A 142,983-nucleotide genomic window follows, 5' to 3' on the forward strand; every position below is an offset into this window, starting at 1 on the left:
CCACTTGAGTTTGGGGGCTTTCCTAGTGGCTCAGATGATAAAGAATCTGCCTGCAATGTGGGAGACCTGAGTTCATTTCTTGGATCAGGAAGATCCCCTGAGAAGGGAATGGCTACCCACTCCAGTTTTCTTGCCTGGAGAATCCCTTGGACAGAGGAGCCTAGCAAGCTACAATCCATGGGGTCACAGAGTCAAACACGACTGAGAGACTAACACTTTTGAGTTCACAACTCACAAAACATCAAAAGCAGTTACATCCCTCAGCAACAAAATATGCAATATATTTGGAACAGTTTACCACTGAGAAGAGTGTGGCACGTGTCTGGCTAAAGGTGTAATTCACTCCAACTGGGATGACTTTTGAATTTAGAGTATGCACAACAAGTTAAATTTAAGATGTTTCCAAAGCTCTAAGAGTAGAATTCAGCTGTACTATAGAAATCCCCCATGATGGTCTAATTCTATATTTGAGGTTCTTCGAGTGTTGCCAATATAAATTCTGGACTTCTTAAGGCGCCCAAAGATTTGCTCTCAACTTCGAAAGATTCAAACCATAAAAGTCCACCCTGAGACCATTTCTTTATGTCACTGAACTAAAGTATTTCTTCCTTTGTGTGTTGTGAAGGAAAAGGAAGACCAGATTTATACATACGGCTCTTTGGGCCAGCAGTTGCGTGCAAAGTTCTTTCAGTTTTGGCTCCTGCCTCTCAACTCTTTTGAGCACTTTAAAGCAACATCATTCTGGGACTTCCCTGGTGGTCCCGGGGTTAGGAATCCACCTTGCAATGCAGGGGTCGAGGTTTGGATTCCTGGTCAGGGACCTAAGATCCCACATGCCGGGGAGAAACTAAGCTCACACATGGCAACTAGAGAGCCTGTGTGCCACAGTGAGAGGCCCCTGGAGCCACAGCTGGGACCTGATGGAGTGGGCAAATAAACAGTACAGTAGATATCAAATATTAATGCTAATATGATGTTATACAATATATTGTCAATTATATAATAGTATAATGTTAAATATTATATAATAAATAATATTGTATAATATATAATTATATAAATATGAATGTACATATTTAAATTTAATATATAAATTTATATAGAAATGTAATTTAAATTATATAATATATAATACATATTATATATATTAAATATATTAAATATAATTCAATATATTAAAATATATCATATATTATATTACATTATTATATATTATGTGATATAACATTATGTAATTATAATTAATTATATCATATATTTTATTTATTATATTATAATTATATAATATATTAAGTACTATTTATATTGATATAAATATATTAAATATTTATATTTATATCATATTATTTATATTAATATATAAATATATTTATATTTATATTACTATATAAATATATTTATTTTATATTATTTATATTAATATATAAATATTAATATTAATATATTAAATATATATAGGGGCTTCCCTGGTGGCTCAATGGTAAAGAATCCATCTGCCAATGCAGGAGACGTTAGTTCGATCCCTGATCTGAGAAGATCCCACGTGCCATGGATCAGCTCAGCCCGTGGGCCACAACTACTGAGCCTGTGCTCAAGTCCAGGAGCCTCAACTCCTGAGCCCCAGTGCCCTACAGCCGGTGCTCCACAACGGGAGAAGCCCCACAGTGAGAAGCCTTCACGCCACGTCTAGACAGTAGGCCCTGCTTGCTGCAGCTGGAGGGAAGTGCACACAGCAACAAAGACCCAGCACACCCGACAAGTAAATAAAGTGACTTCAAAATAAAGCAGTGTGGTTCTATTACTAGGCTTCGGAACAAGAATGGGCCTATGACTTATTTCTGGGTGTCTAGGGGAGGAAAAGTGGTGCCCACAAAATCGTGGTGGCAATTAGCCTTTGGGGACTTGGTTTGCACAGGGAGCCTGCCTCTGTCCTGGGCACCGGGGCTTAGGGAAGGCCCCTGCTGCCTTCTCTACGTCATTGCAGGTCCCCACCTCCCTCCCTTCTGCCTCCCCACAAAAAAACACTGCTCCGTCCTGCTTGGCAGCTGCAGCAGATCCTGCTCCATGAAGCCCACCCCCCCCACCCCCCGACCCTGGAGTTCCACAGGCCCCAGCTGACCTGCATTTCCAACCCGCCTCACCCGGGGTGAGGGCCTTAGGGTCCCTCCCCAGGGCTCGGCGGTCTGGCAGCCAGGCCTCGTGCACACCCAACTCTGAGGCCTTCCTTCTGATTCCTGAGTCTGCAACCTCAGCCAACCCCCTCCCCACCTTCCCTCACAGAGCAACTGAAGAAAAAGAAAAGCATCTGACTACTATTGCTGTGCCTTAAAACTTAGCGATAACTATGGCAGCCGCTCAGTTGCTAAGTCATCTCTGACTCTTTGCAACACTATGGACTGCAGCACGCCAGACTTCCCTGTCCCTCACCATCTCCCAGAGCTTCCTCAGACTCATGTCCATTGAGTCAGTGATGCCATCCAACCATCTCATCCTCTGTCACCCCTCCTCCTCTTGCCCTCAATCTTTCCCAGCATCAGAGACTTCTCCTGTGAGTCAGCTCTTCGCATCAGGTGGCCAAAGTATGGGAGCTTCAGCATCAGTCCTTCCAATGAATATTCAGGGTTGATTTCTTTTAGGATTGACTGGTTGGATCTCCTTGCAGTCCAAGGGACTGTCAAGAGTCTTCCCCAGCACCATAATTCAAACCCTTTATCATCATCACATTTACCCAGACAGCATTTACATGTTCAACTGTGGCCTCGTTCTTTATTAAATTTGAAATTAGCTTTTGCCTGGAAGCTAAAAACTTTCTGTAAAACAAAAAGCATGAAGATGAAAGGTGGAGTGACGCTACATAAAGTGTCGTGCATGCAGGCATCTTGTATTCACATACTTCCCACATGACTGTGACAAGCGACGTTCACACAGAGACAGACGCCCAGGGAGACGGCCTTGGAGCTGTGCCCGGGAGGCCCACCCCACTCCCTTCCTGTCCCTGGGGCTTCTGCAAGATGCCTCCTGTAGCTAAATGAACCCTCTCTTCTAGCGGGACTGGCTTGGCAGTCTCTCCGTACCTTGTGATCAGAGAAATGCGATCAGGACCAGAACCAAACTCTAGTGTCTTCCCATCGCACAGCACTTTGTTAATGTCAGTACACAGTTCTTAACTATACTGTCTGTTCCACGCTCTCTGTACAACATACATAAATAACCATACATAAAACTGTGACGTGTGTCAATTACATTTTATTTATATATGCTGCTGCTGCTAAGTCGCTTCAGTCGTGTCCGACTCTGTGCGACCTCATAGACGGCAGCCCACCAGGCTCCCCCGTCCCTGGGATTCTCCAGGCAAGAACACTGGAGTGGGTTGCCATTTCCTTCTCCAATGCATGAAAGTGAAAAGTGAAAGTGAAGTTGCTCAGTTGTGTATAGCCATTTATAAAACTATGTATATAGTTACATATGTCAAGTATCCATGTCAGTTACATTTATCAACTGATTTAACTAGATCAATTATACGTCAGTGAACACAGATCAGAGTGGCTACACCATGTGTCCACCGTGTGGCCAGAACTCTTCGGGTCTGAGGACACTGTTCACCTCCGTACATGGTAGGTTTTCTTCCAGCTTTTTATTGAAATCTCAAACTATGTCCATCAGAAGACAAACCCTAAACGTTTTCTCTAGGGGAAACAAGAACGTGCAAAGCTTCTGGACTTGGATCAAAATGACGAAAATTGTTACCCAGACATTCTGCATTTCCTGGGAGGTGAAAATAAACCTAAACCTGGGACAGAACTGAGAACTCTGTGACCAGAAGCTGGTGTTCTGAGGGCTGATGTCACACAGCCCAATGGGTCTCAAAGCCCCAGAACATACCCGTCCCTCCCTTGAGCTCTGGCACGAGACGGCGTGTCTGGAAGTCAGGTATTCCTCGTGGTGACAGTGAGGTCCCTCCAAGAATCATAGAAGTGGGGGTGGGGGGATTCATTACTGAAGCGTCATGTTCCCCACGATTCATTTTGCTTTTATTTGGCTTCACGCAGCTCAGGACGCCTGGGCTCAGGGAGGTGTTGCTACCGTTCAAATTGTTTGCTTTTCTCCGGGAGTCACTTCTCTTCTCTCCAGGGATTACCAAGCCTTTGAAGGGACCCACTTCTCAAGGCTCAGAGTGTTTGATTAAATTGCTCATCAGGTAAACTGGATTTTGAGGAACTCGGTTGGATTTCAGAGGAAAGATAGCCAAGCAAGGCGTGTGGTCGACAATAAAGACAGAACAAGGGATGGGAGCTCCTGGTTCCTGGAGAGGCTGGCTCCTCTGTGCAGGACACTCCACCTCTGAGCCTGCAGAAGGGTGTGGAAGGGAGTTTCTAGAATCTCCTTAAATACTGAGGTGGCATGACCCATTTGTCAGTGGGAAAAATTGACACTTTTTCCCCCTAAAATACATATCATTTACTAGATGGGTTCGTGTATTCTCAGCAGTGTACACATAACATTTTTTGGGGGAAAAAAAAAAAGACATTCCCTTAGTTATTCCCACAGGAGATTTGTAAACTTGATTCTGAAAATTCAGTGTATTTCAGGGCTTCCTAGGTAAAGAACCCGCCTGCCAATGCAGGAGACTTAAGAGACTCAGTTTAATCCCTTGGCTGAAAAGATCCCCCAGAGAAGGGAATGGCAAACCACTCCAGTATTCATGCCTGGAGAATCCCATGGACAGAGGAGCCTACAGTCCGTAGGGTCACAGAGGGCTGGACACGACTGAAGTGACTTCGGATGCACACTGGGCTTGGGAGCCAAGCCATGGGCCCAAGTACAGGCCTGTTCGTCATGTGCAGTTGCGTTACTGCCCGTGAAAGAGAAAGAGATTCTTCCCACGTGGGTCCTTCCTTCTCTCTGGAGTAAACCTTCCACCCACCCTGGACCAGCTTAGGGAGATCTACCCACGTTTTACACGCAGAAGGCTCTGTGGCTTGGGTTAACTCTCCCTCCACTGAAGGAAGCCCATGGAGGTTGATTGCTAAGTGGCTGGGGGTGGGGGAGGCGGGGTCGGGGAACATTCACGTGCTTCCCGGGGTGGGGGGACATTTCACGTGCTTCTCGGCACTTTTCTGCCCAGGTGTGCGCTTGGCCACAAGATGATACTTGAGAGGCTTGACTTCAAGATTATGATCACTGTTGCGGGCGGCCTCCTGATGGCTGCAAGCCTGCTGATGTGCTTTATCATCTGTCTTAGCTACAAAGTGACAAAGTCAATGAAGGGAGAGAAGACGGTAAGAGTGGCTAACACCACCCCCTCCTACTCCCCCCACCCCTCACATGGGATCCTGGGGCTCCGTGCTTGAGCGGGGTCATCCCTGGCCCTGTGGCTGCACCCTGGGTGAGGTCAGGAACAGCGGGAGGGTAGAATCTGTTTTTCTACCCCTTCCGGTCTGGGGCTGTGAGCTCACAAGTGGAATGCCCTCAGCCGCTGGGGCTGCGCTGCTTTGCTGTCACTTAGCCTCACCAAGTTAACCCTCAGCGGGTTGATTCCACACTGGCTGGCCACCCCCCACATCGTCTGTCTGGGCCCTGCAGACTGGGGGCTGTTGGGGTGGCTGTGATGAGTTCTCCGCCTCTGCTCATTTGGAGGATGGGCTGAGTTGATCTCCCCCTGCCTGAGTCGGCGAGGCCTGGGGGTGTCCGTGGCCCTGGGGATGGTGAGATGGGCCTACAGGACTCTGAGGGTGTTGAGCTCTGCAGAGATCCCGGCTGATCTGATAGGGGGCTTCAGGTCATTAGCCTGCAGCTCTTTGCAAAACAGTTTTTACTTTATCTGGAGTCGAGGAGCAGTTTTGCAGCAGGTAAAGGGAACGTCTCGTTTGGGGAAGTTGCCCCTGTGAGGAGGAGGGGACCCTGGAGCCCAGGCTGGGTATCTGAGTGGCGGTCCCTGTGCATCATGCCTGCATCTCCTACCTGGAACCCATGCAGACACTGTCAAGCCAGACCCGTCAGATTGGTGCCACGTCCCTTCTCACGGCTAAAACGCTGGAGGAGGACAGGGTTGGGTAAGGATTCGGGAGAGGGGCAGAGAGGTACGATGGAGGGCTGGGGTCACACGTCGCCACTGCCTAGCTGAGGACCTCTGATGAGTGTAAGAAATGGATTTTTTTTTTAAGTAATCAAATGTTTCTTGTAAAACCTCTGAAGGAAAATGTAACGAGCAATGACGCTGACGCAAAAGCTAAGAAACCCGCTTTGGAGGCAGGTCAACCTGAGGTTCCGCCAACTCCAGCGTCAAAGCCCCGGTGACAGTCTCGGAGAGAGATGCCCTGGGGACCCTCAGTCCAGACAGGTGGAGCCCCGGTATCTCCCGGCCACAGTGCTGCCTCGGGAAGCACAGTCAGCCGGGCTGCCTCCCAACTCTGTCCCTTCAGTGTCCGCGGTCCCTCGAGGGTAGGAGCTGCCTCTCACCCCGGGGGTCCCTGCGCACAGCTCAGACTCCTTAGGTGTCAGGGGTAATAACCCCGTTGCCTTTGCACCAGATAAACCTCTCAGACACAGCAGGAAATCATGAATAGCATTAATTTTGCTTACTGGTAAGAGTATGTTCCACATTAGGATGTTTAGTAAAATAATTTCCTGCTAGTTTATTTTCTGAAAACCCATATATATCACAATGTCTTTATTTTACCACCCATTCATATTTAACATAATTGCATCAGCATTTAACATAATAGCTGGCATGGGGCTATTATTTTAACTCATTAAGTGAGTTATATGTAACGAATGAGTTAAAGGCCCTAAAATGTGGAATGGTGCCTGAGAATACATCCTGTAATTAGGAGCTGGGCTAAGAGGTTCCAAGGAAACATCTTCAATTCACTGCTGACCACCAGGGCCCGAGGCCCAGCCCTAGTTCAGCACATGGATTCCTGCCCAATGCTGTACTCTCTCCTCAAAGGTCTTCCTTCACCAGCACTCCGGGAGCTGGCTGGGGTGGGCACACGAGAGCCCATGTCAGGGCGGGGGTGGGGGGGAACGACACAATTCAGGAAACCCTCCCCATGTTGAACGCCTCCTCCCTGCTCTCTCCTCTCCCACCCCATGTTCTGTCTCTTCTGATCCTTAAGAAGGACACGGGGAGCTTAAGAGGCGGGAACTCTATCAGGGTCGTGTGGGACGCAGGCCTCATGCCGTTTCCCGGCTGCCACTTTGGGCCTGGGAGGCGTCCTGCACATCCCCAATCTCAACGCTGACCCTTCCCAGATGAGACCTGTGCCTGGCGAGCTCCTGTCCTAAGGCTGCCATTTCCTCTCTCCCAGCCGCCAGACCACAGACGATGACCCAGCTTAACTCTGGGGCGTGGGTGCGGTCACCCTTAAGAGGAGCGGTCACCCCCCGGGCAAGGGGGAGTGGGACTACGTGTGGCCTCTCTGGGTTTCACTGTCCTGAGTTGAAAGTTATTGGGTTTTTACTTTTGCCGCCCCCATTAACTGCGGAACCCGGGTCCCTTCCCTGTCACTTTACAAATTCACGTTTGCCTACTCAGCCCTCACCTTCTAAACTGAACAGGAGACCCACCCCAGCCCAGCTGCCAACGCGTGGGTTCCCTGCTCACAGCCCCGGCCGGGAACCCACACCCTCGCTGCCTGGCTCCCGTGTGTCTGATGGACGAGGTCGGCTGCAACCCTTCCTAACCCTGAACCCATCTCCATCTTTAACCCAACCTGTCCTGCCTCACCTTAAACCCTGGTCACCTCCTCTCCAAAAGGTCACATCGGGCTGCCATGTGACAGAGGACATTTAGCGAGTCCTTGTCCCCTGCCCCCACTATGTTCACCCTCCCCGACCCTCCCCGCTCAGCGGCAGCCCCTCTTCAGCAGCCCCCCCACCCACCCATGGGCACTTTCTCGCCTTTCTCTCCCCGGCTGCCTTCAGATGCCCGTCTCCTCTCCTCCTCCGTCGCTCAGCGCCCGTCTCAGACTCCCCCAGCTTCTAGAGTCTGCCAGGTGCGATGGTTTTAGGACATGCTTGCAGGTGGGACTCACCTGGAGGGCTTCTAAACCGCCTGTGACTTAGGCCTTCCCCTAGGAAACAATTAAGTAGAAGCGGGCGGGGGGCGGGGAGCAGCTCCCTTTTCAGAAGCACCCTGAGTGGTTCTGACGTGCAGCCACGGTTCCCGATTCACGGTCTGATCTATTTCACTTTGATGTTACAGAGAAAAACGTGTGTATAAGGCAGTGTTCTCTATTTTACCCAGTCCTCAGGGACAAGTGTTTGGTCTGTGCAGCCAACGCCAGGATCAGTCTTAGAATGTGCCCGTCACCCTGCAAGTCCCCCCGGCCCGCACCCCGAGTTCCCTGGGTCTGCATCAAGTGCACAAGGGCACGCCCCCGACCCCAGTCGGTTAAGCCAGACCTCCTGGGGCACTCTGGTCCCCACGAGGCCCCCATTACATTCTGAGGGGTCTGCTGCTCATTTCAACTGGGACCTCGAGCTCAGACCAGCAAAACTGCAGGGTTCTCCATTCACTGCCTACCGGGTTCACCGCCTTCGGCTGAAAAACCCCTGGATTTCTGCCTGCCACTTGAACTGAGGGTGGCAAAGCTGCTGATCCCCGCAGGGGTGCACAGGGGCAAGGTGCATCTCCAGGCCACTGCCTGAGACCACTCCTGCTGGTCTGACCCAGGAGCAGGTTTTCAAGTATAAATTGCTTCTTGGGACTTCCCGGTGGTCCAGTGGGTAAGAACCCGTCTTCCAATGCGAGGGATGTGGGCTTGACCCCGGTTGGCACACTAGAACCCCGCATGCTGCAGAGCAGCGAAGACCCAGTGCAGCCAAAATAAAAATGAGAAAATAAATAGTTTTTAATAAACTTAAACAAGGAATAAATGCTTCTCAATTTGTTGCCTGACTCAGGTCAGTTTCCAGAACCCTGAAGTGGTTGTTGGTAGCAGTTTTGTCTAATTCTATCCTGGATTCTATGAAAAGGCAGCTACCACCCCCCCAGTAACCCCTCCCCTCCAAGCTCACTGTCCTGCACAAATTCACTTAGAAGTGAGGTATGTACAGGGTTCCGCCCAGGTCACAACAGACTCCCTTCTGCCTCCTCCACTGTTTACATCTCTGGTCTCAGAGAGATTCTGAGGGCGGTGGCAGTGGCTTCAATCCTTGAGAATATACAAAGAGAAGAAAAAATTAAGGGAAGGCAAACTCTGTTCATCGCACTTAGTAAGGTACTAAAGCAGACTCCTGTGGTTCAGCAATATTAAAAGGGAGTTTTAGGTATAATTTTCAATTCTGCTTATAAACCTAAGGGCTTATGCTTGCAACCCTGCCTTAGCTAAAAGTACAGAATCATTAAGAGACTTCTATAGCAACTGGACCTTGCTCTGCTCCCCAAGCATGTGATCAGAGGACTGGCTGACCCAGTCCAGGTACTGCTGAGCCCACAGGACCGTCTTCTGTGGCGGTGAGGCTGGGGCCCAGGACGCGGGACTCTTTCCTGCAGTGCTGGTACCTGGACAAACGTCTCCTGGAGCAACAAGATACAAAGAAACCGGAACGCACTGGAAACAACTGCAGGCAGGCACATTGGGGCAAATTGCCGACGAGATACAAAGGTGTCAGGAGCAAGAACAGGGTACTGCACGTGCCCCCTGCCCTGGATGCCCCCACAGGGGCAGGCAGCACACCTAAGCCCCCCTCCAGCCTGACCCCTGCACGCACCTCTACCCTCATCCCTCATAAGCAACCAGCTCATCCCCACCTTGGGGAGTGAGCAAGTGAAGCTGTTGTTTTTGCTCCCTCCTGTAGCCACCGGAGCCCAGTAAAGCCTTGCCTGAATGTCTTGACTAGCCCTTGGTGGTGGTGGCTGAGTTGCTAAGTCGTGTCTGACCCTTGCGACCCCACGGATTGGAGCCTGTCCCCCACGGATTGTAGCCCGCCAGGCTCCTCTGTCCATGGGATTCTCCAGGCAAGGATACTGGAGTGGGTTGCCATTCCTACTCCAGGGGATCTTCCCAACCCAGCGATGTAACTGTCTCCTGCAATTCCTGCATGGGTAGGATTCTTTACCACTAGCGCCACCTGGGAAGCCCAGAGGCTCTTTTTTACAAGATGAATAAAACTCCTTCACACACAGCGAGCTTTATTCTTCACGCCAGCTTTGTCAGTTCTCAGCACGAGGGCGTATCTGCTTCTTCCCCAAACACAGCAAGTGACAAGAACACATGGTCGGCCTGAGTGGCCAGTGAGCTTTATTTGGCTTCCTTCCTGCCGCGGAGGAGCCGTGTGCGCCGGGCGAGGGTCCGCGCTGGCCACCCTGGGGGGACGCCAGGTGCCTGCGGGCCTGATGCCGGCCCCACGGCCTGTCCAGTCCCTGGTGCTGGGCGGGGAGCAGGGGTTGTTCTCCTTGGGCAGGGGCAGGAGGATGAGGGTGGCGGACTCCCGGGAGCCCCTGCCAATGCCTGGCTCTACTTGGAGGCAGCAACCCAGCCCGGGGAGGGCGCCAGGGCCTTGCACTCAGCACGCATGGGGCTGGAGCGCCGTCCTGATGCCGGCGGCCAGGGCGTGTGGTGTGGGGCTCTCCGCGGTGCAGCTCACAGGCAGGCCCCGCGCGGCCAGGGCGTGGGCTGTGGTGGGGCCGATGGCCACGAACTGCAGGAAGAAGACAGAGGGGTCTCAGCAGAGCCACAGGCCTTTGGAGGGGAGGTGGGGGATGCAGGGGGCGGCGGGTGCAGGGCCCGTCGGACATCCTGTTAGGATGATGTCTGGAATCGGTCAGGACCTCCGTGGTGGGAGCACAAAACAAAGCCTGGAACGCAGCTCTCTGTGAGGCAGGGGCGGCAGCCGGGCCCCCCATGGAGGCAGAGCAGTCCAGACCGGGGCCCGGAGCCAGGGGGACAGGTTCAAACGGCAGCTCCACAGCACAGTGGCCTCAGGGTGACCCACCCTCTGTGGGCCTCCGTCCCCACCTCCATGAAGCAGAAAGGTTAACAGCTTTGCTCGTCCGGCTGCTCCAAGGATCAGATGAGCAACACGTGTAACCACTTGGCCTGTGCCTGGCACAGACCCATGCCTGGTGCCCGTCGATGGTCACAGGACCGTCATTTTCCTAGGTTAGAAGCTTCAGTGGCCTGGGCCACGTTTTGCTGTGACTCTGGCCCCTGCCAGCTGTCATTGCAAGTCACTTAGCCTTTCCGATCCTCAGTTTTCTCATTTGTGAAAGGGGCTCAATCACCCTGCCTCTCAGTGCTAGCTCGGGGCGGGGCGAGGCGGGTGAAATGGGAAGATTGACAGCTTCAGGCAGAGAGGTGCTCATCCCATCCCCCTCTGCGCTCACACCATGGACAGGGACCCGCCGGGGAGTGGTCTGTGACGATGAGCCCCCTGAAGATGGCAGCCCCTGCCCGGCATGCCCATCTGCCCCTCCCCAGGCAGGCTGGCAAGAGAGAGGACGAGATATCTCCTTCGCATAGTCTTAGGAAGTGGTGGCCAGACGCTCCTCCCCAGGGGCGTGTGGGGGCAAGGAAGGAGGCTGCTCACAGAGAAGCTGGGGCTCCTGGAGCCCCCACACTCCCACCCCTTCCACAAAGCAGCTACCCCTTAAGAGACCTCCCTAAGGCAAAAAAATGAAGCTGGACCCCTACCTCACACCATGCACAAACATTAACTCAAAACGGATCAGAGACCTCAATGTCAGAGCTAAAACTACAACAGAAAACAAATAGCAGTGAATCTTCATGACTGTGGATGAGGCAATGGTTTCCTAGACACGATGAACACCACAAGCAACAAAATAGAACACTGGTTAAAAAAACTTCTGTGCCTCAAAGGACACCATCAACACAGTAAACAGACAAGTCACGGAATGGGAAGAAGTTTGTGCAAATCATGTATCTAATAAGGGACTTGCATCCAAAAAAAAAAAAAAGAACTCTTACAACTCAACACCAAAAAGACAAATAACCTAGTTAAAAAGTGGCAAGGATGTGAACAGATGTTTCTCTTTAGAAGATATCAAAATAGTAAGACTCAGGGAACTCAAGTTGGTGCTCTGTGATAACCTAGAGGGGTGGGGAGGGGCGGGAGGTGGGAGGGAGATTAAAGAGGGAAGGGACAGATGTACACCTAAGGTGAATTCATGTTGATGTACGACAGAAATCAAACCAATGTTGTAAAGCAAAGATAAATATAAAAAAATTTTTTTAAAAGAAGGTATCAAAACGGTCATTGTGCCTATGAAAAGATGCTCAGCGTCGTTAGTCATTAGGGAAATCCTAACCCAAACCACAAAGAAACTACTTCATACCCACTAGAATGGCTATAATCATAAAGACAAAAAAAAAAAAACATGTGTTGGCAAGAATATGGAGAAATTAGAATCCTCATATATTGCTGGTGGGACTGCAAAATGGTACAGCCACTTTGGAACACAGTTTGGCAACCATTCAGAATGTTAAACATAATGTCACCGTATGAGCTAGCAACTCTACTCAGGCATACACTCAAAGAGAAATGAAAATGTGTTCACACACACAAAAACCTGTATTTAAATGTTCAGCTATTACTCATGATGGCTCAAAAGAGGACACAATCCAAATGTCCATCAGCTGATGAATGGATAAATAAAGGGTGGTGTATTCACAGAATGGACTGTTGTCTGGTAACGCAGAGGAATGAAGAACCGATACATGATGACACAGGTGAGCCCTGAAACGATCGGGCTAAGTGAAACGAGCCAGTCACCGCAGACCGTATATGGTGCGACTCCGTTTGTATGAGAAGTCCAGAACACAGGGAGGTCCGCAGAGACAGGGAGAAGGCCAGTGGTGGCTGGGGGACTGGGGCGCGACTCTCACGGGCACGCGGCTTCTTTCACGGTATTAAAATGTTCCGGAATGAGAGGATGATGGCGGCACAACTCCGTGAATTTACTAAAACCCACTGAATTGTACACTTTAAAAGGCAGATATTTAAGTCATAGAAAGTGAATTTCATGGTGTGTGAATTATCTCTCAATAAAGCTGTTTTTTTCTTTAAAAAAAAAACATTATAAAAGAAGGAAAGAAACTCCCTGAAGTTGGGAACCAACAAGCAGCAAGCATAATTTCAGCAGAAGCAATCTGGTCACAGGATGACGTTTCCACGTGAAATGGATGGGTCACAGGAGGGGGCGCATCTAGAGAGCTCTGCTGTCAGACTTATCACCAGGGGCCTGTCTGGACCCACAGAGCCCACGGGGCTGGACCCACAGAGCCCGCGGGGGCTGGACCCCACGGAGCCCATGGGGCTGGACCCAGGCTGCGGACGGGGCCCCTGGAGCAGGGCAGCCCACTCCCCACTGGGCCCCCAACAGCCCAGTGCTAAGGCCAGTGTTCCGTCTCTGGGCCCCTGCCTGGGGCTGGGGTGGGAGTGGGGAACCAGTCTATAAGGCAGGGATAGTCCCGACCCCCCCGGTGTGCTGGGGCACCAGCAGCCCTTCCCCAGTCCCCCTCGGGCCCTTTAAGAGCATCCCCATTACAGGGCTGTGATTACTTGCCAACTCCTAAAGAGTACAAATGGAAATCCTTTGAGTTAAAAACCCCAAAGAGGAGAAAGGATGTTAGAATAGATAATTTCAAGGCAGATGGGAAACAAGGGGAAGCATGCTAATAGCCAAGCCAGGCCCTGAGCTACGGGCTTGACTTGAACTCTTTCAACGAACCTATCAGGGAAGACCAGGCACATGTCTCCGAAGACCACAGAGGGATAACTGTCCTCACGCTGCACAGGCTCACAGAGGTTAAGTAACTTGTCCAAGAGCACCAGCCAGGAAGCGGCGCTGCGGGCTGTGTGCAGGGCCCTGGGAGTCCCGATGCCCGCACTGCACAGTATGAGGACTTCCTGGACCAGGGCTGGAACTCCCCGCGGTGGAAGTGCAGAGGCCTGACCCCTGGACCGCAGGCAAGTCCAGCCCTGCCTTTTCTCCAGAGCTGCCATCAGGGACTCTGCGAGCTCGGGAGTGCTTTGACTTTGCATGGAAATTCTAGGATAATTAGTAAAAGCTAAAACAAACGAAAGGATCTGAAAGAAAAAGATCAAAAGCCCACTGAATATCGTACCTTAATTTGGCCAATGCTGTCACCAGATAACTCTTGAATATGCTTGAGACTGTGTGTCAGGCCAGAGGGACTGAAAAATGTGATGCTGTCGGGAACACCCTGGAGAGGGGAGAAGAGTCAGTCCCTTGCCAGGGGCCGAGGAGAAAGATGCTCCTCGGCTGGTCACCATCACCCCTGGAGCCCAGGGTGCACCCTGGGGCAGCCTGGGGGCATTTGCAGCAGGAGGGCCCCCACTGGTTTGGGTCCCAGGCTCCCTAGAGATGGAGCTCAGGTCAAGAACTGTTTGGGGGGGCTGGGGGAGGCTGGGCGCTGTTCCCTGGGCACTCTGCCGCCCTCGCGTCTGCGTCTGCCTGGCCAGAGGACACCGGCAGCTGGGACCCAGCACCCAGGCGAGTGGACAGCGCCTCCAGCTCCTGTGGCCAAAGCACACCGATCAAGTCAGACAGCAGGAGCCTGCTCCCTGGCCCTCTCCGTGGCTTCTGGAGATGGAGCAGACAGACGGGCCCACTGGGCCTCTCTGCTCTGGTTGGTGCTAACAGGCCCTCCAAGCCGGCAAGGCATTCGGAAGCCTGTCCTGGGAGAGGAAGGGGAGGCGTCTTATTGGGTGCAGATGTGGAAAGCTCCCATCAACCCCACAAGAGCCGAGCATTCTTCTGCCTGAAGCCTCCAAAGGTTCCCGCTGCCTCCCCAGTTTGACCCAGACCACGCCCCGCCCCGTGGGCCCACCTGGTGTGCACCTCACCCCTCTCCACCCTCTGCCCTGCAGCTCCACCACCGCCCCAAGTGTCAAGGCCACTGTGACCCCGGGCTTTCTCACTCTTGAATGCTACACAGAGGGCTTTGTGTAAATTATCTCCCTTGAAAAACTTTACCAGATTGGGTCTGTTCCTACTTCCTAGATATAGAGATGGAACCAAAAGGAGGGACACTCCCCGCACCCCCACCGCGAGTCGCAAGCTGCAATGGACAGTGGAACCAGTGTCGGGAGGCTGGCGCCCCTCAACCCTGCCTGTGTCACCCGGGGGCCCCCCAGCCCGAGCTCCCGAGAAGCGGCACGTACCTGCTGGGTGTAGTAGCTGGTGAGGTTCCCCTGGATCTCTGGGTGCGGAATAGTCTGGTAGACGGTTATGCTCTCCAAGGGGATCCCTGGGCACAACGGACACCAGGAGACAGACTTTACTGCGCCGGGAACGGACCATGGGGCACCGTTAGTAGAGGCCCCCCAGGGCCGCACGACCTTCCCGGAACAAGCGGCCGGGCACCAAGGGGCGGGGGCTGGGCTGGCCCTCCACACCCCACCCGATGCTGCAGAGTGGTCACACGGTGCAGGAGGCGCAGATGACAGGGAAGGACGGGGTCCCGAAGCCTCAGCCCCCCAGGGGACCATGATTCCTTTCGTCCCTGCGTCTGTGTGAACTGTCCACCGGCCTGGCCCTGGCCACTTCGGCCGTGGCTGCTGTCCGTGTGGACTCCCACCCTGCGGCCGGGGCTGGAGGCAGACCGCACGGGGGTCTGTAAGCCTGGGGGTCAGCGGCCACAAGCTTCCGGGGCCCCAGACAGCTCGGCCCCTGGCACCCTGACACAGAGCCCAGGGTTGGAGCGGGAGCAGGTCTAGGTCAGCTGAGCTGCAGGCCACCCCGTGCTTGATGAGATCGGCTCTCCCTGAAGACCGGCCTCCCCACGTGCCCACCCAGGGGTCCCGGCCACCCCACCACCACCGAGGTCCTAGTGAGGGCTCCGGGTTCCCCGCCAGCCCCCAGCTGAGCTGAGTGGGTTGTGGGGAGCGGATCTGAAGCAGGAAGGCACCTGCACCCCGAACCTAACATGAGGGGCGCCCACCTCCCGGCCCACTGGCCCAGCCCAGCCTTGCCCTCCCTCGAGGGCTCTGGGGTGACGCTTTGTCACCGCGCGGGCAGGCTCTCGGGACCCCGGAGAGGCCGGGGCAGGCGTGGCCCCGAGCGCCAGTGCATTCAGTCACCTTTGTCCTTGAGCATTTGTGGCAGGATCTCTCTCTTGAGGGTTCCGCAGGGAAACAGAAGAGGCAGTGCTGATGACTCCCCTGCGAAGAAATAGGCAGGCGTTGTAGAAAGGCCGAAGGTAACGTGTCAGGGGTGTGGGAGGCTCAGCCCCGGGCCCCACCCTGGGTCAGGTTGGTTCCAGGACAGAGTGGAGGAAGCTCTCGGGGTCATGGCGGGGTTGGGGGCAGCATGTGGAACACTAACACCCACGCGTGCCTCGGGCTGCAATCCGCCCAGCTTCAGGAGCCCCTCCCACCCTGGTGGCCCCGGGCAGTGGTGAGCATGCAGAGCTGGGTCATAGGTCAGGCCCAGTACTGGCCCCAGAGTAACAGTCTCTGCCTCCAGGGGGGACCGGCTGGGAGGGAAGTAGCTGGAACCTGGGCTCCACGGGCAGGCAGCAAATGGGAGCCGAGCGTGGACGGTGGACGTGCAGCCGCCCCAACAGAGACCAGCTGCAGGGCCACTTCTGTTATGGTGGGGATGGCGGCCACCAGGCCAGGTGCCCCAGGGGCTGAGGGATGCCGGCGGTGGGGAGGCCCAGCCTGCTCAGAATGGCCCTGCCTCCTGACCCCGCGTACATCTCTGCTCTGGGAGAATCAGATGGAGGCCTCTATTTGCAGAATTGTGGAGACACCATGGAGACAGCAGCTCCCAACAAAACTGATGGGCCGTCAGGTGTCAGAATCCTCCCCAAGAGTGGAGGCTTGACGGCAAACAGCCTCCAGGGGAAGGACGCCTATGGCCCATCTCATCACCATGGAAACTGACGGCATCTCCCACCAGGGCACTGCTCGACCACACCACTCTTCTTCTTTGTCGTAAGATCATTTATGGAAAACGAATGAATGAATGAATTTTAAAAATTCCTTTTTTGGATGAGCTCAGCTAAACAGGGCAGTGTGAAAGCTGGTTGAGTGTTCTGCAGAGGTGAGCAGTGAGGTCTCCCTGTGATGACAGGGAGCACAAAGGGCCTGGCAACAGTCTAACCCCACACAGGATGGTGAACCTCGGGGCTCGGACACTCTGCACTCCTTTAACAGGAAGGGGGCCCGGCCTGCTGGGCAGAAGACGGCAGCTGCGCGGAAAGTCCTGAAAGCGCGCTACCTGGCTGGGGCGGGGGCTTCAGTCTCTGCAGGCGACGCGCATGATGAGAGGGAGTGTGTAAATGTCATTTTCCTGGAGGAGACGCGTGTGTCTGTGAAACTCTAACGACCTCCAGGTCTGTGCCCTCTCAGGCCTGCTAGCGGCAGGCACTTAATGGTGGATAATCAGGATGATGAGGCTAGTGAGGGGAGCGGGCGCGTGAAGGAGAGCCCAGGAAGTGGGCAGGTTGGCAGGAACAAGTTGTCGGTCAGCTCAGCTGCAAGTCCAGAGGGACAGTTCAAATAACCTGAGTAACCAATCAACTATAATCCAGGGAGATTAAAAATCAATAAATAAGCCTGCCTCTGACGCCCTCCCCTCCTTCTCTTTCTCTCAGAAGACGCTGTTAAGAGTCATTTCCTACCTCTGACCACTTCACTTGTCCTTTTTTTTCCGCCAGCAGGGTCACCCTGGGAGGGAAGACCTGTCCATCAGAATAAGAAACTACCAGATTCACTGAGGTGATGGCTTTAAGCGCTTTAACAGTGCCCGTCACGGAGTAAAGAAGTGTTTCAGTCAAACAAATAAGCAGTAACTACGAACTGGCCTTTCTGCATTCTTGCCTTTTAAGATCAAGCTTCAGAGGTGACTTGCGAGAAAATCCTTAACATCTAGGAGAAACCAGGGGCAAGTCCTTATTGGTCAGGATGGATTCTCATTTAGATGTGATTCTAGTTGGGAACTGAAGGTTCATGAGGACCCACAGGCGCACACTGGTCGAGCCGTGCAGAGTCCGTCCTCCCGCTTGTCCCCTCGGAGCTCTGGGACCCTGGATGGTCACGAGCCCCCCGGAGCTTCCACAAGCCTGCCAAACAGCGCGGTGGGCAACCCTGGGGCACCCAGGCCATCCCTGCGGTGCCCCAACCCGAGAGGGGTGGCTGAGCTGTGGCCTGTGCTCCGTGTGACAGGGGAAACACGTTTTTTGTTTTTTCATTTTGATTAATTTAAATTTAAACAGGCACATGTGGCTCCCACAGTGGACCATAGTGGATGGTGGTGGAGAGGCGCCAGGGCCATGCTGACCACCCAGTAATGCCCAGCCCTCGATACCAACAGTGACAGTGACCCAGGAAAGAGGAAGATCATTCATAAAAGAAAAGTGGGAAAAGGAGAGTGAATGGGAACCTGCAAAGTCCACTGTCCGCTGCCTGAGCACCAGGAGGCCTGGCCCACGGGGAAGGGGAGGCCCAGGACTCTTGCAGGAGTGGCTCCCAGCCGTCAACAGAAACACACAAGCCCGAGTCCCTTCACCAACGGCACTGGCTCCTGACAGGAGGGCCCCCTAAGACTTCAGAAAGACCGAGACAGGCCAGCGCCACCTTGAGAACAAATGTTCCAACACACCACGCCCCACACAAAATGGCCCCAGAAGAAGTACAAGTTCCCGGTTAGGGTACTGCCCTCCCTGCCCACCCCGATGCCAACACCAGGGACAGAGAAGACAAAACCCTCTCCTGGACAAACTCACAGCAACACCTTGGGCGTCAACAACCAACTGGCCCTGTCTCCGAGCTCAGGGAAGCTCTAGAGAGGGCCTGTACACCGCGGCCCCGGGTCAGAGCCCAGCACGTGGTCTATGGCCGCTCTCCTGTTACGATGGGCACGGGACGGGCCCGCAGAGCTGCCTGCACCCGGTCCTCCACAGAGGGGCCATTGATCTCGAGGGGCGTGGCCCCGATCTCCTCAGCAACAGAAGGCGAGCTGGTTCTGTGCCATCCTTCACGGAGGTGTCTGATGACACGCATATGTCAGGGAGGGGCCAACGTGATAAGAACACACGAGCGTGCGAGCATCTGTGTGCGGCTGGAGCAGGCACAGCCGGGGGGTGGGGGCTGAGTGGGGGCTCCCCTACAAACACACTGAGCCTCTGCTCTCTCTTCCAGAGTTCTGCTCCAGAAAGCTCGGCTCATGTCAGAAGCAGAGAATTGCCTAACTAGTGCAAAGCCTAATCCCTGCTGAAATATAAACCTCCCTAGAACCTGTGCCGTTTTAAGTCTCAGCCCATGTGCTGCCCGATGATGAGCTTATGACGGAGTAGGGGGTGCTCTTTCACGGAGGAGTGGGCTTTGTGGGGGAGGAAATTCAGAGAAGGAAGCGGCTCCTACAAGGAAGGGCAGGCGGGAGAGCTGGCAGGCAGACAGACAGACAGACGGTGCCCAGTAGCTCCTGCTGCCTTCACCCGCCCCTTACAATCCCCAGAAAGTCCTGTTCCTGGTTTTGTCTCCAGTCCTTTCATTCTGTGTCAAGTTCGAGCTGTCTCCAGTCCTTGGGTGGAGCGGGTGGAGGGCAGTGGGCTGAACCTCAGACACGCACAGACGGGAGCAGATACAAGGCACCTGATACAAGGCAGCAGCAGCTACAAGAGCCCAGAGGGGTGTGCGCACTCAAATCAGCTGCGTCGTTACCAGGACAGCACCCAGGAGGCGGCTGCCCCGAGGCGCTGGCTGGGAGGCCCCCACAGCAGCACCGGGCTCGACTGGGGCCCTACTCTACTCACTGGAGCAAATGTATTCTGCAAGCTTCCCTGCATTTCCACAGGTTTCTCCTTCTGTACGCAGGCCAATTCTGTTCACTGGAAAACAACAACAACATCTATATGTATTTACATGGTTGTTAAAGTCCTTCTGTTCCAGGGTAGTGTTTTAAAGACGCAGAGACGAAGGCACGTGCTTTACAAAGACACGGAGTGTCTCCCCTTGGAAGCTGACGTGGGAGGTGGGAAGAGGCATTGTGCACCCGAGAGGGAGCTGGGTCCCAGCCTGCGGCCCCCCTTCCCCGCCGCCCCCAGACCTGTGGCTCTGTCTGGGTGATACGGGGTCAAATTAGCAACTTACTCTCAAAAGGTTCAGGAAAAATTCAATTCTTTGCCTTGTGTTTATACCTTTCCTGTAAGTTCCCTTCAAAATAAAGATGTATATATAAAAGAAAAAACTACATAACCATCACACAGATCTATCATAATTTAAATTGAACTCTTCCCCTGTTAGTGGACACTTGGAGTTTTTCATTTTTTTTTACATTATAAGTAACACTACGATATAGTTGCGTATCTCAACCCTCCCCCCGCAAAGACTCTTGAGAGTCCCTTTGAGAGCAAAGAGATCCAACCGGTCCATTCTAAAGGAAATCAGTCCTTAATATTCATTGGAAGGACTGATTTCCTAGGCTAAAACTCTAATACTTTGGCCACCTGATGCGAAAAACTGACTCATTTGAAAAGACCCTGATGCTGGGAAAGATTGAAGGCAGGAGGAGAAGGGGACGAGAGAGGATGAGATGCTTGGATGGCATCACCGACTCAGTGGACATGAGTTTGAGCAAGCTCCGGGAGCTGGTGATGGACAGGGAAGCCTGGCGTGCTGCAGTCCATGGGGTCGCAAAGAGTAGGGCACGACTGAGCGACTGAACTGATAAAAACATTTCTGCTATTTGGGATTATTACCTTTGGATAGATTGCCAGAGAAGGGATTAGTGGCCAAAGGGTACAAATAATTTGGTAAAGTCTTTGAATACATGCTGACCAAGTATTTCTCAAAACATGGGAACTGATTTTCAATGCCATGTAGCCATATCTGAATATATTCATTTCACCGCAGTCTTATCGGCATCGTTATGTAGTGGACTAATTACTTGTTATAAACTGAGTAAGGAAAAGAATCTTTTAAACTGAACCACGGGGCTCCATGAACTAAGTCAGGTCAGCGGGGAGGACACCTCCTGCTCCCCTCTCTCCTCTGCTCTCCACCACACTCACCCCTCTGCACGCTGCCTGCCCCAGGGGCGCGGGTTTTCCACACCCAGCAGTTCTCCGACTCTCAGACGGGTATCCGACAACCTAACTCACGTCTGACACTCTCTCCAAGGAGGCAGTGTCAGATCCCAAGGACCCGGGGCTCAGTTCCCCGGATCACGCCGCCCCCACTTCAGACCTAGGTCATCGCTTGTGCTTCTGACAGACCGGCTCTGAGTCGGAGGGTCTCCCGGCCCACTCCTCGAGTTGGGTCACTTGCTAGAACAGCTCACAGAACTCAGGGAAAAGGTGTAATTTACTGTTGCTGGCTTCTTACGAAGGGTATTTCAAAGGGTGTCAATGAACAGCCAGATGGAGGAGCTGCATTGGACAGGGATGGTTCGGGGGGTCTGGGCCTCCCAGCTCCTCCGTGAAACTGCTCTTTGGATTTTTATGGCGGCTTTGTTGCATGGGCACAATCGACTAAATCACTGGTCACTGGTCATTAATTCAACCTCCGGGCACGCCACCATCCTTCTCCCTGGGGGTAGGTGGCAGGGAGGGCAGGATCTGAAAGTTCCCACTGGAATCATGGGACTGGTTCCCATGGCAACTAGCCCCCAGTCTAGGGGTTTCCCGAAAGTCCCCTCAGTGAAGTCAACTCAGATGGAGTTGAAAGAGATGTTATGAATAACAAAAGACACCTTTTTTTTTTCTTATCACTTAGGAAATTCCAAGGGTTTTAGGAGGCCTGGGCCAGGAATAGGGATAAAGACCAAATTTACATTTTTTTTATTATAATCACAATATCACAGTCATTCTTTGGTGTTTTTTTTGGGCCTTGACTGCTTACCTAGAGAAGCAGTAGCATGTCCCACCACATATACCGACTTAGCATTCCATTTTTCTTTCAGAGACCTCTTCCAGACTGTAAAACATGAAATTCGATGTGAGTTGCAGATACCACGGTGGCTGCCTGCAGCTGTTTGTTCCTCCTAAAACACTTGTGAGCAAGGCAAACTATTAATGGCCAGATATAAAGAACAGCATCTCAAACTAAAATCCATTTTTATATTCTATTCATAGTCTGCAGGCAAGTTTTTAAAAATCACTTTGGCCCAATGTGTCAGTATGCCTTGCTTGAAATAGTAAGTCATTTCCACAGCTGGAACTAGAAGCATTTTTAATGAATACTAGTAAACAAACATAATGAAGAATTAATTTGCTTGGTGATATTAAAATATAAAACTCTACCCTTTTTCCTTTGGCCACGCCATGAGACTTGTGGGATCTTGGCTCCCAGACCAGGGATTGAACCCACGGCCACAGCAGTGAAAGCACTGAGTCCTAACCCCTGGACCACCAGGGAATTCCCCCCCAAATCTAGACTTTTAGATAAAAAAGTTACTGTTTGTGAAAAAGAGGCAATTTAAATCTCTAATAAAGCAACTGCTGTTTACTTGCTGTCCGACACTTTGCGACCCCGTGGACTGCAGCATGCCAGGCTCCTCTGTCCTTCACTATCTCTTGGAATTTGCTCAAATTCATGTCCACTGAGTTGATGATGCTATCTAACCACCTCATCCTCTGCCATCTGATACAAGTGATTTTATTTGGGACATAAACCAAAGCAGTCAACAAACTGTCATCTCAGATAGGAAGGCTCATTTATCCATTAGGTCAAAGTAGAGATAATACATTTCAGGTTCAGAAACAAACACAGTTTTATAGAGGACATTATCATTTTATGACAAAAGTAAACATTTTAAAATATGGGTTAAAGAAATACTGAGAAAAAAAAAAGTATCACAAGGCCACTTGGCATTCAACACTCTTTTAGGAGATCCAAGGAAACACTAGTTTTTCCTTCCTAAGATCACCTGTCTGGGCATTTAGGAGGCAGCACGGTCCTGTTTCCTGGGGACTCGGCACCTCGAAGTGCTCGCTCCCATCAGAAGGCTCCCGGGTGACGCTGTTCTGGGTGGGACACCAAGAAACAGCCTAGAGGAAGGAATCTCAACTCATCTTCCCTCCAAAGGTGACACAGACACAAAGGAACTCAGTACCTAAATACTTTTTGAACTAAAAGTCACTGCGCTGTTTCAAACGTGAGGTCCAGCTCTTTCCACACTGAGCATCACCGACGGGAGAAACCAGAGTGACATCCAGAGGGATTCACAGCAGACCCCGCCCTCACCTTCAGCTTTAGTGTCTTTCTGCAAACACCGCTCCACGGCTTCCACCGCTCTGGGGCTGGTGAAAATGAGTCCCCCGTAACCTTCGGGATGAGACAGCTGCACACCAAACAACGGCAGAGGAATTTTATACGATGGCCAAGTTCAACGTTGCCCAAGATTCCACATCTTCACAAAAGTAGTAGGCAAACTACATGCATCCATCCATCCATCCACTCAAGACATGAGAGCTCACTATGTGCCTGGAACTACTCTAGGTCTTTAAGGTCACACAGGTAAATTCACAGCATTTCCCTCAAATAGCTCACAGTCTTGGGGAGGGACGGGTCAGTGTGATGTGGGGTGGCAGGCATAAGGGAGCAGAGGGGATGTGACTCAGCCTGGGCATGGCTGGGGTGTAGGGAGGACCGCAGACTGGACCTGCATCCGTAATACACTGGAATATTCAAGAAGTGATATCAATGCTGAAGCCCCAGTTTCTGAGGATAAAAATGGGGACAAAATCTACTGACCACGTATTCTGAGCCAGGCAGTGGGCTGTCTTACACATTCCTGCACCGAATGTGTGACAATACCCTGTGATGGGTGGAAAGTCTCGAAACTGATCGGATTAAGACACAGAGGTTTGACACAGAGGCTTGGCGAGGATGAGGAAGCAGCCGAGGTGAGGGGTGCAGCTGTGATCTGAGCACGTGTCTCCACGGTGCCCAAGCCTGAGCACTCACTCACCACACCACCAGAGCTTCAGATGGAGCTCAGACACCCCCTCAGGAAACAAACTACCTGGGGGAGACAGGCTCCTGTTTCTAGCATTTTTCAGACCATCGGGGTCCTAGCAACAAGCTCAGATAATGAGCTCTGCTTCCGTTAAAGCTGCTTATGGGGGTCCCTTACATAGTCCTCACAGCACATAGTCAGGGCAGATGCCAACTATTGAACGAATAATTCAACATTCAGCTCAAACGGAAGGGAGAAAGCAGAGAGGTGCTCCGTGACGGGCAGACTCCAATATGCAGAGCATGGGGGTGGTGGTGGGGGGGTACGGAGGGGGGAGCCTGGGGCTCATAGCGGCCTGGGAGCCCAGTGGGCAGGGGTGGGCACACCCACCCCGTGAAGCCCCCGACTTTCGTGTCCAGAGTGGAGCCCCTGGGAAGGTTATCTGGTGGCAGGTGCACAGTGGTGGAGGCTGCTGGGCACCGAATCTTTAGTTGGAACTGTTCTGATGGGGCTTCCCTGGGGCCGTCCCCGGCTGTAATCTATCACCCCAACCCGGGGGGCAGTAGTCCCAACCCTCCCTCTAATCTGCTGCGGAACCGGCCAAGGTGCGCGCCTGGGGAGAAACAACAGCTGTTGGGCTCTTTGCTGAGGTCGGGGGGCGTGGCCTGCAGGAGAGGAGGAAGGGGAAGGGTCTGCGCCTCTGAGAGCCGGCAGGCGGGGCCTCGCCGCGGCCCGCCTCTGGGTCAGGCGGCTTTCTGGAGGGGCTGCTAGAGGCTCGGGCTGAGGATCCAACAGCAGCTGAGACCTGGGGCAGGTGAGTTCACGTCGCCAGACTGAGACGAGTGCTCATAAACCGAGTGCTCATCAACGGGTCCTCCCCACTCGGGTTGGGAAGGATGCCATGGGAACCAAAGGCGTCTCATTGGAAAACGATGGTGCTCAGAGGCTGGCGAACCTTACCTTCTCCGACAGACCGGGGAGACACAGAAACTCAAACGATAAAACAGGGATCAAGGTGGCTTCGAGCCCATATAATCCCAGCTCCTGCAAATAAAAGGATACAGCTGTGAGCTGGCAGGGTTTCTTTGGAAAATAAGGAAAAGGTGCCTGTTTCACAATTTACACTGTCTCACTCCTCAGCTGTTAGCAGATCGCCCCGCCCTTGACCGGCTTCAACACAAGCCAGGGCCAGGCGTTCTGGGACTGGGTGTGCCAAGCACTTACCCTGACGTAGGGGTCCTGGCCACAGTCGTCCTCCTTGGGGTCTTTCAGCAAAAGAACCTTCATTATGGCCTGGCAGTCCTTACAGGGTGCTACGGGGCAGGGAAAGGGGATGTTAACTTGATCTCCAAGGCTCTTCCTGAGCAGGGTCAGCGGGCCGGGCGGGCATGGGGCGCAGGTAATCAGCAGCAGCTTGGCTGGCCTCTCCCTCCCCCACAATGACTTGGCGTTTATGGGCTTGTTCCTTCTGAAGACCGTGTCACCGATAAGGCCTGCGGACAGCAGGCTGGCACTTGATATCACTTGAAAAGGAGGATTAAAGCCACTAGGGAAAGGTAGTGTCCTAGCGGAACACTGGAGACTCACAGAAGAGAAGTGATGCAAATTTTGGGTTGAATCAATAATAAATAAGAGAAATGAGTACCTTTTAAGGAAAGGAATAATTACTTCCATTTCTCGATAAATCTACTCAGTTGCTTATAAGCTCTTTAGGAAATGATTATATTGATTCTTCTCATATGTTTTACAATGTGGTCAAGTACCATGAGATAATCTTCCAAAAATTTTTGAGAAACCTGGAAAAAAGCCTGTTGATATATATCAAAAGGCGTACATACTTCATACCCTTTCTTCCTATAGTTTCACTTTTAGAATAAATTCTAAGGTGTTATTCATAAATGTGTGCAAAGATTAACATAAAGGTGTTTGTCCTGGTATTTTTTAATTGACATATAACATAGGGCAAATTTAAGGTGTACAAGTGTGATTTAATACATTTATATGTTGTGACACAATTACCTCTGTAACATTAGCTAACATCTCTATCACTTCATAAAATTATCATTTCTCTTCTGTGGTAAGAGCAATTAAGATCTAGTCTCTTGGCAGCTTTGAAGTTGATAACACAATATTGTTGATTATAACCACCACGCTATTCATTAGATCCTCAAAACTTAGCTGCAAGTTTGTATCCTGGTATGCTTTATAATTGCAAATAGTTAGAAACGATGTAAATGTCCAACAGGGAGAGAATGGCTAAATAAATCATGGTACAAGTCTACAAAAAATCACTAAAATATCCATAAACAACTTAATTACATGGGTTATTTAATCACAAAATAATGTGAAGTTTAAAAAGGCAGGATACAGAATTGCATAACATGTGTGATCTTACAGATTTTATATACACATATACATGAAAGAATATTCTTTGCTGCTAGGTTAGGGTGATTATTTTCTCCTCTATCTCTTTCTGTATCATCCAATTTTATTTTTACAATAAACATTAAATTCCTCTTGTATCAAAGGAGGAAAAAGCACATTATAACCATCCAAAGCTCTCGAAACAAAAGCTGCCAAAGACCTGCAGAACAAACTCTGCTGGAAACGCAGATTACATCCCACAAGTAGCATTTGACTAGCAATTACTTAATTAATATACAGTGGTTGATAACTGTCAAAGAGAATATATTGTTTGGAGCAGAAATGTGTTAACACTGGGAGCCATTACTAATAAATAATCACTGAACGTATTTCTGGAAACTTATAACATCTATGGGACATCTTAGAAACTCTGGCTCCAAATGAATTGCTTTGTATCTAAGCAACCAATCCTGGGTGAACTAATAATAATTATGAAGCCAAGTTCAATTACTGCTGCTCTCCAGCAGTTAGCTGGAGAGCCGGGGGGGTGGGGGGGTGCTTGGGGAAAGAGGCAGCAGCACCGTGTCTGTCATTTCCTGAAGTTACTCACCATGCGTCTAACACAGAAACCAGAAATCCCCCTTTCCAGGATGCTCACTCTTAGGTGCCAACTTGGCCGGGCTCGTTTTATCCATTTATTCAGCAGTGCCAACCTAGGTGTTGCTGGGCAGGTGATCCACTCGCTGTTCGTTGGCTTTAGTAAAAGAGATGATCCTAGGGCATCAGGGAGGGCCTGCTTCAGTCAATACGAAGGCCTAAAGAGCAGAACTGAGGTTTCCTCGAGGAAGAAGGAAGTCCACTGCAGCTGCAGCTGCAGGTAGTGCCCGAGCCCAGCCTGCCCTTCCCGTCGGCTTGCACCGTGGATTCCAGCCTTTCCTCGCCAGCCCCCACAGCTGCACAAAGCGATTCCTTGCACCAAGTCTCCTGATTATATCCCCTACTGTTCTCTCTGCTGAACCCTGGCTGACACACCTCCCAATCTGGGTGTTCAGCGATGTATGTCACTAAGTGGCAGAAGTGAGTGACAGAAGATGAGATGGTTGGATGGCATCACCGACTCGATGGATACGAGTTTGAGCCAACTCTGGGAGAGTGAAGCACAGGGAAACCTGGGGTGCTACAGAGTTGCACATGACTTAGTGACTGAACAACAGAAAGCGGCCTGGGGCTTCCCCAGGGGAGAAGGGCAGGCGTGACTCAAGAGCAAGGACCAGGGAGACTCTGGTTCACTGAGAAATGGGGATCTACCGGATCCCCAAATATCCATTCCTCCCTCCCTGCGCACAGACAAGAGTCCTTCATAACGTCGGGCACGTGGATGCCTGGGACAAATACGTGTAGATGGATGTGGTCAGGTGAGGAGGTGCTGGTCCAGAGGATGGAAGTGGAAGTGATGCACACACTTCCGGTCCCGCCTGGACAGGAAGTGCTGTTCCTGCCTCCCTGCCGGGTGGAGGATGGATGTGGTCGGTCAGTAAGAGCTGCAGGGTCTTGCCCTGGGGGTGATGCAAGGAGCAGGACCTCTTTGCATGGCAGAGCCACCACTCAGCCAGAATGTTTACATCAGAGGAAAGAAACATTCTATCCTGTTCCAGCAAATGTTATCGGTTCTCTGTTAGAGCAGTGGGACCCACATCCTCACCCATGCAGAGCCCAGAATGCTTCCTGGAGGACCCGATGTTACTTGAGGATCATGTTCAGACTGGAGGCTGCACAGGTTCAAGCCTGAGGGGTGGGGAGAGGCCTGGGGCGGCTGGAGCGTGCAGGGGAGAGTGGGGAGTTGGCCTCGTCTGGCCCTGTTAGGGAGTCTGGACTTAGTAGCAATGGAGATGTCTTGTTGATGGATGTACTGTTCTGCTTGCTCTTTCTCTTCCTTTTTCTCTCTGGGGCAACATAAGGAGGGAAGTGCAGGGTGACTGAACAGGCACAGGACTAAGGGCCAAGGGAGTCGGGTTCTGGTCCCAGGTTGACTGGCCACGACGTGATCTTGTTTTCTCTTCTGTTAAATGGGAATACCCTCTGCCCTCCCAAGGCATGGAGCAACTCACAGGAGATAATGAATGACAGCTACCCAGTTGTTGTTATGTAGTCATTAAATCAGGCTCGACTCTTCTGTGACCCTATGGACTGTAGCCCGCCAGGCTCCTCTGTCCATGGCATTCCCCAAGCAAGAATACTGGAGTGGGCTGTCATTTCCTTCTTCAGGGGATCTTCCTGACCCAGGGATCGAACCTGAGTCTCCTACATTAGCATGTGGATTCTGTATCACTGGGCCTCCTGAGAATCCTTCAGTTCAGTTCAGTCGCTCAGTCGTGTCCAACTCTTTGTGACCCCATGAACTGCAGCACGCCAGGCCTCCCTGTCCATCACCAACTCCCAGAGTTCACTCAGACTCACGTCCATCGAGTCAGTGATGCCATCCAGCCATCTCATCCTCTGTCGTCCCCTTTTCCTCCTGCCCCCAATCCCTCCCAGCATCAAAGTATTTTCCAATGTGTCAGCTTTTCACATGAGGTGGCCAAAGTACTGGAGTTTCAGCTTTAGCATCATTCCTTCCAGAGAAATCCCAGAGCTGATCTCCTTTGGGATGGACTGGTTGGATCTCCTTGCAGTCCAAGGGACTCTCAAGAGTCTTCTCCAACACCACAGTTCAAAAGCGTCAATTCTTTGACGTTCAGCTTTCTTCACAGTCCAACTCTCACATCCACACATGACTACTGGAAAAACCATAGCCTTGACTAGGCGGACCTTAGTCGGCAAAGTAATGTCTCTGCTTTTGAATACACTATCTAGGTTGGTCAAAACTTTTCTTCCAAGGAGTAAGCGTCTTTTAATTTCATGGCTGCAGTCACCATCTGCAGTGATTTTGGAGCCCAAAAAAATAAAGTCTGACACTGTTTCCACTGTTTCCCCATCTATTTCCCATGAATTGATGGGACCGGATGCCATGATCTTTGTTTTCTGAGTGTTGAGCTTTAAGCCAACTTTTTCACTCTCCTCTTTCACTTTCATCAAGAGGCTTTTTAGTTCCTCTTCACTTTCTGCCATAAGGGTGGTGTCATCTGCATATCTGAGGTTATTGATATTTCTCCCAGCAATCTTGATTCCAGCTTGTGTTTCTTCCAGTCCAGCGTTTCTCATGATGTACTCTGCATAGAAGTTAAATAAACAGGGTGACAATATACAGCCTTGATGGACTCCTTTTCCTATTTGGAACCAGTCTGTTGTTCCATGTCCGGTTCTAACTGTTGCTTCCTGACCTGCATACAGATTTCTCAAGAGGCAGGTCAGGTGGTCTGGTATTCCCATCTCTTTCAGAATTTTCCACAGTTTATTGTGATCCACACAGTCAAAGGCTTTGGCATAGTCAATAAAGCAGAAATAGATGTTTTTCTGGAATTCTCTTGCTTTTTCCATGATCCAGTGGATGTTGGCAATTTGATCTCTGGTTCCTCTGCCTTTTCTAAAACCAGCTTGAACATCAGGAAGTTCACGGTTCACGTATTGCTGAAGCCTGGCTTGGAGAATTTTGAGCATTACTTTACTAGCATGTGAGATGAGTGCAATTGTGCAGTAGTTTGAGCATTCTTTGGCATCGCCTTTCTTTGGGATTGGAAGCCTTAGTTGGATAATAAAAACATGTGAGAGCAAACCAAATCTACTCACTGCAAATAAGGAAACTATTTCTTCTGGGTTCTACTCTGTGGTTCTCTCGGGTAATAAAACCGATGCCTTCTGGATAATGACTGCTTAGAAATTCCATGAGATGGGCTGCAGGACTTGAAAAATAAAAATCAAATACTGCCCTTGGCCCTTCTCTGCCATTGCTCTAAGCATCTCTAAGGTAGAACTAAGAGGAGCCACCACTGAAGCTTCCTGGCCACGCCAGAACCAGTATCTCCAAGTTCACTGAGAAACAGATCAATGGACACGTGCACTCAGTCATGCCAACACACTGGTACTTTTCTTAGTAACTGAAGTTTTAAAGCTGAGACTGTGCAGAGAATTGATTCTCCTTCACATCTACCCTCTCACAACTGACAGGTACCAGTCACTGAACTACTGGGCAAATCCAGCCCAGGGCTGAATCCAAGGGCTCAGAGAAAGGTCCACAGACCCCTTCTCAACAAGGGAGGGGGTGGGACGTCCCTGCTGGGCCAGTGGTTAAGAATCAACGAGAAGCCCGTGCACCGCAGCTAGAGGAAGCCTGTGCGCAGCAATGATGATCCAGAGCAGCCATCAATCAATAAAGTTTAAAACAAAAAACGTTTTTTTCAGTTGACACCTGGCTTCCCTGGTGGCTCAGAGGATAAAGCGTCTGCCTGCAATGTAGGAGACCTGGGTTCGATCCCTGGGTTGAGTAGATCCCCTGGAGAAGGAAACGGCAACCCACTCCAGTATCCTTGCCTGGAGAATCCCATGGACAGAGGAGCCTGGCGGGCTACAGTCCACGGGCTTGCAGAGTTGGACATGACTGAGCAACTTCACACACCTGCATCGCAGCAACAGGAGGAAGCCTGGAACAGGAAGGGGAGAATGGGGTTTATTCTCAGGCTTTTATGCAAGGAGGTTTGTATGTGTGTCACTTTGGACTTTGGCAAGAGGCCTGGTGGTGTGGAAGAATCTTGTGCCAGAGGGGCTGAAACCTGGGTTCTGGTCTACGCTGTCCTCCTCTTGGTCTCTGTTCTTGAATCTGTGAAATAGGTTTGAACCAATGGTTTCCCTGGGCCACTTTCTTCCCCATAGTAGATGCTCAGCAAATATTTGTTCGCATTGTGGGAAAACAACGCTTTAGATTTACTCAGAAATTTCTGGAGTGTGGGGAATGACCACTTTTCCTTAAACAGACAGGGAACTGACTTGATTAAGGCCTCTTTGCTGGTAAGAGAGCCACGTCTCAAATCCATACTTTTAACCCATGTCCTGCTGCTTTGAGTATCAGCAATAAAAGCAGCTGCCCTTTCATGTGGCACTTACATGTGTAATTTACGGGGATAAGCATTTTACATGCAAGATCTTAATCCTCATTTAAACCAGCAAGGAAGGGCATATTATTCCTTTTTTACAGAAAAGGAAACTAAAGCTCTGCAGGTTTGAGTAATGTGCTCAGGCTGCACAACACAGTAGTTGGCAGAGGTCATAATACAATGTAACCCAGTCTGGAGCCCAGGCCCGGCCTCGCAAGCATATGCTACCAGCTCTCTGCTCCTTTAAGATAAACTCCAGACTCCGTTATACAGAGTGGAGCATTGATAAGTCAGAAAGAGGAAAACAAATATCAAATATTAACGCATGTATGTGGAATCTAGAAAAATGGTGCAGACGAACCTATTTTCAAGGCGGGAAGAGAGGCATAGATGTAGAAAGCAGGCATGTGGACACAGCGGGGAAGGGAGGGTGGGATGAACTGGGAGATTGCGATTCACATCCATATATTACCATGTGCAAAACACGTAGCTAGTGGGAGGCTGCTGTACAGCCCAGGGAGCTCAGCTCGGAGCTCTGTGATGACCCAGAGGGGTGGAGCAGTGGGGGCAGGGGCAGTTGCGAGGGAGGCTCCGAAGGGAGGGGATATCTGTATGCATATAGCTGACTCATGCTGTTGTACAGCAGACACTAACACAATATTGTAAAGCAAGTATATTCCAGTAAAAAAAAAAAAAAGATAAATTCTGAGTTAAGCTAAAGGGGAGCCAGTGGGATGGCAATCTAGTCTCTGACTGAGTGAAGTTCCCTGGGGCCAGTACTGGACTTTCTTGAAGGACAAAAACCATGGGTAGTCCATTTATTTATATTCACTGCTCTAACTCACACTCTGACCATGAGCTCAACACTGGGGACTAATCCCAAGGCACAAAGAAAGGCTTTTCCCCTCTTATTAAAGAACTAGATACTTATTGAGGATAATTTGCAAACTACAAAACAGTATGTTCCTCAAAACATTAAGAATAGAATTCCTATGATCAAACTGTGGTGGAGAAGACTCTTGAAGAGTTCTCGGACTACAAGATCACACCAGTAAATCCTAAATGAAATCAACCCTGCATATTCACTGGTAGGACTGATGCTGAAGCTGAAGCTCTATTACTTTGGCCACCTGATGCAAAGAGCCAACTCATTGGAAAAGACCCTGTTGCCGGGAAAGATCGAGGGCAAGAGGAGAAGGGGGCAACAGACTCAGGGACAGCTCATTCCTTTTTTGCAATCACACTTCCCACCTACTCTGCTCATTTTACAGAGAGAAAAAGGAAAGCTATAGACCTCGCTCTCAGAAAGCTGATGTCTTCTCTAGTGACTTTTTTCCCCCGAATAACATTAACAGGCTGCAAACTGGCAGTCTGTGGGATAAATCTGACTGGTAGATGACTTTTATTTGGCACAATTTTACAAATCATGTTTTTTGGTAAAAGTCCAGCACTCCAGGTTTTCTTGCAAACTGAGAACTGAGAACACTTTTCCACTTGGCCACAACTTGCAGAGCCGCTGGGCGCACGCTGTCTAGTTTACCAGTCCTCTCCACTGTGTTTTCTCAAAATGGGCTCAGGTCTGTCCTTTAGGTATCCCCACAGGCCCTGAAAGTGTTAATTGCTCAGTCATGTCCGGCTTTTTTAGACTCCCCTGTCCGTGGGATTTTGCAGCCAAGAATACTGGAGTGGATTGCTATTTCCTAGTCCAGGGGATCTTGGTGACCCCAGGAATCAAATCCAGGTAGAAGGGAGATCCTTTACTGTCTGAAAGTGAAGTCACTCAGTCGTGTCCGACTCTTTGTGAACCCATGGACTGTAGCCCACCAGGCTCCTTCCATCTATGGAATTTTCTAGGCAAGAGTACTGGAGTGGGTTGCCATTTCCTTCTCCAGGGGTATCTTCCAGACCTGGGGATCGAACCCGGGTATCCCGCATTGTGGGTAGACACTTTACTGTCTGAGCCCCCAGGAAAGCCCTAAGTGAAAGTGTCAGTCTCTCAGTCGTGTCTGACTCTTTGAGACCCCATGGGCCAGGACCCTCTGTCCATAGAATTCTCCAGGCAAGAACACTGGAATGGATACTCCTTTCCTTCTTCAGGGGGACCTTCCCTACCCAGGGATCCAAACCGAATCTCCTGCATTCAAGTCTGGCTTGCTGCAGCCCATGGGGGTCCCCGAGTTGGAGACAACTTAGCGACTGAACCAACAACTTGCTCTAAAGCAGATGAAGCTGATGCGTGAATTTTAAAGAAACCTTCAGATCGAGAAATGCGCTTAAGAATAGTGGGCTAAGGGTAGGTATCAGGATCGCATTCACTGATTACGAACAAGGCTGTGCCACCGACTGTGCTGGGCGACGCCTGCCGGGTTGGGGCATCTGCTCTGGTCCCGGAACCTTCTTTCCCTTCGGTGACCGCGCAGCACGGCCCAGCGCCCACCCAGGCCAGCAGCGACCTAAGGGGTTCCGCTGCCAAATCGACACGCACGGGCAGTGCCGCAGGCGGGTCCCCGTGAGTCCGCGGAACTCTTGTGTCTTGGCCGGTACCGTGCACAAGCGACACCTACCTAGCCGGGCTGACGAGGCGCTGGGCAGGCGCCCACTCCAGGACGGACTCTCAGGATTTCCGCCTGCAGGCCGCCGGGCTGCGGCGCGCAGCGCAGAGCAGAGCCGGGAGGGCGGTCCCCTCACCACTTGGCCGGCGTTGCCAGGACGACAGTCCAAGCCCCGCCCCCCGTTACTGGTCACCTGCGCCCGTGGTGGGAGATCCAGGAGCCCGCGCCGAAGCTCGCGCATGCGCACTGACACCCAGGCCCGGCGACCTAATGAGATGGGTCAAACCACTGCGCAAAGCGGGGGGGGGGTGAGGAGAACCTTGGAAAGACGAGTCGCTCAATGGAAGCAGTTAGAAAAGGCCAAGATAGGACCCCCCAAATTGCACTTGACTTTCGGACTTCACGGCTGTGGGGTTGACGCCGACTCCGCGCCGAGGGTCTTCGTGCCCTCCTACCCGCCCCACCTCGGCTTGAATGGGTGGATCCGGAAGGGCGGGCGCGCGGGGATTGCGCAGGCGCAGAAGCGCCGGCAACATGGCGTCCCGGCCGAAGCGGCGTGCTGTGAGCCGCGTGCCCCCGGCTCTGGGCGATGAGGAAGAGGAGGATGAAGTGGAGGAGGCGGACGAAGACGACAGTGACGAAGAAGAAGATGAAGAGGACGAGGTCGTCAATGAGGTGAGACGCCCGTGCGACCCCGGTTTACCTTCTGTCTAGGAAAAAAGCAAACTTTTTGATAACCAAAGCCGTGTGAATGGGTGAGCTGCCTGAAGTGGCGGCTTCCCCCTACCTGAGGGTCTTGAAACAGAACCTGGAGGTGAGGAAAGGCCCTCACACAGGCACCACGTCGGTCTTTGACACACCGCAGCCACAAAGGTGTTTTCAAAAGGCCTACGCAGGCCGGGGCGGCGGAGGGCCCTGAGCCCTCCTATCGCCGCACCACCCTCCTCGGTGACTGTGTTTGGTTCTCAGGCTGAAGCCACAAATCCTTCTGGGCCGTCAAGGCCTCGAGTCCATCCACTGCTCTCCCCGTGGCCTCCGCGCCGGGGGTCCCGGTACCCGCCTCCCTCACGGCGGCCCAGCCGCGTTTCCTGGAGGCCCGCCTCCTCCTCAGCTCTTCGCGCCGCCTGTATTATTCCTGCTGTGATTTCCCTCCGTTGTTCAAGTCTCAGCTAAGTCGACGTATCTTCTTTTCAAACCAGGTCCTGGTGACACGTTCTCATAGAACTGGGTCCTACTATAGAGCCTGGTTCTGGTGAAAGTGAAGTCGCTCAGTCGTGTCCGATTCTTTGCGACCCTATGGACTGTAGCCTACCAGGCTCCCCTGTCCATGGGATTTTCCAGGCAATAATACTGAAGTGGATTGCCTTTTCCTTCTCTAGGGTATCTTCCCAACCCAGGGATTGAACCTGGGTCTCCCTCATTGTAGACCAGACGCTTTACCGTCTGAGCCACCAAGCCTGGCTCTAGGGATACTTAATGTTTGTTGTTCGTTAAAAAGCAGAGAGGTTACTTTGCCAACAAAGCTCAGTCGGTAAAGAATCTGCCTGCAGTACAGGCGACCTGGGTTCAATCCCTGGGTCGGGAAGATCCCCTGGAGAAGGAAATGGCAACCCACTCTAGTATTCTTGCTTGGGGAATTCCATGGACAGAGGAGCCTGGTGGGCTGCAGTCCATGGGATGGCAAAGAGTCGGGCATGACTGAACGACTAACACTTTCTTTCAGAGACATTACTTTGCCAACAACGATTTGTCTAGTCAAAGCTATGGTTTTTTCAATAGTCACGTACGGATGTGAGAGTTGGACCATAAAGAAACCTGAGCATGGAACAATTCATACTTTTGAACTGTGTTGCTGGAGAAGACTCTTGAGAGTCCCTTGGACTGCAAGGAGATACAACCAGTCCATCCTAAAGGAGATCAGTCCTGGGTGTTCATTGGAAGGACTGGTGCTGAAGCTGAAGCTCCAATAAGTTGGCCACCTGATGCGAAGAACAGACTCATTTGAAAAGACCCTGATGCTGGGAAAGATTGAAGGCGGGAGAAGGGGACGACAGAGGATGAGATGGTTGGATGGCATCACTGACTCAATGGACATGAGTTTGAGTGAGCTTTGGGAGTTGGTGATGAACATGGAGGCCCAGCATGCTACAGTCCATGGGGTCACAAAGAGTCAGACACGACTGAGGGACTGAACCGAACTGAATGTTGAATGAGTAATTAAGACTGAATGGTCCTTAAGATGCTAGAATGCCTAATAGGTAGCCAAATGTAACACGTCCAAAGCCAAAGTGGTAACTTATGCTCCTAGACTTTGCCATGTCTGTAAATGTTTTCCAAAAACTGGGGTCCCTTCTTGGTGGGTGTCAAGCCTGCAGACACAGCCACGCCCAAGATCGGAAGAAGGAGCAATTTATTCTTGGCAGCAAATAAGGAGAACACCGAGGATCTTTCCCAAAGCCGTGTCTCTCCAAACAGCAAAACTGGGGTGGTTTTAAGTTGTCATTGTTCAGTCACTAAGTCATGTCCAACTCTCTGCGACCCCATGGACTGCAGCATGATTCAGTGATGCTACCCAAGCATCCCGTCAGGTTGGTTTATTTTTCTCCCTCAGTTTTTGTCTCATCGCCAACAAAAATTTGTAAAGATGGACTAAAGGGTTTAAAACAAAAGACAAGTTACAGCTCAGTTACAGCTCAAGCAGATAGATCTTTTATTAAATAGACATTCCCAAGACACGGGAGCAGGCCTACTCCAGTGGAGTTACTGTAATGATCCCTTTTGGTTTCTCTCTTTTTTTTTTTTACTTCCCATCTCCTCCTCTTGGTTGTGCAGTGGGCAGAATAGGGCTTGTACCCGATACCAGTCAAGAAATGGGATGCAAATGGGCGTACACTCAAGACCAATTAACAGTTGCATGACAACAGGCTCTATTGTGCATCTCTTCCCATAATCCAGTCTGTTGTAATCAGATGTATATATGTATAGAATATTTTATGAACCCTTAATGGGCTCTTAGCTGCCTAAGGTTATTCGAGGAAGCCCCTGTGGTTGGTTTGTATCCACAGTGTGTCTAGGGTACATCAGAAGTTGGAAAAGTCTCTGTGGTTATTTTGTATCATATCTGTGAGCTCCTCTAGGCACTTCTGCCATGAGGTTTAGAGATCAACATGGATCCTTTTTGGCTGGGCCACCCTTTGCTGCTCATGCCTAACTTCTACCTAACAATTTCATCCTCATCCTTCCTACCTAACAATTTCAGTCTCCCCTTTCCCCTCTTGCCCTCTGTCTTTCTCCTGCATCAGGGTCTTTCCAGTGAGTTGGCTCTTCACGTCAGGTGGCCAAAATATTGGAGCTTTAACTTCATCATCAGTTATTCAGTAAATATTCAGAGTTGATTTCCTTCAGGATTGAATGGTTTGATCTGCCTGCAGCCCAGGAGAAGGCAATGGCACCCCACTCCAGTACTCTTGCTTGGAAAATCCCATGGATTGAGGAGCCTGGTAGGCTGCAGTCCATGGGGTCGCTGAGTCGGACACGACTGAGCCGACTTCACTTTCACTTTTTACTTTCGTGCATTGGAGAAAGAAATGGCAACCCACTCCAGTGTTCTTGCCTGGAGAATCTCAGGGACAGGGGAGCCTGGTGGGCTGCTGTCTGTGGGGTTGCACAGAGTCGGACACCACTGAAGTGACTTAGCAGCAGCAGCAGCCTGCAGCCCAGGGGACTCTGAAGAGTCTTCTCCAGTACCACAATTCAAAAGCATCAATTCTTCCGTGCTCGGCCTTCTTTATGGTTCAACTCTCACATCCGTACATAACTGGTGGAAAAACTATAGATAGCTTTGACTATACAGACCTTTGACAGCATAGTGATGTCTCTGCTTTTTAATATGCTATCTAGGTTTGTCATAGGTTTCCTTCTAAGGAGCAAGCATCTTTCAATTTCATGGCTGCAGTTACTGTCCGCAGTGATTTGGGAGCCCAAGAAAATAAAAATTTGTCCCTGTTTCCACTTTTTCCCTCTCTATTTGCCATGAAGTGATTGGACTGGATGTCATGATCTTAGGTTTTTTAATGTTGAGTTTAAGCCGGTTTTTTCACTCTTCTCTTTCACCCTCATCAAGAGGCTCATCAGTTTCTTTTCATTTTCTGCCATTTCTGCATATCTGAGGTTGTTGATATTCTGACAGTCTTGATTCCAGCTTGTGAGTCATTCAACCTGGCATTTCGCATGCTGTACTCTTCATAGAAATTTAATAAATAAGGTGACAGAATACAGCCTTGACAAACCCTTTCCCAAATTTTAAACCAGCCTGTTGTTCCATGTCTGGTTCTAACTGTTGCTTCTTGACCAGCATACAGGTTTCTCAGAAGACAGGTAAGGTGGTCTGGTATTTCTAGCTCTTTAAAAATTTTCTACAGTTTGTTGTGATCCGTACAGTCAAAGGCTTTAGCATAGTCAGTGAAGCAGAAGTAGATGTTTTTTTGAGAATTCCCTTGCTTTCTCTATGCCATCGAATGTTGGCAATTTGACCTCTAGTTCCTCTTTTTCTAAACCCAGCGTGTACATCTGGAAGTTCTCAGTTCACGTACTGCTGAAGCCTAGCTTGAAGGATTTTGAGCATAGTCTTTTTAGCATGTGAAATGAGTGCAATTGTATGCTAATTCGAACATTCGTTGACATTTTGATTGGAATGAACACTGACCTTTTCCAGTCCTGTGGCCACTACAGTTTTCCAAATTTGCTGGCATATTGAGTGCAGTACTTTCACACCATCGTCTTTCAGGGTTTGAAATAGCTTAACTGGAATTCCATCACCTTCACTAGCTTTGTTTGTAGTGACCTTTCCTAAGGCCCACTTGACTTCTCATTCTAGGATGTCTGTCTCTAGGTGAGTGAGCACACCATTGTGGTTATCTGGGTCATGAAGACCTTTTTTGTGTAGTTCTGTGTATTCTTGCCACCTCTTCTTAGAAGTTTCTTCTGCTTCTGTTAGGTCCATACCTTTTCTGTCCTTTCTCATGCCTGTCCTTGCATGAAATGTTCCCTTGATATCTCCAGTTTTCTTGATGAGATCTCTAGTCTTTCCCATTCTATTGTTTTCCTCTGTTTCTTGGTGTTGTTCAGTTAAGAAGGCTTTCTTATTTGTCCTTGCTAGTCTCTGGAACTCTGCATTCAGTTGGGATAGCTCCTTTTCTCCAATTCCTTTCACTTCTTTTCTCAGCTATTTATAAAGCCTCCTTGGACAACTGCTTTGCCTGCTTGCGTTTCTTTTTCTTTGGGTTGGTTTTGGTCACTGCTTCCTGTACAGTGTTATGAACCTCCATCCATAGTTCTTCAGGCATTCTGTCTACCAGCTCTAATCCCTTGAATCTATTTGTCACCTCCACTGTATAATCGTAAGGGATTTGATTTCAGTCATAGCTGAATGGCCTAGTGCTTTTCCCTACTTTCTTCAGTTTAAGCCTGAATTTTGCACTAAAGAGCCCATCATCTGAGCCACAGTCAGTTCCAAGTTTTGTTTTTGCTGACTATATAGAGCTTCTCCATCTTTGGCTGCAAATAATATAATCAATCTCATCTAGGTATTGACCATCTGGTGATGTCCATGTGTGGAGTCGTCTCTTGTGTTATTGGAAGAGGGTGTTTGCTGTGACCAACCTGTTCTCTTGACAAAACTCTGTTAGCCTTTACTCTACTTCATTTTGTACTCCGAGGCCAAACCTGCTAGTTATTATCTCTTGACTTCCTACTTTTGCATTTCAATCCCCTATGATGAAAAGAACATTTTTTAAGTTAAGGGTACATGTATATTCATGAATGGGCTTAAGCAGAGGAGAATTAAGCATAAAATTGAGGCAAAGGTTGGTCAAGTCCCAGCTTTAGTTAATTGAAGTCGGAAGGGTCACCATCTTTATTCCATCCTCCACCTTGTGGGGACTTTAGTTCCTGCAGATCTCAGGTATTATGTTTATCTTTTGAGGAGGAACTGGGACTTCTGTCACTGCACTGTTGTTTAATTACCTTTTCTCTGTTCCTCTGTATCCTTCAGATAATTAATTACTGAGACCTGTTTGAGGGCAAGCACTGTGGTCAGGCTTAGAATACAAAATGGATGAGGCCAGAATGGCTTATTTTATGTCAAGAAAGCCATTTGTGGTTCTTTATCACCTAGCACGCCCTAACTTACCTGCTTTTATAAATGGTCCCCAAATTCAGAAGTTGCTCAAGTTCAAAACCTGAAAGTTAGATTTAATTCCTCCCTTATCCTCAAAATCTTGTTGGCTTTATCATCAGTAGCCAGACATTTCTCATCAGTGATTCTGTGCTGGTCACAGGCCACTCTTTCACTATCTCTTGCCTGGACTTCTGTAGTACGTTTTAACTGGCTACATTCTTGTAACCTCCAGTCTCTCCTCCATCCACAGCAGAGAGATCTTTTAAAAATATAGGTCTGGGGACTTTGCTCACTGTCTCAGTTGAGACTCCACCCTTCCACTGCATGGGACATGAGTTTGATCCCTGGTTGCAGAACTAAGATCTCCATGCTGCATGGCATGGCTAGAAAAAAAAAATGTAGCTCTGTTCTCCCTTCCTTGCTTTGACTGCTCTGGTGGGTTCCCGTTTCATTTGTAAGAAAATCCAAAGTTCTAATGGTTATTGGACTGAGAGGCAGCTGGTATGGCAGGATCAGAATAAGGAAGAGAGTAATGGGAAATGAACATGAGTGGGGGAAGTGTGGGTGCAAAGTGAGGACTGGTTATGGGGGCTGGTATATAATAATAACTCTTTACTGACTGGAGGATTTTTGCAGAAATTAACACCTGTGGCTGGCAGTTTATATAAGTGAATATTGAAACGTCTTCAGTCAATAATGTTTAGGTAACAAAAGATGAATTAACACGTCTCTGGCCAATAATGTGAAAAGCTCCATGGAACAGAGCTTTCCCCTACAAAACAGCTCTTTACTTTGGCCCCTTCCTTGAACGTGGTCTCATCATTTTTTATTTAGCACTTTTAACTGGCTGTTTAGCTAACTTTGTGTTGTAGAAATCAGTACTTGTGTTAACATGGATAATCAGACTACCAGTGATTGAAAATTTGCGTAGTAACCATCACTGACGGTAGTGTAAGAAACTAGGCACTTGGATGTAGTGTTGGTGTCAACACTGGATGTAAACTGGTGTAAACTGATGCAGCCTTTTGGGGGGGGTGCAGTTTGACAAAATCAAAGCTTAAAATATGTAAATCCTCTGATTCAGTGATACTGCTTGTAATTTAACCTCTATTTAGGATCCTCAAAGGCTGATCTTATTTAGCACTTAAAAGCCTTTAAAGTTTTGTTTTCGGAGTGAAGTAGTCCTTTCGTTTATTTATGGAATGTTTCAGTGGCGTTGCTTCCTAGAGTCTGTTTCATGTCACGGCGAGAGATCCGTTTGCCCAGCTCCACAGACCTTTTGGTTGCTTGCACTCAGCACGTTTCCTCCTGCCTCAGGGCCTTAGTACGCGCTCTTCCCTGTGCCTGGAACTCTTTACTAGTCCTTAGTTCCCACCTCCAGTGTCACTTCTCTAAGGGAAGCCTTTCCTGAATTTCTGACTCCTATTACTTAAGCTCCTATAGCCCCATTCACCTATCTGTAGCCTCCAAAGGTGTGATCTATTTATTTCCATGACTGTTTCCTTAATGAAGTCACTCAGTCATGTCCGACTCTTTGCAGCCCCGTGGACTGTAGCCTACCAGGTTCCTCCGTCCATGGGATTTTCCAGGCAAGGGTACTGGAGTGGGCTGCCATTTCCTCCTCCAGGGGATCTTCCCAGCCCAGGGATCAAACCCGGGTCTCCCGCACTGCAGGCAGACGCCTTACCATCTGAGCCACCAAGGAAGCCCATTTCCTTAATGTCTGTGTTGCCGCCTAAACTGTAAGCTCCACGAGGGTGTGATGTCTGCTTTTCATCTTGAGTGCCTGTCACAGTGCTTGGTGCAGAGTGGAACTCAGTAAACATTTGCCCAGTGAATGAAGCCTGGCCTTGTATCCATGGGCTGAATCAAGCTCCAGGCAATGCCAGGGACTTTTGGAGTGTTTTTTCTTTGTTCACACTTAGTGCAGTCAGGTAAGAGTTTCTCTTTTGCTTTACTCAGAACAGACTTTCTTTGCATTAAAACCAGGTCGCTCTGAGCACTCCGTTGTTCTCAGGCTTTGGTTTCAGATGAGATGGTGTAAAGGTGCTTTGTTGCCTGTGCAGATGGCAGTCTTGGTGATGTTTGCTTTTTATTTTGAAGCCTAGACAGTTTTAGTTCTTTTGGTAACATTTTCTTCTTTTCCTCCTTTCGCTGGCATGTTCTGTAGATGGAGAGAGAGCCAAAAAGAATGGGGGAGGGGGCAAGGTAGGTGGAGGGAAAAAAACAATGGGCAAATGGAAAATAATGCCTGAATTGTCTTAGTGAGTTATGTATGATGACTGACTTTGTGTGTCATTTACAGGAAGTGAATATTGGATTTGAAGCTTACTCTATCTCAGATAACGATTATGATGGAATTAAGAAGTTACTACAGCAGGTATGGTCTTTTATTCCTTGCACATGAGTCTGCTCTTCTAAGAAATTCCAGGCCCTTCAGTATAAGTTCTGTCGGATTTCAGTTTTACTCTTTTAGAATTCCCATTCCTGCCTGCCTTCCTTGCCTGGAGGGAAGAATGCTTTTTTCCTTTCCCAGGGCTTCCTCCCCTGTTTGAGCCTCTGACGAACACACTTAAGTATTCTGTGTTCTGAAATGCCCTCCCTGTCATCTTTTCATTACTTGTGCTGTTACTCAGTTTTTCTTTAATTCATTTCTCAACTTTATGGGGTTGGAGGAATTCTCAGGTAATCCCCGTTTCACTGCTCTGCCATCTGGTGTCACAAGCAGCAGAGGGCTCGGTTCTCTACCTGTCAGAGCCTCCAGGGTCTGTGGCCTGATGTCCCCCCCCCCCGCCCCCTCCCTATCCTTGACCCTCCCCAGCACGTCCTGAATTACCACCGACTGCCTCTTCTCACATGTCTGTGCCTTGACTTCTTTGATTCTCTTCGGCTTTTTCTTTCCTTTTGGGTTGCTTTTATGGGTCATCTTCCTGGTCAACTCATTTGAAATGTCACTATTTTTATTTGCATATGGAAATGAGAAGTTTTATTAGAAACTATTCTTTGGTTTTAATTTAAAATAATTTTTTTCTCTCTTAGCTTTTTCTAAAAGCCCCTGTGAACACTGCAGAACTCACAGATCTCTTGATTCAACAGAACCATATCGGGAGTGTGATTAAGGTGAGCAGGACATTGGTGTTTATTCTGATTAAATTAGTTCCGTATCCTAAGTTCCTTCTGGTTTACAGCACACAGGCCAGAAACTCAGATTGGAAAGTATCACTGGCTAGCAGGCCATCTCGGCAGTCCAGAGTTATTAAATGCAGTGATCCAGGCAGTGGCAGTGGGTGCTAGGGAGAGAAGTAGGCTGATTCAGAAGAGACTGGGGAGGTGAAATGCGACCGGGCTTAGTGAATGACCGGGTCTGAGAGAGGGGAAAGGAGTCGAAGAGGATTCCGCAGGGTCTGTCTGGAGAACCACAGTCCAAGTGTGGAGGAGGATCAGGTCAGGAAGGGAACATGACTGTGGGTTTGTACGTCTTACATTTTATTGCGTGTGATACATGCAAGTGAGCAGTGGGGCAGCTGCTGGAGTCTGGGGTGTTTTCAGCAGATAAACGGTCACTGACGTCATGAGAGGGGTTGAGATTGCTCAGGGAGGGCAGGAATGGACTCTGGCCGCACCAGTGGTAGCTGAATGAGTGAACTGAGTGGCAGAGCCTGCAAGGAGGCTTGGGAGTGGCAGGAGCGGGAAGGGGGAAGCTTTGAGTGGCGTCATGCAAAGCAGGGGGTGGCATTTGGAGGAGGAGGGGCAGGCCGGGCCGAGTCCCGCCTCTGTGCACCCTCCGCTGGCTCTGTCAGCTCTGCGGCCTGATGGGCTGCCCCGCAGCTTGGTGTCTGAGGACAGAGCAGTCCTGCTTGGCTCATGGAGCCGCACTTGGAACAGAGCTCCGTGCGGGCGGCTCCTGTTGCTTCAGCCACAGTAGCTGGAGGGGCTCCAGCGGGGCTGGAGGATTTTCTTGCCACGTGGCTCACTGCCTTGACTCCACTGGGAGCCCAGTGGGGACTGTGGGCCTCCCTACCCAGGAGAGCCAGGCGGAAGTACAGAGCACCATGGTACCGAGTCATTTGCAGCATCTGCCTGAGGAGCAGATGTGAAGGTCTGTGCAGGTTCAAGGGGAGGGTGCACAGACCCCCCCCTTGCTGGGAGGAGTGTCTAGGTCAGTGTCAGACGAGAATGTGGGATTGGAGAAGGGATGGGGACCACCTGTGGACGGCAGTCTGCCCGGTGACCTCACATACGCCCACGTGGCGCTCTGTCCGTGCGGGTGGTGCTGGTGTTCCTCCAGAGCGGTGGGTGCACAGGGTGAGGTGTGTACAACCGGGTCTGGTACCGGCGCGGGCTCTGCACGTGTAGCCGTCTGCATGAAGTCTTTTTTATATCTCCCGCACCCACCTCAGTCTAAGGTTCCACTCTAACATAATCACTGTTGGCCATCTCATTTTGTTTTCAAAGCCAAAATTCTTGAAAAAGATTCTACGTTCAATTTCCACCTCCTCACCTCCTGAACACCAAATACCTCAATCTGGCTTTTACCCCCGACTCTCCTGACGTCCTGAAACTGATGGGGTCACTAGTATCTTTGCACAGCAGACACTTTTCAGACCTGCGGCCAGCATGCAGAACCTCTGGCATGCAGAGTCAGGAGAACGAAACGAGTGACGCCCCGGAGGCTTCCTCTCATGGGCTCAGTGGGGAGAAGCAGGCCACCTGCTCTTTCAGCAGGTAGATGTGAGCTCTCGCTGATGAGTGTCCTGAGACCTGAGGGACACCAATGAGAAGCGGTCACTTTATTTTTGAAAAGTTTATTCTCTGGTTGGGGGATTCATCCTTTAATTGAATAATTACACAAATAAATCTAAAGTACAATCAGGGCTCCCTCGGCTCCAGCAGAGACACCTGAGGTGTCCCAGGGACCAGACTTCTCCTTCTGAGGACAGGGACTGCCAGAACGTTCTGGACCCTGTGGAGGTGGGGGAATTTGGACTGTTTGAGAGAAGGCATTTTCGAGGGTTGTGGAGGGAAGGGGTGGGCTGTGCAGACCGCACGTGCTTGCTCACCTGGAGACTCGGGGCCCAAGAGGCTCGGGAGAGGTAAGGGGTGGGCTGGGAGGAGGCCGGACTCGGGTCAGGCAGGGCGGCTCCTGTGGGGGAGGCAGGTGGTGGTGGACGAGGCTGGGCTGTGGTGACCAGCAGACCCCGTGCTGCTGCCTGGATGCCCGATGGCCTGTGGAGGAAGAGGGCTGAGCATGTTCCAGAGTGCTTGTTGCTTCTCAAGGAAGCATTTGGCAGGCTTCGCCTTGAGGGAGCCTTTTTCACACTCCCTGCCGTGGGCCTGTGGGTACCAACAGGCTTCGTCACAGTGGCTGGGGGTCCACCGTCTGCTGTTGCTCTCAGGGGGCCCGGGCGGTCGACACAGCACGTTTCCCTCTGCTGCTTTCCCCTCTCCTCCGAGAGCAGGCGTGCCCTTGAGCCTCTCACTGGGACTGGTGGCCTCTCCTGAGCCGCCTTCTCATTTTCTCCTTTGCACCCTCTTGTTTTGTTGAGCCTAAGGCTTCCCTCACTTTGGCACCTCATTTGTTTGGGTGACCTTTGCCTTAGCGGCCTTGCCTGAGCCACCCTACCCTTCCATGTTCAGTAGATGTGTTTTGTTGTAGAGCCTGGTTGCCCCCTTGCCTGAGGTCCCCTCAGTGGCATGGTCCACTCAGATCCAGGAGCCATGCCCCCTCACCATCCCCAGGTGCCAGGCCCCCCTGCAGCTCAGTCTGTTTTGACTTGGGCCCCGCAGGCAGTTCTACTCTGCTCTCTGTTCCTGCTGAGGCCCTGGCCACAGGAGGTGCCCTGGCACCGCCGACTGCTCCTGTGCCTGGCTGAGCAGCGGTGCTGGGACCCCTTCCCGCAGAGAAGTTCAGGGACACTCGGGGCAAGCCTGGGTCCCTGCCGTCCTTCGGGGGAAGAGCAGCAGCCTTATTTAATTCATTCAGCACATCTTCCCCGAGGACTTAGTCTGTGCCAAACTCTGTGCTGGGGACTGGGGAAGCCGCGAGAGGAGTTTACAGCTTGGACGAGCGGACAGGCAGCAGGTGAAGCAAAGTGTGGCCGACACGTTGAGTAGAACCGAAGCAGGAGGTCAAAACACGAAAGGGTAGGGTGGCTCAGGAGTCACGTACCCCACTCTCGGTGCCGCTTTTGCAGTTTCTCGTTTCCCGTCTCACCCTCTTTTCCTCTCCTGCCCGTGCACTGAGGCATTGTTCATCTTCACCTGTGGTCATCACTGGCTGGTGCTCTGAAGCATGGGTTTTGGGTGAGACAGTGTTGTGGACGCACAAACAAGCCTGGGCGGCCTCCAGCATCACTTAGGAAAGAGACTAAAATGGTTTCCTTAATGAGGGCTTATCTGTTCTGGACTTAAAATACACTGAGCAGAACGTCTTAAAGAGTCAAGAAAGATACTGAGAGCAGGAGGAGATCACCCAGCCTGTGAGAAGAGGACAGAGTCAGGGAGGTGACGTGATGGGAACAGGGCTGCACAGGTTTAGTCCATGAGGCTTTGCTAAGGCATGACAGTAAAACAGAGTTTTCATTTGAAATGTGAAAAGATAAATGCCATCTAGATTCCAGGACTTCGCACTGTACTTCTTCTCAACCAAAGGTAAAATGAGTATTTTCTTTTTTTTGAAACAGCAAACGGATGTTTCAGAAGACAGCGATGACGATGTGGATGAAGACGAGATTTTTGGTTTCATAAGTCTTTTAAATTTAACTGAAAGAAAGGTTGGTTTCATTGGGTGGCCATTAGAGTGGTTATTCGTTAGGGCAGAACCTAAAAAGTTAATTCTATTTAATCCTTGATGAAAGAGTGTTTTATATCAGATAAAGATACTAAATATAAGGACATGTGCTCTTGTAAAATCTTACTGTAATCCTTTTTTCAATATAAAGGTATTTTTGTTTCTCTGAATAATCTGTACCCAGTTAAAGTCATTTACTGCCTGTGGTATAGAGAATTGTCCTCTGAGTTTTAAAGAGTGAGTTTTCTGATGTTGGTGTGGACACAGCTGTTTTTGCTGTCTGCACAGCTGTTTTTGCTGTCTCTACAGCTGTTTTCTTTGATTCTGAGTCTTCATTGCTTCCTGAAATTGAGGACACTCACATGTATTTGTATTTTCATTCATATATTGACTCATTGATGGGTTCTAGTTAAAAAAAAAAGAACAACCCAGGGGGTTTACCCTCCTTAGAATAAGATGCAGGCTACACTTTAATTTTTAAGTGAACTTTTCAGATACTTTCGTCTTATGGGACGGACTAGAGTTTCTATCCCAGTATGTCTGAGTTAGTATAACCTTCTCTGATCACTGAGTATGGGCTAGTAAGTAACCAGGTGTAGTTACTTTTGAAAAATAATCAACACAATCAGACTTGTAAAGTGAAAGTCGCTCAGTCATGTCCAACTCTTTGCGACCCTATGGACTATACAGTCCGTGGAATTCTCCAGGCCAGAATGCTGGAGTGGGAAGCCTTTCCCTTCTCCAGGGGAGCTTCCCAACCCAGGGATCAAACCCAGGTCTCCCGCATTGTGGGCAGATTCTTTACCAGCTGAGCCACAAGGGAAGCCCAAGAATACTGGAGTGGGTAGCCTATCCCTTCTCCAGTGGATCTTCCTGACCCAGGAATTGAATCAGGGTCTCCTGCATTGCAGGCAGATTATTTACCTACTGAACTATCAGGGAAACCCGAAGACTTGTAAGGTTTTTTTTTAAAGGCTTTGGCAGGAAACCACACTTATCTATAAGATACTAAAAAGTGATAGCTCTCACATTTCTGTTTTCTCCTGTGGGTGATGGCTGTGATAGAGAGCCTTCTCTTTGCTTTCTAGGGAACCCCTTGTGCTGAGCAAATTAAGGAGCTGATTCTGCGCCTCTGTGAGAAGAATTGTGAGAAGAGCACGGGTGAGGAGCTGGACAGGCTTTTCAACGACACCGCCAGGCCTGTGGGCTTTCTGCTGAGTGAGAGATTCATTAACGTTCCTCCACAGATCGCACTGCCCATGCACCAGCAGCTTCAGTAAGAGACTGGAAAACGCCTTTCAGCAGGAGGCTTTCCCCCAAGTAGATTCAGAAATGTGACTCCAATAGAATCTGTTGGTTTAAGCATGTGTTGGGGGAGTGCCTGAGAGATGTACGTGTTACTAGTAATAGGCTTTTTAATAGTTTTAATTCCTTAGGACTGTTGTGACAATAGTCTTAATAATTGTAAAGATTTAAATGGTATAAAAATTAAGAGTTTCATATACACTTTAACGCCCATTTGACGAGTTTTTCATCCGCTTCAGAGATAGGATTTCTGTTTCACGAATGAAATGTAACTAATTACAATAACAAAACCGTAAAATTCCTAAATTCCATTGGGATATTCTGTGGCGAATGCAACCATGGCCTGATACTGCCTCTCAACTCAGGGTTTGTTATTGTTTTGCTTTAATGCAGGAGCTTTAAGTTTACAAGAATATTTTAAATGTATGGAGAGATAGGAATTGATACTGCCTGTGCTTTGACATAGAGGAGGATGAAATTACAGGTGGACACCCAGGCTTTACAGAGTTATTATTTCTCAGAGGTCAGGGTACATCTTTGTGATTTCCCTGGAAATAGTTGGTGCAAATGTGACTATGGTTTGAAACCTTTTGGTTTTCCATTTTTCCTTTATACAGTTGCTTTTTAGCTTTGCTCTTTCTCCCTTGCCCCCTCCCCTTAGCTGCTCCTCATACTGTACTTGTGGTGCCTGCCTGTTTGACTTGTCTTTTTTCTGATCAGCTGGAGCTCACGTTTGTTTGATTTCATAGGAGGATCAGCTTTCTTCTGATCCTGTGAAAGAAAGCCGATGTGGGTTGTTTTGAGTTTCTTTACATTTTTGTTTAGCCAGACATACGGGGTTGCTGCTGCTGCTAAGTCGCTTCAGTTGTGTCCAACTCTGTGCGACCCCATAGACGGCAGCCCACCAGGCTCCCCCGTCCCTGGGATTCTCCAGGCAAGAACACTGGAGTGGGTTGCCATTTCCTTCTCCAATGCATGAAGGTGAAAAGAGAAAGTGAAGTCGCTCAGTCATGTCTGACTCTTAGCGACCCCATGGACTGCAGCCTACCAGGCTCCTCCGTCCATGGGATTTTCCAGGCAAGAGTACTGGAGTGGGGTGCCATTGCCTTCTCCACATACGGGGTTATGTATGATTTAAAGGAAGGAAGGAAGAGTTAAGGTTTCATTGCTGTCTCATTGATGTGGTAGTTCAGGGCATCTGTCTGGCCATTTCTGGCAGGCCGGAAATAAGTCCCAGGTGCCAGTGAATGGAGACTGTAGAGGTCACCTGCTGTTGAGGTCACCACGATGGCATCGGTCATGGCTGTGTGCCCTTGTGTGTTTCAGTTAAATGTTTTAGAAAATCCAGATTCTTAGGTATTTTTAACAGAGCAGTGATGTTGTGTGAACTTGAGACTCATCTGTTAAGTTGCTGTGTATCTACAACTCAAGAGTGCTAATCTGCGAGTCACCATACGATTTATTATAAAAGACGCTGCCATAATCAACTGAAGTGCATCCGGCTGCTTTAGAAGCATCCAGATCTAACGTCTGTCAGTTAAGCCTATGTCACCACAGAACTCCGTGAAGAGGTCTCAGTGGTTTTCTCTGTGCGCTGGTTTGTCCACGGATCTTGTCCGGCCCAGCAGGCAAACCTTGTGTCTGTGTGTGTGCCTCGCAGGAAAGAACTAGCAGAGGCACGCAGAGCTAACAAGCCGTGTGGGAAGTGTCACTTCTACCTTCTGATCAGCAAGACGTTTGTGGAAGCAGGAAAAAGCAATTCCAAGAAGAAACGGAGCAACCAAAAGAAAGAAGAGTTAATGTTTGCAAATGCGGAGGAAGAATTTTTCTACGAGGTAAGACTGTCCTGTTCCATCTCTTTGTTTAAATGTAAATAAGGATTTTCTTAATAATAATCAGGATTTCTTGCTCTCTCACTTTATGCTGAAGTTTATATGTGGCCATTCTGTTTTTAAACCTCCGTATCTGCAGCGCCTTGGAGCTAATAACAGAGTGGGGAGGAGGTGATTATCAAGCCGATCACGCTGATGGTTGGCCATTTACAGTGTGCTTAGTATGAGGTCTTCATTCTCCCACCGCTCTGGAAGGTGGGCGTTAGCCTGGTGCACAGGTGGGGCCGTGGAGCCACTGCCTGGTGGGTGTGGAAGGTGGGGTGGGCCCTGCGCCCCTGCTGCTGGCTCCCATGCCGCCCTGTGCCCTCGGACCTAGAGGTCATGCCCCTGGCAGGACTCTCCCTGTAAGCTTGTGCCCATGATGGACAGATGCCACAGCATATACTTCCTCATGCTGCCTGCCTCTCAAAAATGTTAAGTCTCTGAGGAGGACATATTTTCCTGGATCGGATGCTATCACTTATTTTAAAAGGCGTCCACTGAAGACAAAAGCACTATAGATTCAGCTCTGTCCTTGTTTTTCAGGAAGTACATAAGTGAAAATTGTTTAAAATGTGTGCCTCAGCACTTGAGGTAGGCCATGTCAGGGACGAATGTGCGGGTGTTCTAAGATGGGTTGGTCACGCAGACTTACTGTCCTCACGTGAAGCTTTATGCCAGGGAAGCAGCTGGGACAGTGCTAAGACTAGCCTCACGGTTCTTCTCATTAACTGTCAAATGTTATGTCTTAATTTCACTTGTGTATCCCAAGATTATTTTGAGAATCAAATGGGCTTGTGAATATGAGTGACTTCAGAATTATAAAGGTGAAAGAAGGTGAAATTGAGTCGCTCAGTCGTGTCCAACTCTATGCGACCCCATGGTGTAGCCCTCCAGGCTCCTTTGTCCATGGGGTTTTCCAGGCAAGAATTCTGAGGTGGGTTGCCATTCCCTTCTCCAGGGGATCTTCCCAACCCAGGAATCGAACCCAAGTCTCCTACACTGCAGGCAGATTGCTTACCCTCTGAGCCACGAGGGAAGCCAGGGCATTCTCACTCAGCTGCTGGCTCACCTCCTAGAAGTAGGACATGTCCACCCACTCTCTTCATGCAGGTTAGAAATCTCCTTGGGGAGTGCTTTGTAACTTCTACCTGACTGTCCCATTTGAGCGTCCTTTTAACTGTCAGCCTTATTACATTTACCGCACTATTGTATTTCTTGTTATTGATTAAATGAGTTTTGCCTTCAGCTTGTGTGAATTTTAAATTTATGGTCCTTTGGTTTAGAAGGCAATCCTGAAGTTCAGCTACTCAGTGCAGGAGGAGAGCGACACGTGTCTGGGAGGCCGATGGTCCTTTGATGACGTACCAATGAAGCCCCTGCGAACTGTGATGTTAATTCCAGGCGACAAAATGAATGAAATCATGGAAAAACTGAAGGAGCATCTCTCTGTCTAACCCATCTCCCATGGACCGTGGCGGGCTGGCTTCTGCACAGTTACCGGAAGACTTGGTGGAGGCTTCCTGAAAAACTCACGACTTTATTCAGATGAAGGTCCTACAAAAAGTTGGGTTCTGTCAGCCGTGTCTGCGACACATTTACAAAATATCTTTGCTTTTTTAAAATTTTGGTCAAATTACGAACGGTTAAGAACTTTTCCAATAAGAAAAACCACGGGGTAGTAATTTAAGGAACTCAATAAAAACTTCTATTTTTAGTTTTTAAATAACACACAGAGCGTTCTTCCTTTCAGGGCTCCGTGTGGGCCGTGGCGCCTCGTCGGTGCTGCCCCGGTGGGCCGGCCGCCACGCCGCCTCTGGGGCAGGTATTGCACATGGGGCTTCGTGGACGCTCCGCAGCATCACTGCACACTGCACCTCTGTTCAGTAGTTTCCGGGCACTTGTCACACATCTGCTCCTTTTTCGTTGCTGAAATAGGCGATAGGTGATCCATGACTTGCTGTAGAATATCCTTACTTTCACTGGGAGGCAGATTACTGAAATAGTATTGTGGTGCCAGTTGCATAAATCTGTTAAAAACAAAAAATTATTAGTGGTGAGAGATTACCAAGCAAACATGACTGGACCCTTCCCAGGCCTGGAGGGTGTGCCTCCAGAATCTCGATTAGTCTGAACTTCTCAGCGGCTCAGTCTGCCTTTGTAGGATGAGTACTTTGTGGTTCTCGTAGGACCAATCCAGCTGCATTTCTAGGAGAAGCTGGGTTCTCTCTGTCACTAACCACTGGGGAGACTGGTTTTTCCCCCAAGGCCTTCACAGTTCTGCAGCAGGTCAGATCAGGTGCTCGGGAGAACTCGGTGTGTGACGGAGGGAGTGTGTTTGCATCTCTTACTAACAGCACACTTTCCAGCTGCTGAAGCTGGACACACCTGTAGTTGCGCCTGGCTCCTGGCTGGAAAGATCAGCTGCCCGAGCGGGAGTGGCGTCTTCCCAGTGGGCCCGCACCGGCGGCGGCTGTGAGACAGTCCATCCTCACCGCTCTCCCTGCAGGCCGTTCACTGTGCAGCCAGCGACCTTCCCAACGGAAGACGTTACTCTGGCTTAAAACCCTCTGACTGCCTTATACCGCACTTAGGATCAACTCCAAACCCTCTCTGTGGTCCGTAAGCCCTCTGCCTCTCGTACCCACCTGCTCCCAGCCTCGCCTCCGTCCTGCCCTTTGGCACTTGCTCCAGTCTCAACGCTCACTGTCGTGAGAGGTGGCCAGGCTCACTGCAAGGTCTGCACCTGCGGGCTCTGCCTCCTCAGCGTGCCACGCTTGGCCCTGTGTTTCTAGACTGCATTCTCTCTCTCTGCTGTAACCTGAGGCACGGGCCTCTCTTAGTCATCTACAGAGACCTGCCTTTACTAGCTATGCTCCACACAAACTTAGATTAGCAGTCGTATAAGCTACTTATACTGAAAATGTAAGGAAACCCGTCTGCCACGTGCGCATCAAGTAGGAATCTAAGAGCCCTTTCACTCCACTGCACTCACAGCTCGGGCGTGATCTCGGAGGCGGTCCTGATGTAGTTGTTGCTGGCGATGCTGAATTTGTGGAAGAGGACCCACTCGGGCATCCTCCCAGCGACGGAGTAGCAGGAGCGCGGGTGCAGCTGTGCGACCTGCTTGTGCGTGAGCATCAGGTAGTTGCCCGCCCCGTCCACGTCCCGAGCGATCTGAGAGGCGGCGGCACGGAGGAGGAAAGGCGGCGTGTGAATGCAGAGATGCATGCGGCAAAAATACCGTGTTAAACATTCCAAACTACTCCATAGAGAATAAACTACTGATTTGCTACACGTCTTCCATTTTCAGGTACAGAAAGTAAGATGCATACATGTTTTGCCCAGAACTTAAGAGCCAGCGATAAGGATGTGGACTAATTTCATCAGTTTCAGGGCAGCATGCCAAAACAGCACGGGTGCAAAGGTGAAGGTTCTGGTCAAGAAATAAAGCTGTTCCCTGCCATGTCGTGGACTGCACACACACGTCCAGTGCTTTACACCTGACCTTTCGGCGCGTTTAATTCCTCACCATAACCCTGTGACATCTGTTTCCATACAGATGAGGAAATCCATGCTCAAATGCCACAGTGCTGCTCACTGTGATGTGAAGGATGCGTGCATTTCTCTAACAGGTTTTATTAACAGTTCAGAGCAGCTGCCTTAGGCAGCCTTCGCTCCAGGAAAGAAACCGACGGGATGCTGTCTACCTGTCGGGCGCCACATCACCAGTTAAGTGGGAACAGCCAGGTGCCATGAGGAACTGCAACTGACGTTCAGCCAGGGTGCTGTAAGAGCTCCCTCTGATGAGAAAGATCTCCTGTCCTTTCAGACAAAGGGAACCATCTAGCTTAGCTCTTCACTCCCTTGAGGGGACGTATTTAAATACTGAACATTCAGTAACATATAAGGGTTTTCACACCAATAAAATAATCACCCTAAGTGAGACTTCTGACAGGATGTCCTGAATATGTGAGATTTTTGTAAAGACCGCACCACAGGTGGCCTTATCCATTCTTACCTGCATAAAATAACCAGACAGAAGAGCTTTCTTTATGTTCAGAGTGTTCTCCTTTGAGCCGAAGGCAGGTTCTGTGTAGGGAAGCTCGATCCGCTTGATGATTTCTAAGAGTTCAGCTCGGATGACCTCTGCTGTCCTGAGTGCTGAGCAGTTGAGGAAGTAATCGTGACACCACTTTTCCACACAGTCTAGGAAGGAACCAACAAAAGGCTGCTGAGACGTGACCTGTCACAGCCGAGAGCCCAGGCTGGACACGCTCTTATCTCTGCGTCCTCTGCCTCCTAAAAAGGTTGTCCCGTGAGCCGGTGGCGGGAGGCGGCGAGGACAGAGGCCTCTAGTGGCTCTGCCAGGCGCAGAGAGGGTGCAGGACCTGGAGCGGCTGCAGGGACTCCAAGATCCTGCCAGCTGTGAGAAGTGCAGGGTCCTAGCACTGACCCTTAATCTGGATTGCGAGGGGCAGGAGAGACTGTCTTAAAGATCAACATTTTGTCCAGCGTGTGCACAGCCAGGATGTACGTGGCCACAACATTTAATCAGGCCAGGAGGGAAAAGCTTACACTACACATCTCTGCTCCATGAAAATATCTCACGTCTTAATTGTAAGGAAAGGATTATTACTAGGCTGACTTGGGAATTAATGTTACAGTTAAGCTCACCTACCCGAGTTGCAAGTTTTATTGACACATTGAAAGTCAGTCCCCTGCAACAGTGTGAAGTCCTCTCTCTCTCCATCTGGGATGACGGGAGTTGGACCCGGTTGTGCCTTGACCTGGGAGCGCACGTGGCCTAGCACGGGGACTGCAGACCTTCGGCGCTGTCCTGTCCAAGTCATCCGGCCTGTCCGGAGCCGTGAAAGCACGCACTTGGTCACGTGATGACCAAGTCATCCGGCCTGCTCGCCAAAGATGCTGCCAAATTCCCTGTGTACCTCGCTGACAACTTTTTCTTCTTAGCGTTAAAAAACTCCCTGCTCCGTACCATTTTGCCGTTCTGACTGCTGTCACATTTTTCGCTTTCCTTCAAGTACTTTTTCACACCCTCTGTTGGAGCAGAGGAGGCAAGAGAAGCATCATGGAGGACAAAGGTGGGCCTGATACCCCTCCTTGTAGCCAGTTCTCTGGCCGCCTCTGCGTCACTGCTCCGCCCTCTTGGCCTCTGAGATCCCCTTCCTGTCTTTAAGGCTGGAACAGAGTCTCCCGTGGAGGAGTTTGCCTTTCCATTACCCCTGTAAATGGGAACATAACCCACCGTGGTTCAGACACAACCTGTCCTCTGCTGCAGGTTTTCCACGGGCTACTCCACTCCCTGAACACCCCTCCTCTCATCCCCTCCTCGGCCAAGCTCAGTCTCCCTCAGCTCACCCGCCTCTTCGTTACCACTACCTGGAGCTGGGGGTGGTGTGTGTGTGTGTGTGTTTTGTTTTGAGTGATCACATTCTCTCTCCATCTAGCAGTGAACCTGCCATGTCAGAAGCAGCATGAGACGCAGCTCTGACTGCTGGCCACCTGGAGATGGCAGTTCTTTCCTTCTCCCCGGGCTCAAGAGGGCAGGGCCGTGCCGGGCAAGTCCAGGTCTCCCGTCCCTGTGGCCCCAGCAGGCTCGCTCTGGAGGCTGTGGGCTGGGTGCCGGGGTGTGTGGACGCAGGGCCCCGTCTGCGGGAGCAGGAGGGTGTCTTTACGGTTAAACCTGTGGGTGCACAAGGGGGGCCTGGAGCGCCGTGCTGCTCAGGTGACCCAGGGGCTCAGGGGAGAGAGGATGTTTGCTGAATCATAATGCGGCTTTGTTCTGGGAAGGAGAGGATGACTAGGAGGTGATTTCTGAGAACACCGAGCCTTCACTTACGCTCACTGGCGGCGTTCAGAGTCGTGTCCTGGTAGGCCTTGTAGATGTTGATGAGGGTGAAGTGATCTCCATCGGGATGTAAGAACGTCTTCCAGGAAGACAGGGCGGCCTCCTCAGCTCCGCGGGACAGGTGCGAAAAGCAATTAGGAGCTTTAAGACATGAAAAGTCAGAAGGTTGGCGATAATGAGCATTCCCTTCAGCACAGCAGGCGGAGGGGGCTCACTGCCGCGTGCAGCCCTGCCTGTCTTCTGGGAATAATGTGTTTTCCTTGTTTACTTAGAAATCAGAGATGCTCAGGGTGAGCTGTCATCATGCGCGTGTTCCTGTTAGCTTTACTCAGGGCTGCTTGGCACAGCGGACACCCTGCCTGTATTACAACTGGAGCCGGGGGACCTGGGGACTCAGAGGCCCAGGGACAGGACCGGAACCCAGGTTCTGATGCAGCAGAGCCTCTGATTTGCTCTGCCAGTAAAGGAATCTATTCAGACCTATAAGCCAAGGTGAATGAGGTGGGAGGAGACAGGAAACACACGCGAGATCGGCAGGGGTAAGAACACTTCCAGTGACGAGTGCTTCTTGGTCGGTACCCGTTACTGCAGCAAAAGCAAGCTTGGTGTACTGTCACCTGTCTGATCTAAGAAACCCTCTGGGTTTTTACGTAGGTATTTTTCATATTAAGATAATTCTCATACTTTTCTACCTTTTCAATCTATTTGAGTTGAAAATATTTCATTCCCATGTCAGTGGATCTCATTCAAATCTATACCTGCTGCAGGGCAAAAGAAATGTCCTGAGGGAATACCTGTTACCATGGCAGCGATGGTGAGCATTTCATCGACACAGTCAAATTCACAGGATGCTAAGATGGACTTGGAGAGTTGTGGATCAAGAGGGAACTCTGACATGATGATTCCGAACTCAGATAGATTTCCATCGTTGTCCAGTGCTGCCAGGTAATCTAAGTCTTCCAAAGCCTGCATCAGACTCTCTGGTGCTGGGGAAGACAAAATTGACAGTTAGAAAGTCTCATACCACCAAGATGGGGCAACAGGTACTGGATTTCCCCTCCCACACAGAACAAACAATAAGCAAAACATGTGAATCAACAGTCTGCGAGGCAGAGACCACCAGGCAGTGAACGGCAGTGACTCCTGAGAGGGGCCATCACTCAGGGAGCTTCACTGCCCTGAGTTTCCCGGCTGTGGTGGGAGGAGGGGAGCTGGGGGAGCTGCCAGGTTCCCAGCATCACTGAGGTGGTGCTGAGCGTCCCTGGAGACTCGGGGCGGGGGGGGGGGGGGTGGGGGGGTGCGGTCAGAGCTTGCAGGTCAGCTTCCTGAGAGGAGAGCACTCTGCAGTAGGACTCAGATGGACGAGGGCCCCTCGCTCAGTCAGCAGGGCCCATAGGAGAAACCACTCCAGGCCAGGAGGGACAGGATCTGTGCCTGGTGCACCCATGCGCTCTCCGACAGGCCCGTTCCCACCAGCCAGGCTGCAAAGCTTCACGGTTCATGGGGCTCTGGGGAGGAAATAATACCTACGCTCCCCGCCGCCCCCCACCCCATAAGCGCGGTTCTAGTGCCACCTACATAATCCTGAAATCAACCCCTGAAAGGATCATCCTGCAGCCCAGGGCAAGCTCGAGAATACTTATAGGAATACGAAATGTCCAATATCCAATGCAGTGAGACGGACTGTGTCTGGCATCCAATAAAAACCACGTGGTAGGAAAATGTAATCCCACAATAAAGAGAAGAACGCACCAATCGAAGCTGACCCAGAACTCACACAGATGACAGCAACAGCAGACAAGGAAGCTGAAAGAGCTATTTGCCATTTGTGCAGTTAGAGACCCTGAGGCAAGGGTGAGGCCTCGAGAAGTCCCAGTCCCAGGGAAGTAAACAGATGGGCTCCTTAGAAAGAGTATTTAGTCCAAGGTGCCATCAGCAAGCCCTGAAATCAAAAGTAACACCTGACCTGCCCGAGAAGGTTCAAGAGGCAGCAGCAGCAGAAATAAGCATCTTGGATTAAACAGGGCAGGAGGGGCTGGGAGTGCAAACTTAATTACTGAGAGCTGTTTAGAAACCAGTTTCCGTAAGTCAGCAAAGCTGCTTCATCGTAAGTTACAGGATCTCTGGGAACTGGCCCTGTGAGGATCTGGCTGGACAGCCAGCCTCTGTCCCCGGAGGGCACTGCTCCTCATTTTTATACCCTGGAGTTGAGTCGGCTGCACACAGGGTGACTGGTGGAAATAACATCATGACTCTGCTCCCGGTCCTAACAGCAGCGGAAGAGAGGAAGTTCTTGGGGGTTTCATTATGCTAAAAAGAGCAAGTTAATGAATGCAAATGATACAGGTGCAGGAGCACTCATAAAAATAACTGCATAAGGTTTGCGAATATTACATTCTACGTTTTAAGCCAGCTCCCCGGTATGGCCCATAAAATCGTAGGTAAAAGCAAAAGGGTTTAGATGAGGATTCTTTATGGCAGTGCTGTTTAAGTGTAATCCACGGTAAATAATGCTAACAAATGGAATGTAGATGTTTAGTGCCAGGCCTCTTCTTTACAACACTGCAAAATCACGCTGCTCTACTCCAAAGGCAATTTCAATATGAACAAAACATCGCCACTGTACTCCCTGCGGGATAGCTCACTGCAAGGTCACACGCCTGCCCCACTGCCATCACTCAGAGTCACCTGGAGGGCTACTGACACACTCTTTCCTGCACCCTCTTCCCACGGAAGCCCAAATGCCAGGCTCCAACATGGAATCTGCGTTTTCATGCCACAGCACCTGCAGAAAGGCTGCTCACAGAAAGGCTGTTTGTCTAGAATAAGGGTTGAGCCCACAGCCAGATGTAGGGCTCAGCACTGATCCGAAGCAAGAGCGCAGGTCCGATGGGTCCAGGGCTCTGCTGTGTCATTTCCAGAACCAACAGCCTCACGTGGCATCTTTCCTATGGCCTTGAAAAGTCTGCCAAGATTTTCAATGTCAAATAGCAGAGTGTTCCCTTCCCTGTCATGGGGACCTCCACTCAGGTGCTCAGCAGGGGAGAGAAGAACGCAGAGATGGAGACAGGAAGCTGCGTGCCTGTGCCGTTCAGCCTCTGCCCTCGAGGGTCCCAGAGGCATGGCTTGGGGTCACAGGACACCGCACGTCCTTATCCCAACCCGCTTGGGCTGATGCTAGTCTGAGTGGCCGAATGTCACGCAGCTGGTAACGAGGGCCAGGGCGCTGGGGTGCCTGCAATCCCGGCCGCCTCTGGCCCAGTGTGCCAAGGACAGCCCCGTTTCCCTCCCTCCCCAAGCTCAAGGAAGGCTGGCATTCCCGTTCAGCCTCCACCAGCCGGGCCCACAAAGAGCTGAACGGGTTCCGAGGGCTGAAGGTGCTTCCCTTCTGTGTCTTCTAAGCTCTCCCTCAGATTTTCTTTTCATTCTGAAAAGAGACCTCTCGCTCCCGAGAGCCTCACGACACTGGCTCTCGTGGGTTTCAGCGCCTTTGTGCCTCTTCTCCACCCTCCTCCCCACCGTCCAGCAACAGCAGTAGGCTCTGTGTGGCCTCAGGCAGGTGACGTGGGGCCTCTGTGAATTCAAAAACCGAGGTGGGGCCTCCTGCCAGCGCTGGGATCGAATCCTGGCTATCTGGGGGCAACCGGCAGCACGCTCCCTGCCGGGGATGGAGGGATTCACGCCAGGCTCCCTCCCGTGGCCCATTTCCCCTCCGATCGCCTCTTCACACAGACCGTTATGTTTTAGCCCCTTTGTAAACTCCAGAGCAGAATCTCGCGTTTCCCGTGATGACCCACCACTTCTCGGGCGCACTCACCAAGCAGGCTCCTCGAAGAGAAAACTGCGGAGCGTCCTGACTCCCTGATTCACAGGCTGAGAAGTCCCAGCCTCAGCCCCACAGGCCAAGGGTCTGGACGCATCTTCGGGGCCCTGACCCGATCCTGCCCTTTCCTCCTTCCCCCGTCTCTGAGACGGCCCTGTCTCGTCCCAAACACCACGTCCGGCAAGTCTGCGTTTGGGTCCACTCTTCACAGATGGTTCCAATGCCAGTCGTCTGGCCGCCAGCAAAACGAGCTGTGAGGCCAGATACCAAGGTGACATCCAGCATGGGCCTGGGCTCAGCGAGCTTGTCCCCGCCCGTGCTGACGGCGCTCCCCTGCCCTCCCAGAGGGAAGAGGCCTAGGACCACCTCAAGTGGTCGGCTGGCCCTGGACTCCCTGACCCTGATCAACAGGGACTGCGTCCTCCACTCACCATGGAGGTCAGTCCTCAGCACCAGCTTAGAAAACGAGGGATTTTTTTAAGAGAGCTGTGCCAAGGGACCCTGGGGGAGGGCATGGCAACCCACTCCAGTGTTCTTGCCTGGAGAATCCCCACGGACCGAGGAGCCTGGCGGGCTGTAGCCCATGGGGTCGCAGAGTCGGACGTGACTGAGCGACTAACCACACACGCACACACAGGCCAAGGGAACTGGACCAAGAGCCTAGTGACGCCAAATCCGCCTCACGTGGCTGCGAGTCCTGGGAGGCGGCTATGCTGCATCTGCGCGTTTCATTTACGAGCGGAGTTAAAGGCAGCAGCTGCAACCGTCATCTTTTTTTTCCCCCTTTCAAAACGATGAGTCAGAGTTAATCCACGGTTGTATTTCCCCAAAGCACAGCAGAAACAGTTATGTGCATACTGCCAGGAGACAAGAATAAATCGTTTCCCTCGCCCTTTGGTTCCCCGCTCTCGGCTCTAAGCCCCAGGCACAGAGTGAGCGGCAGGGGGTGACCACTGAGAAACACAGCAGCTCCTCCGCACTCTGGCTGTGCTGTGGCATTTGCTTTTTAAAATCTTGGACGTTACAAGGCCTGCTCTTCTCTCGTCATGCTGGTCCACCAAGTAACTACTAGCATGAAAACAAGATGCCCAGGCAACCAACATGAAAGAAAAAGTGAAGCCACTCAGTCGTGTCCGGCTCTTTGCGACCCCATGGACTGTAGCCCACCAGTCTCCTCAGTCCATGGAATTTTCCAGGCAAGAGTACTGGAGTGGGTTGCCATTTCCTCCTCCGGGGAATCTTCCCAACCCAGGGATTGAACCTGGGTCTCCCCTGCACTGCAGGCAGACGCTTTACCGTCCTGAGCCACCAGGGAAGCCCAGCATAAGCAGTTTTCAAAAATAAAACCTGTTTCTTCAGGGGGTGGTGTCTGGAGTGATGGATGGCTGGCTGGCTGGCGACAGATGCCCTGGGGTCTCCCGGGAGAGGCTGGAGAGATGGACATGAGCAACCCACCCCTGCCTTCCAGACTCCCTTTCCCTCAGGGACCAGAGCGAGACCCAAGGGCAGGGGGCTTCACCATTTTCGAGGTGAGGGCTCATGGCTAAAGGAATCCTGGTTTCCCAGCCTTTCTGGACCTGATCACTCACCCCCCAGGGCCCCAGCCCGTCCCCTCCAACCACTGCTATAGAAGAAAAACACATTCTGAGTTTACTCGCTTACATTTGCTTACATATGTTTTTAACCTTCCTGTGACTGCTTCTTTCCTCCGAGCTACCATCTCAAGGTATGTTTATCACTAATATATCTATCACTTCAGCTAGTAAGGAAGGGCCCAGGCCTAATGAACCTCTTCTCAGATGGGGAAGCTCTGTGCCAAACCAAGCTGGCTGATACCCTCAGGGTCAAGCCTCAGGCTTGGGACTACATGGCTGTTATCCCAGTAATGTGCTCATTTTCGCAAGAACCTGAATGCCACGGCCTCCTTTACATGTGTTCAATGTAGGGCTCTCTCTCCTGCATGCCTGAGCTTCTGCTGGAGAACAGCGACCCTTTCCCTGCAAGAACAGACGGCTCCCAGGGAGAAGATGGCTACAGAGAAGGAAGGAGGTCTGTCTTGGACGAGACAAGGCCCTCACCCGGTCCCTCTCCTCCTGGAGATCCACTGCTCCTCTAGGGAGAAGTCTGTTGAAAACCTTAGATTCCAAGGGTGCCCAAAGTAACTGGTCTTCCAAGTCTTTACTGGCAGAGTTTCAACATTAAACCCCCTATGGTTCTAGGGTAGGTCTCAGCGCCACCCTTGCTTCCACTGGCCTGGCCACCTGTCTCCCTGTGTCCCTGTGTCCAGTGGCAGACAGCATTCCAGTGTCAGGACGGCTATTTCCCAGAGGGTGCCTTTTTTTTTTTTTTTTAAACAAAATTTTCAGATGGCTTCGGAGAATGTTTACCTCTAGTGGAGACAAAGCTTTAGGACAAATCAAAGTCCAGGCTGCTTGCTCTGCCAGGGGGCCACCCGCTCTTAGGACGGGGGTGGGCAGGAGCTAAGCGGGCAGGGCTGCAGCCGGGCGCCCTGCCGGCCTGCGCCCGTGCCTACCGGGTCTGTTCATGAAGTCACAGTGGCCCAGGCCCGCGATGTCCACTCTCTTCATGAAGAGCACCGTGCTCGTGAGGTTGGCTTCCTGCATCTCTGCTGGCTTCAGCGGCCGCATGTCCCTGGAGGCAAATTCTTCGGAGTACAGACAGAAGAGTTTTCCTGGAAGAGACCGGGCAAAGGTGGGGCTAAGGCGTCTGGGGCGCTAGCAGACGGGAACCACCGTGCATGGCTCCGGGGCCCGCGGGGCTACCTGAGGGAGAGGCGCCGAGGAGCTGCTTGCGGGTCTCAGCCTGGCTCTGGCTGATGGGCTGCGTGACGAGCGAGTCTGCTCTGATCCTGGGGTTGTACACCTTTGAACGGAAGGACAGCGGCTTGAGCATCGGCTCACTCAAGACCCCACGGGCCGGTCACCCTGAAGTGACTGCTGTTTGTAGCACCTGACTTCATGAACTGCTCTGCTACTGACGCGTTCCTTTTGTACGACATTTGCTATTGCTTCACTTGCCTTGAGATGGAAACTGCAAGGGCTTTGATAAATGGATTGAAGGGCTGTCTGCTTTCAGTGTGGCTTCTGTGAATATGAGGGCTCTGTATCATCTGCTGAAACACGGATGCTGCTTCTCAAAGCGCCACGCTGCCCAATGGGGACAGATACTCACGTTCTCCATGGACAAAAGGATGATCCTCTGACAATGCTGCGTTTCCTCAAGCTTCTGTTCAAATGGACTGTGACGCCCCCCAAGGGTCTCACCTCTATAATGCACGCTGGGCCTTCCCGGTCCAATAGGCTAATATAAAGCTACAGATGGCACTGACAGTGATTCTTCTCAGGGGTAAGTTTAAAGGTAAGTGATAAGCCTGGGTTCTCTGAATGGTGGATTAATGCTGTAAGGTCAAGCCAAATGGGTTCCGAGGAAACCTTCCAATGGCTGGAATGGCTCTGTCATAGTAATCATGGATACTTAGGAGACCCGTAGTCTCCTGGGGGGATAAAAGTGACACAGCACCTCCTAACAGTAAACGGAGCAACACTCAGGGTAGGTTCTTTTCAGTTCTTTTCAGTTTACAGGCTAGGACTTCCGAAACCCCACTGTCTGAGAGCTTGAGCCATCCTATTTCCGTTTTTCCTAACTTTTAAGGACAGTGATTAAAAGCATACATTTTTAAATTTAGGATGGAATTTTACCATGTCAACGATAAAGCCAAAATTTTCAAAAATAAAAGTCAGTGTACTTGAACCTAATCTCTAGTAAATTACCTGGGAGAAGATGCTAATTACTTTGATAAAGAGGCCACCAAAAACACCTAAGACATGTATGGAAGCAAAGATTAGTTCGGGAGTCAAGTAATTTGCTTTAGTAGTTGTGTTTCCTTAAAACTTTTTCCGTTAGCACCTCAATCAGTTTAACTTTCCAGACTTCCAGCCTGCTAATGAAAGGCAGTTGCCTATGCTCAAGACTCTGGTTACTGCACGCAACAGCGCTTCTCTGCATACATGGCCAAACAGAGAAGTCCCCAGATCGCAAAATGACAGGAACCCAAGACAATGGTCAGCAGTCTGATAACTGCCCTGCTCAGTTTAGGCAATTTACCTGCTCAATAATAATTACCTTTCTTCTCTCCACACCCACATCAATAACAAACTTGACTGTGTTGCTACAGATCAAAGATTCTCCGGAGCTAGCCGTCAACACCACTCGTCTCTGATAAACTGGGCATCTTTTTTCTGTTTCATCGTTTGGCTTCAACAGTGCACATTTCTCTTTTGGATACAAAGGAACAACTACCAGCTCTCCAAGATCTGGATTTAAGTTAGATCCTTCTTGGCAGACAATTTCATAGGCTTTTTCAATATCCTAAAGTAAAACAAGAACATCATCCATGAGAATAAAGTACATTATAAACAACTTTGTCCATATTACATAGAACTATAGGCAAAACCAAGGACCTACTGAGTAGCACAGGGAACTCTGCTCAATGTCATGTGGCAGCCTGGATGGGAGGGGAGTTCAGGGGAGAATGGATACATGGATTTGTATGGCTAAGTCCCTAGCCACCTTTTCTGTCCACCTGAAACTGTCACAATTTTGTTAATCGGCTATACTCCAATACAAAATAAAAGTTAAAAAAATAAAAAAAATTTTTTAAAAATTTGGCAAAAGCTGCATAATGTATTCATGGAAAAAAATACTTGTCTATAGGTATCGTCAAATAAGAAAGGAAGATAAACTGTGTAAGAACATTTCTTTGGGGAAGTTAAATATAATTTATAAATGATCTCACTGGTTTTAGTCCAAAATGGCTTTCCTTTTGTGAAATGTACTGTCTTTGCCTTCATGCATTTCTCTAGCTTAAGGCAGTTTCTCACCTCTGTTAACAATGACAGGGAAACAAAAGTTATTTTCAGATCGGTGAGAATGCACCACTGTGCTCTGATGGTGGCAGGACTAAGAATTGTAAAGCAATCTCTAGGTTTCCAATAAGCAAATATACATACACGTCCCATAATCAGGACCTTAATCTGGGTCATTCTGAAAATCATTACCCATTAGCATTTAAAGCATTTTAAAAATAGCAGAAATGCAATGAAGCAGGCAGGAAATAATCACTGTTATTTATACGTTTGCAAGATTCAGGAATTTAGAAATACTCTTTAAAAACATTTCATTATCAAATACATTGAAAAAGAGTAAATTATGTGCCCTAAAACTATAAATAAGTATATTACTGCAAAATGCTCAAAAAGCAAGACACTTTACACAGTACTTTTCTATTGAACTCTTCTCAAACCACAACCGGATTTCTACAACCTCACATAGGAAAGATGTCACAATGTAATTCTTACACCTTTTAAATTTGTTTCCAAAATTTGTTTTTTTTTTTTTTTATGGGTCTAACTACCAGATGGAGGAAGTCAGTCAGTTCAGTCGTCTGACTCTTTGCGACCCCATGAACTGCAGCATGCCAGGCCTCCCTGTCCATAACCAACTCGCGGAGTTTACTCAAACTCATGTCCATTGAGTTAGTGATGCCATCCAACCATCTCATCCTCTCTTATCCCCTTCTCCTCCTGCCTTCAATCTTTCCCAGCATCAGGGTCTTTTCAAATGAGTCAGTTCTTTGCATCAGGTGACCAAAGTATTGGGAGTTTTAGCTTCAACAGGAAGCCCCATTTCATTTTATTAGATTAGATTTCACCAAAAGTCTAACAATGCCTTCTGTGACTTTTATAAAGATTTGAGGCCCCTGCCCAGCGCTCCAGCTCATCTTTCCTTCCCTCCACACCACCTGTCAGATGGGACTTAACTACCTCAAGGGCTTCACAGGTGGACATATCTGCCTGGAAAGTAGCAAGACCTGGGGTGACCTATTACCCCAGAAACCCCAGGGAAGCAGGGCAGAGGCTGTGGCCCACACCGCAGTCACCTGGGCACCTCCTCCTGCTCACACTTCCCTTTCCTATGGAGCTGGTCTACTTGGGGCACGTTTTTTTTTTAACCAAGCAAAGAGCAGGACTACTGACTGTAAAGAATGAAAAGCTTGCCAACTGGAATAATCAGAATAAAGCTATTTATTCCAATTTTTTTTTAATCATTCTAATCATGTCACATTTTCAGCGAAGCAAGCTTAGAGATTTGCAGAGAGGAGAGTGAGTCCTCGATCTGCAGCTCCCTGCACGCGGCTGCTGCTCAGGCCTCACAGGGGCCTGGGTACGTTCCTCTTGGTGGGGAGGTGGCAACCTTGGCACACACAGCTACCTGAGCTGGAAGAGGAGGCTCCATTCCAGCAGCCCACTCACAAGTGTCCAACCAAAATAAACCTTCAAACTGCACTGCAATAGCTCTCTCACTCTCTGAGAATCGAGGCCTGTCATTTTTCATTTGCTTCCAGCTGCTAAAACTTCAGTTATAACAGGATTCTAATGTTGAATTTTGTTCCAAATGGGGAGGAAAAAGAATTTTAAAAAATCTTCAGAAAGAAATCAAAAGCAGAGCAAAATAGAAACATTACTGTATCTACTTTAGATTCCTCAGGCTCAGATGACAGAAAGCTTGGAGGTCATATCTTCAGAATTTTTAAAAAGTGCCTAAGACACACATCCAGTGCATCAAACTGTTTACTCACTTCCTTCTTGCTCAAGGTGTGCAGAGCATTTACATCTGCAGGGCTTTCCCATGACACCTGCAAGCACTGTGGAAGACGCAGCCCCCTGAGCTGAAGGAAGACATCCGGCCCCAGAGGAAAGGGCCTTGACCAGATGGGATATTTTCCAGGAAAACCTTCCACCTAAGAGCACCTTCCTGTGACAGCTTCAAGTTGCACGACTATCTGGCTAGACGGTCTCATTTGTCTTTATTTTTGTTTTCCAGTTAATCTACTTCATTTTTTCTTCAAATTAAAAGATGGTAGAGTGGTTAGGACCAACACCCTGGAAACATGCAGGCCTCCGTGTCTCAACTGAGCCCAAGACACAGGGAGTGCCTGGCTCTCGGGTGTTAACTCACAGCATGTGAGGGAAGACGGGAGGCATCTGACATTTCTGAACCAAAACATCTGAGGGTGTCTCTGCACTTTAGAATGGATTTCTTAAGAGGAAAAAAAACCAACAAGTAGTACACTTCTGTTAGACTGCTTGGCTTTGATTTCATATGACACTTGGTTTGCTGTGGCAGATTCTAAAGTTGTATACTGAAATCAAGAAAGACTTAAACAGCAAAGGGAAAGATGGTCAATAGCTATTAACATGGATTTCAGGGCAAGACAAAATTTTCCAAAAGACAAATTCTGAGACTATAAGCAGAGTATGTTATGCCAGTTAATCCTGACATAAGGAGTTAAAAAGAAAAAAGAAAAGTCCATCAGGATACTGAGCTGTGTTCAGCTTGTTAGGGAATAGATGGAGAAAAGAAAACCAGGTAACAGCTGTGGGATTTGGGGCTGGGCTGCGAGGAAGATCACTGGCTCCCAGAGAAGGCACGCTCTAGCTGCAGGACAGCTGTCCTGCCGCCCACCGGCCGCCTGCTGGACGAGGAGACCCCCCAGAGACCCCCGTGCTCCACTCGGCCACAGCAGCAACCGCTGCCAGGACGAATGACTCCTCACGCTCAGAGGCTCAGAATTGCAAACTCTGCCCCGAGCCTTCCCTGCACTGCCACGTGCGTGACTTTAAGACTGCAGGAAGCATAGTTTCTTAAGGAGACGTCTTTCTGGTCTGACTTCCAGGAAGATTCTATACCCTTCTAAGCCCTGTGGATTTTACAGCTTCTACTACTATCCTACGTAAAAATGCATCTTCTGAAGTCTGACAATTAAAAAGTCATTATGACATTACTTATAGCTTCTATTAAAGAATCAAATACTACCCCCAACTCTGTTATGAGCTTTATTCAAAAATCCATGTGAGAATTTTTGGTTACTCTGAAGATGACTACTCACCCTCTCAGTCTTAATTATATTGCCCCCATCCCCAGCATTGAGACATATGCCTTCTCTTCACCTGGCAACTCAAACTTTCAAATGTCTTAGACTCTTTAATTCCGCCCTTCCTCCCTTCCTGAGGCTTTACCCAGTTACACTGCAAACGTCTGTTCTCAGAAATCCTTTCTGTCTCCTTAATCATTGTATTTCTTCCCTCAGGACTTTCTCGAATATCTCAAATCATGCAGGATTAGGGAACGATAATAGAATACGTCACTGTAGCAGGCAGATTTACTACTCAAGAAACTGTATAATCTATACATGAGAAACATAAGTATGCTGTAGTTTATCATATACTGGAGATTCTGAATTATTTTCTTTATAGAAACAGATAAAATTTACATTGTGAGAAAACTGTCTAAAGGTCTCAAAGCTCAGTCATCCTTCGTGCTGTGACTATGAAGCAGAATCCACACTCCTGAAGGCATTTCAGAAAGCGTGTGCACACTTAAGGCTCTGATGGAGAGACGAGGTGCTTGTCTTTGTTCAGCTGGTGGCTCAGCCAGTAGCAAGCAGCTTCCTTTTGGTTTTTGTTTAATCACTGGAATCGTCGTAGTCTAAAAGGCATGGCTTTTACTGGGAGTGAAATGACGGGCAGGGAGGAAAAGGCCTGGCAGTCAGTCCCTAAGAAGAAAGCCTAACTCTTAAAAGAGTCCGGAGGTTTTTAGATCTGGCTCTCACGGCAGTGGGAGAGAGAGAAGCAGGGCCAGGGTTAACTGCGTTCAGACAAATGCAACCCCAAGTGGACCCTGACTGTCTGAAAGCAGTGACAGACGCGCAGGTGTCCATTTCCAGTTGTGCTTTTGGAAAGGCAGCTTCATGTGAAGTGTTTGCTCATTTATCTTTTTAAGAAAAGTACAGGGAGACAGCCCTCTGGGTGTGCCGCAAACTCTAGTGTTCTGCCTAATTCTCCACTGACTGTTTGGGACACTTTCTTGCTTCCTGAGTCTCTGCCAAGCGCTCAGGATATGTTCTGCATCTGTCCAGCACCTGTTCCTGCCATAAGGCGGGCAGCCGCACCAGCGTGTCCCCTCTGCTGAGAGGGTTCACGGTGAGCCTCTGGGGCAGCCCAGAATCCCGCCCGCCCGGGGGGGCAGGAAGTCAGCTCTGGAGATCACCCCACAAGCTCCTCAGACTCCCCCTTCCCCCTCCTCACTCTGTGCTTCCTGCTTTTAGAAGCATTTCCCTGTTCACCTTTCAAGCATAGGCTTTATTTACTCTTTATCAAACCTTCTTCCGAAGTATAGAGTAATGAGGTATGGTGGAACCAAATATTTAAACAGCTAATTAGCAATGTGAAATCTGTAGGTTATTCAAATCTTCGCAGCAAGGTTCAAAGGCTCCCAATAAGTAACCTTATTGCTCTGGTAGGTTAGAGTATTACTTACTTACTTGTTCACAGGCCAGAAAGACAACGATGTCACCCTTCTCACCCGAGTGGTGAATTTCAAAGATAAGGCGTAAAATAGACTCAAAAGACTCCTTCTGAGCCCCACTAAGGTACACAACCTCCACGGGGTGCTTGTTTTTCACTTGGATGAGAGGCACGTTTCCATAGTAAGAACTGAGCTTGTTGATCAGGTGAGGTGAGGAGTTAATTATGAGCTTCAGTTCCGGTCTTGCTAGTAACACATCTTTAAGAAGTCCAAGTAACACGTCAGTTGCGATGCTTCTTTCATGAATATCATCTAAGATGATGACCCCATAGCTACCCAAAAAAGGATTGGACATCATTTCTCTTTGCAACATATCATCAGTACAATACCTACAAAAAGGAAATATTAACGTTAGAATGCGCTCATGAAAAAGATCATACAAGAAACTCCTGACATAAGCCACAAAGATGCCTGTCTAGTATCCTTCTGTCTAAATCGAGAGCTTAAAATCTTTATTGGGGCCAAGATTCCTTTAAGCTGATAAAATCTACAGACCTTCAAAACTGAAACATACATATAAACAAAAATTTTAAGCGTAGTTTGCATATGTTCACTGACCCCCTAAAGACCATCACTGAACCTTAGGTTAGAGACCTCTGCCTTAAATGTTTATTACAGATACTAGCAAAAGCTACATTGAACATTTGCCCTGAGCTTTTTAAACAAAAAAGTAACCTAGCAAAATACTCCTGTCGGGTAAGAGTTTTCCCCTCTTCCATCAACGGAAGGACATCGAGTGGGAGCACACACTGTTCAGCGGAGCACACACTGTTCAGCGGAGCACACACACGTACACGGATGACCGTCTTGGCTCAGGTTCTTGGCCCGGTGGGTCCAGGAGAAGGACTCTGTTGGTGGCACTTTTTGGGAGATGACATCACCAAGGTGTGAGCATCACCATGTTTGAAATGTCACCCAAGTAATACTCACACAAAAGCACCTAAAAAGTAATCACCTATTTGAGGGCAGCATGCAAACTGGGGAGTTTTCCTAGAGGAGGAAGGGGTCAGTAGTGATTTTAATGGAATTTTCCAGTTCTTGGGAGGTTTTTAAAAAATAATCACAAATACCTATTAATCATCCAGAACCATACAAACATCACCTTTCTGACAGTGTTCACATATCTACCTGTATTATTCCTTGAGGAAGCCAATCCATAAGCTTTATACCAATTTAAGGTATTTATTTTATTTGTCCCTGTCTATGGCAGGTCTGAAACGGCTATTCTGAGAAAGGCCTGCTTGCAAGGGTGCCCCTTGGCTGGCATTTGGGAACTTAGACTTGGGGAGTGTTCTCACATTCCCAGAACTGAGGCTTACTGTCTGTAATATGGTCCAACCTGCTTTCCTTCTGGCAGTCTGGAATTTTAGAATACAGCAGGAGGCAGACTGCCTATGTGACCAGCACCCAGCACAGGCCCCTGGCACAGAGTCCCTGATGAGTTCCCCTGACAGGACAGCATTTCACACTTGTTGTCACAGCTCACAGCTGGAGGGATGAAGCATGTGCTAAGGAGTCCATGGGTAGGGGCTCCTGGACGCCCAGCCTGGTTCCTGTGGGCTGCGCCCCTGGCACCACTCCCCTCTGCTGACTCTATCCTTCAGTTCAGTTCAGTTCAGTCGCTCAGTCGTGTCCGACTCTTTGTGACCCCATGGACTGCAACATGCCAGGCCTCCCTGTCCATCACCAACTCCTGGAGTTTACTCAAACTCATGTCCATTGAGTCAGTGATGCCATCCAGCCATCTCATCCTCTGTCGCCCCCTTCTCCTCCCAGCTTCAATCTTTCCTAGCATCAGGGTCTTTTACAAGGAGTCAGTTCTCTGTATCAGGTGGCCAAAGTATTGGAGTTTCAGCTTCAACATCAGTTCTTCCAATGAATATTCAAGACTGATTTCCTTTAGGATGGACTGGTTGGATCTCCCTGCAGTCCAAGGGACTCTCAAGGGTCTTCTCCAACACAAAAGCATCAATTCTTTGGCACTCAGCTTTCTTTATAGTCCAACTCTCACATCGTTACATGACTACTGGAAAAACCATAGCTTTGACTAGACGGACCTTTGTTGGCAAAGTAATGTCTCTGCTTTTTAATATGCTGTCGAGGTTGTATCCTTACACTGCAGTAAATCTGAGCTGTGGATCAACTACATACGGGATCCCATGAGTCTTCCTAGCAAACCATCAGACGTAGGGGTGGCCTTGGAGACTCTGACACAGTCCTCAATTAATCCACTTCAGGGAAGAAAGAAAAAGGAGAAAACATTAAGTTTCTAGTGTGCGCCAGGCATTATGCTGGTACGATAGTTCTCATGTAACCTTTAGAGTAAACCTTCAAGATAGACACTACTATCCCATTGTTTGTAAAAGAGGAACCTGAGGTTCAGACAGGTTAAGTATCCTGCACACGGCCATAAAGTAAGGGAGAGGGTCAACTTAAGCCTGAATATTACATCTCACGCCATCGTCAAATCATAAAGATCGCGACCGTGGCCACCATGGATTCGTATAAAGCCCACGTTCCCCCTTTCTGCACCTCTGTGGAATCAGACGTGTGCTTTCTGCCCTTCTCCTATACTTGTTCTCATTCTGTGTCTGTCTTACCAAACAAGCAGTGATAAGTTGCTGATTATTCCTTTTCTCAAACTTAAGAAATAAAACATATTGAATACTACAGTACTATACTTCATGCAAAATAAAAACAGAGTTGCACCCAAAGTCTAGCTGTCAGGTTTGTGCTGAGATTAATTAGTTTGATACAGTGATACAAGTGCTGCTGGTTCTTGTTTAACACGAGCTCTTTTAGTCTACGCTACTTCCTTAACATCAGAAATGAAATCCCTATCCCCTTCTCAGCAAGACTCATCTAAGCACTGATCTGACAGGAAGAAATGCTCCTTCTCTGCCAGACAGAGGTATGTATGTGATAGAAAAACGCCCAGGCTTAATCAAAAAGGGAGATGTTGTGACTCACCTAAACTACGAGACTCAGCAAGCTAGACCTGGCCTTTCGGATGACTGCAAGGAGATCCGACCAGTCCATCCTAAAGGAGATCAGTCCTGGGTGTTCACTGGAAGGACTGATGTTGAAGCTGAAACTCCAGTATTTTGGCCACACGATGCAAAGAGCTGACTCATTTGAAAAGACCCTGATGTTGGGAAAGATTGAAGGCAGGAGGAGAAGGGGACGACAGAGGATGAGATGGTTGGATGGCATCACCAACTAAATGGACATGAGTTTGGGTAAACTCCGGGAGTTGGTGATGGACAGGGAGGCCTGGCGTGCTGCAGTTCATGGGGTCGTAAAGAGTCGGACACAACTGAATGACTGAACTGAACTGAACTGAAGGGAATACTAAGGATCAATCCTAAAACTTCCCACACAAACCTCCAGCTTTCTATTTAAGACAGAGACCTATTTCTTACCTTATATTAATAAGATCATGTGTACAGTGCTTAAGAAAATGCTGTTCCTGATGACCATGTAAAAAGATAGATACATCTTGGAAATGTCATTTATACCTTAAATTATTAAGACTAAATTTCCGAAAGCTAAGAGCATAATATAGGAAAGTTTAATTAATTTTTTAAATTATATTTATTGAATTTGATCTTACAAATGTGAATAATTTAAAAAAAATCTGTGTTCTAGAGGGTTCTTATTTGAAATTTATGTATCATTTCCATAAGATATTGTGATATCTATTAATAGTTCAAAGACTATTTTAGGCATATGATATTCAGGTATCCACTGGTTTGAAAAATGCCAGGAAAAAAGCTTAAAGAAAAACTACACTGTTCTATATAGAATCCAGAAAAATGGCAGTGGCATAAAGATTATATTTACTAACTGCCTATTATGTGCCCAACAGATTAGATGCCAAGGAAGTACAAAGAAAATGGAAAAGACAATGTCTAATACAGAATACTCCCATCCATGATCAACAGTCACCCTTCAGCTCAGTTCAGTTCAGTCACCCTTAGAGCCTCTTATTTAAATAGCTTCTCAGTCTGAACTTATCAATAACTATGGTGAGCATGCGTCTTCCAGGCAATGAAGGTGGCTGGAGTTTACCTCTTTAGTCACCCAGATCGCTAACACGGGCACCGTGCTCCCACGCACCAGGCATGCACAGCAGCTCCCTGGGTTCTCACAACAACCCCTGAGCACGTGTGGCAACTACTGCGGCTCAGGGATGAGGAAGCGGAAGCAGAGAGGTGGGGCAAGGCAAGGCAACAGGTGCGCGTCTCTGAAATCAGCAGAGACGCTCATTTCACAGCCATGTCACCTGCTCTTCGGAGCACAGTGCAACAGGAAGAAAAGAAAGGATGACTTTCTTTTATCAACACAGGGCTTTTCACTAGCTCTGGCCCCTTTGCTTGCAGCTCAAACTCTGTGAGCAACAAATCAGAGTATCTGCTGACTCTGCACTGGCTGGGGCATGTCAGGGTGCAGCGTCCCAGCAACAAGCGTGCCCGGGAAGTGAAGAGAAAAGAGACGGCTGGGCAGCCCGGCAGATGCGGAAGCCACCAGGACCTGCCGCGGTCGCTAGTTCCCCTCTGCCTTCTAAGGTGTGCTGCGGGTCAGCTCCTCCACAACTTCTGAAGGCTATTCTCTGCATTAAGAAAGGAAAGCTACACGCAGAAAGAACTAAAAAAACTGTCAACAGAAACTGTAGTCCTGCCTTTGGCTGTAAGGATTGAATGCCTCAGTCCTACAGGATTTTCCCCGTAAAGCATGAAAGCCAAGTCCCTACCCATAACAGATGTTTAAAAGGTGAGGTGTGGCTCTGACCTGCCCTGACAACATTACTGGGTTACTCCATAAGTGTTTCATCTCTGCTGCTGCTGCTGCTAAGTCACTTCAGTCGTGTCTGGCTCTGTGCGACCCTATAGACGGCAGCCCACCAGGCTCTGCCGTCCCTGGGATTCTCCAGGCAAGAACAATGGAGTGGGTTGCCATTTCCTCCTCCAATGCATGAAAGTGAAAAGTGAAAGTGAAGTCGCTTAGTTGTGTCCAACTCATAGTGACCCCATGGACTGCAGCCTACCAGGCTCCTTCATCCATGGGATTTTCCAGGCAAGAGTACTGGAGTGGGCTGCCATTGCATTCTCCAGTTTATCTCTACGCCTTTCTAATATATATATAAATATGTACTCTTGATCTATATTAGTAAGATAAAAACACCAAAAGATTTCATGTTAAAAGGGACCACATCCAAGAGTCCTTTTCATAAGGTTTCCAAAGTTGCTGCTGCTGCTGCTGCTGCTAAGTCGCTTTAGTTGTGTCCGACTCTGTGCGATCCCTGAGACGGCGGCCCACCAGGCTCCTTCGTCCCTGGGATTTGCCAGGCAAGAGTACTGGAGTGGGTTGCCATTGCCTTCTCCTCCAAAGCTGAGATGGCATTAAAGATAAAAACGTATCTATTAAATGTAAACTAGTCAGAACTGTCCTTTAATTAAAAGTATGACCACTTGAAAGGCCACTTTAAAATATAAACGATGAAAAATGAATCTGCTGAGTGTGGGATCCTTCATCCTTTCAAGGGTGCATGTCCTGCCCAACTCCTCAACTTGTCTGTGAGTTCCCCAAAGCAGGGAGGTTTGTACGTTTACCATTTGTATAATAAACAGTTTATAAACACACACTAACACAATGACTTGGGGACATCATGGCGCTAGTAAGAGAAGGTTACATATCTTCGAGAAGTGCAAGTCCCAGGGCTCTGGATGGAAAGGTCCCCTATGGTTTAACACTGGCCTGAGGATTGATGTCTTCTACTTTTGAAGGTAAACGTTTGCGGGAAAGCAGCTTACTGCAAACCGAGTGAGTTCTACAGGCATTCTGGGAGTGAGAAGCACTCTACCAGGGTCCACAGCAGCCGGCGGGGACCAGCGCTAGACTTCTCTCCCATCATCAAGGGTGCTGCATACCCTCCAAGGGACCAGTACGTCAGGCGCTGGGGGTACAAGTGAGCAGAGACCAGCCCTGCCCACGGTCCTCTGCCGGGCTGTGCAATGCCAGGGGATGCCGCAGCATCCCTCCGAGGCCAGCAGGGGGCGTTCCCAGGGGTGTGCCCTGGCGCGCTGCTGTGCCCACAACAGAGTGAGAGACGGGCAGACACACTGCTCCCAAGACCCGTGTCTCAGCCCCCGGGCGGGCGGGCAGCGCCTGGGGCAGCTGAGGCCCTTGGGACGCCTCATCTTTCCACGAGGGCTGCAATGGAAACTGCCTGAGAAACTGGCCCAGAGCAGGGTTTTTTTTTTCCACTTTTCTTTTTCCCTCTAAACTCTTGGAACCTGCTGTGTAAAGGAAATCTCACAGTGAAGCTAAAGACAGATAAAAGGATTTTTTCTCCCCCTCACAACTTGTGGGAGCTACTGACAAGGGTCCCTGGAATCCGGAAGCATCTGAAAAGTAGAGTTTCAAAAACACTGACCCACACTGCCACCATGAAGGGCTGATATGACATTTTACAGAGTCCAGCAGAGAGCTTTCTAATTTACATTAAGGGAGGACTGAGGAAGTCTTCGCAGAGCGGGTGACCTCTGCACAGGGCCGTTCATGACGAGCAGGAAATCAGCCCGGCCTGGAAGAGGCACGGACACTCCAGGCAGATGGAAGATGGTATCGAGGCCCGTGGACTCGGAGGACCACGTGTCACCGTGACTGGCACTGGGCAGCTCCTACAGGCCCACCAGGGCTGGAGCTCCGGAAGTTCTCTGCGGCCAGCCAAGACAAGTCAGGACTTTTTGCTGAGGACTGTGGGGAGATACGGAAGAAGTTTACAGACAGGGGATCTCTGATGGTGTCAGGCTGGTGACAGAGAGATGAGTTACTGTTATACAAGTTACAGGTGCTTAAAGCAGAGAATGCAAAGAACACGCTCTTCCGGGACTGCAGAAGACGAGACAGGAGCCGCACCAGGCACAGCACGAGGAAGCCCCCCACACCAACCTCAGGATGGTTTCACTGGTACAGCAGTTCTCAAAAGGAATCACGTAGCCGACTTCATGACCAATGTTAACATCCATCTCATCTGCCACGCGGAGGGCGAGCTGGACCGCCGTGGGCTTGTGGACCTGTGTGCACACCACGCCCCCGTGCTGGTAGTGGATGGAAAGGCAGTACTCAGCACACCACTGCGGAACCTTCAACGGGACAAATGAGATAGGGTCAGCCCCACGAGCACAACGACAAAACACAAGGGTTCGTCTCATACGGGATTTTTTCCTTCCACCAGTGGGCTGTGTGACATCGCGTGAAGCTGAACAACTTGTATTTGCGCATCGAGTTATTACTAGAAAATAAAGTTAGGAATAAACAGCAGTTAGCACGGACTGTGAAAGTTAGACCCTCAGATGAAAAAAGGAAAATTAAAAAAGATAAAAGGCAAAGTAAAAAAAATTTTTGTTAACCTCAGCTGTTATGAAAAGACTAATATATTTAAGATTATTACTTTCTTTCTGGTTAAAAGAAAGCACCATCAAAGATACGGCTTTTGGTACCAACTCTAATGCTTTAAGCAATGTAAATATTAAATATCATTTAGAAGAAAAATAGTCATTCAAAATTATAACATTTACATTTAAATCTAAATGATCATAACAAAATAACCAGATAAGCCTACTTTAACTTTCCCTGGCAATAAAACCTAAAATACACTGGCATTTATCAACTAAATATGATGAAAAATGAGCTCAGTGAGATAACCAACCAATCTTTTCAGATTTAGAAAGAGTCAGTTATAAGATGGCCAAGTTATTTCTTTTCAAATCCTTGTACTGAAATGTATAATAGTTCAATTAATTCTATCAAGTTTATCTCTGCAAGAATTATTATAGTAGAAAGCACTAATTCATTTGTATGTGCAATCTGTTTAAAAATTTTCTTCTACGTATTACAAATTTAGAACAGTATACGTATATATGAACCTATATCTCACACACATGTATGTGTGTGCAGCCATCTTGGGCATTGTCAGTAAGTTATACTTTGTTTCATGTATTTTTAAAATCATTCTGAGTGCTTTTTAACAGATTCAAGGTATTTAAGAGTTTTGACATTTTAAATTATCTTCAGATTTGCTATTTACTGGGGCTTCCCTGGTGGCTCAGAGGGTAAAGCGTCTGCCTACAATGCGGGAGACCTGGGTTCAATACCTGCGTTTGATCCCTGGGTCGGGAAGATCCCCTGGAGAAGGAAAAGGCAACCCACTCCAGTACTCTTGCCTGGAAAATCCCATGGACGGAAAAGCCTGGTAGGCTACAGTCCATAGGGTCGCAAAGAGTCGGACACGACTGAGCAACTTCACTTGCTATTTACTAGACCCACTGTGAGGTTCCTAAATTTTATTACTCACTATTAACTTGAAAAATAAACATGACTTACCAGAAATCAAGTAACTGCAAAATGAATCAAGTACCTGCAGATTCCTGATGACTGAAAGTGTAAATGCAGTTCCTCTATTTTAAGACAGGTGTCAGCCTTGTCAACAGGCTGAAAACTAATCAGCAATCATTTACTCAATACCAGCACTGGAGTGGGTAGCCTTTCCCTTCTCCAGGGGATCTTCCCAACCCAGGAATCACACCCAGGTCTGCCACATTGCAGGTGGATACTTTACCAACTGGGCCACCAGGAAAGCCCAAGAATACTGGAATGGGTAGCCTATCCTTTCTCCAGCAGATCTTCCCGACCCAGGAATCGAACTGGGGTCTTCTGCATTGCAGGTGGATTTTTAACCAACTGAGCTACGAGGGAAGCACTTGTTCCACGAAAGATGAGACATTTAACACACTACCCTCAGCAGAGCTGGCATCAAGGCACACCACAGGAATGGACAAGGCACTCAAGTGAACTCAAGCCAGGAGTTCTAGACTTGACCTGCCACTAGCTTCTGATTTGTAAATATCGATTTTACAAGCTTCCACTCCCTTTCCTGTAAAATGAGGTAAATGGTTGACAGTCACCCCTCAACGTCTGAGCTCCTGTGCCATTTTCTCCACTGGCGGTGGAGATTTCCATTTACTCCTGTACACAAATTCTGCAAGATTAGACTATGACAGGATGCTTGCAATGCCGTAAACATCATACAGGCCTGGCCGTGCAATAAATATAAACCATCCAACGGTCCTGACTGTCCTTTATGCCTCCCCCACAGTAGAGCAAAGCATTTCATCTATGAGGCAAAGAATATCATTCAGAAATGGGACAGCTCTTCTAAGCATCAGTTAAAATAGCCAGCAGAAAGGCTGGACACACACGTGTTGGGCTTACTTTAGGGACTACTCTGCTGACACAGCCAAGCGGAGCATTTGAGCCCAAATTACAACCAACTGCAGAGCTCCTCTCCGGGCAGCTCTGACTGCAGACCATGTACCGCCGCTTTCGGCAACGATCACACACGGATGACAGCAGTGATGCAAACACAAACTGAAAGGCTCGTCTCTCAACAAAGAGGAGAGACACGTGAGATCGCCTCTCCCGATTATTATGACTTCCGAGCTTTGGCAGACCTTCCGAATCACTCTAAGCAAGCAAAGGTGCCCCGGGAAGTCTGGGGCCGTGGCAGACTCCTGAGTCTCAGCTGAAAGAAATGACGGTTTGGCAAGTGCTGGAAGTGTGAGCATTTCCCAACCTCAGGGATTTCAAGCACTGGGATTTCGGCTTCACAGGCACTCTTGCGTTCTTGGCGCTCATAACAAATAGCATACCATGCCGTGCCCCGATTCTGAATCTCCTCCAGGAGTGACGGCTTCTCTGCCCCGACAGTCCCTCCCCTCCTCACGGGCAGCATGTGTACCTCTCGGAGATTCCGTGTTGCTCTCCAGTTTCTCTTTGGAAGACGTCCCTCCCCTCCCCTCCCCTCTGGCATCGCGAATATACTTTAGTTCTTAGTGAAAGTTGCGCAACTTTACAACCATCTTGGTAATAAACAAGGTAGGAAACTGTTCTTTTATAACTGAAAAAAAAAACCCCAACAACCAAAACCAACCTGTTCACAAATTTACCTGGGAGTTCTGGCAATAGACATCACTCACATTTATGTGTGGTCTAGAATTTTTCCCTCCTAGAAAAATACCAGGACTTCAAATATTTTCATTCTGAACTCACCTAACGATTTTTTCACATTCTCTCGATCCAGTTAATTTTTTTAACCTTTGGAGTGGCATGCGGGATCTTCCTCTCCCGGCCAGGGATTAAACCGGTGCCCCCTGCAGTGGAGGCGTGAAGTCTTAACCGCTGGACGGCCAGGGAAGCCCCCTCAACCTAGCTTTAAAGGCATTTTCTAGGCTGTGTGATGGTGAAGCCCGCCTCGACCTGCTCTGGGTGCACAATCAAGGCTGGAGTGCAGCGGGCCCTTGGCTCGTATCCCCTCCCTGCAAGCAGGTCACAGGACCCCAGCCAGTCTGCCACTACAAGAGCAGGTAAGGGAGTCCTCCGAGAACCCAGAGTCTAACCTAGATCATGGCTTCACCGTCTGGGCTCCGCAACTGGAGTTCTCCAAGTTGCACCAATTTGGAAAATGAAGCAGCCAAGACTCTCCATCCCCCACCCCAGGCGACAGGCACGAGGCTGGCTGCTGGGCTCCGGGAAGCGGCGGCCGGCCTTCTAGCTGGGCTCATCCGGATCCGAACCAGGAGGATAGCCGCCTGAGTCACGCTGGTGTGGCGCCTCCTGCCCCTCCAGCCACGACGAGAGACTGTGCCCCTCCTCTGGCGGATACATAAGTAAAGGACATGAGACAAAAGGGATCCAGGAGGCCCAGCACCACCACAATTAAACGCATTCTAGTCCCAAGGCCCCAAGCCCTCCTTGAGTACCTCTGGTCTGCCCCGGGTGGCTAGGTCCTCTTCTGGGCCACCCAGGGTACAGCTGTGCTGAGGTCCCAGTCACTCACTTTCATTTAAGCACCAGAGTCACGGAACCCAAAGTCAAAAGGAACCGTGTTATCGTTGTTCAGTTGCTAAGTTGTCTCATGACTCTTTGTGACCCTGTGGACTATAGCCTGCCAGATACCTCTGTAGTATATTCAAAAGCAGAGACATTACTTTGCCGACTAAGGCCTGTCTAGTCAAGGCTATGGTTTTTCCTGTGGTCATGTGTGGATGTGAGAGTTGGACTGTGAAGAAGGCTGAGCGCCAAAGAATTGATGCTTTTGAACTGTGGTGTTGGAGAAGACTCTTGAGAGTCCCTTGGACTGCAAGAAGATCCAACCAGTCCATTCTGAAGATCAACCCTGGGATTTCTTTGGAAGGAATGATGCTAAAGCTGAAGCTCTGGTACTCTGGCCACTTCATGCGAAGAGCTGACTCATTGGAAAAGACTCTGATGCTGGGAGGGATTGGGGGCAGGAGGAGAAGGGGATGACTGAGGATGAGATGGCTGGATGGCATCACGGACTCGATGGACGTGAGTCTGAGTGAACTCCAGGAGATGGTGATGGACAGGGAGGCCTGGCGTGCTGCGATTCATGGGGTTGCAAAGAGTCGGACACGGCTGAGCGACTGAACCGAACTGACTGATGATGGAATTCTCCAGGCAAGAATACTGCTGTAGTTGCCATTTCCTCCTCCAGGAGGATCTTCCCGACCCAGGGATCAAACCCGTGTCTCCTGCATTGCAGGCACCACTGAGCCACTGGGGGAGCCTGAAAGGAATTTTAAGGACCAGCAATTCACCCCAAGGCATGAATCGCTACAACAACATTCCTGCAAACTGCCTAACCTGCACACACGAACCAGGAGGTCAGAACACACTCCTGAGAGAGGGTCCCCTTCTGGAATAAGTGTCACACATCCCTGGATACCATGATCTGTACACATCCTGCGTGAACACAGCTAGACTCTGCCAGCAGAAAACGGGGGTAAGTTACAGGTGTTAAAAGGTGAAGAAGTTGTTACAAGTGAACACGTTCTATAGCATCCAGCGTCTTAATTTAGGCTAAATCTCAGGTATGTCCTGCTTATTCAGCTCACTAACTCATCCATGTCATGGGAAATTTCAGGACAAGTAAAATAAGACAGCTCCAAAAATATTTCACTCTCTTTCAGCCTTTTTCATAAACTTGCTCCCAAAACAAGGTAAAAAGAAAAGCTCTCTAAACGCATGAAACGTTGTCCTCTTTTCCGGAGAGCAGTCACTAAATAGCCTTCCATCCCACCTGCACCGAAGAGAGATGGAATTTTTAAGATCCAGCAGAACATCCGTGGTCCTCTTTGAAAGGCTTGAGGCTAAAGTCAGACTTTTCTTTGAAAGGTTTAAAATGCTAAGGAAAAAGAAAATAGTCTTGGAAGCTCTTTAAAAAAAGATAACCAACTTGTTTCCATAATTAAGAAGACAACCGATGCTTTCATCATCTAAATTGGTTTAGAAGAGGCCCACAGTTTCATTCGAGTACTACTTTTGATTTCTCCCACTCTGAAGATACATACTGCCTTCACACTTAACAGAAACAAGCATGACTTATTAAGATGATCAAGAAGTTAAAGATGGCAAGAGAAACCACTGCTAGGTAGTAACACATCACAGGATAACAATTCCTGCCCTTTAAAAACACACATTCTAAAAGAAAACTCAAGTATGTATTAAATTTTCCTTTAAACGACCGTGTAGGTTAGCAGTTCTGAAACTAAATTTCGGGTGTTATGAGACTGAACGAGCAATCGTGAATAAGCAGCGCTCAGTTTCTCACAGTCAGAGAAGCAAGCTACAAACATGGAAACGGGAACGGCTCGGACGAGTGCGGGACAGCTGAACTGGAATCAGAAGCACCAGTAGGAACCCAGGGTTTTTAAGAAGAGAGAGACAGAAATATAGATAAAACGGAAGTATGGAAAGGGAAAGAAATACAGAGAAGTAAAGAGAAACAGAAAGAGAGAAGTCGAAAGAGCTAGAGAGAAAGAGAAACAGCTTCGGAGCTAGAAAGACAGAGGTGTGAGCACACACACCTCACATGTTAATTTCCTCACTCTGCTCATGGAGCGGGCCTGAGGGCAATGATAAGCCAACAGCATCCCACTTCCGACACATCTTGGGCTTCCCTTCCGGTTCAGCTGGTAAAGAATCTGCCTGCAATGCGGGAGACGTGGGCTCAAAAGATCCCCTGGAGAAGGGAAAGGCTACCCACACCAGTATTCTGGCTGGAGAAATTCCATGGGCTGTACAGTCCATGGGATTGCAAAGAGATACGACTGAGTGACTTTCACTTCACTTCACTAGGTTTTTAAATATAATTCTCCACTAAAAGGAACCATCAGGGCTCTTAGAGGAAAATGGCTTTTTCTAAGACTGGAACAAGGAACATACTAGATGAGCCTGTAACACCTTCTTGGGCTGCAAAGCAGAGACATGCTCAGAGAATGATGTCAAAAGGACACAGAAGTCATCTCAAATGTGGCCCGTGTTCCACATTAGGAACAACCTGAGCAACAAAATAAATGGGCTTTGTAATGAACCCACAGAATAAGAACTCATGAGTCCACCCTGACATAAATAAATGAATAAATAATGAAGGCTAAAGAGCTCAGTTTTACAGAAGAATTCCAAACGTTAAAGGGAGGAGGAATCTTGGAATTAGAAAAATCACCGTTTGGTTACTACCGTGTAATAATGTCAAAGGTAAGAATCACGCCAGGATGCTGAAACTGGCAGGTGGATGCGTGATGAGAAGCAGACTGGACACGGTCTCCTAGCATCTCCCCAAATATTTTAAATGATAGGGGGAAAATCATAACCTTACAAAAGATATCAAGACAGTCACCACCTTGTCAAGTTACCAGATTTAACGTCATTGCTACTGCTGCTGCTAAGTCGCCTCAGTCGTGTCCGACTCTGTGCGACCCCACAGACGGCAGCCCGCCAGGCCCCCCTGTCCCATGGGAAAACTCTTCTGTCCCGTGCTGTGAGGTCCTGGGGAAGACACACAGCTCTTCTGTGCTCTTCCCGCCACAAGTGCAGAACTGGAGTCTAACCCAAAGGAAACACCAGACAGATCCAAACTGAGGGATGCTGTGCGAAACACCTACTACCTTGTACTCTGCAAAAATGTCGTGGTTGCGAAGGACAAGGAAGGGCTGAGCAGCTGCTTCAGATCAAAGGTGATGAAGCAGAAAGGACAAGGAGATGCAGTGTAACCGAGGGTTGGATTCTGAACTAGAATTTTTTTTAAATTACAAAGGAACTTAGTGGAAAAACTGATGAAATTTGAATATTACAAGTTAGATTTTGGTAATTATATTGTGGCTAACCCTGTTTTTAGTAGGTGCTGCTGAAGCATTTGGAAGTAAAGGGTATGATATTGTCAACTTACTCTTAAAAGCCTCAGAATAAAATCATGTGTCTGTGTGTGTAGAGACAGGACGATGAAGCAAATCTGGTAAAATGTTAGCTGTGGTGGAATCTGAGTAAACTGTATGTGGAAAAATCTTTGTACTATTTTGCAACTTTGCATAAGTCTAAAATTATTGTAAAATTAAAACTCTAAATCATTTTTTTAATTGCCACTTGTTCACAGAAACCAGGAAAGTTACACTCCTTCTGTGTTAATCATTAGCTTCTTAAGACAAACTGAAATCATTCATTGCAGCAACAACTCATCATAATAAAGGGAAAATCATAATACACCTTTGATATTGGTGGTTACAAACTCAATTAAAGGGGAAAAAAAACCACCTGTGATTCATTTCACCTCTCTTCAAGCTCCATTTAGGACAAGGCAGGCTCAGAGGTAGTAAAACCTTCAAACAGCACAGTGTAAAGAGTTCTTAGAATGCCAAGACAGTCATGTGACATTCATTAGACAAATGGTCACATCCCTCTGGGCCAGAGTTTCATCATCTGGAAAATGAAGGGGCTCTATCAGATTATTTCTACTCTAATTTGTACATCATGAAAATCTGTAAATTCATTTAATAATAAAAATACTTACTGCTTGCTTTACAAAATATAGATCTCACTCAAACCTCGAGATCAAATATAACAACAACAAACTGGCCAACAAGTTGTCACTAGCTTTCTGTGCCAACTGTTTCCTCCTCTTTCCTTCATCCCAGGCAAGAATACTGGAGCGGGTTGCCTTTTCCTCCTCTGGAGGATCTTCCTGGCTCAGGGATTGAACCTGTGTCTCCTGCCTAGGCAGGGGGATTCTTTACCACTGAGCCACCAGGGAAGCCCTCTGTTATTCCTCAGAGTTTGGAAAACAAAGATTTCCTTGTGTTTTTAACTTTCTGTAGCTTGACCAACGTCCCCAACAAGCGTATCCGTGCATTCTGAGTATCAGACTGCTAGACATGTAAACACGGCAGTTAATTCCAAAACTTACCGTGGGCCAGTAACATCTTTTAAAATACAATATGCATGACAGAATACTTTTTTTTACAACAAAATAATTTGAATAGATTCTTCTACTAAAACATGTAAACACGGCAGTTAATTCCAAAACTTACCGTGGGCCAGTAACATCTTTTAAAATACAATATGCATGACAGAATACTTTTTTTTACAACAAAATAATTTGAATAGATTCTTCTACTAAATAAAGTTCAGTGGTACAATAAACACGATTAATATCCTCATAAGTATTAACTTTTATTCAGCCGGCTTTCATAAAGGAAATCAGGTTAAGTAACTTATCTGAGGAACCTGAATTGCTAAGGTTCCTTTCTGTTTCGTCTTTCAGTTTAGACAATATCATTCTTACAACAGGACACTAGGCTGTGATGCTATAATTATTTCAGCACTAAAAAAGTACAATGTACAGAGCTAACTGGTTTTTTGCAGGGGCTACTCACCTGAGAGCTCTTGCCACACTTAGCGTCTCCCGAAACGATCACAACTTGACTCTGAAGCAGCTTCTCCATAAAGGAGTATTTTTCCTTCCATATTGGAAGGTCTTCTCTTTCTTTCAGAAGTTTATAGTAACGTGATGAATATGGCAAGCCATCGAAAGGGTTAAGTTCCAAATCCTCACACGCCAGAATTCCCTCCTCATCCCCATCACTGGAATCCAGGGACTCGGGGAAATAGCGTTTTTCGGAGGAGGAGTTAGGACATTCCAGGGTTGCTGCTTCCATCTTGTCCAAGGGAGCTTAAGCCGCCGGCATTCTCCTGCAACAACCCACTGCAAACAGAGCCGTCTCTGTACACAAACTCAGACGTCCCAACCTGCGGGACTGCAGGTCAAGGCCCTAGCCAGCTGAATTCCTCCGGTCTGCATCTGCTCTCTGCGGCGTTGGCTGCTGTGCTGAAGCACTCCTCTGCGCATTCAGGGATGGTCGATAAAGCTAGACGCAAACTAAACAAGAAGGAAAGTCAGGTACACAGACATACGAGGTGCTCAGAAGAAAAAGCAATAGGCATTCCAAAACAAAAGCCTGATTTTTTCTGTTAACGGGCTACTGTCTGGCATTTCTGCTGCCTGTTTAAAAGGCCAGTAATAATGCAGACTCGCTCTTCAGGTCTGGTTGGTTGCCGTTTCTCCCTGGCCAGTTTGAGCACGAGCCCACCCGGGACCTGATTCTCCCTGCTGACCCCTGTCCCAGGTCCCGGCATCTTGATTGACAGCGGAATCGGGAGCAACAGGCGGACATTGTGAGTGTGAGGCTCCATCACGTGGTCACTAATCCCACCACAAAGGAGACGGCAGACCCTCTAACTGTGGAGGGCCTGGCGAGTGTTCCCCCACACTGGCTTCAGAAACTCCACTATTTATTTATTTAGTTTAAAAGAGTATTAAATTTTCTTTTTCATTTTACATTTGCCTGTGCTAATTTACAAAGCCAAGTGAGTGAATTTATTATATTTTCCCATCTGAGGCTATGCTAGCTTTGGTTAATGAGGTCTTTTATTTGTTTAACTACATCAGAAATCTCAACCATATTTCTTGAGATCCCTGGGTCTTAAGCCCAACATGTTAGATTTAAGAGGCAACAAATTATAACACTTAATTTAAATGAAGAAGAGAAAAACTGCCTAAGAAAGGGTAAAATTTACACTAGGAATAGTCTGTATGTGTCAGGGAAGGGATCCTTCCTTTTCCAATCACTGGTGGTTTTTAAAAAATTCAATCAGTAGTGCTGGAAATAAGCACCTTTTCACATTAACCAAGGGGAAACTAAAAGGAAAGAAAAACTCAAGTAAAAAAGAATGCAGAATAAAATACCTTTCATGATATCTTGTCACTCAGATCACTCTTTTTATGGCACCTCATTTATCAGAATTATTGCTCGAGATTGTCAGAGTTAGTAGTCTCAAACGGCTAGCTTCTAACCATAAGTAATGAAAACAAAACACTTCTCCACTGGTCAAGTCAGGCTCCAGGGAAACAGTCAGTCACTCAGGAAACAATCTTGAGAGTGCCTTCCAGGGCTTAAACTAATAAACGAGGCACTGGTCACACACATAAGGATACTCTGGGGGTAGGACGAAGACTGGTACAGAACTTTTAAAAAGTCACAGATCACAAGAGGGAGAAACTGATCTCCACGGTGGGGAAAGAACGTGCTGGCTCTATGAGGGTAGAGTTCTTCCAAACTTGTTCTGAAAGCCACTGTTTAAAAATTACAATGGAACTGTCAAGGTGTGATAATACAACTGTAATGCGCATTAACTCCACAATTCCGCACTGAGACCAGAGCCACAGAAAAGCTCCAAAAACATGGCAGCCTGAGATCACGGGACAAGCTGACTCTGCGACGGTGCCCAAGAATCAGAAACCTCAACTGCTTAAGAGAAGTCAGTGCTTAGTTTTTTGTTCAGCTTTTGTTTCGTTCTGATTAGAATCCCTTCCAAGGGATCTCATCTTACATGTAAATTAAATTACTGTTACTATGACTGAAGACTGCCTTAGGTACTATTTCTGAATTGTTTTCAGTTCAGTCGCTCAGTCATGTCTGACTCTTTGCCACCCCATGGTCGCAAATTGTTTTATCTTAAAAAAAAAAAAAAAGCAGCACTATTACTATTACCAAACACGTGTCTTTGAAATGTTTCTCTTACAGTGCTCCCTAAAAGTGTAATCATCTTGTAATTAAAGTCTTACTTAGAAAGTACTGACCACGTTGAATCCTCGGGAACAGTCACGGTTTCTGAATAGGCATCTTTCTAGAAGCTAAGGCTGACCTAGCCTCTTTTCACACAAACCATGTGTACAGATACACATCACCTACTTATCTGTTCTGGTGGCTCAGAGATGACCCACAGAGCGGTGGACTCCACTTCCTCTCCCTGTGAATCTGAGCTGGCCCCGTGACTTGCTGTGACCACAAGAATGCAGTGAAGTGATGCTGGACTACTTCCGAGGCGTTCAATTGCTTGAAAACACTCTCCCTTGGAGCCAGCTGTCGTTCTGTGAGGTGGAGAAGCCACTAGGAGGAGAGCGAAGCTGGGCGTCTGCTGACAGAAGGCACGGCCTGCCAACCACGTGGGTGCGTGGTGGAAGGCGCCCCACCCCGGCACGGCCTCCAGATGACCACAGGCCCGGCCGACAGGACGTCTGCACAAGGAGCAGCCACGGGGGCCCAGTCACCTGGAGAACCACGGGACGGGCCACCAAGTTCCAGCAGCAGAAAACCAGACTTCTGCCAGCTAAACGGAGCACACTCGGGATTTAACTGTTTCTTCATGACTCAAGGTCCGTTGGAGAAGACTTGAGAGTCCCTTGGACTGCAGGGAAATCAAACCAGTCCATCCTAAAGGAGATCAGTCCTGGGTGTTCAATGGAAGGACTGATGCTGAAGCTGAAACTCCAATACTTTGGTCACCTGACTCGAAGAGCTGACTCACTGGAAAAGACCCTGATGCTGGGAAAGATTGGAAGCAGGAGAAGAAGGGGATGACAGAGGATGACATGGTTGGATGGCATCACGGACTCAACGGACATGAGTCCGAGTAAACTCCAGGAGTTGGTGATGGACAGGGAGGCCTGGCGTGCTGTGGTCTATGGGGTCGGGAAGAGTCAGACACGACTGAGCGACTGAACTGAACTGAACTGAACAAGGGCACCAACGCACTGGTTCCTGTAAGAGAATGAGGTTTCCAGATTTCCCTGAAGTGACGCGGGCCAGAGGCCAGACGCGGCCACAGAGCCCTCCTTCCCCGGGGATGTGGCCCCCACGTCACACGGTCGCTCCCATCTGCTTCTTTCACTACTCTCCTACACGGTGCTTAGAACCAGACAGCCTTGCTGCACAGAAATGCCTGTGAAGGCTGAGTCCACAAAGGGCTCTACGCTGACCCCAGCGAGTCTGAAGGGTAAAGCAGTGAAGCCCGCGACACCTATTTGCAGCACTCTCGGGACCTGTTTTTCTTTCTTTTGGTCTATCTTTATTTATTTGGGCTTCCCTGATAGCTCAGTTGGTAAAGAATCCACCTGCAATGCAGGAGACCCCAGTTTGATTCCTGGGTCAGGAAGATTCCCTGGAGAGGGGAAAGGCTACCCACTCCTGTATTCTTGGGCTTCCCTGTGGCTCAGCTGGATAAGAATCCACCTGCAATGCAGGAGACCTGGGTTCGATCCCTGGGTCGGGAAGATCCCCTGGAGAAGGGAAAGGCTACCCACTCCAGTGCTCTGGCCTGGAGAATCCCATGGAATGCATAGTCCATGGGGTCGCAACGAGTTGAACATGACTGACCAACTTTTACTTTATTTAACTGGAGGGTAATGGGCTTTACAATGTTGTGCTTCTGCCGTACAACAACACGAGTCAGCTGTGAGCATACGTATGTCCCTTCTCTCTCGAGACCCCCCACCCCCTCATCCCTTCCCTCTCAGTCGTCACAGAGCATCAGGCTGGGCTCCCTGCGGTGTGCAGCAGCTTCCCACTGGCTATTTACACACGTGGTGGATAAGTGTCACGGCTGCTCTTCCGGTTTGTCCCACTCTCTCTTTCCCCTGCTGTGTCCACAAGACCCTTTTACTGTCCTACAGACTGAGTTCCCGGTTTGGAGGGACGAGTGGCTGAGTTTTGACTCCACCAGCTCTAAAGACAGACACACACAGCTCTCCTCACCAATTCAGCAACTGGCAGGACCCGTGCCGATCACTTTCTCCTCGTCACTGTTGTTTAATCGCTCAGCTGTGTCTGACTCTTCACCACCCCATGGACTGTGGCCCGCCAGGCTCCTCTGTCCTTGGGATTTCCCTTCTCCGGGGTATCTTCCTGACCCAGGGACTGAACCCGAGTCTCCAGCATTGGCAGGTGGGCTCTTTACTACCGAGCCACCAAGGAAGCTCCCCTTTCCCCCAGATGTGCTTAAATACACACAAGGGATTTGTGTCCTGGCCTTTGGCAAATTTAATAGTAGCAACCTAAATAAGGGAAAACGAGTAATAATGGCTACACGTCACTCAAAATAAAAGTAAAATCTGTCCTGTTATCAATATAAACTACCTTCTATGACAAGAATTTTAAATCTGAAAGCAAACTGGCATTTGCCCATTTTTCAAAGCTATCCTACGTGAGACTGTAGATCACATAATTTGTCAAAGACTGCTCTCTAAAGTGCATCTATTACAACTCTTAAATGAGCATTTATGAAAATAATACATTATCCAGCATAACAGGAAACCACCTTACCAAGAAAACAATCAGAAGTTAACACGTGGCTAACGAGCTACATATTAGCCATTTATATTTTGGCTCTGGGCCAGTAATTCTAGAAACGTAAATAGAGTCCATAGACAAGGATAAAGCTTTCAAGGGACTAAGTCAAATGACGTGGTGAAATTTGTCCTGAATAACTGCTTCACTGTTTGACGCTCCTCATCTGCATTTTCCCCTCCATGTTCAACTGAATATCAATGGGTTCTTCACACCTACCAAACCCTCACCTGTACAATTTCAGCAACTGCACAGGTCTGGCGATCCCCCAACACTTACTCTCTGGACCTCTTCTCTCTGTAAAAGGCCTGGTAAGGTCTCATCCTGTTTCACGGCTCTAATGCCACCATGTGTGGCGGTCTCCCTGTTTATATGTCCCGTCAAGCCTCTCTCCCTGAACTCCAGTCTCGTGCATTCAGCTACCTCCTAGTCATTTCCAATGCGGATATTTAGCAGGCATTTCAAACTCTATGTACCCAAAGCTAAGTGCTGACATCTGCCCCAAAGCCATACACCTGGTCCGCTCATCTTCCTTTTAACTGCTCAGACCCCCAAATCTGAACGTATTCTTCATTTTTTTTAAAATCTCAAATCCCATCTCTGATCCGTCAATGGACTTGCTGGAGAGAACAGCAGCATCCAAAGATGTGCGTGTCCAAAGGCCTGGGATCTTCAATATGTACTCTGCTTGACAAGAGGGCTGCAGATGTGATCAAGTTGAGGACCTTGGCCAAGGGAGATCGTGCTGGTGGGTCCGAGCTAATCGCAGGGTCTGAAAATCAGAGACCCCTTCTCAGGTTTAGTCAGAGGGGACGACCAAGGACGAAGGCTTGGGGAGATGCGATGCTGTTGGCTCTGAGGATGGAGGGCAGGCTTGTGAGCCACAATGCGGTGACCTCTAGAAGCTGGGAAACCAAGGAAAGGAATTCTCTCCTAGAGTGTCTAGAAAGCACCACAGCCCTCCTGATTTTAAACCAGTGATGAGCATTTAAAAACATGTCTTTTAATTTTTATTTCTTTATTTGGCTGTGCTGGGTCTCAGTCGCAGCACGTGGGTCTCTAGTTGAGACTTGCAGCATCAACTCTTAGTTGGGGCCCGTGGGATCCAGTTCCCTGGTCAGGGCTCCAAACCGAGCCCCCTGCATTGAAAGTACAGAGTCTCAGCCACTGGACCACCAGGGAAATCCCAAACCATGATGAACTAACTTCTAACCGAAGCAAATTACGATAATAAATAAATTACCACTAAATTTGCGGTAATTTGTTACAGGAGCAACAGTTAACTAATACATCTGGAAATGCCCGTTCTACCTTCAAAATATATCAAGACCCCCATAACGTCCACCATGAACAGCTGGTCTGAGCCACTAACCTCTCATCTGGATTACTGCGACATCCTCGTGACTGGTCTTGGTTCCACCCTTCGTCTCTTGCAGTCAAAGTGATCCTGGTAAAGTCTACTTAGGTCTCCTCTGCTCAAAAAGTTTCTCGTGATTTAGAAACTTCACCTTACTCCAAGGAAAAACCACCATCCTTAACGGGACCTGCAAGGCCTGTGGGATCCAGAGGCATCACCTCCCTGCGCCAGTTTCCCTGGCTCGCTCTCTCACTCACGCTTCTCTGCTCAGGCGGCCCCTCACTGGTCCTCAAACACACGGCACACGCCTGCCTCAGGGCCCGCTCTGCTCTCCGCCCAAAACGCTCCTTTCCTCCGAAACCCAAATGGCCAGCTCCCTTATTCCCTAAAGACCTTCACAGAATGTCAACTCTGCCACGGGGGGCTTCCCTCCCACAGGTCTGCCCTGTCTGAACGTTCAGCCACGCCCCTGTGCCCCAAACCCACTCCCCCAGCTCCTTAGCCTGCCCTGTTTCCTCTTTACATCTGTTTATTGTTGGAGCCCTCCGCCGAACGCAAGCACCTCGAGTTGGGGAGGTGTCTTTTTCTCCCCACCTTTACGGCAGAGTTGGCACATGGAAAGCATTCAACAGATACTTGCTGAATGAATGATGATGTTGCTAGCACATCAGGGTACTGCTGTTCAACTATCCGGGTTGCCCTCTGTTCGGTCGGTGACCAAGCTCTTCAAAACTTCACCGCGTTCTGTCCCTTCCATCTCGCCTCTGATCCCAGACACCCGTGGCCACCTGCCTTTCTCCCCAGGCTCTCCACTGCAGCCTCTCGTGCACAGATCTGCACTTTTGTTATATTATTCCACTTAAAGCTCCAGTTAGCTGGCTACCGCTGCATCAATAGAGCTGAAACACTTCTGTTGGGAACTCACTATGTTTCTGGATTTCAGTGACTTTTTTGCCCCCGAATATGACACAGAATAGACCCTTGCTGTTTTTACAGGTTACGGCCTGAGAGTCTGGTGAATTAGCACATCCATCAACTGAAATATCTGCGAGCTTAAGTTTTCGCATGAACCATGCACAGAAATCACAGATTAGCTCCTTTTTCAACATTTCTTAGAGCTGCTTTTTTCTTGATGACTTGAGTGGTTGTGTAGAAAACCACAGAGGTGCACTGAGATCCACACAACAGCGCGCCTCAAGCACAGCCAGCAGACCCCCGATCTTTTGGGTCACTTGTAAACAACCAATATGAGGAGGCTTTAAACCAATAAGGATTAGGGAACTACTGAACCATCTGTACTACACACTATCTTTCCTTTCAGTCTCTCTACTCGAACCACTATTGAGCTATATCCTCTGTGGCAGTTCCCAGATACAGTGGGTACTTGATTAGCAATCAGAGCGTGATTCAACCTGTCCCTTGGGGATTCTACGCTTTTAAGGCTGACATCAGATTGTGTTTTATTACAGGTGTTATTCTCAATCTAATAAGTTTTCTCTATTCTCAAGCCTTCTCATCTTCCATGCCTGCATTTTCATGTCTTCCATTTTCTTATTCAACCAATATTTGAGTGTCTACTAAGTATCTGGCCTGTGAACATATGAGTGACATGTGAACAGGCAGGGCTGGGTCCTGTCCTCATGGGGCTTACAGTCTAGCTGAAAACGAAGGTGGGGGGGTCAAACAAAGACTCTTAATCTTGTAGTTAAATAAGGAAGACCTCCCTGGTAGCTCAGACGGTAAAGAATCTGCCTGCAGTGCGGGAGACCCGGGTTCAGTCTCTGGGTCGGGAAGATCCTCTGGAGAAGAGAATGGGTACCCACTTCAGTGTTCTTGCCTGGAGAATCCCATGGACAGAGAAGCCTGGTGGGCCACAGTCCATGAGGTTGCAAAAAGTCGGACACGACTAAGTGACTAACACTTTCACCTTCTTTCTAGTAAGTAAAAGAAGGAAGAATGACAGGTATGCAACAGAAAAAAGAAAAGATCCAGGGACAGGTGCATTCATAGATGAGACAAGAGCCCAATCAGGAAAGACTGGATAAGCTATTACTAAAACTATTAAGTTTTATTTTAAATGTCATGGGTCTAACTCAGTCATTTCTTGATTAAAATTTTTATCTTTTAAACATTTTGCTTTTCTTTACAATTTTGTTAAATCTAACGTGTTACTCAATTTTCTAAATATTACCTATGATTTTTCTAATATCTACCTTCAATTTTCTATATTACTACTGCATGACAAGTTCTAGGAGAGCTGGCGCCAACTGAATGTAAATGGCAAAATGGAATGGATATTGGAATTATGAGCAAGCTTACCAAACAGGGCAGTAAGTTCAGTTCAGTTCAGTTGCTCAGTCGTGTCCGACTCTTTGCAACCCCATGAATCGCAGCCCACCAGGCCTCCCTGTCCATCACCAACTCCCAGAGTTCACTCAAACTCAACATCCATCGAGTCGGTGATACCATCCAGCCATCTCATCCTCTGTCGTCCCCTTCTCCTCCTGCCCCCAATCCCTCCCAGCATCAGAGTCTTTTCCAATGAGTCAACTCTTCACATGAGGTGGCCAAAGTACTGGAGTTTCAGCTTTAGCATCATTCCTTCCAAAGAAATCCCAGGGCTGATCTTCAGAATGGACTGGTTGGATCTCCTTGCAGGCCAAGGGAAGTAAGAGAAACCAGCAAATCCCATTCAAGTGAAAAATTATCAGAAATATTAAAAACTAAACACCACTTCTTGACTATTTAAAATTATTTTCACAAAGGTCTGTGAAAACAGGTCTTTTCTACGATCTAATTCACAGCCTATCCTTTTTCCTCTCCACTGCTTAGGAAAAGTGTTCTGGGAAAAACACACTTACACAAACACCTTGCCTTTTAAAAAATTATTTTAATGTAACTTCCAAATTTGTTTTGACACTATTTATGTGACCAATGCATTTTTCTTGAAGAATTTGTGCTAATTTTTATTGGAAGTTTTAAAAATAGTTTAATAACTATTTAAAGTCTCTTCATATTCTGCAGAAGAGGAAATTATTTATTATTCAAATGTTTGCAAACAGGATCAAATGGAGAGTCAGGAATTTGTTAGAAATCCTAGAGGATGTCCCTGGTGGTTCAGTGGTTAAGAGTACACCTTGCAATGCGGGGGACACGGGTTCGATCCCTGGTTCTGGAAGATCCCACAGGTTGCAGAGCAACTAAGTCCAAGTACCACAATCACTGAGCCTGTGCTCTGGGGCTCTTGAGCCGCTAGTGAAGGCCGAGTGCCCAGAGCCCGAGTTCTGCAACAAGAGAAACCACCACAAGGAGAAGCCTGTGCCGAACAGGGAGCAGACCCTGCAGCTAGAGAAAAGCCCCCACACACAGCCACAAAGACCCAGCACAGCCAACATAAATAAAGAAGTCTTTCTAACAGATGTGAATCTGAGCAAACTCCAGGAGCCAGGGAAGGACAGGGAAGCCTGGTGTGCTGCAGTCCATGGGGTCGCAAAGAGTCAGACACGACTTGGCGAATGAACGCCCAACAGGGGGAGCAACTTAGTAAAAGGAAACATCTGTCTACGTGGAATCTTTGGAACAACGCTGGAACACTAACGCAAACTCAGCACATGTGCTCGACACATTCACTCAGGTTTTCACGCGGCGTCCTCCAGCTCCAGGTTTATGACAGACTTCCTAAGGTCAAGATCCACTTCTGAGTCATCTCTGCAGAGTCTACACCATAACATAGGCCTTTGCAAAGATTATGTGACCAATACATATTAGCTGAAATAATAAACAATATACTCGTGAACCATGATGACAAGGTTTAGAACAAAGGAAGGTTAATGAGGCACTGCAAGTGAATAATGACTGTCCTCAGCATAGAGGGCTGTTATTTCTTTGGAGAACAGGATCATTAGTTCCATATTCCACACCAACTCTATTCAAAGTGCTTGATTGTGACAAGACAAGGAGCTTGCATCGCAGTGTAAATTAACTGGCTGCTTCCTTCCCTGAAGAAGTCTTGCTATTACCCTGAACTAAACAGTATGATTAGGGCCACAGTCTATTTACATTCTGGCACCAGCTCCTAATCTCACTGCAAACCAGTAAGAGTCTGTGGACTGACACTGGTCTGCACACTGCAGACTTTGAAAACAAAGGTCCTATCCAACCACCGAAGCTGGACTAGCACTATGGACAGCAATAATGATAATGAGGATGATTCTACCAATTAGCCTTCACGGAGTGCTTACTGGGCGCCAGATGCTAGAAGTACTTAAGCACTTTATATGGATTATTTCATTTAAACTCTTAAGGACCCCATGAGGGTTTACTTTATTATTTCCGTTTTTTTTTTTTAATGAGGAAATTTAAGCCTTCAGAAGCTTAGTTAATTCACTCAGCTTCGAGCTGCTCAGCTGGGGTAGAGCAGGTGCTGAAGTCCTGCAGTCTGCTCTCAGCTTCGCCCCAGGTATGTGTCCCAGGTACGGGTCCAGTGTGTGCTCAACTGTGTCGCACCACGCTGCTCCCTGACTGCGTTAAAGAACTACAGCAGGCTCCCGCAGCAACACTGTGGGGTAGAGAACCACTCGATGTTACAGGAGGTATCAGGCAGGGTGGCCGGGAAAACATACCGTATGATGACGGTTCTTTCATGGAAAGGAAAACATAGCTGTAATCACCCATACTGAGAGCTGCCACCAAATATCTAATATGAAAACTTTATTTTCCAGGTGTATTCTATTTTAATCAAAAGCAATGGACTTAACATAACTGGGCTTTTAAGAAGATTACTCCTTTGCTTTCCTTTGTTTTAACTGGCTCAGAGCTCCCCAAAAGCACATCCTATTGTATACCGTCATCCTGCTTATTTAACGTATATGCAGAGTGAAAGTGAAGTCGCTCAGTTGCGTCCAACTCTTTGCGACCCCATGGAGTGTCAGAGTACAGCAAGTGAAATGCCAGGTTGGATGAAGCACAAGCTGGAATCAAGATTGCTGGGAGAAACACCAATAACCTCAGATATGCAGGTGACACCAGCCTTAGGGCAGAAAGTGAAGAAGAATTCAAGAGCCTCTTGATGAAGGTGAAAGAGGAGAGTGAAAAAGCTGTCTTAAAACTCAACATTGAAAAAACGAAGAACATGGCATCAGGTCCAATCACTTCACGGGAAACAGACGGGGAAACAATGGAAACAGTGACAGACTTTTATTTTCTTGGGCTCCAAAATCACTGTGGACGGTGACTGCAGCCATGAAATTAAAAGACGCTTACTCCTTGGAAGAAAAGCTATGACAGACCTAGACAGCATGTTAAAAAGCAGAGACATTACTTTGCTGACAAAGGTCTGTATAGTCAAAGCTATGGTTTTTCCAGCAGTCATGTAGAGATGTGAGAGCTGAACAATAAAAAAGGCTGAGCACCAAAGAACTGATGCTTTTGAACTGTGATGTTGGAGAAGATTCCTGAGAGTCCCTTGGACAACAAGGAGATCAAACCTGTAGGTCTTAAAGGAAATCAACCCTGAATATTCACTGGAAGGACTGATGCTGAAGTTAAAGCTCCAATACTTGGGCCACCTGATTCGAAGAGCTAACTCATCAGAAAAGACCCTGATGCTGGGAAAGATTGAAGGCGGGAGGAGAATGGGACGACAGAGGATGAGATGGTTGGACGGCATCACTGACTCAATGGACATGAGTTTGAGTAAGCTCTGGGAGTTGGTGACGGACAGGGAAGCCTGGAGGGCTACAGTCCATGGGGTTGAAAAGAGTCAGACACAACCAAGCGATATCTCAGTAATAACAATAATATACCAAACACAGGTAGAATTATCAATCCTGCACAATTTTTTTTCAAGAATTCTACATTCTGCTGGCAATTTGCACATAAAGACTTCCCAAGCTCAGTCAATGTTTGTGTAGCATAATAACATATTACTCCCTACATGTAAGTCTATAAATCAAGGGTTTTGTTAGAATTTCAAATAGCTGGGCCACTCAGTGCTTTTTAACACTATTTGGATGATTATTTTTACTGGATAATATTCTAAAAACTAACACTTGAGTAAAAGCAAAGTTAATAAAGTATGCTAAAATATTAATTTGACTTATTTATGCAGTCTAGTTAGATATCTGAACAAATGCATGAGCCAATCAAAGTTGAAAACTAAAAATAGGCTATTGCCAGTCTCCCTAAGGAATTCACCGTATTTATTTTACCTACAACATACACAAAATGAACTTTCATACAACTTCTTTATCAAAGACAGTATTGCTTGGGGCATTATCATACCTCCTTGAAGTTATATTTTACTTGAATTGTTGCTCTAAATGGAGATTGTGAAAAACAAAAAATATGAGGAACCTTTTTCACAAAGTGTGTGTGTGTGTGTGTGTGTGTGTGTGTGTTCAGTCAGTTGTGTCCGACTCTCCGCGACCCCATGGACTGTAGCCCGCCAGGCTCCTCTGTCCGTGGGATTCTCCAGGCAAGAATGCTGGAGTGGGCTGCCATTTCCTCCTCTGTGCTAACAGAGTCATGGGTAGCCATTCTGCACCAACTTTATTGAAACAAGAATCAATCGATACACTACGTTGCACACTCTAAGGCAGGTGGAGGAAAGTAGGATCATTCCAGGGAGCGCCAACACGCGGGCCTGGGAGAGCAGGGCTTCTGGTCTGTCCATCTCTCCAGACTTTCTGGCCCCTCCTCTCCAGTCTCTACCCCAGAGTTTTATCCCCAGCCCTCTTCTCACCGCACATAACCTCCCCGGAGAATCTCACGCACATTTTAACTTCAATCACTGAGTGCTTCGCCCGAGTTTCTATCTTCATCTCAGACTTCTTTCTACAGTTCCAGACCCACACGTCCAAGTAACACTTACGGGACGTCCCAGCTTAGATAACAGGCAATTTCAGGGTGAACGTTCAAAACTGGACTTGTCATCTACCCCACTTCTCACACCTCTGAGAAGCAAAAGGCTTCTTTCACGTTCCAGATTCAGCAACTGACAGAACAGTGTCGTCAGCAGGAAGTCATACCTGGCTTCTTCCCCACCTCCGCCTCCAGCGTCTCCAAGGCTGCTGATTTCGCCTCGCTCAGCGGCCCCTGCTCCTGATGCCCAACGCCGTCGCCGCCAGAGCCTCACTTTCTTATCTTATCTGCACAGAATCGCTGCAGAGTCTCCAGCTTTGCTTTTCTGCCTCTTTCTGCGGCTCTCCATCAACGTGGCGCCGTCCACAAGCTGCCAGAGGCCTCTGTCAAATGCAAACCTGGGCACGCCACTGACTCAAGTGCCTTTTATTACCTTCAGGACAAAAGCCTCACTCCCAGGTCCTTTCTGACTTAGTCTGTATTTGCCCCTCCAGCCTTCCAGCATGTTCTCTCTGCTCCAGCCACAATCCTATCCCCTGTACCTCTGCCCAATCTCTTCCTCTGCCTGGGTGGTGCCCCTGCCCCCACAGACAATCCATCAGGTCATTTCCTAGTCCCTCCTGGAGAAGAAATCCAGGTCCCAGGAAGTACCTAACACATTACAGGTGCTCACCGAATACTTGCTGTGTGTACGCTGGAGTTAATGACAACCCTTTACATTTGATAAATTCTTTGCAATATACAAGGAATTTTCATTCATATCTAAAATCACATTTGACAACCACTGCAGGTTTTATCATCCCGAGTTATTAATGAGAAAATAATGGCTCCTGACTTTCCCAAGATGGAAGAGCAGGAATTAATGCAATCATCCCTGACTAAAGGCTTGTCTTCTATTATTATCCTACTTAATCATCAGGTACACACTGAAAACCCACTATGAGCTGAAAGGAATACAGAAGCAGCCTAGGTCATGGACTTAGCTCTAAAATGTTTAATCTCATCAGAGGCACAAGACCCATACACACAAAAAATGAGAAAATTCTACAAGATAGTATAGTATATATATAAAATAGATAACCAATAGGGACCTACCATATACACAGAGAACCATATTCAGTATCTTATAAATACTAGAAAGAATCTTTAAGGTAAAAGAATCTGAAAAGGAACATATATATATGTAATATATATGGCTAAATCACTGTACTATATACCTGAAACTAACCTGAAACTAACACGATATCATAAATTAACTATACCTCAATTAAAAGAAAAATCTAAGAAGAAAAAAGAAAGTATAGTGTAACGTAGGGCTAAGTGCCAAAGCGCACAGTGACCCCGGGGGGAGCAGAAGGGCACTCAGTGGGCACTCACCCATCCTGGGGGCTTCCCGGGGCTCAGGGGGTAAAACATCCCTCGGCCAATGCAGCAGACGCAGAAGACGCCGGTTTGACTCCTGGGTCGGGAAGCTCCCCTGGAGAAGGGAATGGCAAGCCGCTCCAGTATTCTTGCCTGGAAAATCCCATAGACAGGGGAGCCTGGCGGGCTGCAGTCCAGGGGGTCGAAGCCTTGGACACGACTGAGCGATGGCATGAACACACGCGCACCCACCCTGGGAAGGCTCTCCAGATAGCAGGTTGGGGAGTGGGCAGCGTGGCTCTGTAGCCGTTACACCATGGAAGATTAAAAGGGCTAACAGAGAGGCATTTCTTAAGTCCAACAATTTGAGTGCAGACCATGACAGGTCTGGAGGACAGAAAGGAAACAGCAAAAATGGAAATATAATTGTTTTCTGCCTTTGACCAAATTCCTTCTGAGTTTTAGAAAGTAACAGAGGGAAGAGTTCCCTCACTATGGAAAAACAGAAATCCAGAAACAAAAATGAAAACTTCCCCTGACTTATGAGAGTAAGTTTATGAAAGAGAAGTACATTCATCTGCTTTATTTTCTTTCTTTCCTTTTGAAATCATCCTACTTGAATTAAACCCTGTTAACTTCCTAAAGGAATTACTTTTACTTTGAATTCTGATGCGGACAAGAGATTTAAACAAGAAGAAGAAAGGCCACTTCTGTCTCTTAATTGCTACCTTGTTATTTCCTGGGACAGTGCTTTGGCTTAGGTGTAGTTGAGCATCAGCAAAGTAAACAATAATGTAATTATTCCCTCCAGTGAAGAGCTGGGAGACTTTTCCGAACATGACAGTGAAAACAAATAGAAAAAGTAGTACAAAATACCCAAAGGGGCAACCAATACCTTTACCATTCATTTCAACCCCCAGCCGCTAGCAACCGACCTCAGGCCATCCCCTCCAGCAATAAAGCACGGTCCCTTTATCTAGAGCAATTTCTTTAAAGCTCTTCTCAATCATTCAACAGACATTTAACAAGTACATTGTTACTGGAGAAAAAGAAACTGAATACCAACCCCTGCCTTGGACATTTTTGTACCTATCCCTTCCTCATTTTCACCCCCTTCTTTAGTCATTTGTTCCACAGGTACACAATCCCCTAAAACAAATGCTGTTTTTCAGTTGCTCATGTCACCTATTACCTAAAATATGTCAATGCAAGATTGCCTCAATGTCAAGCTCATAGTTATCGATAAAATCATTCATCTATACTACAAAATATTTACCAATACATATCTCCATTTTATAACACAATTATCCTCTGGTAAAAAAAGGAAAAAAATCTGCATATAACTATTAAATTCTCGAGCCCTTGCTACATCGAGATCTACAATTTTGGTTCTTCTTTTTAAATGCAAGTGCCTAATCCTTTACTATACGGGAAAATTTAACCCTACCTCCTCTTTTCTGTTAATAAAAGCCAAGCTTTAATCGTTATCTTCTCACTTTGACTATGACATCATCAATGAACATCATTATGTTTGTTTCTCCAGTGAAAAGACCAATTCATAACTTGGATAATGATGTGAAAACTAGAACTTGAAAAGACTGTACTACTGAAGGACTGTTGATCTTAGAGCTTTTCTATCTAAAAACCCATTCCACATCTCTAAGTAATAAGAACAGGTAGTCAAGGTACCATGAAGTGTTTACCTTCCAACTTGAATTTATTACTTTAATATTGTAGCTGTTGAATTACAGGTTCTGTATATATCACACTGCTTGTCAATATCCACATAAACATAAACCTTGTGGCTTTGACAATGAATCTGAAAAAGTCCCCAAACAGTCTGAGAGGGGAGAGCCCAATTTGGTGGAATATAATAAATGTCCCTTTCCATCACAGAATACCTGCTTCTCAGGTTCAGTTAACCTCTGAAAGTAATTCTCCTTGATGTCCTTGTCATCTGCAGGGTAGGAAAGAATGAGCAGTCACTAACGTGACCCCAAAACGCTCTCTTCTTTTCATTCCCCTCAAGTCCTGTCTAGGGCAGCAGGAGGAACTGATGGAGGGGCCAAAATCTTCAGACCGGAGCACCGCACGGATCATGCCTTTCCTCCCACCTGCACGTGCCTTCCCCTTCGTTTCCTTCTCTCCTCTCCTTAGGGTTGCTCTTCTTGACCTCTACAGCACCCTCCCCGTGGTCTGAATTTTCACAGCCTACCAGATAAAACGCCCGGTGATCCCCAACGCTTCCTGAAAGCACTACCTGCATCGATGTTTTCAAAACCACTCTTAGGAGAAAAAAGACTATGGTGTGGGATCTTGCTACAAAAAAGGTTACGTTGTGTTTCACTGCCCTACCAAGCTTTGGTACAGAACGTGCGAGCTTGGCGCCCACAACTTGGAGCGAAAACCAGGAGCTCTGAAACAAATACACACACACACACACACACACACACTTGGTGTGATACAACTTGGAGCGAAAACCAGGAGCCCTGAAACACACACACACATACACAATACTAAAACCCGGAAAGATCCGACTGGGGCCCACGGCCTGAAAGGTGACACTCGGGATGACAGTGCAATGTGCGCAGCGGAGGCGCCTTCTCCCCGCTTTTGGGACCCCGGCGACGCGCTCGGCCCACTGCCGACCACTTGCTCCCATGTGCTAAGAAGCGCTGCCCGCCAAAGTGACACGAGTGCCCGAAGTCCGGCCCCGGGCCGGCCGGGCGCACCCTCCCCACCCGTGGCCGGCCCCCAGCCTCGAGGCCCGGGGGCCCGCAGGGAGGGCGGGTCCGCTCCGCGCGCCCAGGCGCGGCTCCGCGAGGCTGGGGGGCGGCTCGGGGTCGGGGGGCGTCTCCTCCCGGGCGTTTCACCAGTCGGGGCGGGGTGGTCCAGGGCCGACCCGGCGGGCCCGCAACAGGTGCGCCCGGGCCGCCCCCACCCCGGCCTCCCGCCGCCGCGGCCCGGCCTTTACCTGCGGTCTGCGGACGGAGGCCCGGGCGCGGCCGCCCTTCCCCGCCGAGCTCGCCGGACGCGCGGACTGACGAACGGACGCCTCGGATCGGCGACGGAGGGCCCACGGGGCCCCACCCGAGGGCCCCGCCTGGGACGCGAGGGCCGCCGCGGGGAGGGCGCGACCGCCCGACCAAGCCGCCCCGGGGCAGCGCGCCTTCCGCCCGCGGGCGCCCTCCGCCCGCCGCGCTCGCTGGCCCCCTGGAGACGAGAGGGCCGTCGCGCTCGTTCGCGTTTCCTGGCGTCTTTTGGTCCCTCCCTCTCGCCGTCCTTCCTGCTCCTCCTCCTCCTCCTCCCACCCCGCCCTCCAGGTTGTCAGGGCAACCGAAGCGACGCCGGCCCCCGGGAGGAGAGGCGTTAGAAGGGGCTTGCGGCGCCGGGGGCTCGGCCGGTAGGAGCCCGGGAGCAGCTTCCTCTATGGAGCTCCAGAGTAAGGGGGCCGGGGCCGGGGCCAGGGCGGGCCTCCCCCGGAACGGGTGTGGGCGCCCTGCGCGAGGCTCCGCAGGCTTTTTAAAAACGCTTTTGACTTGGATATACGGTCTCCCTTTCGAGAGTCGAGAAAGGGGCTGAATCCCGCGGAGTGTGATCGTCGGGAGCCGGAGGGCTGCGTGAGCTCGGGAATGTGGGCTGGCGGAGGCAGCGCCCCCAGGGTATTGCTTCCTAAAATGACACCCGCCCCCGCCCAAGCAAATCCATTTCTTGTTACTATTGCTGTCATTATTATTGGGGCTTCCCTAGTGGCTCAGATGGTAAAGAATCCTCCTGCAATGCGGGAGACAGAGGTTCGATTCCTGGGTTGGGAAGATCCCCTGGAGGAGGGCATGGCAACCCACTCCGTTATTCTTGCCTGGAGAATTCCATGGACAGGAGCCTGGCGGGAATACAGTCCACAGGGTCGCAGAGTCAGACACGACTGAAGCGGCTTGGCATGGTACAGTCCTCACTGTTTTGTTTGGCACTTTGATTCATTGACCATAAGTAGCCATTCTGCTTCTAAAATGTCAGCAGTTGAACCTGCAAGGAGGCTAGCTCTTGTACTTATTAGAAGATAAGGCATCCTCTTCACAGTAGTCAGAGATTTGAAGGAGAGAAAAATTTTGAGCTTTGTGCAGGAGTGTTTAATTGGTTGCTAGAGGTTCTCCGAGGTAGGCTTGGACACGCAAAAAGGAAAAAAAAGTTACGATTTCTCTTTCTGTTTGAGCAGTCTGGAATTATCCGATCTAACACAAGCTTTAACTTACTGTGTTTTTGATTGTTGTTCAATGTTCTGTGCTTAGTCGTTCAGTCGTGTCCGACTCTTGCAACCCCTTGGACTGTAACCTACCAGGCTCCTCTGTCCATGGGATTCTCCAGGCAAGAATGCTGGAGTGGATTGCCATGCCCTCCTCCAGGGTATCTTTCCAACCCCCAGGGATACAACCCAGGGCTTCCACATTGCAGGCGGATTCTTTACCATCTGAGCCACCAGGGAAGCCCACCGATTGTTGTTGTTATTACTACTGCTACTACTACTACTATCCAAACCTCTCTAGGGACACAGAGCTCCATCCTTCTTTCCCAAGCTGTTTTATTGCTCCTTTTGTTCTTAAAATAAGAACAGTGTTTCATATGGAGACTAGGAAGACCTGGAACTTTTATAGGAGGATGCAGTTTGACTCTGAAAACCAAGTTGTCTTTTCTTGCACAACTTCAGAAATGAAAGTACTCAGACCATGTCCATTCTCTGGGGTATATGCTGATGTTGTTAAAGGTCGTTAGTTTCCAAGGAGGTTTCTAAAGAGTTTTTCCTTTCTTTTAACTCCCTTGCTGAGCAGAAAACTTGTAAGTTGAGAATTATAGTTTGAGTGGATTTTATCCACTATTCTATCACTCACACTTGTAACTCTCTGGATTCTGTGTGTTATCTAACCTGTTGAAAGAAATTTAACTTACAACAATGTTAGAATTTTTGTATCATTTCAAACTAATGCTAGGGTGTGTATGTTCTCTCTTTGCTGCTGCTAAGTCACTTCAGTCCTGTCCGACTCTGTGCGACCCCATAGACGGCACCCCACCAGGCTCCCCCCGTCCCTGGGATTCTCCAGGCAAGAACACTGGAGTGGGTTGCCATTTCCTTTTCCAATGCACGAAAGTGAAAAGTGAAAGTGAAGTCGCTCAGCCATGTCTGACCCTCAGCGACCCCATGGACTGCAGCCCTCCAGGCTCCTGCATCTATGGGATTTTCCAGACGAGAGTACTAGAGTGGGGTGCCATTATAAACTGAAGTGAAATATCTCTCTTAAAAATGCCAACTTTATTTCTTCAAATTTATGTTACTGTTTAACCGTGTAAACTAAATATTTCAAGTATGGTATTGAATTTGGTATTTCCAATTTCAATACCAATATCAATTTCAAATTCCAGTACCAATTTCCATGGTATTTCCATAGTATTCTCTATGTTCTAAATACTCTCCTGGGGTGGAGGATTGAACAGTGAATAAAACCCTGTTAGCTTTGGTTATCCCTGGGAAACTGAGCAGATACTTGCCCAAGAACTTCTGAAAACCTCCCTGGGGTCTGAGATTAGGGGAAAGGGAATGCACAGAAGGCTTCCGGCAGAATAACACAACAAAGAGTGTGGGAAAGGGATTCCAGACAGGTCCCTGAGACCAGAGAGAGCAGTGTGGGTGTAAGGTTCAGAGGTCAAAGATCAGTAGAGCTGTAACTGAGAAGACTAAGGGGTGGAGGGGAGAAGGAAGAAAAGCGACAAGGCTGGAAAAGTGAGTAGGAACTGGATCCTGGAGACTTTGTAAAATTGTGAGAAATTTATTACCTCTATGAATGACACATCTGATTTATATCTGATCACAGATATATCTGATCACATTGGGTCTTAAGGTGGAAAATATTTGTTAAATAATCTTTTATGCCTGGGACACAACTGTAAATTTCTTTACATACTCTCAAATGCTGTCACCAGTTTAATTTTAGATAATTCAAACAATGACCATTTACCTTAGAGAATTCTTTAGCAGCCTAATAAGCATCATTTTGGGTGAACGTTAATTTATTTGCTGTTAATACATATTTTAAAGGACGAGATTAGATGGTCTTTAGGTCCTTTTTGACTTCAAGAAATGTACCCTACCAGATTCCACTTGAGACTCAAGTTACTATTTTATTCTCTCAAAGGTATTGGAAAATACTATGGCTGTGATATTAACAAATACTACAATTATACTGTTATCAGTATTAACAATATAGTATGTTGTTATGCCAATATTATCTGGCATATTTTAAGCCTGGTGTGTACATGATACCATTTGTTATTGGGGGGTTTCAAGTAGCATTTTACTGGTGTCATTGAATATAGCACCAGTAAATTGATTTAAAAGGAGGCACCTTCTTCATTGCCTTTAAGGATTAAACATGTACCTAAGGACAACACCAAAGAACTACTAGAAATAACCCCCAAGTCAGTCTTACCCATTCTGTTTCCACACACTTAAGTTTCTATTACTTTTAGGAGTGACCTTTATTGACTGAGTCATTAAAATCCCATAAACATAAGCACTTCAAATCCCACAGCTGGATCACACTCTGGCAATAAGCAGAGGGTGACTGGGGCTACCACTGTTTTGCAGAATGATAGTAAGTCAATGATCCAAGCAATGACTCCTAGGGGAAAGGGGCAAATTAAATCAGCTTACAACCCTGGGCTGTTCAGAATGGTTTTGGCTCTTGGCTTACATATTTACATCTTTAATTATTTTCTTCCTAAACTAACAACACTGTTGGAAAGATAACCCATGTATGAAATAACATGAAAAATGCACATCAAATTCCTATTTTTTTCTTAATTTTATTTTCACTTTATTTTGCTTTACAATACTGTATTGGTTTCTTTTTGGTTGTGCTGGGTCTTCATTGCTATGCACCGGCTTTCGCCAGTGGCAGCTAGTGTGGGCCACTCTCCAGTCCAAGTTCTTCTCATCGTGGTGGTTTCTCTTGTTGTGGAGCACAGGCTCTGGGTGCGCCAGCTCAGTAGTTGTGGTGCATGGGCTTAGAAACCCTGCAGCGTGTGGAATCTGCCCCGACCAGGGCTTGAACCTGTGCCCCCTGCATTGGGAGCTGGATTCTTACCCACTATGCCACCAGTGAAAGTGAAAGCCGCTCAGTTGTGCCTGACTCTTTGCAACCCCATGGACTATACAGTCCATGGAATTCTCCAGGCCAGAATACTGGAGTGAGTAGCCTTTCCCTTCTCCAGGGCATCTTTTTAACCCAGGGATTGAACCCAGGTGTCTTGCCTTGCAGGCGCATTCTTTACCAGCTGAGCCACAAGGGAAGCCCAGGAATACTGGAGTGGGGAGCCTAGGAATACTGGAGTGGGGAGCCTGTCCTTCTCCAGTGGATCTTCCCAACCCAGGAATCAAACTGGGGTCTCCTGCATTGCAGGCAGATTCTTTACTAACTGAGCTCACCAGCAGGGAAGTCCCCAATTCCTTTTTTTTCTTTTTCTTTTTAAGAGAAGATTTATGTTCAACAGTACTATCTCTTCCCTAATATTTTAGTAAGTGGCAATGCCAAGGAGTAGCTTTGCAGGTCTTTAAACTTTCCTTTCATAATCTTCCCTAGCCCACTAAATCACCCTAAATAAGCACATACTCTGAATTTTAAAATGTGTATATTTATCAAGTGCAGCATCAAGATACACCCTTAGCTCCTGCTTACAACCATATTGCCGCCTGCCCTCTGAACTCTCCCTAAATAAAAAACGCTGGGCCTAGTTCAGGCCAGGCAGCAGTTTCTTGAGAGACACCTCCCTTTTCAAAGGAATCCTAAATGGGATTCTAGGTTACTCCAATGACTAAGAGCCTGAGATGTAGCCTTAAATGGGTGAAGACCTATTTCTCCAAACCTGTTTTCCCACTGGTCTGCCCCATCTATGGGTAGGATTTCACCATCTTCCCAACTACCCAGCTGGAAGTCTGAGTGTCATCCTGAGCTCCTCCCTTTTACTCAGCACCCCTCCCACTCACCCCACCCACCAGCGTGCCTGTCTATTCCACCTTACACACACCCTAACTGTGGCTTTCTCTGCAGTCATCACCCATACTCTAAGCCACCATCTTGCCTAACCTGTGATGGGAGTCTCTGCTGATTTCTGCATTTCCTCTCCCTACCTGTGCTCACCTGGGGGCCAGAGTAAGCTTTTCAAAATGCACAGGTCATGTCACTCCCCTGCCAAAAGCCTCCCCCAAGAGTTCTTATCCAACTGCCTCTGCAACCCACCGCATATGGGATCTTGGGCACACTGTGCTTCAGCCCAGCAGCCTGTTCGTCCCTTCAGCGTCCCAGGCTCCTTTGGGACTGCGGGCCTTTGCACAGGCTCTTCCCAGGGTAGGGGTGCTCTCCCTCCTGCTTGGCCACACTCAGTGTCTTCTGCTCTCAGCTGAAATGTCATTCCGTGCTTCGTGTTCAGGTGTTCAGTCGTGTCTGACTCTTTGCGACCCCATGGACTGTAGCCAGGCTCCTCTGTCCATGGGATTTCCCAGGCAAGAATACTGGAGTGGGTGGCCACTTCCCTCTCCAGGGGATCTTCCCGACCCAGGGATTGAACCCCTGACTCCTGTGTCTCCTGCACTGTAGGCAAATTCTTCACCGCTGAGCGGTCAGGGATGCCCCATGTCACTCCTTCTTGAGTGCTTTCCTCTGATTCTCCACAGAGGGTCAGGCCACCTCCCTATGTTACTCCTGTCTCTGCAATGATCAGAATCTGTAATTCTCTGGTTAATTTTCGCAATCTGTGTTCTCCACTGGGCTGTAGGGTGGCTGAAGAGGGCCAAGTCTACCATTCTGCTTCCAACACTTAACATGGAATAGTCCCCGAACAAGCATTTATTGAATGGATGGCACTGCTGTTAACACCTGGGTGCCTTATTTAATTTTATTTCCTTAAGAGTGTTGAGATGTGCTTCAAAGGAAAGCCATTTTACTCTGTAACAGAAAGGGCTGTGCACCAGTGAGATTTGAATTGCCTCTTGTGTTATATGCTTTGGGTAAAGTTCATTTAAATCAGGAGCTTGTAAATGTCAGGTGAGTTACAAGTATGGCATTTCTTTTTCTTCACTAGTTTAAAAGGGGGTCTTTTAAGTATATCATTCTATCCAGTAAAATTAAGGAAATAAGAAGGCAATCTTATTTGAGGGGACTGAAAGACTGCCAGTTCATAGGTTCAACAAAATCTTTGCACTGCCAAGGAGAACTTATTCATTAATTATCTGAGAGACTGCAGAGTATTTAAGAGCAATAAATTAGTGAAACCCAGGAGTGTTTTTTAAAAGTCTGTGTAACAATTTTTTGTCAAGTAGTCTTAGTCTCTTACAGAATGAAACAAGTCAGAAAGAAAAACACTAATACAGTATATTAATGTGTATACATGGAATTTAGAAAGATGGTAACGATGACCCTATATGCAAGATAGCAAAAGAGACACAGATGTATAGAACAGTCTTTTGGACTCTGGGAAAGGCTAGGGTGGGATGATTTGAGAGAATAGCATTGAAGCATGTATATTACCATATGTGAAATAGATTACCAGTCCAGGTCCGATGTATGAGACAGGGCGCTCAGGACCAGTGCACTGGGATGACCCTGAGGGATGGGATGGGGAGGAAGGTGGGAGAGGGGTTCAGGATGGGGGACACATGTACACCTATGGCTGATTCATGTCAATGTATGGCAAAAACCACTACAGTATTGTAAAGTAAGTAGCCTGCAATTAAATAATTTTTTTAAAAAAGAATATTAATTCTATCAGTTAGACTGCAATTCAGAAGTTACCATTGAGAAATAAAGGCTTATTTAAATCAAGTTTAAAACTTAAAGAAATTCAAAGCAACAGGTTTTAAGTAGCTATAAAATCCCCGTCAAAATGCTGACGTTCATTGCCACCCTGACCTCAGGGTGCTCAGCCCGCCGCAGGGAGGGGCAGACCGACTGGATGGGTGCAGCTGTGTGTCAGCAGAAGCTCAGCGCTATCCTCCAACCAAGTCTGTACCCGATACCTTGGATTCCCACCTCCTCTTGCTGGGGAAAGAAAGCGCTGTTACCACCTGCTTGGTCTGGGGAATCTGCCCAAACACGCCCAAGAAACTGAACTAAACCGACCAGTTTATTGGAGGGGCTTGTGCCTGAGCATCACCCAAGAGTGGCCTGGATGAGTCACTAAGTACAGAAGGTGGGGCAAACTTGTTCACAAATAAACAATTCACACCAGTGTTCTGTGCATTTCCCTGCTCACTGGGCTGGGGCAAAACTGGAGATGCTTATCCTGGGACCCTGCCCAAGTCTCGGGACATTTCTGACCTGAGCAGCAGAAAGAAAGGAGACATCCCTTGCTTTTAAATTCCTTTAGCTGAAACTCCAATACTTTGGCCACCTGATGCGAAGAACTGACTCATCTGAAAAGACCCTGATGCTGGGAAAGATTGAGGGCAGGAGGAGAAGGGGACGACAGAGGATAAGATGGTTGGATGGCATCACCAACTCAATGGACATGGATTTGGGTAGACTCCGGGAGTTGGTGATGGATAGGGAGGCCTGGCGTGCTGCAGTCCATGGGGTCGCAAAGAGGTGGACATGACTGAGCGACGGAACTGAACTGAACTGAGCAGTAACCCGCCCCCTTCCAGGCTGTCAGAGACGCCTTCCTGGCCTCACCTTCCTGGGAGAGCTCTCTCATTCTCATGCTCTCCTGCCTCCTTGTCTCTGCCTGGAGCCCACTCACTGCCCATCCGTGTATCTGTCCTTAAAAGCATCTCGCCAACGTTACCATCTCTTAAAAAACATTGCCTCTCTGTTTACCCTCCTCCAACCCAAATCAGAGTTAATTTCTCCCTCGTAGGTACTGTCTGCACTTTATTACTACTTTATTATTCTAACGTGTCGTGACTGATATATATTTGTATGTTCAGCTCTCCCATTAGAAGTTACTTTGAAGTGGGGACTTCCCTGGTGGCCCAGTGGTTAAGGATCTGCCTTCCAGTGCAGGAGATGGGGGTTCAATCCTTGGTCAGGAAACTAAGATCCCAAATGCCTTGAGGCAACTAAGCCCTCACATTGCACCTAGAGAAGTGCCCCAGGGAAGACAACAAAAGAAAGTTAATTTGAAATGGATTAAGGGCTTAAATGTAAGACCTGAGATTGTAAAGCTCCTACCAGAAAACATAGGGAAAGAGCTCCTCAGCATCGATCTTGGCAATGGTTTTTTGGATATGACGCTAAAAGCACAAGCAGCAAAAGCAAAAAATCGACACGTGGGACAACATCAAAGGAATAGTCTTCCATACAGCAGAGGAGACAGTCAGCAAAACGGAAAGGCAGCCTACAGAACGGGAGAGGATGTTTGCAAACCATCTCTTGGTGAGGGACTGATCATCTCAAACACATCAGGAACTCATACCACTCAATAGCAGGAAAACAATCCATTTTAAAAATGGATAGGAGACCTAAAGAGACATTTTTTCCAAAGAAGAGATGTGCAAAAGGTTCACAGATACGTGAAGAAGTGTTCAACATCACTGATCATCAGGGAAATGTGAATCAAAACCACAAGGAGATGCCACCTTACACCTGTCAGAACGGCTGTTATCCAAAAGATAGAGGTTTAAGTGTAGGCAAGGATGTGGAGAAAAGGAACCCCGGTCCACTGTGATTATCCTCTTAATAACACAGGTCAGCCCTATTCATTATGAGAGGGGGCTGCACAAGTGCCTGAATAGCGGAGGGTGAGAATCATTGGCTGTCTTGGAGGCTGGATATCACAGAAATTGTATCAGTTTACTCTATTTAAAGGCTTTTTATATTTTATATTTATTTTCATATTTTTATATTTGTATTTTCTCTGGCTTCCCTGATAGCTCAGTTGGTAAAGAATCCACACCTGGAATGCAGGAGACCCTGGTTCAATTCCTGAGTCGGAAAGATCCTCTGGAGAAGGGATAGGCTACTCACTCTAGTATTCTTGGGCTTCCCTTGTGGCTCAGCTGGTAAAGAATCTGCCTGCAAGGTGGGAGACTGGTTTCAATCCCTGGGTTGGAAAGATCTCCTGGAGAAGGGAAAGGCTATCCACTCCAGTGTTCTCCAGTGTTCTTGCCTGGAGAATTCCAGGGACTGTGTAGTTCATGGGGTTGGAAGAGTTGGACACGACTGAGTGACTTCCACATTTTCTCCATTATGCATTCGTTTTCTCTTTCATCTTTCTGCTTATATCTTTACTTCCATTATTTCAATTTACTGTTCTTTTTTAAAAGTTTTTTTTGTGATAGATTCTTACATCAGTGCTTTCAGCCTTCTTTTTAAAAATAAATGCATTTAAGGCTATGAATTTCCCTCTGAGCCCATTTTTTTTTTTTGTAAAATTGTTTTGTAATATACATACATGTACAAAAGCAGACAACATTAAATCTGCAGGTTGATGAATTATCACGAAGTAAGCACACTCTGTCACGAGCACCCAGATCAGGAAAGGGACTGCCACTAGTTGTTTAAGTCTGAGTCTTGTAGTATTGCGATCTATTTCAAAGATCCTATCTGGTCATTTCAACACCTGACTCACTTGTAGGATTGTTTCTCTTTTCTCTTGTTGCTTAATATTCAGCCATTTGGTCATGTATCCTGGAATTCCTGGTAATTTTTGATTGAATCCTTGACATTCTTTGTGAAAAATCATAGAGGTTTGGTTAGGCATTATCTATAGAGAACTTTCGGAGAAGGCAATGGCACCCTGCTCCAGTACTCTTGCCTAGAGGATCCCATGGACGGAGGAGCCTGGTGGGCTGCAATGGGGTCGCTAAGAGTCAGACACGACTGAGCAACTTCACTTTCACTTTTCACTTTCCTGCATTGGAGAAGGAAATGGCAACCCACTCCACTGTTCTTGCCTGGAGAATCCCAGGGATGGGGGAGCCTGGTGGGCTGCCATCTATGGGGTCGCACAGAGTTGGACACGACTGAAGCGACTTAGCAGTAGCAGCATAGAGAACTTTATTTACTTTTGGTTGGCATTTAGGTTACAAATAAATTACCTTGCCTCAGCTGAGGATACTCTGTTTTCAGTTTTCCCTTATTTCTAGGATGTAGCCCTCCATTTCAGGGACATTAGCTGAAAATCTGGAGTTTTCACGAATGTCCTTCCTTTTCAGCAGGTCTTATACTGCGTTTCTTGATCCCTAGCACCATGATATTGCCAAAATCTCTGCTTATTCATGGTCAGCAACTTCCCCAGGGAGGAGCTGCTGGGCTCATTTCTCCGTGTCCCCTTTTCACCCATTAAGCCCATTAAGCCTTGGTTGTTTTGGCAGTCTTCAACTCCAGTGTTTTCGTGTGACTGTTGCAAGTGTTACTTTCTATTTGTCTTGCCCCAGCTGTGAATCAACCACAGGGACTGTAGGGGGAATGTAGGGCCAGTTTCAATGTTCTTTTCTTCTCTTGGGGAGCTGGGGCCCTAATCTTGTCTACGTTCTTGGACCTTATGGCCTTCGTATAGCTGTTTTTAAATATACTATCCAGTTTTTGTTCTTTGTGGAAGTATTACTGTGATACCTGCTAGAAGACTACATTGATAATTAAAAACTTAACAGAAGATCCTCAAAGACATTTAATTCAAAAGACTTAATCAGGGCTTTCAATAAATTTTTCATAGCCTTCTATTTCTTAAAAGAAAAAGATCTGAAAGCATATGTAAAATTTAATTTATTACACCCGGCAGTATTTCCTGCCTTTTAATCATTCAATACGTAGTTTGCAATTTATACATAATATCCATGTCTTCTAGTTTGTGATCAAATTGTATAAATCCTAGTTAATAAAGATAACTTTAAACTTCAGTAGATGATATTTTTGGGCTAAGTCCTTGAAGATTAAAAGAAACTTTTATGACTATTTTATGTCCATTGCAGAGAAAGCACTTTTGATGGTTAAAAAATTATATATACTGAAAACAAGCTGAGGCCAAAGATAACTAATGGAATAGTTTCTCCAGGGGAAAGCAGTATCTGCCATCTATTAACGTCTTATCTGCTAATTTGGTTGAAAATGTGCTCAGGTAATTCCTGGAGTTGGTTAAAGGTGTTACTTAAGCCTTCTTGAATCTACTTAGATGATGGTGGTCTTTTCTCTCTCTGTTGACTGGCTTCCTCTCTATTCTGTGCATATTTTGGGATAAGGACACCTGTGGCACCCCACTATATGTTAAAAGTTTCAAGTGCCCAAGGAGAGACAGAGTTTTCTTTCTTAACTTGAATTATAAGAGCAGGATCCTTGTTAGACCAGCTGTATCAGATGCCCACCTCATCGTGAAGGATGGAGGGGAGGGATGTCCATGACGGCTCATAAGCCAGGGAAGCTGTAAGGATCTGGGTGAATGTCACGGCATCGTCAGCCAAGGTGACTGTGCAAGACCATCGTGGTTCAATACCGTGTTCAGTGGGTCTTCAACTTGTTGCAGGGATGCCTGTTCCTCCCTGATCATCTCCTCCAAAACTGTTAGCATGGAAGCAGAAACTGACTCTTCACTGAGTTACTTCTAGGATCCATTCAAAGAAGCGGGGACCTTTTTTTTTTTTTAATGACTCAACTGTTTCACCTTGCCTAAGGTGACAAATATGAGTGGTGCTGGAAACCAAAGCATTATTGCAGCCAAGTCTCTCTGACCAGTATAAAATTTTACCTCTTATTATTTTATTCACAGCATTTCAAATGTTAAGGTATTCAATATCCAAACCAAATTTCTCAGTAAGTTTCCTTTCTTCCCATTTCTCAGGATGGAAATCCTCATGACGTTGCTGTTCTCTGTACTTATACCTGCTTTCTTGTCTTCCAAAGTGAGAGAGTCAAACTGAACTTTAAAGAATCTTTTCTATAGACTTAACATGATGAGTTTAGGCCCAGTGAAATCTAAGACACGGAGTAGCCACAGTATTCTCACTTCTTGATGTATAAAGTGAAAATAACTTGTATTCCAATTTACTATTTAATCCTAAGAATGAGGCTGGTCTAGGAGTCAGAGCTGTGGTGTCATAGCCTGTGGCTCTGAGCAGGCACCCCTGACACAGCGTTCTGAAAGCCAGCTTTGTCTGTTTCGCCGTTGAAGACCAAGTATGACAGAAGCGTTAGTCACTCAGTCGTGCCCGACTCTTTGTGGCCCCCATGGACTGCAGCCCATCAGGCTCCTCTGTCCATGGGATTTTCCAGGCAAAGATACTGGAGTGGGTTGCCATTTCCTTCTCCGGGGGATCTTCCTGACCCAGTGATCAAATCTGGGTCTGCTGCACTGCAGGCGGATTCTTTACTAACTGAGCTACGAGGGAAGCCCTAAATAACGACACAGGTCAGGACCAGACTCCCTGGTTTAGTACCTGTGTGACTCAAAAGAGCTTCGGACTTTTAGATCAATGTCCTGCCTTCTGTGGCTCAGGCCCTTGTAGTGGCAGTATGTCTTGGGTTTAGTAATGCTATGGATTACATGGTAGACGTTTCAGATCTTTGGAGGAATAACAATTGCTATTCAAGCCTGGCATTATCCCATCTGTGCTATATCTGCATGAATATGGAGCCTGTCTTTTTTTTTTTAACTTTTTATTTTGTATTGGAGTATAGCCAATTAACAATGCTGTGATAGTTTCAGGTGGACAGCAAAGGGATTCAGCCATACAGATAAATGTATCCGTTCTCCCCCAAACTCCCCTCCCATCCAGCTTCCACATAACATTGAGCAGAGCTCCCTGAGCTATATTCAGCTGGTCAATATGCAGCTTGTCTTAATTTATGCTTCCTGTTATTACAGATGTATATTTCATGTCACACACATACATATGTACTTTTTACTTTGGAAATTTTCAGAGTCAGAGCATAGTTCAAAGTCTTAGAACGAACGCTTTTGCTCCTTTCATGGAGATACGATGGTTTACATTTTGCCACACTGGACCTCTCTTCCCATATCTCTCCCTCCCCCTCCCCTCTGTCACTTCTTGGACACACACACACACACACACACACACACACACACCCTTTTGCTGAACCATCTGAAAGTGGTTGCACACGGCATGGCACTTCAATCCTGAATACAGCAATACATGTGGGACATTCTCCTAGAGCCACAGTACAGTTAATAGCAGCCTCCGAACTCAGCCGTAATGTGGTAATAACGCCTCATGTGCACTCCCGATTCACACTTTCTCAATTGCCTTCATAACGTCCTTTATGGCTGTTTTTATTTCTTTCCAAGTGACCAGGATCTGATCCAGGATCGTACAGTGTGTTTAACTGTCAGTCTTTTCGTCTTCTTTAATCTAGAAAAGTCTCTCATATATATATATTTTTATATATATATATATATGACACAGTTTTGAAGTGGCCAGCTGTCTTTATGGGATGTCCCAGGCTAGATTTGTCTGATTGTTGCCTGAAGATGTGTTCAGTGAGGTAATTTCACAGCGGATGTAACCTTACACTGAGGCTGCGGATTCCAGCGCTGTATCCTATTTTGATACAACGTCGCGGCTGCAGCGGAAAAGGAAGAGATTAATTTTCTGGAACAAGGGAAATTCGAGTTGAAGAATCTCTGTTGAGAAGAGAAAAACTAGTTTTTCTGGGCTGTCAAGACTGTGCTACAAGAGCCGGTCAATTCGCAGTGCTAAGCCACCGCTTGGTGCTTCCTACCATTCTAGGTGTGGGGCGGCAGTGCGGCAGGCAGCCTGGGAAGGAAAGATGTGCCCTTCTTTTTAAGAAATCTGCTCCGAGCAGAGGAGAGCCTGACATTCGTGAAATAATTTTCCAGTGGAATAGACAGTGTATCTCAGCTTAGGGCCAGGGCCCAGATTTGGGCATGGCCAAGAATGAGTGAATCAGTGGCTTGTAATTGGGCCAAACTCTGCTCTCCATATCTTTATTTTTACTGCTTCCAAGTATCCACTTATGATTCTAATTACACCTGTATCTTTGCAGCCTTCCACACGCACTACCCCTGGAGAAGGGAAAGGCGACCCACTCTAGTATTCTGGCCTGGAGAATTTCTTGGACTATATAGTCCTTAGAGTCGCAAAAAGTTGGACACGACTGAGCAACTTTCGCAAACACGCACCTCAGCCATTCATGCCTTTATTCCTTTGCCCAGTGCCCTGCCCTTCTCTGCTGTCCACTCTGCACTGGTGGGCGGCCCCTACGATGCCCCAAGGCACCCTCCTGCCCCCAGCATCCTCTCCCTGGTTCCTTGCCCCGTTGTGCCAAGTTGGCTTGTGTGGCCGGTGGCATGGGGCACAGTGCTGCCATCCCTCCCTCCATTAAGTTGTAGACGACCGGAAGGTCTGCCTCGGACCGATCTTCAGCCTCTCTCACCCTCTCTTTCTTTCTCTCTTTTCCCTACGTTGCCAAGACCTGAACCCACTCAAGTGTCCCTCTGACCTGGAGCCAGTGAGGACTGACTCCTGCCAACAACTCAGGGAGCTCGCTCGTAGCCAGATTCTCTAGGCTCAGCTGAGCCTCAAGATGCAGGCGACCTCGGCTGGCAACTTGACGGCCACCTCAAAGGGAGGCTCTGAGCTCTGTCTACCCAGCCAAGCCATCCCCAGACTCCTGACCCTCCAAAACCATGAGATAATAGGTTCTTGTTGTTTTAAGCCATGAAGTTTGGGGGGTAGTTAGTTAGGCAGCCTTGGAATATCAGATACCATCTTGTGCCAGACACCCTGGCCTTCCTGACTCCAGGCAGCACTGATCTCGTCCAGCCAGAACTCCTTTTGCACTTTGCCTCCTTTTCACTCTTTCCAGAGCTTCTTCTTTTACTTTTGAGATGAGTACTATAGTCTGTTGCTATTGTTTAGTCGGTAAGCTCGAGGAGGAGCCCACCAGGCTCCTCTGTCCATGGGATTGCCTAGACAAAATTTCTGGAGTGGGTTGCCATTCCCTTCTCCAGGAGATCTTCCTGACCCAGGGATCGAACCGGTGTCTCCTGCACTGGCAGGCAGGTTCTTTACCACTGAGCCACCAGGAAAGCCCAAGTCACATAGTTACAAGTTTCAAAACTCCAAAGGTACCAAAGAGTACATAGTGAAAGGTCACCTCTTGCTGTGACACTGTCCCCCAGTTCCCAGCCTGCAGGCAACCACCTTGTTAGTTTTTGATGTATCATTCCAGAGATAGTTTAAACATTGTGTATATATGTCAATACAGGTAAATTATATAAGCTACATTCTTTTTCTCTATTCTATACTTTTTTTTGTCCTCTGTTTTGGAGAGCTTTCTGTTTAGTCCATCATGAGCTTTTTCATTTTTTTTTTTTAAACAACTGTGCAGTATCTACAGAATGAATTTGTCTAATTTATTTAACCAGTCTACTGCCGCTGATCATTCAGTTTGGTTCCAGTCTTTGCTACCATAATAGGCTGAGCAAAATATGTCTGTTTCCTAATCCCCCAAACCTGTGACTGTGTTACCTCCCATGGCAAAAGGGACTTTGCTGGTGTACTGAGTTAAGGATGGTGAAATGGGGAGAGCGGTTGTATTATTCAGGTGGGCCCAAAGTAATCAACCACAAGCGTCTTCATAAGAGGGAAGGGGGCGAGTCAAACGCCGGAAGCGGGTGTGAGGGTGGAAGGGGAGGCTGGAGCGATGCGAGGTCAGGCACCGCGGAGTATGGGAAACTCCTAGAAGCTGGAGAAGTCTTGGGAATGAACTCTTCCCCCAGAGCCTCCGAAAGAACAGGTCTTCAGTTTCAGTTTTGCTGGATAAGACTCACCCTGGACTTCCATCCTCCAGAGCTGTAAAAGAATACATGTGTCTTATTTTAAGCTACTTTGTTTGTGGCTTAAAGCTCAAGGCTCAAATTGGTTTCAGCGGCAAGAGGAAATCTGTACAGCTATTCTTACCACCACCCTAGACATAGTTGCACTAAATAACATGTCCTGTGCCTGACACTTTGCATTTGTGCTCCTATATTTGTAGAATAAAAGTCTAGGTGTGGGACTGCCTAGAGTCAAAGGCAGTGAGAGTTTGATAATCGCTAACATCCTCCACAGGGCTTACACTAATTTCCTTTCCAACAGCAATATACATCTCTCTCTCGCCACAACCTCCCCAGCATGTGCATTTTCAGACTTCTGGATTTTTACCATTCTGCAAGTGATAAATCCCAATTTCCTAGTGTGACTGAAAGTAGGGGCTGGCTGCTCACCACTCAAAAGCCAATACTGAGGCCAAGTTTATTGGTGGAAAGTTTGCTTTATTTTGGATGCCGGCAATGGGGGTGGAGCTGGGGCAGACACCTGTCCAAGGGCTGACTGCCCCAACCCCCAACCCCTGACAGTCGGGGGCAAGAGCTTTTATAGACAGCGGGAGGGGCTACATGCAAACACAGCACAGTCAGCTCTGTCATCTTGAAACTGGGCGTCAGTGGTCTGAGCAGCATCATCTGGTTTTCAGTTCGCTTCAGTTCAGTCGCTCAGTCGCGTCCGACTCTTTGCGACCCCGTGAACCACAGCACGCCAGGCCTCCCTGTCCATCACCAACTCTTAGGGTTCACCCAAACCCATGTCCATTGAGTTGGTAATGCCATCTAGCCATCTCATCCTCTGTCATCCCCTTCTCCTGCCCTCAATCTTTCCCAGCATCAGGGTCTTTTCAAACAAGTCAGTCCTTCACATCAGGTAGCCAAAGTATTGGAGTTTCAGCTTCAACATCAGTCCCTCCAATGAACACCCAGGACTGATCTCCTTTAGGATGGACTGGTTGGATCTCCTTGCAGTCCAAGGGACTCTCAAGAGTCTTCTCCAACACCACAGTCAAAAGCATCAATTCTTCGGCGCTCAGCTTTCTTTATAGTCCAACTCTCACATCCATACATGACTACTGGAAAAACCATAGCCTTGACTAGACGTTGGCAAAGTAATGTCTCTGCTTTTCGATATGCTGTCTAGGTTGGTCATAACTTTCCTTTCAAGGAGCAACCGTCTTTTAATTTCATGGTTGCAATCGCCATCTGCAGTGATTTGGTTTGTTTTAGGTACAGTTAACCTTCAGTTCCAGGGTCGGTTTGTTTCCATTTCTTGAGGGCAGTTCTTGGAATCGTGGCAGCCTATGTCGTGGCTAGAGTCTGGTCATCGTGTAGTTAACCTCTCCACCTGGTGGGGGTTCCAGTGTCTACAAGACAGCTCATGGGATATGGCTCAGAATATTATCTGCAGCCTTTGAGGAAGAGCTAAAGGTTCTTGGCTTTGCTTCATGACTACATTGTTATCATTATTTGGTCTCCTTTGACTGTTCTCCTTTGTTTCTGCATGTTCTCACTTCTCTGATTAGACTTGTTCTTTGGATAAAGTTTTGCCACAGAGCAAAGGCAGGCAGAGGACCTGGGGGAAGGGCCATAGGGTCCTGCTTCGTTTCCCCAGAATGACCTGATTATTAACTTGTCCTCATCTGCACCGCATGTTTAGGGTGTGACCTTCCGGGCTAGGATTCGGTGTTTATTTCTGCCTTATCTTCCGCTGTTTGCCTTTGTGCCCCTCCCACCACCTGACATAAAATGGGTTCTCCCTGGCGAAATGAGACAAGGAAATACCCAGAGGCAGGGATAAGAAATGTGACACAGAGTCCATTTTATCCATCTCTCTATCCCTCAAGTTCCTTTTATAACATGAAAATGTCTATTTTGGACTTGAATGTCCTAATCGCAGTCATTGACGAGCGAAGAGGTAAGAAACATTTGCCCGGCAACGTGGGATCGTTCCTGCTGTTGGGTGGATGTGGGCAGGATCGGCAAACTCAGCTAGTGTGCGGCCCCACCTCTAACCCCAGACTTTCCCTTGGAGGTCAACACAATCCAGGCTCCTAGCCAATCCTCGCCAATTCTCGGATACTGTTTGCTCATGAAATAAAACCTGCTTGTTGTGCCCAGTTCAAGGACTAGCAGCTGCATCAGGAACTGTAATTCAAGTTGCAGTTTTCCTGTGAAGGAAACAAATGGAAACTTCCACCACCTTCCTCCTGTCTGCTTATCTTGGGGTCAAGCTACACCCCCATTCCTCACGTTTTCTTCTTCATTTGTATGGCTGACATCTTTTAAAAAATATTTCTTTTCAAGTGTCCAGCATCCTTATTTACTTTTTTGAGATCTTGAAACTTCAGGGAAAGGAAAAGCTATGACCCTCTTAAAAACACTGGAAGGTGAAGTTTGTTGCTTTTGTTTATAATGTAGACCGGTTGGTTTGACATTTTAAAAAGTCTAAAAATTTTGAGAAATCTCCTGGTTAATAAGTTGAACTCAGCTGATTTTTTAAAAAATCTGTTTAATGTGTAGTGTTTAGCTTCAGTGTGAACCAATGTTAGACTATGGGTTTAGGATTTTCAAAACTTCCAAGGAGCAACAAAACTTAATGAAACAAATGTAAGAAATCATGGATGTACAAAGGAGCCCAATTACCAATTTTTTTCCCCTGCTGTTTCTTGAAGAGGAAAAAGGATACAAAACAGTGAAGCCTTTTAAGAGAAACATGTACCTTCTGCCTCTTTGTATTCTGAATGGGTAATGACAAAAATACCCAACAAATGATTTTAAAGGTAGAGGGGTGATTCTCCATTTTATTTCTGATTATGTGTGCACAAATTTATTGGTACTCACTCTGCATCGCCCCTAAACTTGAGTCCTTTAGTGTCTACCAGAAGGAAGGCACGGAAAAGGCAATGGCACCCCACTCCAGTGTCTTGCCTGGAGAATCCCAGGGACGGTGGAGCCTGGTGGGCTGCTGTCTATGGGGTCACAGAGTTGGACACGACTGAAGCAACTTAGCAGCAGCAGCAGCAGCAGGAAGGCATGCTAGTAAACAGACGCAGACCAGAGGCCTGGCTTTCCAGGTGCTTCCAACTGTAACTTGATGACAGATAACTCAACGAGAGTCAGGCCAGTTTGCCACACCCGTGTCTACTAAGGCTTTCTTATGAGTCATCGCCGTCACTGCTTCCAAGTGGTTTTGCTTCTGAGTTTATTTTGTTGTTGTGTAGTCACTCGGTCACGTCTGACTCTTTTGTGACTGCGTGGACTGTAGCCTGCCAGGCTCCTTTGTCCATGAGTTAATTTTAGATGAAAAAAATCGTGGTCGTGCCAGCAGCCCAGTAAGGCAAGGTAGCATGGATGGGCACGGGAGTCAGTCAAGCCTGGGTTATTGTTCACTAGCTCTGGGATGTTTCCCATTTCCTGTGGCTCAGGGAGATAATGGGCCCGACCATGCAAGGTTCCCACCAGTTCCAAGGCGGATCCAAAGGACAGACACATGTATAGATCATGAATACTGAAATAAATGAGGCCAAAGTGGCTTTGCCCTGTGGAGGGAGGGCTGTTCTTCCATGGAAGAAGTCATCTGCATATATGGGGACCAGAATAATTTGCACAGTCATCACTTCTTTTCAACTTAGCCCGTAAAATAGGTGAAGGGCCATGCAAGCAAAGAATCGGACATAACTGAGCGACTGAACTGAACTGAACTGAACTGAATGCAGCACCAAATTGGAAAACCTGAAAGGGTGGAGTGATCGGAACAATGTGTGGTTTTTCCATTGAAGCACAGATTTCCCCCTCCTATAATTTGTATTTGAGTGACATTTTCAAAATTTGGACTGCTGTATGTATCAACTTGACAACTTGTATTCAACTGTTTGTGATTAGCAATTTCTTTTCTTCTTTTTCCTCATAATTTAATTATTTTGCTCCTCTGGGTAATGTAAAAAAGTAGAGAGAGCCCTTAAATAGGATTTCCGTCAAGAGGAAGTGGGAGCTATCAGCTTTCCCTGAAGATAGGCTCAAGAAGAAGATTATGTTAAAAGAGGACCTTTGTGAGCCGGGGACAAACTGTTCTGATGGCTCAATCTAGATTTTTGGTATGTAAAAAGAAAATCTGTGGTTAAAACACTTGCCATTTGCATTATTCATAAGAGCTAAAAGATGGAAGCAACCTAAGTGTCTATTGACAGATGAGCAGATAAAATGCTATTTAGCTTTTTAAAGGCAAGGAATACTGACATGTGCTACAACTTTTTATATTTTTAAAAATATTTTTATTGAATAGTTGATCTACAATGTCATGTTACTCTCTGCCATACAGTGAAGTGACTCAGTTGTACACATATATGCCTTCTTTTTATGTTGTTTCCCATTGTGGTTTATCACAGGATGTTGATATTCCCTATACTGTGCAGTGGGACCTTGTTGTTCATCCAGACACATATTACAACTTGGCAACAATATAAGTGAAGTGAGCCAGTCCCCAAAGGACAAGTACCGTAGGATTCCAGTGTCTAAAGACAAAAGATAAGACCGCTGGGTAGTGGGTCTGTCCTGTATTTAAGAGAAAGCGACCCATGCACTGGAGGGCACAGTGCAGGGGGAGCCCTCTACCCCAGGGTGTCTGGGCAAGAGTGAGGCTTGCAGGGTTGGAAGCAGTAACGGAGACGTTGGCTAGGGGTACATATCGGACCTTATGCAGAAACATCAAGGAGTGGAGAAATCAGGTGCAGATCCCAGAGCTGGATTGGCTGGCTGGATACACTGTTTCTGAGGAAGTGGAGCATTTTATAGGAACAGGGAAGTTTGTTTTGCTGATGTGGAACCTTGGCAGGAGTGGCTGCATGTAGGGCCTGGAAATTCGTGTCCTCACCTCTCACCTGGAGTGGTCTAGTTCACAGTGACAAGATAGAGTAGCGGGGCCCATGGCTCGGGCAGGGGTAACGGGCAGTTTGACAGATGGGTGCAGGGTTTTAGTTTACGATGACCAAGTTCTGGAGATGGGCAGTGTTCATGCTTGTACCACAGTGTGAATGTCCTTAGTACCACTCAGCTGTCCACAGAAAAATGGTTTAAGTGGTAAACTTTGTCACATGTGGTTTTTTGTCCTACCAGAATAAAAAGATTTTGGAACACTTGCCATTTAAACACCTACTATATGACCTAACAGTCGCATTCCTGGGCATATACCCAGAGAAAACTATAATTCAAAACGACACATGCAGCCCGATGTTCATTGCATTTATTATAGCCAGGACATGGATACAACATAATTATCCATCAGCAGAGGAGTGGATAAAGATGTGATACATATGGCCAATGGAATATTAATCATAGAAAGAAATGAAATTGCATCATTTGTAGACATGGATGGACTTAGAGATTGTCATACAGAGTGAAGTAAGTCAGAAAGAGAAAAGCAAATGTCATATATTAACACATAAATGTGGAATCTAGAAAGATGGTACAGTTCAGTTCAGTCGCTCAGTCGTGTCAGAATCTTTGCAATCCCATGGACTGCAGCACGCCAGGCTTCCCTGTCCTTCACCAACTCCCAGAGCTTGCTCAAATTCATGTCCATCGAGTCAGTGATGCCATCCAACCATCTCATCTTTCCTCTGTCGTCCCCTTCTCTCCCTACCTTCAAACGTCATGACCCATGGACTGTAGCACACCAGGCTTCCCTGTCTATCACCGACTGCCACAGCTTGCTCAAACTCATGTCCATTGCTTTGGTGATGCCATCCAGCCATCCCACCCTCTGTCATCCCCTTCTCTTCCCGCCTTCAGTCTTTCCCAGCATCAGGGTCTTTTCCAATGAGTCAGCTCTTTGAGTCAGGTGACCAAAGTATTGGAGTTTCCAATGAATATTCAGGTTGATTTCCTTTAGGATGGACTGGTTTGATCTCCTTGCAGTCCAAGTACCACAGTTCGAAAGCTAACTTCTTGACCTAGGAAATTGGAAAGCTAACTTCTTGACCTAGGGAATTGCTTAGTATCAAATAGAAAGAAATGCTCGAAAACCCTGGAGGTAAGATTGCGCCTTCGTTTCTCCTGGGACTGACCTGGGAGACCTTGAGGAACGAGGCGGGGAATCACGCCTTGCCTTGTGATTCACATGAACCAGTTAAGATGAGCTAGCCCCTTAAGCTGTGGACTTGTGAACCATGATGTCTAGAGAAGTCAATTCTCTGTGAGATACAAGGGATTTGAAGCTGGTCAAAGGTATGCAAACTCAGCTGACTCTCGCTGACCTTAGCTGTTGGAGGTTCAGTTTTTCTGGCTGGGGTTCTGGTGGGCCCTTTTTTCTCCTCCTGTGACCCTGGGTCCACCTTCTTCCCATTGCCTCTGAAGGCTCCTTAGTCTCCGTGGGTGGTGAAATTCTCGGAGGTTGGCCATAAACCTCCAAGTGAGCTCTCTCACTGAATTTGATTATATTCCAATCTCTTCTTTCTGACCTGACTTTTTAACCAACCCCAAAGCTGTGTGATTTTGCTTTTGAAATTTTATGATTTTTCTTGGGGCCTCTCATTCTTGATTCTTCACTTCACCACCCAGTAAGTGTGTGACTTTGTTTTTTTCTGCCTGTACTACTTTGGGGATTTTTGTAAGTATTGTGACTTTTCACAATGAGAAGAATATAGACTTTGCTGACTCGAGCTTTCCTGATGGCTCCCTGGGTAAAGAATCTGCCTGCAATAGAGGAGACCCAGGAGATGTGAGTTGGATCCCTGGGTAGGTAAGATTCCCCTGGAGGAGGAAGATGGCAACCCACTCCAACACTCCTGCTAGAAAAACCCCATGGACAGAATAGCCTGGTGGGCTGCAATCCAAAGGGCTGCAAAGAGTCAGACACGCCTGAGCGACCAAGCACAGCACAATCAGTATTCATTCCTTTCAGTTCAGATGACACTGAGGCCATGCCAAATAACACAGTGCAAGAATATGGACTTAGGAGGTAACTACTGCCCCTTGCACTGTCTGTGACTGGGCTTTTAAACATTTTATCATATTTGACCTCATTTTTTTTTTTTTTCTCATTGCTTGAGAGCATTGCCAAACATAGAATGGAATTTCAGACTAAAGTGAAGAAACATGATACAGAATACAGAATAAATCAGCAATCATTTGGCCTGTACGTTTTTCTTTTTATTTTTCTGGATTTAAGATAAAGACCAAACCTTAATCTCTGGTTTGAGTCTTTCAGTACTGGGATGGCTCGTTTAGCTCAGTTTTAGATGTGACACTATTTCCTTACAGCCATCTTTATAAGGTGTCCAAATGAATCGATACTGTTGATTGCAATTCACTGACTTATTAAGCAGAACGCTTAAGGAACTTTTTTCTTTTTTTTCTGGAGACTTTCTTTAAAACATTTTTCTAATAGAAAGATTTTCTGTCTTTTGGAGTCGTCCTGGTAGTAAGTGCAAACACTGGAATGATCGTTGTTTTGGCAGAAGGCCATGGAAACGTTGCTGTTGCTTTATGTGGTTTATGGGAGGGGTTGACAAACATCATTAGAGCAATGATCATAAATAGAGACTGTGTCAGAGTTTGAGCTCAGCCACTGTGGTTGCTGTTGACCCAGAGCAAGCACAGGGAAACTTACACGCCAGCGGTGGGGCGCAGAATTTATAGCAATGGTTTTTACAGCTTGCTTGCCAGAACTCAAATCTATCAGTAGACCAATACTTTATGTTAGGTGAGGCTCCTTGGTTAGGGTCTCTTTTTTGAAAAAGAGGCTTAGTGTGGGTTTATATATGTTTATAAAACAAATTTGGGGGAATACTTACACCTACTACTCTTTTGTGGAGACACATGTTGACTTTGCTGGCCACCTAATTATTTCCTTCATTAATCTGAAAACATTTGTGTCTACTTTTGGCCACCTCATGCGAAGAGTTGACTCATTGGAAAAGACTCTGATGCTGGGAGGGATTGGGGGCAGGAGGAGAAGGGGACGATGGAGGATGAGATGGCTGGATGACATCACCGACTCGATGGACATGAGTTTGGGTGAACTCTGGGAGTTGGTGATGGACAGGGAGGGCTGGTGTGCTGCAATTCATGGGGTTGCAAAGAGTAAGACACGACTAAGCGACTGAACTGAACTGAACTGACTTCCTCTCCCTTGAACTTGGCTGCTCTTGCCTTTTGCACTTACATAGAAATTTTAATGAGACTTGGGATTTCCACTGGGGTTAAATCAATAGGTTATTCTGGTGAGAACTTTATAGTACTGAATTTTCCAATCCATGAATTTATCGCACCATTTATTATGTCTTTCCATTCTAAAATAATGTGATTCTTTTCTTTGAAGGGCAATATATCTTGTAGATTAATTGTTAAGTTCATTGCATTTTTGGTGCTTTGTAAATAATTAAAATTTAATTCCGAATTGTTAGGTGTCTGACTAGCTAACTTGCTGTATTTACCTATAGATTTTTTTTTTGGATTATCAATGTACATAATCACCTTATGCATAAATGGATTGTTTTCCTTCATCAGCAGTTCTTTTGCTTTTTATTTTCATTATCGCATTGGCTAGGACCCACAGTAAAATGTTGACCAGCAGTGCTGACAGTGGTTATCTTTGTCTTCCCAATTTCAGAGAATACTTTGTGTTTCACATCAAGAAAGATATCTATTGCTGTAATGGATCTCTTTTTATCAGAATAAGGAAGTTCCTTTCTATTCCTAACTTGCTTACTATTTTTTAAAATCGTGGAATGGGTTTTGAATTTTATCAAGTACTTTTTATGCATCTGAGATGATCATATTCCTTTTTCTTTAATCGCCGGATGCGTTGATTGTCTTAATTGTTTTTCCATGTTAAAATCAATCAAGCATTCTAGTGTAAACAAATTTAGATTACACTTCCTACATTATCCTCTTTATATATTGTTGGCTTTAGTTTACAGAGACATCCTTAAACTTTGTTTTCAAATTTACATGCACTACGTGTTATCTTTTCTGATGTGTAGTTCTGTGAAGTTGCTCTGTGTGAACGTAAGTTTTCGTTTCACGTGGGTAAGCACCTAGGAGGAGGGTTTCTGGATCACATTGTCAGTACACGTTTGACTCTGTAAGGTACTGCTGAATCGTTTCTGGAAGTGGCCGTACCATTTCAGTTTCTTTAACGATACAGGTGTATTCACGCAACTTACTCTTGCGTTTGGTAACACTTCATCTGACCCCTTTTCAGATTTCAGCTGGGGCTCTTTAGCAGACAGGTTAGCAAAAGAAAAACAGTGTATTCACTTGCACAGTGTACATCTCACAGGGGAAACTTCAGTGAGAAGGAACTCTTTAAGTGGTGGCTTTGCGTTCTGGCTTCTGTGGCATCTTCAACAAAGAGCAGTACCTTTGTAGAGAAATAACAGGGGAAAGGAATGCAGTTTTCGTCTTTTAAGGGCAGCAAACTATGGTAAGGTAAATACATGAAAGGAAAACTTTGATGGAGTCAGGTTTGTCCTTGTGCTGTCTGCGGGCTGATGAGTCTCTAGTAAGAAGAGCAACAACAAAAAAACCTAAATAAGTTATTCTGTCTTTAGGCAGAAATGGAAGAGGATGGAGAGCTTTTCCTGTGTGTGCTGCTGCCCAGTTCCCTTCAGCTCAAAAATAGTTTTTGTCAGAAAGTGACATCGAAAATTTAATAATTTTTAAATCAGACATTCGGATTTCCTTTGGTATTTTGCCGTGTAATCTCATCTGTAAAATGTATATGCATAATGTTTTATGCGGTTTCTAGTTTTTGATTTTTTTTTAGTATCCCTTATTAACTTTCTAAGGCCTGTAGGGTCTGTAATGATGCTCCCTTTTTCATTCCTGGTGTTGATTATTTGTCCCTTTTTTCTTGTAGTCTGACTACAAGTTTATCATTTAAAAAGAAAAAAATCCCCCCACCCCCTCAAAGAGCAAGCTTTGGCTTCCATTGATTTTTCTACTTCAAGTTTTCTTGGTTTAGTCTCTTTAACCTTCCTACTGCTCGATTTAGATGTATTCTGCCTTTCTTCATCTATTTTCTTAATGTAGATGCTTAGATAATTGACCTAATATTTTTCTTTTCTGATGTAATAATTTACTGCTATAAATTTTCCTCTAAGGAGGAATTTAGACAAGTTGTTTATTCAGTTAAATATTTCTTCATTTTCCTTGAGACTTCCTCTTTTGCCCATGGATCATTAAAAGTATACTATTTAATTTCCACATATTTGGAGGTGTTCTAGAAATGAGAACATACTTTATTTGATTTCTATTCTCTAACTTTATAAGAATTTGATTTATGACCCAGAATATAGCCTATTGTACCCTGCCATACTGACCATTCTTGAAGTTCTGAACTTCTTTTCTCAATTTGCCTATTATTTGCCTTTCAGAATCCTCAGGTCATTGGTTATATTTTGTCCCATGGTTTTCTTTGAACCAGTGGGAATGACAAGCTATCACACCCATCCTACATGGAGGGTAGACCACAAATTGTCAGTACATTAAAATTTTTTTTGATTCACACTGAACAACACTGGCCTGTAAATCTCTTTTATTGCACTTGCTTTAGGTTTTGATTTAAAGGTTATTTTTATTTTAATCTCATAAAACAAATTGCAGAGTGTTTCTTTTTCTATTCTTGGAAAGAGTTTGTGTTAGATTTCTTTTTTTAACTTCTATGTTTTGTAGGAAATTTTAGTGAAGCCACCTAAGCCTGGAAATTTCTTTAAAGGAAGATTTTTTGACTACTGAATCAATATATTTAATATAAGACTGCTCATTCTACTTTGAGTCCATTTTGCTTTTACTGATGTTGCTTTTTACTGAATATTTCTTTTTCACATGTACTTTAAAATCTGGCTTAAAGTTATTCATAGGGAAGGAGGTTTAAGAGGGAAGGGTCATATATACATCTATGGCTAATTCATGTTGATATATGACAGAAATCAAACCAATATTGTAAAGCGATTATCCTTCAATTAAAAATAAGTAAAATTTTTAAAAAGCTATTTAATTGCAACTTATCTTTCAAAGTCTTCAGATCTATAGTTCAGGCCTTCTTAAAAGTTGTATATTGTTTATTTTTCTACTGCTTTTTTCCTTAGTAACTCTTATTAAAGATTTGTCCATTTTATTATGCTTTTGAAAGAGTCAAGTTTTAGCTTGGTTGATTTTACTGTGTAGGGGTGTGTGTGTGGGTGGGAAGTTGTCTTTGCATTTTATTCATTTCTATTATGTCTTCCCTGTTTGAGTTTCTTGTTCTGTTTCTAATTTATTGACCAACGTGTAGTTTATAGATTTTTTTGCAAAGTTCATTTTCTAATGCTCATGTTTAAATGTATACGTTTCTGTTTAAGAATGGATTCAACTGTATCCGATAGTTTTTGAAATTCATAAAATATCATTTTTTTTTGTAATTTTATCTTTGACCTATGGGTTATTTAGAAGTGTGTGTCTCAATGTCTAAAAGTTGGATTTTCTAGTTAGCCTTTTGTTTCCCATTGTTAATTATGTTATTGTCAAGAGATTTTGATCTGTATTATTCCACTAATTTGAAGTTTATTTGCTTTACCATACAAGTATATCATTAATGTTTTGAAATTGTTTCACATTTACTAGAAGTATATTTTTGGAATTGTTAGATCTGTGTTCTAATATGTTCATTGAGTATATTTTTTTCATAATCTGTTAAAATCTTTGACATCCTAATTTTTATATTTTTTCTGTGTGCTGAGAGATACATTAAATATCTCTCATGATTATGGCTTTGGCTCTTTTTATACTCTGTCAGCTTTTACTAATATGTGAGGCTATATTTGGATATATATGATTTAAGTATATATTTGTGTGTGTGTGTGTGTGTGGTGTTTTTGTTGTTGTTTTTTTCTACCATGTCGCTTGTGAGATCTTAGTTCCCTGAATGGGCTCGATCAAACTTGCACCTTTGGCAGTGAAAGCACAGAGTAAAATCGACTGCTAGAGAATTCCCAAAATACGTATATCTTGGTAATTTGAACATTTATCATTTTTATCATCTATATACATATGTGCTAAGCCTTATGACTGATACAGCTACAGTCACTTCGGTTAAACTGTGCTGTATGCATGGGTTTTGCATATATATTTATTTTTCTCTACTTTCAACCATTTTGTATCTCTGTATTTTAGATATAGTTTTGTAAATAGCATAAAATTGGATTTAGCAGTTTAACCATTTTTAACTAGGTCATTTAGTCAATTTGCATATATTATGTACCCTGATATGGATTCTATACTTATGGTTGAGTATCTGATATATATATATGTATGTATATTTATATGTTTGTATTATTTTATTTTATACCATCTGTTGGTCCTACTTTGATGTTCTATCACCCTCACTTGTTTGCCTTTTGTTGGATTACTGTGATACTTTTAGTCATTTGGGAGTTTTTGTATTTTTTTCAGTGGTTGTCATGTTCATCTAAACATGTATATGTAAGTTGTAAGTGTCTAAATTTGACTTATCCTTCTGAATGATACAAGAGCTTTAGAGTACTTTAATTGCCTTAACTCTACTTAAGTTACACAATTATATTTACTTTTATTTTCAGCTTAGTATTGAAATAATTGCAGAACTACTTGTGATTGTCAGAAGTGGAGATCCTGCATACCCCTCGCTCAGTTCCTCTCAATGTTGGTTGGTTGTTCAGTTGCTGGGTTGTGTCCGACTCTCTGAGACCCCATGGACTGCAGTATGCTCGGCTTCCCTGTCCTTCACTCTCTCCCGGAGCTTGTTCAGACTCAACGTGCATTGAGTCAGTGATGCCATCCAACCATCTCACCCTCTGCCTTCCCCTTCTCTTCCTTGCGTTCATTCTTTCCCAGCATCAGGGTCTTTCCCAATAAGTGGGCTTTTCACAGCAGGTGGCCAAAGTGTTGGAGCTTCAGTATCAGTCCTTCCAATGACTATTCTGGATCGATTTCCTTTAGGTTTGACTGGTTTGATCTCCTTGCTGTCCAGGGGACTCTTAAGAGCCTTCTGCAGCACCACTGTTCAAAGGCATCAGTTCTTCAGCACCCAGCCTTCTTTATAGTCTTACTCTCACACCTGTACATGACTACTAGAAAGACTGTAGTTTTGACTATACAGACCTTTGTCAGCAAAGTGATGTATCACAACCAGGAAATTGATGATAACGCAGTCTTCTGATCTTCCGCAGATTTAAGCAGCTTCACATGAACTCATCTGTGGGCATTTAGTTTTATGTATGTTTATAATGTCAGTGACCACTACTGTGGTCCACGCACAGAACACTCCAGCAGAAGGATCCCTTGGGCTGTTTTTTATTTTAGCCACAGACTCTGCTCTCTCCCTCTCACCCCTGGAAACCTCTAGTCCCTTCGTCTCTGTAATTTTGTCAAAGAAACAATTTTATAGATGTATAAGGCATCTATGGATAAGTACACACAGGTATAAGAAATATACAGGTAAGATTATACATGTATAACTCAATAGATTTTTACATAGTTAACATATACGACTTGGAATATTACCAGCACTGCCAGAAGCTTCTCTCTTGGATTTCCTTCCAGTGGCTACTCTTACCTTCTCTCCAAAGAGATCTCCGTCTCTGACTTTTTACACTATAGCTTTGTCCACTCTTCATTTTGTAAATAGAAACTTATTTTTCCTGTGTCTGCCTTCTTTTCCTCAATATTGGCCTTCTGAGATACATCCGTGGTGATGCCCTTGAGTAGTGAGTTCACGTTCGTTGTTGTATGTGTTTCATAGTCATGTACGGATGAGAGAGTTGGACTATAAAGAAGGCTGAGTGCCAAAGAATTGAACAGTGGTGCTGGAGAAGACTCCTGAGAGTCAGTTAGACAGCAAGGATATCACACCAGTCAAATCTAATGGAAATTAACCCTGAATAATCATTCAGCGGAAGGATTGAAGCTGAAGCCCCAATTCTTTGGCCACTTGATGGGAAGAGCCGTCTCACTGGAAAAGACCTTGATGCTGGGAAAGATTAAGGATAGGAGGAGAAGGCGGTGACAGAGGATGAGGTGGTTGGATGGCATCAATGACTCAATGGACATGAGTTTGAGCAAACTCTGGGAGATAGTGAAGGACAGGGAAGCCTGGTGTGCTATTGTTCATGGGGTCACAAAGAGTTGGACGCAGCTTAGCAACTGAACAACAACAACACTCCCCAAGGTCTTCATCTCTCCTACTGGCAGTTGTTTTCAGTTGGGTCTGTTATAGCAAAGTTGCATCTTCTGGTGAACATGTGTGCATGTCTGCTGGATATGTATCAAGAGTGGTAGTGGTGTTTTATAGAGTATATGTGTGTTCAGCTTTAGGAGATCACTGCTAAAAATTCTCCACACTGGCCATGGCAATTTATATTCTCACTGCCTGTGTTTGAATGTCCCAGTTTTTTTTTTTTTTCCCCCATTCTTCCCAATACTTACTATTGTGTCAGCTTTAAAATTTTTTAGATTTTGATTTAGTAATTTTCAGGGGTGTGTAGTATCTCACTGTGTTTGTAATTTGATTTTCCTTGATGCCTAAATAGATTGAGCATCTTTTCATGTGTGTTAGTTTTGGCCACTTGAATACTCTCTTTGGGGGAGAGGCTGCTTGAGTCTCTTGCCTAACTTTCTATTGAGTTGCTTGTCACTTCTATTATTGATTTGTAGGAATTCTTAACTGTATTCTAGATCAAAGTACTCTGGTTATATTTTCTCCCACTTAGTAGCTTGCTTTTCCATTCTCTTCATGATTTCTTTTGATGAGTAGAAATAATTTTAATATAATCAATCAATATTTTCCTTTATGGATAATGCTTTTGATGTTTTTCACAGAATTTCTTTTTTGTCTATTCACAGTTCTTGACAGTATTCTAAAAGACAATATCTTTTAGAAGCCTTTTCACATTTTTATTTGTCATCTGTCTGGAATTGATTTTTATTTATTGTGTATATTTTTTAAAAATATGGCTGTGCTGTCGATATAGCATCATTTATTAAAATGACGATTTTTCCTTCACCATTCTTCAGTGTACATTTTATTAGGAATTAAGCACTATATATATACACATATATATATATATACACACACACACATGACTCTTTTCAGGTCTGTAACCTCATTCATTGGTTAATTTTGTTTTGTTCTGGGAATGAGAAGCCTAATAAAACAGTCTCTGCTCTTAAAGTGCTTACAGCTGAGAGTAGGAATTAGTTAAGTAAACTGCGAATTTCAATGTGATGGGTTGTAGAAGGAAAAAGTGTTAAAATTGTGCTTTCATCTAAGTTTAGGATTGAACTGTTAAGATTCACTTTAGTACAGAAATCATAGTGCAGTAGTAAGATTCTCATAACTGAAAGAAATTTTGCATTTCATTTCCTAGATTTTCTTTATAGTTCACCATGTACAAATATATCCCTAAACATACATTGTTTAGTTTTGCCTGTTTGGCTTTAATATCAAATGGCATCAAACCATGTGTATTCTGTACTGTTGTGGTTTAGGTTCAGTAAGCTTTTTAAGACTAATTACATTTTAATGATGGAATTTTTTCAGGCAGTGGGGAAACCTTTGTGCCAACTGCTTCCATTAAATCAGTAGTTCCTAAAATATGGTATGCAACGTGACTTTAGGCATTAACATTTTAGCATGTTGTTCATTTTATATTTATTTTTATAGCTGCTTTCTGAAGTTGATTTAAAAAGATGCCAGGTTTTTCATTTGCTTACGGCATAAAATTTCAAGTTAACTTAAGAACACTGAAGTTGACAGTTTTGCAGATGGTAGATGCTTTGTGCATCTATGGACAGGGTAGAAATTTGAGGTAGCGTGAGGAAGACACACTTGGATAACACTGCCTCGTTTAGCCAAGTAGTGCCTTTTTTGTGGACTTCCCTGGTGGCTCAGATGGTAAAGCGCCTGTCTACGATGCGGGAGACCTGGGTTTGATCCCTGGGTCGGGAAGATCCCCTGGAGAAGGAAATGGCAGTCCACTCCAGTCCTGTCACCTGGAGAATCCCATGGACAGAGGAGCCTGGTAGGCTACAGTCCGTGGGGTCACAGAGAGTCGGACACGACTGAGTGACTTCAGTTTCACTTTCAGTGCCTTTTTCTGGCCCAGGGAATGGGCAGGGAGGCGGGGGAACCTGTCAGTACTTCCTTTTGACTGAAGCCACTATCTGGCCAGGTGAAGGTGCTCCTTAGGAAAGTTACCGTAGGCTGAGACGGCAGAGCGCACGAGGCAGGACTGTGAGAAAGGTGGAAGGGAGCTTAGGTCTGCTATTCTTCTGCCATGGCTGCCTGTTAAGGATGCACGTGATTGAATGTCAACAAATCTGTAGTTTCTTTGGTTACAAGATTACATGACCCCTTGTTGTCTGGTCTTCTTCCCTGGCAGCTGGGGAGGTAAAGGGTGGTATAAGTGTACTTGCATTTTGAATTGAGGAATGGATGTGCAAAAACTGCGCTCTGTCTCGAGCAGGTGGAGCCTCAGTTTCAGAAAGAGTGATGCTTGGAAGGTGGATGTCAGAAGCTAAAGGCAAGACATTGAGCCAGAGCAGGAGGGTGGGGATAGAAGAGGAGAGGGTGCATGGGGAAAACCTCCTTCCAAAGTGAATGCATGAGGCCACAGTGCTAACCTAGAGCGGATTTTATGACGCGCTCAAGGTGCTCGGCCATCTGCCTGCAGAAAGGAAGTGAGAATCAACAAGACCTGGGACTGTGGATGTGGGAGAGAAGTTCAGTTAGTTTGGGAGAGATCGTAAGAGTTCAGGTGAAGGACAGTGGAAGCATGATGACCTATTCATGACAGCAAAGAGCCAGCTGGAGGCAAGTTGAGGTGGACAGAAAGGGAGGTACAATGAACCTAGGAAATCTGAGATTACTGGGGCCAGTGCATGACGCTAAAATGGTCACCACAAAGCTAAGCAAAGGTGCCAGGGGTGGGATCTTAGCCGGCTGGAGACAGTAAGTTAGAGCTATGGGAGTGGCATGAGAAGGAGGCAGACAGACAGACTGACTCTGCGCAGAGCCCAGGGGAAAAAGCAAAAGGCCACAGCCGGTGGTGGTGTCCAGCACAGCGCCTTCTTGCATATATTGTTGCTGCCCAGTCACTATGTTGTGTCCGATTCTCTGCAACCTCATGGACTGTAGCCTGCCAGGCAATTTGAAATGTTTGTTACATACCTGTGTAGGTGTTGGATGTCAGAAATTTAAGAGATGTAGTAAGAATTCAACTTCTGGAGGTAGAGTTTGTGGCAAGCTTAACCTTGGAATGGGGTCTTATACGTGGTGGTGAAATTTAAAAAAAAAGAAAAAATGACCTGCGAGGTCTTGTAGCAGTCAGCTTGCCTGAAATAGAGCCTAGAGCTTGGCTTCTCAGCCTCCCACTTAGAACTCCGTATGGCTCTCATTTAACACGTGCTTTTAAATCAGCATGACTCTCTTTGGTCCTTTTCCACAGTAAGTTAGAACTCAGGCCCAAGGTGACATCTGGCAACCTGGTCTGGAGGGAGGAGACAGGAAACAGAATCAGATTGTGCTTGATGACTGGACACTCCTAAGGGTGCTGGGCTCTCCTGGAGCTGGGGCGGGTTACATGCTAAACAGGTGAACAGTGGGCCAGGTCAGGCATGCAGGTCAACCAGGCAAGTCGGCAGCATCTGACAGTGCTTGGTAAGGCCTGGGAGGAACCTGGTCCCGCGGGAACCTAGCTTAGGCAGTAGGTGGCAATGTCGGCAAGCCAATGGAAGCTACATTAACACATGAGAAAATATCATCTGATCATTTTAATAAAAGCAGAAAAGTCATTTGAAAGTCACCCCTCAAGTATGGCTGGAAATGCTTAGCAAATAAGCAATCGGGCGTAGGAATGTTCTTAACCCGATAAATGGTTTGCACAGATTTTTTTTTTTTTTTAATATTGTGTTCCCTTTAAAATCAGGATCAAACAAATATAATGTTTGAGCTTTGCTGGACAAGGAGAACAAAGGCTAAAGACTGGAAAGGGTGAAACCACCAAATAGTTCTTTTATTTTTTCCGAGGTTATGTCTACCAAAATGGTAGAGTTTATATCATATACCATATAAATGAAAGGCAAATGATTATCCCAGAGTCTCACAAGGTGACCAGCAGATCAACAGACAAACATCAATTGGTACATTTCTATGATACTGGTTAAAATTGTTAGCACATTTTAAAATATCATTATGCCAAATTAAAGGAATGTAGGAATACCCATTTTGATAGATGTGAGTCCTGTAATGAAGAAATTTATGCACCTTTGCTGAAAAATAGTACAAAAGACTCAATGATAAATTTCACAGGTAGGTAGACTGAGAATTGTAAAGTTATTTCTAATCAAAATTGTGCTGGGACGGCTAACAAATGAGGGAAACCTATGAAATTAGATCGCTATCTCCCTTTATATATAAAATCAGTACCAAATGAGTCAAGAATTAAATATGAAAGGTAAACTTTAAAACGTTTGGAAGGATATATAGGAAAATGCATTTCTGTTTTTGGGATGGGCAATAACCTTTTTCATAGCAAGACCATAGAGCAAGGAAACAAATCAGTCCTGCAGAAATTCTGTGTTTGCAGCCAATCTGACAAAGCAGAGGGCCCGTGGCAGTTCTCTGCACCGCTCAATTTTACAGTGAACCTAAAACAGCTCTTAAAAAAGCATATTAAAATAATGTCCAGGAGATTCCGTTTAAAAGTGATCTGAAAATCTGACAGCATGCTGTATTCCTGAGGGTATGGAAGTAGGTGTAGAATTGTGCTGGTGTGTGTGTGTGTGTGTGCATGCGTGCGTGTGCTTCCCAAGTGGCACTAGTAGTAAAGAGCTCATCTGCCAGCTCAGGAGATGCTAGTTCGATGCCTGCGGTCGGGAAGATCCCCTGGAGGAAGGCATGGCAACCCACTCCAGTATTCTTGCCTAGGAAACCCCAAGCAAAGAGGAGTATGGTGGGCTGCAGTTCACGGAGTCACAAAGAGTTGACACAACCGAAGTGACTTAGCATGCATGCACAGAGAGGGAAGTCATATTAATCCATTTTAAACATGTATGTTCTCTGATTTTATCCTCTAGACACTTTCCTACATGAATGGAAAGGTAAGTACACACATTGTTTATGGTAGGAAAAGGTTGGAAACATTCTCAAAGCCCTATGAAAGGAAATAGGCTAAATATACTGCATTCATATAATGGCATACTTCCTAGGTATCAAAAGAAAAAGGATAATTCAGTCTTTTCTTAATGTTTTAGAAGAGTTTCAGCTTTGCATCTTTTTATTGGTAATTCCATGTGCATTTTTAGGATTTTACTGACAAATTTGCTGAAAATTCTATCAGGTTTAGCTTTTTTTTTTTTTTTCCTGTGTGACCATTTCACATTTCCTCGGACCAGGGTTATCACACATACTCAGTAAATTGAGAATACTTGTTCTTAAACAGTTTTTAAGTTGTAAAGATTGAGGGCAGAAGGAGAAGGGGGCAGCAGAGGATGAGATGGTCAGATAGCACCACTGACTCAATGGACATGAGTTTGAGCAAACTCTGGGAGATAGTGAAGGACAGGGAAGCCTGGTGTGCTGCAGTTCATGGGGTCACAGAGAGGTCAGACATGACCTATCTTCATAATAGTGGCAATTATGAGTTACATGTTATCTTTCATTTGCTTTTCTAAGGAAAATTCTGCAAAAATTTTCACTATTTTCCCCATTATTTTATCTGATTCACTTATCTCTTAACTGGATTCTCAAAACAAACAAAAGAGAAGATTCCAGGGGTCTGTTCATTGTGCTTGAAATTTTATCCCTTCCCTTTAATTACTGCTTTTATTGAGAACTGAAAAATTTTCTCTGACAACTTACTTCTGGATGTCAGAATGATTTTTACCTTATTGTTCATTTTTAATCACCTTCATTTCACATTTCAACAATTTTTTGCATTTTCTTCTGTGCTTAACAAATAAATTGAAACCGTTCATATATCCAAATTTGAAATTTAAGATATTTTTACTGCCCTCATCTAAAATAGTGTCTCAAAATTGAAGTTAAAATGGCAATCAACCTTTTTTAGTTTTTAAAATCTTAAAAAAATTTTGTATATGAGATACACACCTTTTACAAGTGTACAACCTAGTGGATTTTTTAGTATGTTCACAAAGACGTGTGGCTATCACTGCAATCTAAATTCATTTCATGAGCCCCAGAGGAGATCCCATACCCATTAGTGCTCGTTTCCCTCTCCCCTGCCCTCCCTGCTCCCTGCACCCATTCATTCACTTCTGTCTATGGATTTACCTAGTCTGAACTCTTTGTATAAACAGAATTCCATGGTATGTGGCCCTTTGTGCCACTATCATTAACTATTTTTTCCCTTTTTTATCACTGACTTTTTGAATAAACATTTTTGTGCCTAGTTTACATTCAAATTTTCCTTTTCACTCACAGAAAATGTTTTAGAGTCATTAAAATGTCATTGTATTTCACAGTGTTGTTGTGCTTCAAGATTTCATTAATTTAGAATGGGCAAGTGATCTAACTACCCTTCTCAGTTCAGTTCAGTTCAGTCACTCAGTCACGTCCGACTCTTTGTGACCCCATGGACTGCAGCACGCCAGGCCTCCCTGTCCATCACCAACTCCTGGAACTCACTCAAACTCATGTCCATTGAGTCGGTGATGCCATCCAACCATCTCATCCTCTGTCGTCCCCTTCTCCTCCCACCTTCAATCTTTCCCAGCATCAGGATCTTTTCAAATGAGTCAGTTCTTTGCATCAGGTGGCCAAAGTAGTGGAGTTTCAGCTCCAGTATCAGTCCTTCCAATGAACACTCAGGACTGATCTCCTTTAGGATGGACTGGTTGGACCTCCTTGCAGTCCAAGGGACTCTCAAGAGTCTTCTCCAACACCACAATTCAAAAGCATCAATTCTTCGGTGCTCAGCTTTCTTTATAGTCCAACTCTCACATCCGTACGTGACTACTGGAAAAACCATAGCCTTGACTAGACGGACCTTTGTTGGCTAAGTAATGTTTCTGCGTTCTAATATGCTGTCTAGGTTGATCATAACTTTCCTTCCAAGGAGTAAGCATCTTTTAATTTCATGGCTGCACTCTCCATCTGCAGTGATTTTGGAGCCCTCCAAAATGAAGTCTGTCACTGCTTCCACTGTTTCCCCATCTATTTGCCATTAAGTGATGGGACTGGAAGCCATGATCTTAGTTTTCTGAATGTTGAGCTTTAAGCCAACTTTTTCAAACTACCCTTTAGACTCTTTAAAAGAAAAATCCAGTTTGGAATGAATGTTTTAAATACTCCATCTAATATAAGAGAAAAACCCAAGAAAAAGAGCATAGCTGGTATAAGACCCTGAAGTAGTCATCGTTTCCAATATTGGGAGGCAGATTTCCTGATGTGATTTGGGGATGAGCAGCATCTGAAATATATTTTAAATACCTAGATTTTCAGAGTGCTTAGCTCTAGAGTCACAGGTGTGGAACGTGGGTTCCAGTAGTCCAGGACTGCATTCATCCTGTCGAAAAGCCAAAGCTACATCTGAATGACTCTTGTATGTGCCTTGATTTCAGATGAGTTTGACCAAACACTTAAGAATGGGTTTTCTGCACAGCAAATCGGTTTCCTGTCTTTGAGCTGCACACGTAGTGACATAGCCAAAGCAGTTCACTATTGTAGAATCTGCAGCAGTCGAGTATTATTTGATGTCTGGTTTGTTTATTTGATTTCTCACTTCATTTAGTTCAAGTTTTCCCCTATTCTGATGAATTCTTTATGAGCTGTTTTGGATAAATAAGTCACATCAGTCCTTTCATTTTGACAATTTGCCAAACACGCATGTAAAACTTGATCAAACCCAGCAGTTAGTCTGATCCTCTGAAATTTCTGTTGTTTGAAAGCATCAGTTTTCACTGTGCTATCTGACGAGTAAACCTTCTTGATTTAACTGTTTAATACCCTCAACTACTCTTTGTAGTACTTGACAATAATGCTGAATGTTCCTTCCTGTCTGTTCTTCAAAGTGATGGTAAAGCACACTTTAATTTGATTTACGTGTAATCCAAGTAAACACAGTTTCCTCATGATCTGTGACCTCTGATTTTTGAGAGTTCTCATTATATTTAATTCTGTCTGAAAGCATATCTGTGTAAGTAGTGTGTATCTTGTAAAAATACTTAACAATATCAACAAAACCCCCTGATATGTACATTCATCAGAAAACCCAATATATACATTCATCAGTTGAGGAGTAGACTAAAGAAAATCTTGTAACAATCTATTCATCTGCGTTTGTTTTACAGTACCTGTTGAAGAAGCATTTTAATAAATTCTTTGTATGTTCCATTTGGTTCTCTGTAAATTGGGATCACGACTTTGGGGGGAAAAAACTTGCATTCACAGTGTGTGACAGTCCAGGATGAAAATTCAGGGTACTTGTGGAAGTCAACAAATTCATTACAATGAGGCTGTGCAGACAGCAGAGAAATAGTTTTCTGTTTGGAAATTCTGTTTCATGTTTAGGAATACTCCACTTCTCGTAATCTTATCACTTCTGTCATCATTTTTGTGATCAGTACTTTCTAGGCTATGGTGATTCTTTTTTATTAAAAATTTATTTATTTATTTATTTTTTGGAAGCTAATTACTTTGCAATATTGTGGTGGTTTTGTCATACATTGACATGAATCTGCCACAGGTGTACATGTGTTCCCCATCCTGACCCCCCCTCCCACCACCCTGCCCATCCCATCCCTCTGGGTCATCCCAGTGCACCAGCCCCAAGCACCCTGTATTATGCATCGAACCAGGACTGGCAATTCATTTAACATATTATATTATACATGTTTCAATGCCATTCTCCCAAATCATCCCACTCTCGCCCTCTCCCACAGAGTCCAAAAGACAGTTCTATACATCTGTGTCTCTTTTGCTGTCTCGCATACAGGGTTATTGTTACCATCTTTCTAAATTCCATATATATGCATTAGTATACTGTATTGGTGTTTTTCTTTCTGGCTTACTTCACTCTGTATAATAGGCTTCAGTTTCATCCACCTCATTAGAACTGATTCAAATGTGTTCTTTTTAATGGCTGAGTAATATTCCATTGTGGATATGTACCACAGCTTTCTTATCCATTCGTCTGCTGATGGACATCTAGGTTGCTTCCATGTCCTGGCTATTATAAACAGTGCTGCGATGAACATTGGGGTACATGTTTCTCTTTCAGTTCTGGTTTCCTCAGTGTGTATGCCCGGCACTGGAATTGCTGAGTCATAAGGCAGTTGTATTTCCAGTTTTTTTAAGGAATCTCCACACTGTTCTCCATAGTGGCTGTGCTAGTTTGCATTCCCACCAACAGTGTAAGAGGGTTCCCTTTTCTCCACACCCTCTCCAGCATTTATTGCTTGTAGACTTTTGGATTGCAGCCATTCTGACTGGCATGAAATGGTACCTCATTGTGGCTTTGATTTGCATTTCTCTGATAATGAGTGATGTTGAGCATCTTTTCATGTATTTGTTAGCCATCTGTATGTCTTCTTTGGAGAAGTGTCTGTTTAGTTCTTTGGCTTATTTTTTGATTGGGTCATTTATTTTTCTGGAATTGAGCTGCAGGAGTTGCTTGTATATTTTTGAGATTAGTTGTTTGTCAGTTGCTTCATTTGCTATTATTTTCTCCCATTCTGAAGGCTGTCTTTTCACCTTGCTTAGAGTTTCCTTTGTTGTGCAAAAGCTTTTAATTTTAATTAGGTCCCATTTGTTTATTTTTGCTTTTATTTCCAATATTCTGGGAGGTGGGTCATAGAGGATCCTGCTGTGATTTATGTCAGAGAGTGTTTTGCCTATGTCTTCCTCTAGGAGTTTTATAGTTTCTGGTCTTACGTTTAGATCTTTAATCCATTTTGAGTTTATTTTTGTGTATGGTGTTAGAAAGTGTTCTAGTTTCATTCTTTTACAAGTGGTTGACCAGTTTTCCCAGCACCACTTGTTAAGGAGATTGTCTTTACTCCATTGTATATTCTTGCCTCCTTTGTCAAAGATAAGGTGTCCATATGTGTGTGGATTTATCTCTGGGCTTTCTATTTTGTTCCATTGATCTATATGTCTGTCTTTGTGCCAGTACCATACTGTCTTGATGACTGTGGCTTTGTAGTAGAGCCTGAAGTCAGGCAGATTGATTCCTCCAGTTCCATTCTTCTATCTCAAGATTGCTTTGGCTATCCGAGGTTTTTTGTATTTCCATACAAATTGTGAAATTATTTGTTCTAGCTCTGTGAAAAATACCGTTGGTAGCTTGATAGGGATTGCATTGAATCTATAGATTGCTTTGGGTAGTATTCTCATTTTCACTATATTGATTCTTCTGATCCATGAACATGGTATATTTCTCCATCTATTAGTTTCCTCTTTGATTTCTTTCACCATGTTTTATAGTTTTCTATATATAGGTCTTTAGTTTCTTTAGGTAGATATATTCCTAAGTATTTTATTCTTTTCGTTGCAATGGTGAATGGAATTGTTTTCCTTAATTTGTCTTTCTGTTTTCTCATTGTTAGGGTATAGAAATGCAAAGGATTTCTGTGTGTTGATTTTATATCCTGCAACTTTACTATATTCATTGATTAGCTCTAGTAATTTTCTGGTGGAGTCTTTAGGGTTTTCTATGTAGAGGATCATGTCATCTGCAAACAGGGAGAGTTTTACTTCTTCTTTTCCAATTTGGATTCCTTTTATTTCTTTTTCTGCTCTGATTGCTGTGACCAAAACTTCCAGAACTATGTTAAATAGTAGCAGTGAGAGTGGGCACCCTTGTCTTGTTCCTGA

The 142,983-nt window shown here is 46.7% G+C and overlaps 3 protein-coding genes across 5 annotated transcripts; 1 reads left to right on the plus strand and 2 right to left on the minus strand.

The window, feature by feature from the left end:
• Positions 1–10,133: 10,133 nt before the first annotated feature.
• On the minus strand, positions 10,134–34,017 carry UROS (uroporphyrinogen III synthase). The gene is made up of 10 exons (XM_052660892.1): positions 33,852–34,017; positions 25,121–25,209; positions 24,857–24,940; positions 23,182–23,278; positions 21,838–21,912; positions 19,752–19,826; positions 16,072–16,152; positions 15,154–15,239; positions 14,094–14,192; positions 10,134–10,647 (listed from the first exon to the last, which is right to left on the minus strand). Exons 2-10 carry the CDS (start codon positions 25,181–25,183, stop codon positions 10,513–10,515), a joined length of 795 nt encoding a protein of 264 aa, XP_052516852.1. The 5' UTR covers positions 25,184–25,209; positions 33,852–34,017; the 3' UTR covers positions 10,134–10,512.
• A 350-nt stretch (positions 34,018–34,367) lies between these two features.
• Positions 34,368–51,707, plus strand: BCCIP (BRCA2 and CDKN1A interacting protein). Its single transcript, XM_052660964.1, has 7 exons — positions 34,368–34,514; positions 42,323–42,397; positions 43,057–43,137; positions 46,701–46,790; positions 47,896–48,083; positions 49,773–49,947; positions 51,270–51,707. The coding sequence occupies exons 1-7, from the start codon at positions 34,374–34,376 to the stop codon at positions 51,438–51,440; spliced, it is 921 nt and encodes a 306-aa protein (XP_052516924.1). The 5' UTR covers positions 34,368–34,373; the 3' UTR covers positions 51,441–51,707.
• Positions 44,834–102,421, minus strand: DHX32 (DEAH-box helicase 32 (putative)). Of its 3 annotated transcripts, none has more exons than XM_052660961.1 (12): positions 102,280–102,421; positions 84,917–85,419; positions 76,080–76,273; positions 69,082–69,454; positions 63,822–64,067; positions 62,462–62,561; positions 62,212–62,370; positions 56,650–56,841; positions 55,847–55,996; positions 54,005–54,192; positions 52,979–53,160; positions 44,834–52,013 (listed from the first exon to the last, which is right to left on the minus strand). In XM_052660961.1, exons 2-12 carry the CDS (start codon positions 85,196–85,198, stop codon positions 51,845–51,847), a joined length of 2,235 nt encoding a protein of 744 aa, XP_052516921.1. In that variant the 5' UTR covers positions 85,199–85,419; positions 102,280–102,421; the 3' UTR covers positions 44,834–51,844. The 3 variants fall into 3 exon arrangements, with proteins under 3 accessions (XP_052516921.1, XP_052516923.1, XP_052516922.1); XM_052660963.1 differs by lacking the exon at positions 102,280–102,421 and adding an exon at positions 101,207–101,262; XM_052660962.1 differs by lacking the exon at positions 102,280–102,421 and adding an exon at positions 87,293–87,407.
• Between the last annotated feature and the right edge of the window lie 40,562 nt (positions 102,422–142,983).

The sequence above is a fragment of the Budorcas taxicolor genome, chromosome 23, assembly GCF_023091745.1.
Source record: "Budorcas taxicolor isolate Tak-1 chromosome 23, Takin1.1, whole genome shotgun sequence".
Classification (NCBI taxonomy): domain Eukaryota; kingdom Metazoa; phylum Chordata; class Mammalia; order Artiodactyla; family Bovidae; genus Budorcas; species Budorcas taxicolor.

What these genes read in the sequence shown, in the direction of transcription:
- UROS (XM_052660892.1), bottom strand. Translation starts at nt 25,183, where the DNA reads ATGAAGGTTCTTTTGCTGAAAGACCCCAAGGAGGACGACTGTGGCCAG. An exon ending in ACATGCTACTGCTTCTCTAG is followed by an intron (nt 19,827 to 21,837) that starts GTAAGCAGTCAA and finishes GTTGTTTTCCAG; the next exon opens with TGAACAGAATTGGCCTGCGT. An exon ending in ACAGCATTGGCCAAATTAAG is followed by an intron (nt 10,648 to 14,093) that starts GTACGATATTCA and finishes TTCTTCCTGCAG; the next exon opens with TTCGTGGCCATCGGCCCCAC.
- BCCIP (XM_052660964.1), top strand. Translation starts at nt 34,374, where the DNA reads ATGGCGTCCCGGCCGAAGCGGCGTGCTGTGAGCCGCGTGCCCCCGGCT. An exon ending in CCCATGCACCAGCAGCTTCA is followed by an intron (nt 48,084 to 49,772) that starts GTAAGAGACTGG and finishes TGTGCCTCGCAG; the next exon opens with GAAAGAACTAGCAGAGGCAC. An exon ending in AGGAAGAATTTTTCTACGAG is followed by an intron (nt 49,948 to 51,269) that starts GTAAGACTGTCC and finishes CCTTTGGTTTAG; the next exon opens with AAGGCAATCCTGAAGTTCAG.
- DHX32 (XM_052660961.1), bottom strand. Translation starts at nt 85,198, where the DNA reads ATGGAAGCAGCAACCCTGGAATGTCCTAACTCCTCCTCCGAAAAACGC. An exon ending in CCTCGGCGCCTCTCCCTCAG is followed by an intron (nt 62,371 to 62,461) that starts GTAGCCCCGCGG and finishes GGTCTCTTCCAG; the next exon opens with GAAAACTCTTCTGTCTGTAC. An exon ending in TGTCTGGTTATTTTATGCAG is followed by an intron (nt 53,161 to 54,004) that starts GTAAGAATGGAT and finishes GCCGCCTCTCAG; the next exon opens with ATCGCTCGGGACGTGGACGG.